Source organism: Suncus etruscus, chromosome 8 (assembly GCF_024139225.1).
Source record: "Suncus etruscus isolate mSunEtr1 chromosome 8, mSunEtr1.pri.cur, whole genome shotgun sequence".
Taxonomy (NCBI): Eukaryota; Metazoa; Chordata; class Mammalia; order Eulipotyphla; family Soricidae; genus Suncus; species Suncus etruscus.
Window position 1 is genome coordinate 123,781,664 of NC_064855.1, and position 141,416 is coordinate 123,923,079.

At 55.7% G+C, this 141,416-nt stretch overlaps 3 protein-coding genes across 3 annotated transcripts; 1 reads left to right on the forward strand and 2 right to left on the reverse strand.

Annotated features, from left to right (window-relative positions):
- The first annotated feature begins 18,761 nt into the window (after positions 1-18,761).
- Positions 18,762-20,282, forward strand: LOC126016020 (collagen alpha-1(II) chain-like). The gene is made up of 4 exons (XM_049778532.1): positions 18,762-19,076; positions 19,162-19,407; positions 19,676-19,783; positions 20,133-20,282. Exons 1-4 carry the CDS (start codon positions 18,762-18,764, stop codon positions 20,280-20,282), a joined length of 819 nt encoding a protein of 272 aa, XP_049634489.1.
- On the reverse strand, positions 20,243-45,525 carry LOC126016021 (uncharacterized). The gene is made up of 6 exons (XM_049778533.1): positions 45,515-45,525; positions 45,276-45,343; positions 44,300-44,456; positions 44,198-44,253; positions 20,477-20,876; positions 20,243-20,371 (listed from the first exon to the last, which is right to left on the reverse strand). Exons 1-6 carry the CDS (start codon positions 45,523-45,525, stop codon positions 20,326-20,328), a joined length of 738 nt encoding a protein of 245 aa, XP_049634490.1. The 3' UTR covers positions 20,243-20,325.
- Positions 45,526-46,345: 820 nt separating this feature from the next.
- Positions 46,346-47,464, reverse strand: SOX1 (SRY-box transcription factor 1). Its single transcript, XM_049778135.1, has one exon. It carries the CDS (start codon positions 47,462-47,464, stop codon positions 46,346-46,348), a length of 1,119 nt encoding a protein of 372 aa, XP_049634092.1.
- Between the last annotated feature and the right edge of the window lie 93,952 nt (positions 47,465-141,416).

Here is a 141,416-nt window from a genome sequence, read left to right on the forward strand (position 1 = left end):
CAGGCCTAGGCTCCTGCCCCCGGCCCAGCCCAGCCCACAGGACAAGACACCAAGACACAAGGCTGCTCCTTTCTGCAGCCACCAGAGACTGGAAAAGCGTGTAAGCCCCTGAGTGCCAGCCTCAGAATACAAGCCCTGTATGTACCAGACCCTCTGGAAACACAGGGACCACAGAGACCACAGAGGCCAGAGACATAGAGATCACGGAGAGTACAGAAACCACAGAGAACACAGAGACCAGAGGCCATAGAGCTCATAGGGACCATGGAGACCAGACAGACCAGAGACCACAGAGAGAACATAGACACAGACACAGTGGGTCCTTCTGAGGAAACCAGAGGCCTGGGGAGTTTCGGTGCCACCACGCACTGCAGCGCTTCCTCCCAGCTGAGGATGACCACGTGTGCATGCGTGTGAATGTGCATGTGTGCTTGTGTGTGTGCACAACTGTCCCCACATTCCTCCATGTGTTTCCCTGGAGCTCCTTCCCAAGATACTCATTTCCTCTCTGCCTTCCTCATGACTTCAGGAGCGGCTCCCTGAAGCCCACAACTGTCCTTGCTGGCCGAAGCCCAGCTCAGACACGAGCCACGGGGCTCCACACCGTGATCCCCAGGAGCTGCTGAGGTGAGCCCAGGTCCTTCCCCTGCACCCTGCACTGTCCCTGCCCCACAGACAGCAGGCTGCGACTGAAGTGAGCCCTGCGGAGGCCCTGGCCCCTGATGCCACCAGCAATTCTCCCTGGAACCCCTGACAGGCCCGGGATGCCTGTGGCCACTTCGTGGGCCCTGTGCCTGGCATGTTCTCACCCATCTGTGTGTCCTGCAGTGCCAGGCTCTGGGTAGCCGTCCAGTTTACGGTGTTCCCCTGACTCCCAGCCAGGCACAGCTCTGCCCACCCGGGGAAACCATGTCTTCCTCAGGGATACGCAGAGCTGGGGTGGGGCAGGGAAAGGAGAGACATGGTCTGGGGATCCCCCACAGGTCTAGGGAGGGGCTAGGGCCAGGGAAGTGTCTGCAGAGAGCCCTTGGTAGGCCGAGCTCCTGGCCTAGGGTGCCAGGAGAAGAGGCAACATGGACGGATGACATACGAGGAACTGGGGGCGGCAGGACACTGGGGGCACAGACAACCATCAGTGGCCTAGTGGGGGTCCCTCCAGGGGCAGCAGAGCTCTGGTGCTCTGCTCTCAGGAGATTGCCCTGCAGCCCTGAACCCAGCAAGAAAGTGTGAGGTCCTATGTTCTGAACTGAGGGGAGGTGGGGAACACGGTTTTGTAAAGGATCACATGAGGTCTTGGGCTTCTCTTCTCCAGCCTACGTTTCCATTAACATCACCTCGAGCTACCTGGTCAGACCAGGTAGCCTTTCTGGAAGGGACACCCGGAGCAGTAGGAAGGTACCTAGACAGCAACCAATCATTTTAAAGATTATCAGAAGCTAGAACTTCCTCATGCCCTCCCTATAGAATCTGGCTTGTGACCCTGGAGGGAATCGCCTCCTCTGGGAGGTGGCCCTGGCTAGCAAGTTTGGAGCTTGTTTCTTATGGAATAAAGTCTTGCTTTGCTTTATTTCCATTGTGTATTCTCTCTCTCTCTCTTTGTGTGTGTGTATGTGTGTGTGTGTGTGTGTGTGTGTGTGTGTGTGTGTGTCACACTCAGCCGCGCTCAGGGGTTACTCCTGGCTCTATGCTCAGAAGTCGCTCCTGGCAGGCTCAGGGGACATATGGGATGCCGGGATTAGAACCACTGTCCTTCTGCATGCAAGGTAAACACTTTACCTCCATGCTATCTCTCTGGCCCCTCCATTGTGTATTCTCATCCTTCCACTCTGGACCCTAACAAAAGTACAGATAAAAGAAAGGAGAGAGGGAAGGAAGGAAGGAAGGTAGGAAGAAAGAAAGGAGAAAAGTAAGAAAAGAAGGGAAGGAGAAGGGAAGAGGAGGAGGATGGAAGGAAGCAGCAGTTTCTAGTGCTCTTCCACTCATGCTGCGTGCCTTTGGCTAGTCCCTGTGGGTCTCTGAGTTGACAGTCTTCCCTGGCTCTGGTTCTGGAACGTTCTGATGGGCTCTTGGGGCCAGAGTAGCTAGACCCACAGCTTGGCTGCCTGGCTGACTCAGCACAGCTGGAGCCACATCCGGTCCTGGCCGAGATGTGGGGTCTCTCCAGCACTGGGCGAACTCATTGTGTCTTCCTCATGGATACAAACCTGGAGGGGTTTCCACCTGGAGGGACTCATCATCTGTCCTTCCATCGGGAGTGAAGAGGGGCCAACAGGGTGTGCGGGGCCTACCTTCCCACCTTCCCACAGCACCTTAGAAAGGGACCATAGCGCAGGAACTGGGCCCGGGGAGCCTGAAAGAATCCCTAGGGCCCCTTGCGCCAGACCCAGGCCTGGACCCAGCCCACTCCTACCCCTCCGCTGCCTTTTGTCACAAAAATCCCTACCTTCAAGGGACCATAGCAATCGCACTGTGGGGAGGGTGTTTGCCTTGCATGTGGCTGAACTGGCTTCAATCCCTGCAGCCCAAAGGGTCCCTGGAGCCTGCCAGAAGGGATTCTTGAGCGCAGAGACAGGAATAATCCCTAAGCATTGCTGGGTGTGGCCCCAAATAAAAACCAAACTCCCACCCCTGGAGGCTCCTTGCTAAGGAAGTTCCCCTGCATGTTCACCAGCTGGCACAGAGCCTCCGGGGCCTGGCAGGAGCCCTCAGCCTTCCCAGCACCTGCTGGTGGGTGTTTGGTAAATATGCCCTGGAACTGTCCTGGCTGTCCCAGCACAAAGGCGCCTACTGCCCAGCCGTGCAGGCGCAGGCAAGGTGATCTGCATTCTCTTTCACAGAGGCTGCTCACATTCCCAAACTCTTCATTATCCCTGGATGCCTGTTGCCATTTCTAACAGACACGCTGTCAGGAGGTGCCCGCCTCGGTTCACGGGAAAAACAAAGGTCAAAACTTTTAAAATGTCACCTCTTGGGCAGTTTTGCATAGAAAATGCAGGAGCTGTGGGTGGGCCCAGCCTGGGCCCAGGCTGGAATGTCAGGGCCAAGCTCTTGCAGCTGGCCCAGAAGGCGCCCTGGGGCCCATTGTTCACCGAGCTGGGAGAGTTTCCACGGTGCAGCCTGGCTGTGCCGCTCCAAAGCAGCCCTTAACCCCGGAGGACCCTTAACAAGGCACCCGGGAGGACGGGCTGAGAGGCCAGAACCCGAGACACCGCCAAACCCCTCTTGTCCTCTCCTGCTCTCCTGTCACCTCCCTCTCTGTGGGGCCCTGGTTTCGGAACAAGAAGGGATGCCATTTTGTAAAAAGCCACGTGTTGTAGACGTTTTAGGCTTCTCTTCTCAAGTCTAAATTTTCTTTGGACACTGCCCTTTTGACACGAGCTACCTGGCCAACACGAGGGAGCCGTAGGAAGGTGCTTAGACCGCGACCAATCATTTTAAAGATGACCAGAAACTGAAATCTTCTCATCCTCTCCCTATAGAAACTGTGACCTTGACGGGGGTCGCCTCCTGTGGGAGGTAGGTGGCCCTGGCTAGTAAGTTTGGGGCTTGTAGCTGATGGGATAAAGTCTTGCTTTGCTTTATTTCCATTGTGCCTCTCATCCTTTGACCCCAGACTCTAACATCTCCCCCACCTCTCCCTTTTCTCCCCACCCCCAATCTCCTTTCCCTCCAGCACAGCTCCCAGGAGTCTGTGACTATACCCCACTTCACCCCATTTCTCTTCATTTCCAGCTGATTGGCACCATTCCACAGTCCTTCTCTCTGACTGAAGCTCACTGACATTCTCAAAGCTTCTGCTGTCTCCTTGCCTGCTTGCTGACAAGCATAACTTTCCCTACCCAAGGCCTGGAGACAGCAGGAGAGGCTGGCAGGACCTCAGGCAAATTCCCCTTTGTGCAGTGGAGCTCCTTGGTCCTGCGACTCTCATTTACGTGTGTGTGTGTGTGTGTGTGTGTGTGTGTGTGTGTGTGTGTGTGTGTGTGTGTGTGTGTAAGCCTGTTTGTCCAGGCTTGAAGCAGCCTCAGGGCTGGACTCTGTTGGCCGGGCCTCCCCAGACATAAACAGGGCCCAGGAGCGATGTGGTTTCCATCATGGAGCCTGTGGTTTGTCCATCTAGGCCCATTTGTGCCCATCTGGGCTCCAGGCCCGATTCTGACACTGCAGCTGCGTAGAAGGGATTGACCAGAGGCTGAGTCCCACGTACCTGTGGGGAGTGTCCAGCCCTGCCGGAGCACTCGCAGACGAGCACATAGGAGCAAGGAGGAGCCAGTCCTCGATGGCTCCTAGCCCCAAGCACTGGCTTTTGGTCCGGAGGGCACTTCACTGCTCCTCCTTGCCCTTGTTTGCAGGGGATCTGTCGGTGTCCAAGGGCATTGCATTGGCTCTGGTGTCTGCACAGCTGTAGTTTTCTGATGATCCGGGCCCCACATCACGGGGCAGTGCCGGGCACTGGGGCGTGACCTCACAGTCAGATTCAGGGGCCTCAGCGAGAGCACAGTGGGGAGGGTGTTTGCCTTGCACGCAGCAAACCTGAGTTCTATCCCCAGCATCCCATTGGGTACCTGAGCCTGCCAGGAGTGATTTCTGAGCACAGTCAAGAGTAACATCTGAGCACTGCTGGGTATGGCCCCAAAACAAAACAAAACAAAACAAAGACAATAAGCAATGAAAATCTAAATTGGTGTGATCTCTCTTTTCCTTCCCTCTCTCTCCCTCACCCTCTCTCTCTCTCTCTGCCCTGCCGCCCTGCTCAGGTCTGGATGTCATGTGGGTATCTGACACATGGATATCAGAGCCTGGAGGTATCTGGGCTCTGTTCTCACGAACGCTGAGTTTGCAGAGTTAGCACAATCTGTGCAGTTTTCATAGTGTCCACAAGTCCCTGCACACAGTTTGTATGTGCATTTTTCACGTTCAGACTTTGCTCATGCAGTTTGCAGTCTGCTCACAGTTTGCAGATGCAGACGGAGAGCTCGGAAGCCCACATGGACACATGTTTCAGGACAGCAGGTCCCAACACGTCCAGCAGGAGGGTACAGGGGTGGCCCACCTCAGGCTGACTACAACACAGGGTAGTTTGCAAACCAGGGTTCCCACAGGACCCTGCTGAGCTTTTGGGCTGTGCACTGAGATTCCAAGAACTGAGGGCCTAGAGCCTGGCATAGTTGGAGGAGGGGCAGGCTGGGGGGGGGTCAGGGTTGGTCTAAGGGACAGGGTGGGGAGGGAGAGGGTTGAGGGAAGGGCAGGGCAGGTAGTGGGGGCGAGCTGCTTGACTGATTCCACCACCTCAGCAGAGGGCACCAGCTGGGCCCCTAGTGAGACCCACTCAGCACAGATGCTCCTTGTCTGGTGCTCCCTGAGCCCTGTGCTCAGAGTCTGAAGTGTCAAGGGAGGTGGGCAGAGCCGAGGACAGCTGATCTGTACTCCCAGTGACCTCCTGTCAGCTTCACATCTGCCAAGCACCATGAAGGATGGGACCTATGCCTCTTGGGCAGACATGCTGTCTGGGTCCTGCTTCAGAAGCAGCCAAGGGTCCCTTGGGAAACCCGTTCCGTATCCATAGGCTCTGGGAGTGTCTCTATGCAGGGCGACCCTCAGGGACAAGGGTCCTGTGGGGGCTGGTTCCCTCTGGGCTTTCCCGAACAGCGTGCCAAGCCTGATGGTTAGAGCAGCGGAAACAGTAGTGGCACGTTGTCCTGAGCATTGTGGGCACCTGAGACCCTGGGAGTGATCTGGGCACTGTGTCACTTGTGAGATGACCAGAGGTCAGTAAAAGGAACAGGAAAAGGTAGAGGTCACTTTCTCATCAATGCCCCTGCAGGAGGTGGTCAGTACAGCTTTGTTCTCTGCAGGTCCAGCCCAGAGCAGGGCACAAACCTCAGAACAGGCTCAACCGGCACCTCTCCAAGTCTCCAGCAAGAAAAAGGTCCAGGCCCTGCTGGGACATCCGGACACACTGTGGCAGAGAGAGGTGGCAGAAGTCCTTTCCCTAAACTCCCGGATCTGACCTCCCCTAGATTCCACCACTCTCTGACCTTCCCCTGAGTCTTTCCCACTCCCTGGCTTTTCCCTCCCAGGTTGTCCCCCAGATGTTGACCCTCTCTGTCAGGCTGGACGACACAGTCAATCTTGTCTTCTGTCTTTCCTGGCACAGGGTTGGGCCGGTAGTATGATGCCCATGACCTGTGTTCCAGGCTTTCTTCTCACCCTCCTCATGCCCCTTCCAGGGCTAAGAGAACCCGGGGTCCCTCTGGTCCTCATCCAGGCTCCAGATAATGTCATGGGCTGAATGTGGTAGCCATGGTCATGGTGGCTCTCTGCCCTTGCCAGTCTGTCATCCCAAGCATCGCAGCCCCTGAAAGAGGTCCCCCATGCCTTGGATCTGCATGTCACTGCCGGGATCCCTCATGTCACAGCCTTAAGGTCATCACCCGAGGCTCACTGAGGTGCCTATGGAAAGTGACAGATAGATGGAGCCAGGGGCACCCCTAACCCCAGAGCACAAGCCCCCGGATGTAGAATGTAGGTGGGAGCATCCAGCCCCCGGCTCTCTCCCACCACCACTGACCACCCTAGGAAAGACTGGCTGTGCCGTTATCAGCTGACTTGGTGGTTTCAGAACCTTCTGCCCATCCTTCGTGAGTGGCTTCGCTTGGCAGGGCAGCTTGGTCTCCGTTCACCCCACAGTGTGGATTGGGCCCAGAGGGTAACCCCCAGAGAAGGGGACACGTGGATGGGCCTGCTGTACCCAGGGTTGCTTCTGCACATCTGAAAGACCCATGAGGGAGTCAGGGTTACAGGTCAGGAGGGTGATGCAGATCCTTGATGTCCTGAGAAGTAACAGCAGAAAATCAATGTGTGCCTGCCGCATGGAGAGCAGCCCTGCGCTGGCCTTCTGGAAAGTCCCATATGGCCACGTGGGAAGGGAATGGCAGAAAGAGCCTCGAACCACACAGGCTGAGGGTCAGTGCACGGAACAAGGGGCCCACAGCCGTTATAGGGATCTGGCTCGTCCCCGCAGGCAGCAGAGCACCCAGAGGGAGTCTCTCTCAGTGTGGCACAGCATCTGATCACCCTGGACATGGCACGTGGGCAGGGGAGGTGGTGCCCTGAGGTCTGGACCCCTGGGAGAGCCTGAGAGTGGGGCCCAGGGGTGAAGGAGATGAGATCTGGGAGCCAGGACTCAGGGCTCCTCGGTGGCTTCCACCCCAGAAGTCAGGACTCACACATTCCCTGGTCCCTGGCTCCGGCCCCAAAAGCCCACGTGTCTCAGGTGCAGCACAAATGAGATGTGAAAGGAAAGGTGAATATTGGGAAGCTGGATTCCCCCTGATTCCCTGTGCCCACTGCTGTCCTCGCCTCAATATGCACAAAAGCCTCTGAATTCTGGGTTTGGGGAGAGCCTGGGAGGGTGGCAGGGGCAGAAGGAAGCAGCCGATGAGGGAGTAAGGGGCTCCCCATTCTCCTCTTCCCAAGTGTCAGAAGTAGGGTCCCAAGAAGCCACGGAGACACATGTGTGCTCAACATGTTCAGAGACCAGCAGAGCTCAATGCCTTGGCCAAGTGGGGACCACACGTAGACATGCGGGGCCACGTGTACACACAGAGCACATGTGAACACACGACCACATAGACACACTTATGAACCAACAAGTAGGCACGTGCACACAAACACCTGAAGATATGTAGACTCATGGTCATGAGTGGCACATTGCTATACACAAGGACACATACATGCACGTGATGACACACATTGATGCATGCTCACCTAGAGACACATGATACGCACATGACCGATGACATGCACGAACACATTTGGTTTCACACTAATACAGAGACACAGACGCACACACGGGTGCATGTGGACACGCTCCCATGTGAACACACAGAAGCACAGAAAGATATCAACTCCACGAACGCACACTCACACCAACACCCGCAGACACGCACGTGGCTCCCACCTCAGCTGTGTGTAAATTCACTGACAGTCAGACCCGGGGTCTAATCTTCCCTGTCGCTGAGCTGATGCCCCCCAGGAGTCATTGATTAAAAGCCCGAAGTGTAAAATTATGCTGCAAAGTTTAGAAAACTTTCTGAGGTTACATTTTGACATCCCCGGATCTCGCCTTGAACGGTGACAGAAGGCACCAGGCAAATACTGCGTTTCTGGTGCGGGTCTTTATCTTATCTTGACAGATTATTGCTGGTTAAATTGTAGTGCTGACTTCCAGGCAGCCTCTTCAACGGAGTCAGAAATTAAGGCTTCACCAAATGGTAATAAAGCTATTAAAAATGCAAACAGCAAACAGCTACACGCACAGGTTAGACAGCTGATCCAAACCAGCAGTTAAAACGCAGGGCAATTACACTTTTATTTAAATGCAAGGAATATGAGCAAGAATAGAATGAGGAGCCTTGTTTAAATGCATTCTTTTGAATATTTATTAGAAATAATACATGTAGTTAAGCCACTTATCTGATTTCAGTGAATAAGTAAATGCAAAAGATCAATTTTCATAATTATACCAAAGAAGTCTGTCTTTCATAAAAATCTCATTAATAACACCATTATTACTGGAAAAAATATCTCGGTATTATTATTGTTATTCTAATTATCAGCAAAATGCTACTGATAATGTTGTCATAAAATTTCCTTTTAGTACCCTATTAAGAGAGATCGACTAAGTAATAGTTTAACTTAAATCTAGACCCTAAGTGGCATTATAAAATTTTTCTTTGTGTATTTGGTTAAAATACATTCTGTGTATAATTACAGAAATCGCACCGAGTTTGGCAAACAGGTCCGTGTGCTGGGAGCTGAGAGCAGAGTATGTGCGTGGTCCCGGTCCGGCCCACAGGTTCTGGTGCCCAAAGTATGGCCCGGCCCGTCTTCCTGCCAAGCACCCTTAGGCGCTCCCTCAGGGCCTGTGTCCACCGCTTTCCTGCTGGCCGATCCCCGGCACCCTGTACCCCATGGCTGTCCACACCAGGGTTCCAGGGATCAGCAAAGAGCCCAGAAGGTTGATGCACAAGGAAGCCCGGGTGGTGGGCAAAGGCCGCAGGGACCCAGGAGGGCACCATGGGGACAGGCCCCTCGTTCCAGGAGCTGGTTAGGGGCATCCTGTGACCCGCATGGCCCTCGGCACTCAGCACAGAAGCGGCTGCTCGAAGCTCTTCTGCTGCTCCAGGCCAGGGTCCGTACCCCGGTGGCCCTCAGTGAGCTGCAGGCTGTGGGTTCTCTGTGGAGCTGAGGCGGGGTCCTAGAGTGAAGCTCTCATGTGGGGTCCCCACGGCAGACCCAGAAGAGGGAAGCTGTGTCAGCTGGGGGGCAGGGTTGTCTTCTGGCTGGGCTTAGAGCCCTCTACCTGCACCCACTCAGACCCTGCATGTGGGGCCCATTTCCTCGCTATACCCCGTCTCTGGGGTTCTTGCTGTACCTTCAGTCTTAACTCCACCAGAGCAACCAAAGGGGAAAAAGGCAGCAGTAGACAAGCTGATGGCGCGCGCGCGTGTGTGTGTGTGTGTGTGTGTGTGTGTGTGTGTGTGTGTGTGTGTGAATGCAAAGCCAAAGAATGTTCTAGAGCCCACGCTGCATAGACAGGATCTGTATAGATGGGATCAGGATTCGCACAGATGGGGAGCTGGCTCTGCTGCTGGACATCGTATTTTGGGGTGCTCTGGCCTGGGGCTGTTTCAGAGTCATACCAGAGATGGTATGGGTCAACCCTCAGAGCAGCAGACACTGATGAGGGGCTCAATGTTTCTCATATGGAGATGCTCCCCTCAGGGCTGTCCTGAAAATGGAGGCTCCAGTGGAGGGACCCTGGGGCCTGGCTGCTCACTTTCTGGGTCTGCTCATGACAGGGACACAGCCTGCATGCTGCCGTGGGCATGTGCTCGGCACAGATGGCAGAGCGGGGTGCAGGCCTTGCTCCTGTTGAGTGTCCTCCGCAGCCTGGTAAGATGGGCACACACCGCCTCAGGAATGCCCTTAGGTATCTGCCACCTTGCAGAGACAGCCTAACACCAGGCCCCGTAGAGCCCCCAGCTGGGGTCAGACCCAGAGCAGCTGCGTGTCTACCACGACCTTGTCACTGCCATGAGTGTAAGGAGAGGCGACGGTGTGTGAGGAGACATGGCCGGTATGTGGAGTAGAGGTGACAAGTCTGTATGGGAAGAGGTGACGGGTGTGGGGAGGGGCCTGGGGGGGGGAGCCTGGAGGTAGAAGCCTGGGGGAGAACCTGTTTGGGGAGCTTCAGCATGTTTTCTTTTCCATGACCCCTTATGGACCCTGCTGCTCTGTGGGAAAAGCAGCATGGTGGATGACTGTGGGCAATGTCACCATCCTGCCCCTCTGTCTCTGTCTCTCTTGGTCCCGTCTCCTCTCCAGCCATGGCAATGGCAGCAGATGGCAGAGACTGAGACAGCGCATGGAGGGCAGAGCAAGGACCAAAGACTGAGAACAGAGCCCAGAGGAGGACATCACACGTGAACTGTGCTGCTTCTCCAAAACCTGAGGGAGGAGACCGGTCAGGCCATACAAACGAAAGAGGCAGCCCAAGCCTCATGCCACCCCACAGAGTGAGCTGCTCAGCAACGGTTTCTGGAGAGAAAACCCAAACTGCTGGGGCTGGAGAGATAGCATGGAGGTAGGGTGTTTGCCTTGCATGCAGAAGGATGGTGGCCGAGAAAAAGACGAAAGCAACTGGAAAGGGAGATGGATCGCAGGTTGAAGGCAGGTGCTCAGAGGGCCCCAGGAGGGGCCTGTCACTGGCAACACACCCAGACCCAGATGCAGAATTTCAGGCTTACAGGTTGGTGTAACCGAATGTCCTAAAGCAAGAGTTGGAGGAGGAGGCCACGCATGAGCCATAGCATCCACATCACGTGAGGCTCCTGGGCTGAGTCCAGGAAGGATGGGGGAGAAAAAATGGGGAGGAAGGTGCTGGGACAGTGCACCCCCCACCCCGAACCAGAGTCCAGGCAGCCCCAGCAGACCCCCTGAGGCAAGACAGTCCCAACTATTGTCTTTGAAAAGGCGGCACAGCAGAACCAGTGATCGTACTAATGCACAAAACCCAGAGGACTTAACCGTCCCTTTCTCTTCAGCCACCCACGATTATGTATGTGGTCATGGGGCCAATGGGGGCCAGTGGCAAGACCAAGGCAGACCCATAGCAGATGGATTTCCGGCCTGGCACAGGGACAGTTCAATGGTGGACAGAGTCTCTCCACAGTGGCCCAAGTCGCTAGGTGCCAGGTGGGAATAAAGGCCCCACTTGGGCAGAGTCCCGCTGACTTGGGCGCTGTGGGCTGAGGGGCGCTACTCCTGAGAGGTCCCAGGCTTTGGATAGATTCTGCTCTTGGGACTCAGACAGCCGGGCAAGTGTGATTGTGCAGCACAGGGTCAGTCATCGTCTCAGGTTCCAAGGGCATCTCCATCCTAGATGGTCCTTCAGGAGTCTGGCAGTGGCCGGCCCCACAGCCCAGCCGGCTGAGGGCAAATCCAGTCCGTACTGGTCTTGGGGGCTGAGAAATTCTCGCCTTCAGGGGACTTGCCTTTTCTCCCTAGAGGACTAGAACCCGGGTCTGCTGCCTGCCCAGACTAGGATCTGAAAATGGAGCACCCTGGCAGTGCCCCTGAAGAGCCCCAGAACTCAGCCCTGCTGCTGCCCAGCATGGTCACTCACTTGCTCACTCACTCGCTCGCTCACTCACTCACTCACTCACTCACTGACTCGCTCTCTCACTCGCTCTCACTCACTCACTTGCTTGCTCACTCACTCACTCACTCGCTCGCTCACTCACTCACTCACTCACTGACTCGCTCTCTCACTCGCTCTCACTCACTCACTTGCTTGCTCACTCGCTCACTCACTCGCTCGCTCACTCACTCTCCTGCTCCTCTCTGAGCTCCAGGTGAGTCAGGGCTCCCTCCTCAGCAGAACCCAAGCACCAAAGTTATTACTCTGTGCGTTTCCTTGCGCCGATCAGTGGAGCGTGAGCAAAGCAGTTTTATGGCCGTTTTCTCTTAAACAACTGTTTTCATGAAATCTAAAAATGACTATAATTAATCTTCGTACTCGGGAATTTCTGGAACATCCCTAAGTAATTGTCGCTTGTGCCACTTCTGGGACAGAATGATGCTCATTTCCAAACATGCAGACGGGGCCCAGACTCTGGGTTCACCAAGAGAGTCAGACTCCTCCTCCCCACGGAGCCTGTGGGCCCCTCTCTGCTGCAGCACCACAGAGGGAGCACCCCCAGGGAGTACACCAGATGGAGCACTGTAGACAGAGTACACAGAGGGGGCTACCCCAGGACCTCCTTTAGTTGCACATTGCCTTCTTCAGAGTCCTAGGGCTGCCCCTTATCCTGCTTAGCCACAGGGGCCCTGATGCAACTCCAGGGAACTGATGGGGATCCCAACAGATGGGGACAGGAGCTGGGTAGACCCAGTGCCCAGTGTGGGTGGCCTAGGTGGGCCAAATAGAGGTGGGCCGGGTCAAATCACTTGTTGGTTCAGGGAGTACGGAACAGACACTGTTGGGCACAGGGGGCAATGGGGGGGGCACGGCCTGGGCTTTTCTACCAGGCATTGGCCCTCATTGGCCCTTCTCAGAGACACTCACACCTCACGCTTGCAGTCGCATTAATATGCTCACACTCACACAAACACGTGATAAGACACACGCGCTCGTGTTAACTCACACTCATGCATACACTCACGCTAACATATACACACATGCAAACACTCACTCACATTCAAGCTAAGACAAGAGCTCACACTCATGTTAATATACTCATTCACGGGCTAACACACTCACTCATATTAACACATGCATGCTAACACAGACATGCGAACACACCTATTTATGCAAACACAGTCTCAGTAACACACATGTTAACACTCATTCACATGTTAATACATGCTAACACACTCATTCAAACACTCACACTAACATACCTCACATGCATGCTAACATGCACAATAATGCAAACACACCAACACACTTATCCACATGCTAACACACTCTTGCTAACACATACATGCTAACACACACTCATGCAAACACAATCACACTAACACATATGTTAACACACTCATTCACATGCTAACACTGACACACTGACACAAATGCTTTCAGAATCATACTCACTGGGTCTCCAGGGATCACTTTGGATGATTGGAGCTCTGCCTATGTCCCAGTGGCTCTCCCTGAATTCTGGGGCCTCTCCCTGGGTCCCCTGGGTTCTCTGCTCACCCTGGTGCAGGCCTTGTGTGTGTCCCTGCAAAGCTTGCCAGGCCACTAGAGGCAGGGGACCAAGACCGAAATCTGAGTGTGAGTATGAACCTGCCCACCCCAACCGCTCAGATCTCTGGGCCCTGGAGTTTTTAGCCTTGGACGAGGCTGGGAATCCTGTCTTCCACCTGCACCCAGGACCGGAGATGTTCCCCCAGAGCCAACTGAAGGCTGTGAGACTTGAGGACCGGGCTGCCCTTATTCAGAACAGGGGCACAGAACAGCTCTGTGCCTGTCAGCAATTGGCCAGGGGAGTTCGGGGAGAAAATTGAACTTTATCCCAAAAATATTTGATCCCAAAAAAACTCTGCTCCTAGTTCTTTTGCTGTGACACTTTCATTCTGGAGGCTCCTTCTCAGTACTCGCATCTCACACATCTGTGGAACTCTGTAGGTGCTCCAGGATCATCTGTAGGTACTCCTGGACCATCTGCAGATGCTCCTGGGCTGTCTGAAGGTGCTCCCAGACCATCTTGGGTGCTCCCGGGCCATCTGCAGGTACTCCTGCAGGGTGTCTGTAGGTGTTCCTGGCCCCACAGAAGTGGTTCTGGGCCTGTCTGGGGCACCCTTGTGCCTCTGCAGACATGTCTGCCCTCTTGGGAGCCGGTCTGCTCCACCTGTTGTTACTGAGAAGCTTCTCCCAGTCTCTGCGGATGGCCAGAGGGCCTCAGCTGCATGCTCAGGTGGAGATGCTATTGTTCAGGAAATGCCACCTTGGGCAGCTGGGCCTGGGCTGGTGTCCTCCTGTGGGCCAGCGGTGTCAGCGCCCAGGTGCCACTGTCTGCGGCTCAGTGGCCTGGAGGTGCAGGGAGGAGGGAGAGTAGGAAGCTCTTTACCCTTCCTCAAAGGCTAGAACAGGGAAGTCTTCAGAGATTCCCCCTCTTTCCCCTGTCCTGTTCCAGGAACTCATGTCCTATTCTGAGCATCTCGGGAGTAGCCATGGCACTGGTCAAATGAAGGCAGGGCTGGGCCAGGTGTGCAAGGCTGGACTGAGTGTGGACAGAGCCACAGTCACTGGTCAGGGCTGGACTGAATGATCAGAGCTGGTCCCCATGGTCAGGCTGGCTTCCCTAGTCAGGACTGGACTTTCTGGTCAGGGCTGGTCGCAGTGGTCAGGCTGGCCTCCCTGGTTTGGGCCAGATGAGTGGCTAAGGGTAGTGGGTGGACCCAGCACTGCCACCCTTCCTTCTCCCACACTCAGCTCAGCAGGGCCAACCACCTCTGTCTCATTGCTTTGTCTCTGTCTCTCTGTCTCACTGTCTCACTTTCTCTGTCTCTCACTATCTGTCTCACTTTCTCTGTCTTTGTCTCACTGTCTGTCTCTGCCTCACTGTCTCTGCCTCACTATCTCTGTCTCTGTCTCACTGTCTCTGTCTCTGGCTGACGTGTAGGCTATAGGGTGTACCGCTGTGGTGGCAACATGAGAAATGCCACTTTCTCCCAGAGAGGCGTCAAAGCCGCAGCGACACTGACCACTTGCAGCCAGATCTAGATAAGGCCCCATCCGTTCGTATGCGGGAGCTGCGTGGCTTCCTTATCTGCTCCGGGGACATGTTGTAATAAGACATTTCTGTGTGGTCTGCTCGGCTCTTCACTCCAAGCTGACAGCAGATCATCCGCCGGACCGAAGTGGCCGCATTTGTCCATCTCAGAGTTTTATCCAGAGATTGCCAGGTGGGCATTTAAAGGCATGTGACGACTGGCCAGCTGGCAGGCAGATAGCCGGTGGGACCATCCCCAGCACACCCCACGTCTGGGACTCTGTGCCAGGCTTCCCTTCGTCGGTGGTGCTCCCCCTTTCTGAGGGTTTGGATAAACCCTCACAGAACCCTCACAGACCCAGTTCCCACTGTCCATGCAGGCGATCCTGGTCCCTGCAGGCTGTGCCCGGCCATGAGATGCATGACTCGTAGAGTCTGACAGGCACCGTCAGAGTCGCTCTGAAACGTGCCTTCAGTGTCTTAGTCCTCAGGTCAGAACCCTGAGATGCCTGTGGAGGTTTTTCCAGGGCTCGTCCAGAAAATAAAGTATCATGGTTCAGTTCACGTGTCTGAGCTTCCTTTCTCGTTCAGCCACTGAACATAGAGCAGCTGGTGGATGGGGAGACGGACGGACAGATGGACATATAGATACTGAGTAGCACGACCACCCCTCAAGCTGCAAACCCACCACACCACCAAACCAGTCAACTTCCGAGGCTTTCCCGACAGAAGTGACCGGTGGTCACAGCTGTGCTGGGCCTTCGTGCTTCCCCTCAGTGACCCCGTCGGACCTTGGCGTTGCCTGTTCCTCATGGAAATGATTCCTCAGGGCCAGCGGAGAGGGGGTTTGCCTGGCGTGTGGCTGGCTCAGGTAGATCTCCGGTGTCCCACACCCCAAGCACCGCTGGGTGTGGCCCCAAAATAAACCAAAATTTTTAGATGCAACTTTATTTTTGAATAACGTTCTTATTAATAAACTTTTAACTGCATCTTTATAAAATATAGTTACAAGGTTGTTCATGGTTGAATTTTAGCCATACAATGTCCAACACCCTTTAGGACACATTTCCCGCCACTAGTGTCCCCAGCTTCCTTGCCACCGGCTTCCCCTCTGTGGTAGACATCCCCCCACCGCTCCTGCCCTTTTTTCCTTTTAGGCGCTGCAATTTGCAGTATTGTTACTAAAGGGATATCATGCATATCACTTCACCTCCTTTCAGCATCAGTTCTTATAAAACGCACCTTTAAAAACTCAAAGTGTTAAAATAGAATTCAGAGTTCAATGTGTTTGATAAGCTACTCTCTTCTTTCCTCCTTCCTTCCCTTCTTCCTCCCTTCCTCCCTCCCTTCCTTCCTTCCCTCCTTTCTCCCTTTCTTCCTTCCTTGCCTTCTTTTTTCCCTCCTTTCCTTCCCTTCTTTTCTTCCTCCTTCCTTCCCTCCTTTCTCCCTTCCTTCCTTCTGTCCCTCCTTCCCTTCTTCCTTCCCTCCCACCTTCCCTCCCTCCCTCCTCCCCTCCCTTCCTCCTTTCTTTCGTCCTTCCTTTCCCAGAGTTCATTTCAGATGCTGACTGGGATCACAACACAGGAATTAGACGAATTAAGCTGAAATGGAAAGAAGATGAATCAAGCCAGAAAATACAGTGAGTGTGTGATGAAGTGGGGGAAGATGTTACAGACACTGCAGTCCACAGCTCCCAGCCTCCTCCCCACACTCCTCCCCCAGTCTTCCCTACACTCCTCCTTGACTTTCCCTCTTGCTCTCCTGCCCTAGGAGCAGCTGAAGGTCCAAAGCAGGCGCTGCTTGGAGCAGGAGCGGTGCAAGAGCTGAACATGGGTCGAGAAGGAGCAGGCTTGAGATCCTGAGTGGTGCTGGGAATTGAGCCACTGGCTGGCTAGAGGGGTGGGAGGAGCTGCAGGTCCCCTGCATCAGGGCAGGGCCTGGGGCACAGCAGGGTGCCCTCCCCACCCTGCCTGTCCGGTGCTATGCTCAGCCCGGGGGGGCTGGTGCTAGAGAGGGGACTTCCTGTTCTGGAGCCTCCCACTGGGCTGGGCTGCAGGTCCCCATCTCCTTTCCAGGCTACAGGGTATGGGAGGCTCCTCCTGGGGCAGGTGTCACGACATCCTCAAGATGCCTAATGCCGGGGGCCGGAGAGATAGCAAAGAGGTAAGGCGGTTGCCTTTCTTGCAAAAGGTCATCAGTTCAAATCCTGGCATCCCAAATGGTCCCCCGTGCTTGTCAGGAGCAATTTCTGAGCATGGAGCCAGGAGTAACTCCTGAGCACTGCCGGGTTAGACCCCCCCCCAAAAAAAAAAAGATGCCTAATGCCTGAGTGGGGGCAGTGAGAGACCCTGAGGCACTAGGGTGGGATAAAAGCAAGGGCCTGAGTTTGGGGCCAGGTGGGGCATGGGGTCTTTTACGGCCTTTTCAGATACACCAACAGTGGCTGCTGCTGCAGTCGATAAAGCTGCGTACTCGGTCCCATCTGGTCTGGTCTGGTCAGATCAGGTTTGGCCAGATTTGGTTAGGTCAGGTCAGATCTGGTCAAGTGTGGTCTGGTCAGGTCAGGTCTGGTTTGGTCCGGTCAGGTCGGGTCTGGTTTGGTCCGGTCAGGTCTGGTCTGGTCAGGTCAGGTCAGGTCAGGTCAGGCCTGGTCAAGTCTGGTCTAGTCTGAAACTCTGTCAGGGACAATGGGGCATGTTCTAGAGCCACTCAAGTAGTATCACTCTGCCTGAGTGACCAGGCGGGCCCAGATCAGCATTGTTAGGCGACTGCTCCCAAGTGACCTAGGGTGAGCTTCAGGAGAGGGAGCGCCGGGAGACTCCCCAGGACAGCAGAAAGTGGCTGGAGCTCTGGGCCGTCAGGCAGAGATTCAGATTCATCTGCCTTTGGGGTCCTAACATACCCCCCCTGGGGCCTGTCCCCATGGAAATTCAAAGGCGCCAGAGGAAAGGAAGTCCTTCTTCCCTCTTGGCTGGCCTTGATTGGACTCTGGATTTGCTCTCCAGAAAGGCCCGGGGCTGGCAGCGGGCTCCTGGAAGTGGCTGGGTCTGGCCGTGTGCAAGACCATGCCGGGCATGTCACATGCTTTCTCCATTCAGACCCAGCCCTGTGGACACGCAAAAATGCCCACGTGAGAACACATGCATACAACTGACTTCCATTCGACACTGATGATCACGTTAGCTCTGAAAGGCAAATTCTCTGTCCCATGAGCACTTTCACCAAGAGACATGATTTCATGCCTGAGGGGGCTGGCTCTGGACCCGTGAACACCCAGGGATGGACAGATGTCAGTCAGACCCAGGAAACAGGGGCAGATTTTAGTCCGGGCCGGGACACAGACAGTGTCAGTCAGGGTCAGAAACCCGAGATATCCAAGAGGAGGGTGGAGTCCTTTCTCTGCTGGAGGATACCACCTGCTCCCTCTCTCCTGGCCCCTCGCTTGCTTCCCATGGGTGCTAGAGCCCCCTTGGGTGTGGGTCTGGAGCTGACTAGTCCTCCTCTCTCCCATCCTCCCAGCTCTGCTCCCTGTAGGGCCCCCAACCCCCAATCTCGTTGCCTGTGGGGTGTTGGGGTTTACCCAGAATCGAGGCACCCAGAAAGAAGCAGGGGCCAGAGCTGGTTGGTGAGAATAGCCGTGCTGCCCCTCACAGCTCACAGAAGCTCCAAGAGGAGCCAGACAGAAGCATCGAACAGGGCCTGCTCCAGGGGCCTGGGGCGCGGGACCCCAGTGCTCTCCCGGATAAGTTGCCCAGTCACTCCCATCTCTCCCTCCACTCCACTCATCCGGTCCCCCCAGCATGAGCCTTCCTCTCCATGGCAGCGTCAGGCCTGGGAGAGGCAGGCCAGGGGTCATGACCCCTCTGGGGTTCCTCATGCTCCCCAAGGAACCTGCCTGGGAGGACACAGCGGATGATTTGGAAGTGCCCAGGGAACGCCTGTCCTCAGATCACCTGAGGGGCCGGGCAGGGCCACCGGATGCTGCTCTGGTGCCAGTGTGGGCAGAATGGACCGCCCTGTCCTGGGCCCTCCGGGGTCCTGCCCACCTGCATCTCCTCCGTGTGCCCCCACGGTGGACTCTGGCCCGTGGGCACGGTGCCCGGTGCCGGGCCAGGCGGCGGTGGGAGGCCTGGCCGGAGCCGGCGGGCAGTGACCCGGTTCCCAAGCAGGCTTCCTGCTGCCGTGCCTGGGCCTGTGTGGTCCGAGTGCTCCGGGATCAAGGGCTCCCCGGGCTCCCGCACCTGCGGCGCTCTGGGCTCCTTCAGGAATGCGCTGGAGCTTGTAATCAGCTTTGTGCGCCATTGAGCGCTCGGCTGAGCGAAACTCCAAAGGCGGCGCTGAAAGGCGGCCAGCATGGGGCGGCTCTGGGCCCTGCCAGATTCCAGCGGCGCCGCACAATGCCGCCCGGCCCCGCTCCGAGAGCCGAGAGCCCGGAGAGGAGCGTTTGTTCCCAGATGAATGGCCGGCCAGCGGCTGCCTCCCACGCCCGCCCTCGCCCTGCCCAGGACGCCCCCCTCCCCTGGGCTGCCAGATGCCCTCCCCGGCCGTGCTGGAGTCTGTGCGCCCCAAACAGGGAGACCCAAGGAGCCCGGAGTTCAGGGCCCCCTCGCAGTCGGGACCCCAGGCAGCCTCGCACAGAGCAGGCCCGGCCCTGTAGGAACAGCCCTGTGGGAGTTCACCCCACCCACTCTCCAGATCTCAGCGTCCCTCAGGCCTCAAGCGGGGATGGGGGGGCAGGCTGGACACTGCTGGTCCTAGGCCAAAGGAGCTGCCAGGGCTCGGCCCCTGTGCAGGCCCCTCCGCTCTGAGGGCCCCAGCCTGTTGGCGCCAAGGGTGCTCTTGTGGGCCTGAGGCTTGGCCCTGTCCTTTGTCTCCCCCTGTGCCCACTGGAGCCTCTGCTGCAGGCCCTGAGCACTGCCTTGCTAGAGTCTGCGGGCCCCCTCCGCGGCAAAGAGGGCGACCCCAGCTCTGCGGGGTTCCAGCAACACCCACGTCAGCCTGTGGGGCTCTGGCTCCTGTGTGCTCAGAGGGAGCCCATTGGCAGGGGGTGGAGGTAGTGTCCAAGGCCTGTGACAGTGACAAGTGGGGAGGGGCGGGGGAAAGGGAGGGGAGGGGAGGGAAGAGAAGAGGAGGGGTAGGAGAAGAAGGGAGGGGAGGGGAGAAGAGGGGAGAGAGTGGAAAGGGCATGGGGAGAAAAGAGGGGAGGAGAGGAGGGGAGAGCAGGGAAATGTAGGGGGGAGAGGAGAGAAGAGCAGGCTTCCCTTGAGAGTCCCATGCAACCCTGCTCCCACAGCCCAGTCCTGGCCAGTGGGTCTGAGATCCAGCTCTGCATCCCCCCTTTCACCCTAGGGACCCAGTGGCCCTCCGAGCTCACCCGGACCCGGGGTGGTCCCACTTCCAGAGCTCTGCTTCCTCCTCCAAGGACCAAGTCAGGACCAGCGTCACTGGGAAACGAGCGCAGCTAGTGAGACTTTATTCCGGGCGTGTGCCGTGCGATAAGGTTCTCCCGGGGCCTGGACAGGCCAAGCCGCTGCTCACAGTCCTAATCTTGCCGGCACAGTCGGCGCAGGGCCTGTCCTGGAATCTCCCTGCAGCAGGCATGCGGGAGGGTGGGCGTGTGGGCCGTGATAAACGGGGCTAATTACCCGCATTTAGGACAGCATTGCAGGGGATCAGGGTTACAAATCACCCACCGTGCCAGGGAGGGCACGACCCCGTGAGAGACAGGCCGCTGAGAGGCTGCAGGGAGATGCATGGCGAAGGGCCCTCGCCTCTTCCCGCTCCGCTGTGGGCTCCGAGGCCACGGCCATGGCTCTTCCTTTAAGTGGCCACCAGCCTTGACCGGCTTGTTCTTGTGTCCCCTCAGTGCAGATCCTTGTGTCTCCTCCACTGGTAAGAGAAGGCTGAAGTCGCAGTCATACCTGTCTGGGCGGGAACGAGGAACCCCAAAGCACCCTGGATCCGTGTGAGATGCCTCTTTCCTACCCTGAAGGGTGAAGCACAGGGATGCCCTGGCCCCGGGGCAGGTATGAGGGCGGTCGGGGGTGCCACAGTCTGTCTGCAGACAGACAGAATATTCCAAAGGGCACCCAGGTTCCTGCAAAAAAGGAGAGAACAAGAGTTCAGACCGGAAGAGCCACATGCCCACCAAGTGTCATCGTGGATGTCCGAAAAGTTTCCAGAAAACACTCCCACAGGGACTGGAGCACATCTGTTCAGCTGAGCCCCAAGACCAGCCAGGTGCCCACAGGGACGCAAACTGCTGAGATTCTGGGGTGGGACCCGGGACTCCCGTGGGCAGGAGCCAGGCATGGCCTGTCCAACACTGCCCAGCTCTGGGCAGCTCTGGGATCCAGTCTCACTCCCAGAGTTCCCAGAGGGCACAGGATAGAAAAATGGCTTGCAGACACTCATGGCGTCTGTGCCCTCCTCTGTACCACTGACTGTACTGCATAAAGGACCTGCACCCAGGGGGTGGAGGACGAGCCGCATCAGGGTCCACCCAATTCCCAGAGCTCCCACAGCACTCCACAGCCCTGCAGAACCCACGCTCTCTCCTTCACGGATCTGGAGCTGCTGCGCTGGGGTGGGGGTGGGGTTATACGGGGGGGGGGGTGTCCCTGCACGTGGCTCAGCCATCAGCCTGTGCTTTGGGGCTCTGTGAAGGTCATGGGCCGAGGGGTCTCTGTCCTCAAGCGCTGGTGACCGGCTGCCCCACGGTTCTTCCTCAAGATGCCGACCTTGTTGAAAAACAAAACCGCAAACAACCATGTTTCACAAGCCAGGGAACCGCGCAGGCTGCAGCGCAATTAGAGTGTAAAAACCGGAGGAGACGAAAAAACCATTCAGCTCACCCAGATGAAAGCGAGCGGGGAGGCGGCTATTGTCTCTGGTAATGATCCAGCCAGTGCACTGAGAGGTGGGCTGCTGCTATTTCCAGAAATCACCCAGCCAGAGGGAGAAGGGCCCCCCACCCCCACCTGCTGCCTGCTGAGCCGGCGGGTCACGGCACCCAGGAGCGCACAGAGGCTGTGCCACAGCTGCCGGCCCCGGAACCAGCCTCTTCCTGAGTCTCCACGACTCCTGTCTGTTTGCACCCCCTGACACCCCAGATTTCTTGCCCCAGGGAGCCACCAGACACAGCAGAAACTAAGCACCTGTAGAGAGGGGAGAGAGAGAGAGAGAGAGAGAGAGAGAGAGAGAGAGAGAGAGAGAGAGAGAGAGAGAGAGAGAGAGAGAGAGAGAGAGAAGAGAGAGAGAGTAGAGAGAGAGAAAGAGAGAGAGGAGAGAGAGAAAGAGAGAGAGAGGAGAGAGGAGAGAGAGAGAAAGAGAGAGAGGAGAGAGAAGAGAGAGAGGAGAGAGGAGAGAGAGAAAGAGAGAGAAAGAGAGAGAGAGGAGAGAGAAAAGAGAGAGAAGAGAGAGGAGAGAGAGAAAGAGAGAGAGGAGAGAGAAAGAGAGAGAGAAGAGAGAGAGAGAGAGAGAGAGAGAGAGAGAGAGAGAGAGAGAGAGAGAGAGAGAGAGAGAGAGAGACCGTAGCTGTAGCTGTGCTGGGGCTCCAGGAAAGCTCATTCCTTCCGATTTCAAGATGAGGGTCAACGTCCACCAGAGACATGGTCGTTCCTGTGTCCCTGGGCTGGTCACTCAGCCTGGCAACCTTAGCATGTGGGGATGGTGTGAAGGTGGCCCTCTCGGTGGCTGCATTTCCCTGTCCTGTCCAGGATATGCGTACGAGTGTGAGTGTGCACTCCCAGGGTGGGGGAGGGATGTCACCCAGGCCAGCGCTGCGGGCACCTGGCAGAGGTTGGTGGCACCCAGAGAGCTGGCAGAGCTAGGAGGAAACAGATATGGAGGCACAGACACATGGAGAGATGCAGAGACACGGAGAGATGCAGGGTTCTGGAAAGATGGGGACACTGGGAGAGGGTGTCTGTCCTCCCCAGGGCCAGTCCTCCTGCGGCCACATCCTGGCTCTCACATTCTCCAGAACCTTCCCCAGTCTGTATCGATGGCCATCAAATATTTATTCCGTGCAAGCAAACTTGGTGACCCTGCGCTGCCATGAATACCGCATTCTCATTGAATTCCCAAACAAAGCAGCCTGCACAGTGGCCGCTCATCTTCCCAAGTTGGCGTGCGGATTGGGTGTGTGTGGGTGAATGGGTGGGGAGGCCTGGCCCACTTGCTGGAAGCCTTGGGACAGCCCCGCGGGCACCTGGGAGGGACACCAACGCTGCCACTGTCTGCAGAACTGGCTGAGGGCAGCATTATCAGCATTCCCTCAGGGCAAGCTGGAACTGGCCCGAGGAAAACAAGCAGAATAATGTGTGTGTGTGTGTGTGTGTGTGTGTGTGTGTGTGTGTGTGTGTGTGTGTGTGTGTCTGCAATCATTCAGTGTGAGGGGCCCGGCTCTCACTGCAAGTTCCTTTTCTCCTTTTTAGGGGCTGACAGGGTTTTTCCTATCCGGGTCTCCTGGAAGCCCGTTCAACCACACTCTGTCGCACCCAGACACCCGCGTACACAGCCTGGTTCGGCTGGCTGTCTCGATTGCCCTCCCAGGTATGATGTGTTCAATGAGCCCACTGCTTGAAAGGTTACACATGACAAGATTTTTATGACTGCAAGTCACTTACAGCGATTTCCTGCCTGACATGACAGACCCTGGCGGAGAAGTCCAAATCTGTCTGCTTGTCACACACTCTGCTTGTCCCGACTCTCCCCTGCTCCAGACCCGGCTCACTAACTGCTGTTTTCCTTGCCTTCAATTTGCACCTGTGGGGTCTACCTCTCGAGGCGCCAGTGGGGTCCCCTGGCCTCTGCTCCAGATGGCTGCCTGTGTTCCCGCAGCTAATGCGGGTGATTATGGCATATTTACTGTAATTTATAAAAATCACAGGAAACGACATTTATTAGTCACCGACGTCACTTTTTCTGTCTCGCATACAAATCCCAGGGGAACCGATTTTCCGAGACCAGTCGCTCTGCCTTTGCAGGCTCTAGGCGCTCCACCTGGGCCGTGCCTGGAAGAGGCCAGAAGGGGCTGCGGGACCAAAGTTCTGGAGGGCCGGAGAGTCCAGAGCTCTGTGTGGCCACACGAGCTGTGGGCAGTGGCACTGGTGGCCGGGTACAGGCTCTAGGACTGGATTTTCGGCCTACCCTGAGGGGAGGGTGTTGATGTCTTAAAGATGGTCCATTTGCCTGGTTTGGGGGCAGTGGGCTAAGGGCACATGCAGGACACACTGTCCTGGCCAGCGCCTGCCCACCTGTACCACTACACTGCGCTCCCTGAGGTGCTCCACTATGGGGCTCAACTCAGGGCAGTGATTGCCTCCACATGTGTGCACACAACTTGCATAGACATATACACGTACACATATAGACACGCAATGCATGAACACATATGAGACCCAGACGTTGCCGGGTCTCAGAGTCTGAGCATCTGTCCCTGTTCTGCTCTCTCCCCCCCATGTCGCCATGAGTCAGAAGAGCTGGTTTCTGGTTTTCCCTGATTTTTCACCCTACAAATCCAGGGGTCCATCTCCAGGCAAGGGGAGGCATTTCTGGAGTCTGCACCATCTCTTCCATGACCTGAGTGGGAAGTTTCCAGAGCGGAGGAGGCCGAGGACAAACATGTTCAAGCACTATTAGGACATTGTTAGAGACACGATCAAGAGAGACAGATATGAGGCACTGGTGAGCTAAGTTCACGAGGCACAGCTGAGATGTGACAGACATGACTCTGACATGACTCAGACATGACTGTGACATGGCTGAGACATGACTCAATATGGCTGAGACACAACTGTGACATGACTTGACATGGCTGTGACATGACAGACATGATTTTGACATGAGACATGGCTGAGACATGACTTGACATGGATGAGACATGACAGACATGATTGAGACATGACAGACATGGCTGAGATATGAAAGGCATAACTGTGACATGGCTAAGAATGGACTGAGAGGGGACTGTGGCATGCATGTAACATGACAGACATGAACATGACCTGGCTGAAACATGACTGTGACATACATGTGACAGACTGAGACTCAAGAGACTGTGGCTATGGTCCCATGAGCCAGGACTCTCAGCTTCCAGAGAAGGACAAGAGGGTCTGACACACAGAGGAGCACTAGGGAGGCCCAGACAGGACAAGAAACCTCACTAAGTGCTGCCTTAAAGTCATGCAGGGTGCTGGGAGGGGTCTCAAGGGAATGGGGCAGCACCAGGAACTCTGGGACAGCAGAACCAGCTTCTCATTGAGTCGGGCTGTGGCAGGGTATTTGGGGTTGGGCGTCGGCAGCACAGCATTGCTGCATCAGAGGAGGCAACCGAGAAGGGACCAGAATGAAAAAGTCCGGGGCTGGTGAGGGGGAACAAGGCTCCAAGGAAGAACTTTCCAAAACTAGGCTTTAGGTGAGACCACAGGAAAAGGCCTCAGGACATAATTCTGCAGGACAGTGAAGCCTTGTGCAGCCCCACAGGAAGAATATCACCCTATGAAGGCTATTTCTGGTCACCGAGTGCCCAGGAGAGTTATACCATCTCTGCTGCCCCATCTAGGAGATTCCATGCCAGGGAGCCCCAGAGGAAATGGCAGCATCTTGCTCAAGACCACAGTCCCCACAAGACAAAGTCATGCTTCTGGCTCAGCTTTCCCAGGAGATGATGCTGGGCCATAGCAGCAAGAGGCAAACTACTTGGTGCTGTCAGATCCCCACCCATGGCCCATAACTGTGACCCATGTTCATAACCCTACATCCATGGCCTGTTTCTGTGGCCCACATCCGTGGCCCATGTCCATGGTCCTATGTTCATAGCCCTGTATAGCCTGTGAGACAGAGCTGCAGGACCTCTGCGTTGGTGAGCCTCACCCTGTCCTGAGGCTGGGCACTCAACATCAGCCTGGGATTGGGTGCCTGCCCCTCCCTGGGGCCAGCAGCATGCCCGACTGCGTCCATATGCCCTGGCCATTCTCAGTTAGGTGGGGGTCCCCCACAATCGGCTCGTGGAGCCCAGGTGACAATCCTATTCTGGAAGGTTTTGCAGCGGAGCCTGAAACCAGGGTATCACGCGCCTCAGGGATTCTTGCTCTCACCCAAGTTTCTCTTTCTCGCAAGCTCAGGGACTAGGCTTGGATGCACAGCTGTGGACCATGGCTTTTCCTGCCTGAGTACCCTCACGGAGCCATCTCTGAATTCCCACAGTGTCTGTCTCTTTGGCACTGCTTCCTTAGGCAAGTCACAGGGGGTTGGGGAGAGGGCCCCCACAAAACCCGGTATAGGGCAGGTGCTCACTTCAGGCTTGCACTTAAGTCCAGAATATTCTTTTCTTGGGCCTCACTAGTCTTCCTCATGACACCATTATCAGAAAGAAGCACCCAGAACTTGTGCTCAGAGGTTCTTGGGCTCAATGGAAATGGTCTGAGAATGAGCCCTGTGACCAGGCCTGTGAAGAGATGGAGGAACTGTTTCTTTCTTTTCCCCCATTGCTGCAGTGATGGGGCAGTGCCACATCCCAGTGCCCTGGGACACACAGCCCTATGCCCACAGCTCCTCACGGCGTCACCTAAGGAAAGTCACGTAAGCCCAAAGTGAGCTGTGTGTGTAGCGGAGACTCTGTAGCAGCTAGTGTTTTCTGTGGGGTCTCCTGTGCTCTGGCCTCTGACCAGCCTCTGCCTGACATGCAGCTGCCAGAACACAGGCTCCTCTGCCACCTCTCTCCGCAGTCATCCCAGCCCCAGCCGAGGCCCGGGGTATTTTCAGGCAGGTCAGACCCAGGAGACCTTTGTCCTTGACACCTAAGTCAGCGGTGAGGTCACCAGGCCAAATACCTAGAATTTTACCTGTAAATTTGTCCCAGACAGAAATTGAAGGATGTCAGAGCAGAGAGCCAGTCCATGAACTCTGAATGCCCTCTTCTTCCCACCTTGATTTTGTTCCCTGGGCAAATGTTCCTGAGCTGGGAAAAATCACTATTCCAATGTTCTTTTGCTTGTTTGATTTGACCCACACCAGGACAACCAGGAGACCGTGTGGCTCTGAGGACCACCTCCTGGCTCCCTCCTGCTATACCAGCCCCGACCACCTCGCTGGCCCATGCAGCCAGCAGCTCTCAGGAGAAATTCCCATTTGTGCTTTGTCTTCTGGTCACAAAGGGGAAACCTGGCAACAGGCCAAACGTCTACCTTGGAGAAGGGACGAGGCCAGACACACCGTGAGAGTCACTTGTGGGGAGGATAGAAGCCAAGGGGGCACTTCTCCCTCCTCCCCAGGCTTGCCAAGTTCTGAGCTCAGTCTCAGTAGGGCCGAGTTGGAGAAAAAGCTGCCCACACAGGCAGCTGTGTCTCAGCACGCCAGGCTGGCCTATAGGGAAGTGAGCCCTCGTCAGGATTGAGCCTGCACCCCGCAATGAGGTCAGGGAATCTGGACAGCAGGCAATGTGGTGACTTCGATGTGCACTGGACAATAGAGGAATTCACAATTGTTTAAGGATGAGGAAGATGTGAGGAAACAGTTCAGTGAACGCCGTGGAGTGACAGTTTTTCACACGACCGCCGTAAACAGAAGATTCAAACGGAAACACGGACATATTGTGGGGACAGACGGAGGAGGAAAGTGGCTGAAAAGGAACATATGGGAACTCAAAAACTGAGAACACAACTGAGAGGCAAGCATGCCAGTCACCTGCCAACTCCCAGGGCCAGTCTCGGTAGGGGTCCCAACAGGAGCCAGATCCAGAACGAGCCACTCGTGAAGCACTAGCCTACCCAGGCTCCCTCCAAGTCAGTCGGGCTTTACGGAACATTGCATGGACTCAAGGTAAGAACCCAGATTTCTAGAACACTCCAGCCACTTGACATGCCAGTCTGGCCACCCTGAGTGGAAGAAACTTAGTTCAGGAGGTCGGAGAGAAGGTGTCTAGACATGTCCCTAGTCCTGATTGCCTTCAGATCTATCTTCTGTATCGACAGGCTTCATGCCACTGCCATAGGCAGAGTGACCCATCAACTCCACTGAAAGTAACCTCCCCCCTGGTGAAACTCAAGAGGGGGAATCCTCAGCTGGCTGGAGAACTCTCGTGAGGACAGGGAAGTCTGATCTGACTGAACAACAGCCTCTCGAGGGTTCTCGAATATTCCTGAGCATGGTGGTTGGCTGCAAGTTTTTTGCGAATAGTTGTTCCTGAGATGCATTCATTGCTCAAACAGGGATCCCAGAGGACAGGACCTCCCTCGCCGGAACGCACCTTGGGTGGACATGGTGGGTGTTCTCGGGCAACTAATGAGACCCATTCGAGTGCTGCCAAACTTCAAGTCAACCTCATTATGGGAGCTAAGGCCCACGGGAAGAGTCTCGGGACCTACTTCGACTAGGACTTGGGTTTGCTGAAATAAACCTTCGTTGCGGTGGGAAGTGAAGCCCACTCGTGTCTGTGCATGGAGGTTTGCTCTGTGGGAGGCTGGTTGGCTAAGTCTGGACCTGTAATTCTGTTTCATGTCCATGATGGGATCACCTGGAGCTACTGCTAAATCCCCAGGCTCATCTGGGATCTTGGCTTATACATCAGAGCAGCCAGGAGTAGAGCAGCTGTCAGCACAGCCATGTGTGTTTTGAGAAAACATCAGCTTTTTCATTTATTCTCGACCAGAAACTGATCCCTCAACAAGAGCTTCTGCATGTCTGTCCAGATGGAGGCGTCCGACCTGATTTGCTGCAAGGGACTAGATCAGGTGATGGGCTATCGTGGTTCCACTAGACTTGCTATGGGGGTGAACATGTGTCCTAGCCACATCTACTTTCTCCAGAGAGAAGAGACTGATGTGCTCAGGTTGGTATCAGGCCCACACGGGCTTCCTCTTTCTTGGCATTTCTGAACGGGACCATGAGGTGCTCCACAATTCTGTGGACTGCTAGGTCCAGGCAGCTCCTTGGATAGTCAGAGCAAGAGGGCCCCAATGGATTTGTCCTGTGTTGGAATAACTGGTCTTCTCTCTATTCAGGGTAATAATAGTATAATAATATATTATATATATAATAATTATTATTGGTTTTGGGGCCACACCCGGCAGTGCTCAGGGGTTACTCCTGGCTCTGTGCTCAGAAATCACTCCTGGAAGGCTCGAGGGATCGTATGAGATGCCTGGGATTGAACCTGGGTCTGTCCCGAATCTTCTGCATGCAAGGCCAATGCCCTACCACTGTATTATTGCTCTGGCCCAGGATAATTCTTTTTGTTGGTGCTTGTCGCTCATCGGATGGAAGCACCTTTGGATGGAAGCACCCTTTGAATTGGTGCCTTAGACCACCTGTTCTCCACCCCAGGGTGTGGTCTTGGCTTCCCAATAAAGACCCCGGGTCTCAGGGGGTCCGCTTGCAATTTTGATTTCCCACCACTGAGCTGTCTGCCTCTTAGAAGCAGAAGACTTGCATGTGGAAGTTCCTAAACCTGTTTTATCTCCGTAACCACGTGTGGATTATTTCCTGTGTCCGAGTTTGCTTCCAGAGCCGTGTCTCCCAAACCCCCTGAGATTGGAGCAGGAGGCTTCTGCTTCAGTCCTGCACTCCCTTTTCAGAAAACAAACACCTTTCGGTGTCCCCATGCTCCTTCTTTAATCAACAAACCCAAAGTGCCCCAGTTGTCCCCCAAGGACAACTGCCTATTGTCATTTGTTTGTGTACCCCATTGGAAAGCTGAGAAGAAAGGTCAAGTCTGTGCACCCCAGGAGTTAGTGCCCCCAACAGCATGGGGTGTAGCTTCCCTCTCAGTGTGGCCTCGGGCAGCTACCTCCACCCCCATCTCACCTGTGAGTGGACGCTGGCATTTCTCATGATGTCTGTGGAGGGCTGATGAAGATGGTGGTGAGGCATGAGGTGGGGGCGACAGAGTAGGCGTAGTTGGGACCAGCGGTCTTAGTGATGCTGGTGGTAACAAGGATGGTAGCGTTGGTGCCAGATCCAATGACTAAGGAGGTGAGGAGACTGATGGTAGAGGTGTTGGTGGAGGTCCTGGTAGTGATAAGAGCTGTGGTGGTTGAGGGGTCGTGGAGTGGGCCTGGGGGCAGCGGCATGGGTAGAGGTGGTGGTGTTGGGTAGGGGTGTTGATGTTTAAGATGGTTCTGGAGGGGCTGGCAGTGTTGGTGGAGAGACAGGTGCAGGAGGTGTTGGTGCAGGTGCTGACGTTATTGGTGGGGTGGAGGAAGTGATGGTGCCGGATACTGATGGTGGAGATGTTGATGTTGAGCTATTGGTGGGGCAGGTATTGGTATTATTGATGGGGCAGTAGAGCAAGTGTTGGTCATGTTGGATGTCAACAGTGGAAGTATTGAAGGGATTTGATGTGGAGGCATTGGTGTTTTGGTGAGGGTATTGTGGCGAAAGTGCCAGCATTGTTATGGTCATGATAGAGGAAGCATTGGTGGTGCTGGGTATTGACGGTGGTAGCGGTGGAAGTGTTGGTGGAGCTGCTGGCATGATTGGTGGGGCTGTAGAGGAAGTGTTGGTGGGTGTATTGGTGGAGTGTTACTGGGTGTGTTGTGGGAGGGGGTGTGGTGGAGGTGTTGGTGGGGTGTCTGCTGCAGTGGTCGTCGTCACTGTGGCCTGCATTTCCCAATCACGATGAGAAGCCTTTTACTAAACCATTTCTGCACAAGGCCTCTGCTCCCTGCCACCTCGCACTCTCTTTCCTGTCCTGGGTCGCACACCTCTCCCGTTCCTGGCTGAGGGTGTCCCATGCTGTGGCGAGGGGTGGTGGGGAAGGAGCATTCATGGTCTCGAGGGACCCAGGCTGGTCACTGGCCCGATGGACTCAGGTCTTTGGTCTAAGCTGAGGCTGAAGCAAGTGTCTGAGGCCCTGGGACTCTGTGAACCCGAGTAGAGTGCAGAAGAGAAGAAGGGTATCTCAGGGCTCTGACACATGAGGTTCTAGATAATCAGAGTAGCTCAGTACCAGGCAGGCACACAGTTGCCCCAAGATGGGGCCTGCACCTCTGTCAACCCCAACAGAACTGCCCAGCAGGTCCACAACCAAGCCCAGTGTCCATGGGAAAAGGCTGAGGCTTGCCAGTAAGCTGCGGAGAGGAACCCACCCCGGATCAGCCTCCCTGCTGGGGAGGCCCCAGGGCTCTAGGCGGGTTGTACCAGGCCTGAGGGGGAGAGGGTGAGGCCAGGCCTAGATTCAGACCCGGATGCCAGGGCGGGAGGACGGCGCTGTCCAGAGGGGGCCCGAGTGACACCCATCGCCCCTTACCTGCCCTCCCACAACCCACCTGCCACAGGCAGCTGCAGTCCCTAACGAGGAGGGCACCAGACACTCGGCCGATGTCACAGGCAGTTCTTGAGGTGCCCAATCAGCTCCTGACACCCATTCCAGGGGCAGGTAAAGGCTGCTCAGACCGTGGCAGGAAACCTCTGACAAGAAAGACTGAGGCCAGGCAGGAAGGCAGCTCACATCACGGCAACCGCCTTCAGGCACGAAGCCCACAGGCACCGGCATGAATGGTGTAGGGGGGCTGTTCTGGGACACCTCAGAAAAGGCAGCCTCTGGCACACGACCAGACAGGTGAGGAGCACTGTGGCAGGAGTACAAGCCACAGAAGCTCGATGACCAGACCTGCAAACTCGACCATGTGTCTGTGAAGCCACCGGCATGAGGATCTTTAAAGAGAAGGGCCAGAGACAGCTGGGGAGAGGCGCATGTCTTGCATGTGGCCAAGCCTGGCACAGGTCTCCAAAGCCCTACCCCAGAGCACAGAGCCACGAGTGAGTCCTGACGGCTGGGCCAGGAGTATTGAACAAAGAGCCAAGAGTGAGTCCTGAGGGCAGAGCCAGGAGCAAGTCCTGAGCAGTACTGGTGTGGTAAAAAAAAAAATAAAGAAGAAAGAAAAAAAGGAAGGAAGGAAGGAAGAAAGGAAGGAAGGAAGGAAGGAAGGGAGGGAGGAAGGGAGGGAGGGAGGGAGGGAGGGAGGGAGGGAGGGAGGAAAGAAAGGAAGACAGACAGAAAGAAAGGAAAGAAAGAAAGAAAGAAAGAATGAAGGAAGGAAGGAAGGAAGGAAGGAAGGAAGGAAGGAAGGAGAAAGAAAGGAAAGGAAGGAAGACAGACAGAAAGAAAGAAAAGAAAGAAGAAAGAAAGAAAGAAGGAAGGAAGGAAGAAAGAAAGGAAGGAAGGAAGGAAAGAGAAAGAAAGGAAAGGAAGGAAGACAGACAGAAAGAAAGGAAAGAAAGAAGAAAGAAAGAAAGAAAGAAAGAAAGAAAGAAAGAAAGAAAGAAAGAAAGAAAGAAAGAAAGAAAGAAAGAAAGAAAGAAAGAAAGAAAGAAAGGAAGGAAGGAAGGAAGAAAGGAAGGAGGGAAGGAAGGAAGAGGGAAGGAAGGAAGAAAGGAAGGAAGGAGAAAGAAAGGAAAGGAAGGAAGACAGACAGAAAGGAAAGAAAGAAAGAAAGAAAGAAAGAAAGAAAGGAAGGAAGGAAGGAAGGAAGGAAGGAAGGAAGGAAGGAAGGAAGGAAGAAAGAAAGAAAAATAAAAGAAAGGTGAATCCAAAGTCAATGGGCAAAGGGACAGAGAAAGAAGAGAGACAGGAAGAAAATGTGTTTTATTTGGATGACACCCAAATAAAGTGCTCAGAATTTTCTCCTGGGGCCAGAGAGATATTGCAGCAGTAGGATGTTTGCCTTGCACGTGGCCGACGCAGGATGGACCAGAGTTCAATTTTGTCGGCATCCCATATGGTCCCCTGAGCCTGCCAGGAGCGATTTCTGAGCGCAGAGCCAGGAGTAACCCCTGAACACCACCAAGTGTGCTCTCCCCCATAAAAAGAATTTACTCCTGGCTCTGCTCAGGGATTAATCCTAAAGATCTTGAGAGGCCACAGGTGTGTGTGTGTGTGTGTGTGTGTGTGTGTGTGTGTGTGTGTGTGTGTGTGTGTGTGTGTGTGTGTGATTGAAATCAGGGATTTCAATCAGGGATTGAAACTGGACCAGCCATGTGCGAGGCAAGTGCTTTACCCACTGCTGGATCATTGATCCAGGCCCGAGAAGAAATGTTGACTTAGGAAACACTAAGTCCGTGAAATAAAAATCAGCAGGGTTTTGAAGACATATATCTGCATATCTTCTGTGACACACATGCTATACACCAGTCTTATATACCCAGGAGACAAAATAAATCCCAGAACAGAAAAGTTGATTGCTGGAAATCAATCAGTATAATACTAAAAGAAGCTCTCCAAAAAGTGGAAGAGGAGAGAGAGGAAGGTACGAAACAGGATCAAAGGAAGAGGTGAGAGAGAGGTGAGAAAGAAGTGAGTGGGATTATGAGAATCAGAATGGAGGAGAGAGAAGAAAACCACAGAGAAACAAGTCAGAAGTCACAATGAAGGGAATGAAGGAGGGAGGCAGATAGGACTTTTGGGAATAGATCCTAAGGACGCAGACTGGAAGAAAATACAGGGGTTGAGGTCGCTGGGATCAGAGTGTGTCACCTGCCGAGTCCTGCTGAGAGGCTGAGGGTGAGAATAAGGGACAGTACAAGGATAGGGTCCAGTCAGGAATGAGGCCCAGTCAGTGTCGAGCACCAGTCTGCTCCTTGCCCCCTCATGCAGTAAGGTAAGGAAAAAATGTCCAGTCACTGTGCTGTCAAAGAAGAAATAAAAACATCTTTGTTGACTAATGCAGGATTATCTGTTGCAAGAAACCTTACAAAATCTAAAAATATAAAATTACCAAAACTAATGAGGAGTTGGACAAGATCAAAGAGTCAACATCAAAGTTAAAAAATGATTGTATGGAAAAAAAAAAAGATTGTATGTGGCCAGAGAGATAGCACAGCAGTAGGGCATTTGCCTTAGACGCAGAAGGATGGTGGTTTGAATCCCTGCATCCCATATGGTTCCCTGTGCCTGCCTGGAGGGATTTCTGAGCATAGAACCAGGAGTAACCCCTGAGCGCTGCTGAGTGTGACCCCAAAACAAAAAAAGTGATTGTATATCTATATATCAGTAATAAAAAAAACAGAATCAACATCCTGAAAACAGCAAGATTTAAAAGAACAAAACCTGGGGCCAGAGAGATAGCACAGCGGAAGGGTGTTTGCCTTGCATACAATTGACCCGGAGGGACGATTGTTGAGTGCAGTCAGGAATACCCCTGAGCGCCTCTGGGTGTGGCCCAGAAATCAATCAATCAATAAATAAATAAAATTTAAAAAAATAACAAAATTCAACATGAAATAGTCTAATAAGTATGTCAAAAAACGTGTAAGCTCTCAACACTGAAAAACAGAAGACTCATTAAGAGAAGTTTAAAAGAACATAAATGAAGGGAGATATATAATGGGGCTGGTATATTTGAAACTCAATATAGTTAAGTGATCTACTTTCACACACACACACACACACACACACACACACGCACACACACACACACACACAAGAAAAAACCTGGATTCCATGAAATTTTAATTAAAATGCCAAAGTCTCTTCTGTCTAGAAGGGTGGATTTAATCTACACTTTATATAAAAAAAGGCAGAGGGCATAGGAGAGTTGAAATAAATTTTTAAAAAGACGAAAGAAGTTCAGGGATTTGCAGCCTGTGTAAGCATTCAAGACGCGTCACAATGCAGTAATCAGCATGCATTGTGCCAGCATGCAGATGAGCCAATGGATCAATGATCAGGGACCCAGTCCAGAAGCAGGCTCGGATGTGAAGCTGATTTTCAATAAAGGGGCCGAGGAGACGTCACAGGCAAAGACTTGTCATTAAAAATAAATACTAGGAAGAAAACCCAGTAGTCATCTGCAAGAAAAGCAAGAGCCCCCCCACCCCCCGGCCTGGCGCCTTGTAGGAAGGATCATTCCCAAGAAATACATCATTAGCTTAAGCTTGAGCTGGGCCCAGAGCAGAACATCACTGTGGTCAGTGTGAGTGCCGGTGTCTACCTCTGAGCAACCATGACAATAAAGTCACATGATGCCCACATCCTTGGTAGGTGGCTGGTACAATCTGTCGATAATCCCTAAATTAGTGAGGCCGTGATCCAGTCCTCATAATCTGCAGGTGACGCTGTCAGGCTGGGTGGCTCGATGCAGAAGAATTGCCCCCAGTGCCCTTGAATTAGGCACTTAGATGTCATACAAGATTCTCCAGCTTTTCAGAGAAAAATCAAACCGCTATAACTAGACCTCATCAAAATATGGAACTTTACTTCCTCAAAAGATACAAATGACCCAAAAAAGACAAGCCACAGACTGAGTAAACACGGACCAACAGTCAGTTCTCTCGTAGGCAGAGTATATCAGGAGCCCAAAGTCAGTCACAGAAAAGACCGTGTCCATGTGCACAACAGAGTCTTGTGTCGGGAAGAAGGAGGCCCGGCCAGCTGTGAAGCGTGAGCTGGTGCTCGAGGAGGCAGGACGGTGTCAAGCTAGCCAGGCTGGTGGGTTCGATGAGCGGCATCCCTAGGGGGCTATTAGGCCAGGCAGACACCCCAGAACCCTGCTCTGTGTTTCTCCGGCCGGCGGACACAGCTGTGCAGGAGCCGATGGACACCGCCTGAAGGTGCACAGGCACCTTCAGACAGAGGGATGGGTAGGGGACGGACACATATGGAAGGGGAAGCACCCCTGAAGAAGTAATCAGCTGGGCAGTTGCTCCTCTTGTGGCAGCTGCCCCCCCCCCCAGCTGGTGAGGGGTTCAGGGAGCGAGAGGGTCGGGGCAGTCAGAGGAGAGAGCCTGAAACTCTGGGGGCAGCCAGGACTTGATGGTCACAGAATGTGACTGAGAATAAACTTGAGGGACAATGTCTGCCCTGCAGCCACATAGCCAGCGGTCTGACTTCCCAGAGTCCCAGCAAATGCTGTGTACTTGCGCTAGTGGCACAGGGAGTTCTCCTGGGCACGGGCCTCCAGCAAGCTCCTTGTTACTTGTTACCCCTTGGATCTCTCTTTCCCTGTGCCCAGAGGACTGTTGGATTCACCCCACCTGGACATGTCCCTTCCTCATAGCACTCTTCACACTGTTGTATTTCTTGGCCTGAATCAGGTCCTTGGTGTGTATGTTCTGGTCATGGTAACTCACATGTCTGAGCAAAGCGCTGGGTCCGAGAGTGAGCGCTGTTTCCGTAGCCACAGGCAAAAGGCGGGTAGTGCCAGCCGATGCCGGCCCAGTCTGCTCTGTTCATCCCAGGGCCCAGCCTGGCATATGTCCTCCGGTCTCGGAAGTAAAGGCAGGTCTGGCCTCTCATCACCGCCTCAGACAGCCCCACAAGACAGAAATACTGTGAAATGTAAAAAAAAAAAAAAAAAAGTGAGTTTTCTGATTCCTCTGCAAGGCATCAGTCAGTCCTACAGGGACAAGGTCCATCACACGTGAAAGAAACTATGGCTGGGAAGGCAGCTGCCACGGAGCACCCAGTGCGCGCACCCCACACATGCCAGCCCCGAGAAAGGGGGTACAGAGCCGTGAGGTGGCCCCGGTTCAGCTGAGGGAGATGTCAGGTGAGGACTTGCTTCTCACTTACAAATGAATAAATCATTCATTTCAGTCTTTCTCCTAAAATGTCTTCGCAGTTTTGAAACACTGACTCTGAAAGTTGGGCAACAGCTGAGCTGCACTTGGGGAAATGAATCAAGTCCCGAGGAATCATCAAACCAACACTTTATTTAAAAAAAAATTATCATTATTTCTTTTTGGTTTTTAAGTTACACCTGGCCATGCTCAGGGGTTACTCCTACTTCTGCACTCAGAAATCACTCCTGGTGGTGCTTATGAGACCCTGTGGGATGCCGGGATTCAAACCAAGGTCGACTGTGTGCAAGGTAAACGCCCTACCCTCTGTGCTATCGCTCTGGCCCCAAACCACGACTTTCTCATTCACAACAAGTGCATAGCTGGAAGCACCATTTATAGAAACCCAAATGAGACTGTATTAAAACCACAGCACAGCCTGGTCAGGCTGGCATTTGACACGTGACATAAGCCCTTGGAGCCAGTTGGACAACCCCATGGAAGAGCCAGAGTTTTTCCTGAGTCCCACAGTCATGGGCAGAGAACGCCCTCGGCCTCCCAAGGTGGGCTCTTTTAGTGGTTCAAGTGCCACAGGAGGAGGCTGCTGAAGACAGCCTGTGCGGGGCATGGCTGGACGTGGGTCCTGCTGCAGCCACAGAGAGAGAACCCCACAGAGCAGGCGGCTGTGTCATCCAGCCAATGGAGGACAAGGAGTGTTGGGCCGGGGGCAGGACACGAGACTGTGCTCCCAGCTGGTCTGTCACCCCACGCTCCTGTGTGGAAGGGTGCAAGTCAGGGCGGTGGTGGGCCTGGGCCTGCTGAGGTGGCTACAGCTGTTCTGGGCCGTGCAAGCTGCTTGTGCACCTTGGGGAGGATGTGGGGTAGCAGTTACATCACAGGACAGTGTCCAGGCAGAGGATCCCACAGTGCTGCAGAAATGGCTACGGTGACTTGGTTGCATCTGTGCAAAGGAAGCCACCTGTTTACTGGCGATGCACACAGGACAGCCTGTGCACTGCCACACATGTATTTCCTATGTCCTCTGTCACATGTACAGACTATAGCATGGCATGCCTTTATAGAGACACTGTCACCGTAGGGTGCACCATGATACATACACTGTTACGCACAGCCTGACACACTGTTGCATGTTCACCATCACTCAGGGGAAACTCGGCAGTCTCCTACTGTGACAGTGCACATAGGACGGTCTGTCCTGCGGTATCTGACTGCGACAGTGTGCATGACAGTAGTGGCTGTCCCCACTACAGCAGTGTATGTATGACAGTGTCATGCTGCACCCTATTGTGGTGACCAAGTGTGTCACACTACACTCTTCTGCGGCTGTGTACATGTGGCAACATATCACATTGTATCCTATTGTGGTGTACAGATGACAGGATACCACACTGTACCCTAGTATGAGGGTGACTGTGTCACAATGGATCCCACAGTTCCTACTGTGACGGTGAACACACGACAGTGTATCACACCGTATCCTATTCTAACAGTGTGCCGTGCTGTATCCTATTGTGATGGTGAACATGGCAGCACATCACACTGTCCCCTACTGTGACAGTGTGCTGTATCCGATGGTGATGGTGACTGTGACAGTGTGTCGTGCTGTATCCTATTGTGGAGTGTATGTATGAAGTATTTCACCCGTACCTTACTATGAAGGTGTGCGTGTGACAGTGTATCTTGGTGCACCCGATGGTGACAGTGTGTCTATAAAAGCACACCACACCAGTCTGTGCATGTCACAGTCTACATATGAAGTGCGTGTGTGGAGTGCACATTGGATCTGTACCATGTTCTGGTCAGCCCCCAGAGATGGCAGACATACGTCAATGTACCACTCTGTACTTTGACAAGGTGATGCAGTGTATGTGTGACCATGTAATGTACGACCCCACTTGTGAGTGCCTCTGCTGCCCCATTCCTTTGCCTTGCTCGGGAGCGGCCTCCCTTGCCCTGCAGCCATATACTGAAGCCGGAGGTGGAGGTGGGCAGCCGGTTCTCAGCCCCCTGGGACTCGGGCACCAGAGAGAGGAGTGAAATAATGGCCTGTGGGGGTCTTGAGTCAACTCCCTGTGGCTCCTACTCAGCCCAGTATAGTGGGTGGGGGCTCATTTCCCGGGGAAAACACGATGAGCCCAACACTGTCCCTCCTTCCTGCTGCCCAGATGCCCAGGGCCACAGCAAGCTCCCAGGGATGCTCAGGGCAGTTCAGAAACCAGGAGCCTCTCTGGCTGCATGGCCGGTGAGCAAGGCCGGCCCAGCCCTCCTGGTCAGGGCTCCGTGGAGGGCATTTCTGCAGTTGCCCCTCAGAAGCAGCTTTTGCACCCCCTTGCACCCCAAGGCAGAGAAGGGCCATGTCCGCAGGTATCTGCAGGCTTTAGAAGCCATTAATAAGCATGTTGGCTTTTCAGGGAATAAAGTAGAAATGGTTTTTCATTCAATCTTTGTTACTTTTTTTCAGAATAGCTGCTAAATTGTGAGGATAGAACCCTTTATTAAGTTCTTTAGATTAACTACTTAACAAAGAACTATGAACAATTTTTTTAATGGCCTGAGCATGGTAAAAAAGTTTCTAAGACACTCAGGGCATTGTAAAAAAATACGATTCAACTGGGTAATGAATTGCAGCTTATAAATGGATCTGAAATATTTTTGCTTATCTTATGACATTACAATTGAATCGGTTCATCTTAGCTGTGATTTAAAATGCAATTTGATTTTTCTACCTCTAGTTACTCGAGGTGATGTACACAACTTGGATAATCAAACTCCGGTTACCTTTAATTACCCGAGAGTTAGGTATAATTCCCCTTAATAAGTGCATTATTTAGCGTGTTACCCAAATGTCATAGCAGTTGAAACCTGGAAATACATTTTTGGCTGTACTCTGAGCTTGTGAGACTGAAATAAAGGATTCTGTTCGTTGTTCACGGGAAGCGAAATCTTACCTCCGACATCTTGTTGTGTGTGTGTGTGTGTGTGTTGGGCGGCGTGGGGGGGGGGGGGACTGTTTCACAGGGTCTGGCAGCTCCAGCATTTGCAGGGACCTGGCTCCTTCTTCCTAGGCCTGCAGTGGTTTATCTGATTCGGGTTGGGGGAATACACCCCAGCCCGGGAATTCTACCCCTTTCTCCAAAGGAGCTTTCTGCAGGGTCTTCTTGGAGACCTGAGGCACTCTGAGGTGGCACGGCAGGGCCTGGGGCCCATGGGTCTGCCCAGGCCAGGGAGCCCCAGTTGGGGTGGGGTGGGCAGTGTGGGAACACGGGGGTGGGGTGGGGGGGTGGGGATGATGATGGAGATAGAAATAATGAGGGTAGCAGCAGCGTGGGAGAAAGGCAGACAGAGTGTCCTTTCAGTCTGCGCCACCCCTCTCAGCCCATCGGCGTCTGGTTACCTGACTGAAACCCTAGCCGCTAAAATTATGAATCCTTTCACCAACAAAGACAAGGTCACTTTCTCCCCAAAAGCGTGAGTTAAAATGCACAGGTGATCCGATTCCCTGAAATAAGCTCAAAAGCGGTTTTTATAGGAATATGTCTGCTTTCCCTGCAAAATATTCCTTTCCTTTCTGTGTGTTTTCTGGGAAAGATTTTTTTTTTAAATACGATCATAGCTCTGCTCCTTCCTGTAGAAGATTCCATTCAGTGTGTTCCAGGGTAAAGGGGTTTCCTCACTATCCTCTCGTAGATTCTGTTTCCTCCCACAACCTTCCTCTGGACCTGTAACCAGAGATAGGACTTTGCATCCTCCTGGGCAGACATTTGCAGGGACACATTTTGCGGGAAGGAATATTGGGGCACAGCCTGACCCCCCAACCCCCGTTGCAGCCCTGGCATCTCGCACCGCCTTCTCCTCAGAAAGACTCTGCAAGGACCTGCTGGCTTCTGCAAAAAGATGTTTCCATTCCTCAGAACCGAGCTGAATTGAGGAACTGTCATTCTGGTCAGACTTGGGGTTTGCAGACCCTACCTACCCCAACCCCTCCCTGGTGCTCTTCCCCCGAGATGAAGCGAGTGTCAGGGTGCTACCAATGTGCTCCAGGAGGCACGGGGCTGGCCATAGAGGTGGGGGGAGGGACCATGGCTCTGAGGTAGAGGGGGCATCACTCTGCTCTTTGGGTGGCTGGAGGCACGGGGTCTGGGCACCCCACTCAGCCGTGCGGCCACTCACTGACCAGCACAAACCACAAAGTTCTAGCTCGTGTGTTGTCTCCTGCTCCTGTAAATTGTTCTTCAAGCCTTGTCTAGATGGAAAGATTAAGTAAAGGCATTTTACAAAAAGTAAATGATGCCTCCAGTCTACAACGTTGCTTTATGGGCCGGGTAGCTCAATACACAGGGATGTTGGGACCCATCTCCCCTCCCAGGGGTCCCTGTGACATCAGCACCTGAGCCTCTGGTTGCTGTGGGGCAGGTCCTGCTGCCTCAGCCCAGGCTGAGCCCTGAGGAGCTGCCACCATTGCCACAGCCTCTGAAACCATCTTAGGTGGACCTCGGGAAGCTGAGATATGGCACAGGGGCAGGGGTCAGACTTGCTGGTGGAACAGAAGGTCCTGGGGAAGCTGTGAGCCTGACTCTGAGGCATCTGGCCCAGGCTCTGCCCAGGCTGGCTGCAGAGGAAGGAGCTGAGTTTGGGGCCCGGCAGCTGCGTCAACATCTGTGTCTGTCCCAGGGCCAGGCGTGCTGTGGGTACAACAGAGGGGAGAGGACAGGCTCCTGTGTGGGGGTCTGGGGCTCTCTAGAACCTCTCTCTGGGGGTCGCAGCATAGCTCCCACTTCACTCCAATTTGGAGGCATCTTGGCCCTTCCTGCTGGCTCCAACCCCTCCGCACTCCTCTGCTGTCTGCTCTGCCCACCAGGGACACGGGAAGATGCTTCTTCCCACGTCTCTCCCAGGGGGCACCACTTCCGGGGTGCTGAGAGAGCAAACTGTCTGGGCCATCACTCTTGCCAGTCTCCCGTTGTCAACCCGGCTTCCGTTCCTCCACACTCACAATATTTCCCCATTGGGAACACGCCTGACACTGCGATTCCTCCAAACGGCAGCTCCACTGTGAATGCCTAATTCCTGAACCACACAATCTGCGGGAGGCCCCTCTCCCCGGCTGACTAGGGGGCTCCAGGATGGCGAACTCCTGGCGCTGGCTTTGTAGCGTGGCCTGTGAGCCCCTGGATAGACTGGGCAAGGGGCTGTGGGATCTCAAGGCCCAGGGGTTCCAGGCACTGAAATTGTCCCTGAAGGTGACACCTGAGTCTGCCTCACTGGCCACATCTGTGTGTGTGTGTGTGTGTGTGTGTGTGTGTGTGTGTGTGTGTGTGTTTGCGCGCGCGCATTTGCTTCCAGGGTGGCTGCCTTACTGGCCCTCAGCAACAGCACTGCACTTTCTCTATGTGTGTGTGTGTCTGTCTTTCTCTGCTTCTGTCTCTCTCTGCTCTGCCCCTCTCTGTCTCTGCCTGTCTCTCTCCCTCTCCCTTCCTTCCCCTCCCTCTCTCCCTTCTCATTTAAAGATGAAAAGCTAATTTGGAAGAAAATATGGTAATCCCGCTTGCTTGCTTTCTTTTAGCTATCAAAACAGACGATCTTTTCCTATCTTGGAAACGGATCATTTCCCAGCTCGGCTCTTTATCTGTTTGTCACGCAAACAAGTGATTCAGCAGGAACTCAGCGCGCAGCTGAGGGGACCCTCACCTACCTCCTGCCCTGCCCTGCTCTGCCCTGCTGTTCCCCAGGGCCCCTCCCCGTGAGGTGAGGACGGGGTCCCCTTAGGTCCCTCGCACTCCTGCGCTGGGACAAGCGGTTGGGTGGAGCGGGGCGTCTCCTGGTCTAGATGCCCGAGCCCCCAGCGCCCCTGCTCACACCCCTGTAGTCTCTGGGCCTGGAGAAAGGGGGACTCGGATCTTTTAGTCACACCGAGAGATCCGATGCCCCCCAACTCTGCCCACCCAGGGCCACTGCGATGATCCTAAGGTCCACGAACGAGAGGTCTGGCTCCCTAGTGCGGGTTCGTGGGGTGCGGGTCTGTCCCTTGGCCAGCGGGCCCAGCTCGGCCGGTTCCCCCACGCTTTCGGAGTGCCCCACTCGCCCGCCCACCCGCCCCTGGGCGCCCACTTGTTGCTCTCTCGCCCCGCGGCTGACCCGGGTCAGGACTCGGTCCGCTAATCCAGTTCTTCTGAAACACAAAACCCGCCCGTCCTCGGCCCGCGCGCCTCAGTCCTCTGACTCCCGCGACACCCTCCAGCGCGCAGAGGCGATCCGGGTCCGCGCCCCCCGCGCCCGCCCGCCCCCCGGCAGCCCCCCGGCCCGGCTCCAAACTTGGGCGGACAGCCGCGGGCCCGGGCGCAGCGGGCGGATGGCAGCCGGGACGCCCGGGCGGAGACAAAGGGAGGCCGGGGGCGCCGAGAGGAGAGAAAGGAGCCGAGGGGGACCGAGGGAGGCGGGAGCGCGTTGCCCGCGGAGCCGGGGCGCAGCGGGGCGCGGGGATGGGGACGCGCCCGCGCGCGCCCTGCCGGGTGCAGCGTGGCCCGAGCGGGCGGGACCCCACGGACCAGCCGCCTCCGCCGCCCCAGGGCCCCCCAGACCCGGCGAGTGCCGCTGAGGGCCCGGGGGCGGGCGGAGCGGGGTCCCCGCGGGCGCGCAGCTGGGCAGGAGCTGGAGGGAGGCGGCGGAGGAGGCGGAGATGGGGCGAGGGGCGCGGGAAGGAGCGGGATGGGGCGTCCGCACCCCCAGAGGAGCCTCCTGGTCTAGCCGAGGGAGGTGGGCCTGGGCCGGGGTAGGGATCCGGACGCTTCCCGCCCGCGCGCGCCCAGCCGCCCGCCCTGGCTCGCTCCCCGCTTTACCCCGGCCCAGGACGGGCCCACCCCCCTCGGCTGCTCGCCCCGGGGGGCCCGCGCCCCTCCCTTGCCTCCCCCTCTGGCCCGGCCTTTCAATCGCGCCGACCGGCAGGCGGGGAAAGTGGCTGCGCCAAGGCCAAGGGCGCCTTTCACTCCAAGTTTCCAGGGAGCCAAACCTATCATTAAACCCCGCCGCTGCCGCTGCTGGGGCTCTGCTCGCGGAGGCGGGGTGGATGGGGGAGCGGGGCTCCGGAAACCCGCGCGCACCAAGGCCTGCCACGTGGGGCGAGGGCGCGCGTGGCCCTGACCTCTCCGGGCGCACAGAGAGCCCCCCGCCGCCGCGCGCCCCTCCTCGGCTCCTCCTGACTTCCAACTTCGGGGTCCCCTTGGAAAGGGACGGGGTGTCCGAGCTGGCCGGCACCGGTCAGAAAAAAAAAAGACTCATAAAATTTTAGAACTAAAAGGGGGTCGGCCGGGGAGGGCGTCCCGCGAAACAGGCCGTTGCTGGCAAGGCTGCGCGCTCGGGCCCAAGTTGCGCAAACTTTGAAGCAGGTCCAGGCGCCAGGGCCGCCGCGCTCCGGCCTGGGTCCCAGCGAGGAGTGGCCCGCGCCAGCCTGAACCCGGCGAGGCGGGATTCGCAGTTGCGTTTGCTGTGCGGGTCGATTCGTTCACTCCAAGGCTGTGACGAGGCGCAGCGCTGTGGGCAGTGGACTCGAGCCCTGGACCCGGGCAGTGGACAAGGCCTCTCGCTCCCTCGCACACACACACTTTCTCTCTCCTCCCCGGCCCGCTGGCCTCGCCTTCCCAGCGGGTTCTGCAAAGAATCTGCTGCCCAGTACGCTTCTAGCCACTCTCTGACCCACGCGACAGATTCTCAGGATTACGGGAAAGGCCTCCTAAAGCTCCACGCGGTGCCTGCAGCTGGGCAGGTGGCCCGCGGCCCAGGGGGCATCTTCTAGGACGTTGCTGACCAACCCTGCCCCGCCATGTGCCCGGCTGACTGTGACACTCCAAGCCCTTTCCTCCCGAATGTCACATGCGGGACCACCGGGGCCCTCCCAGCAGACCTGAATCTTGCACGGGCAGCGACGCGTGAACAGAGACCCAGGAGCAGCACCCTACATCCCTGCAGAGGCTAAGGGAGCCGCCCGAGCCATTGCCCACCCTGGTCCTTTCAGAGGCAGCTGGGCGGGGTTGGGGGAGTCACTCCTAGTCCCAGGACCCTGAAGTTCCCCTGGGAATGAATGAGTGGCAGAGACCCCCAGTCGTCTCCGGACGCTGACGGCTTTACAAAGGACCACATTTGAGGCTGCAGGGGGAGCTGAGGAAGAGGGGCAAGCGAGGGGAGTTTATTGTCCGGCTGGAGAGCTGCCGCCGCAGTCTTTTTTGCCACTCCGCAAAGGAGCGGGCGTCCCCAGCAGAGGTACCGGCCGGGCCCCCAAAACTCACACCCGCCAAGGCAGGGTAGCGTTTTACTTCAAGCTCTTCTCAGGGGCTGCGGGCAGCTCTCCCGGCCCTGGAAGGCCCAGTGTGGACAGACAGGGAAGAGGACAGGAGGAAGGCCCTGGGTGAGCGGCAGTAACAATGTTTTCAGCAGCCTAAGGCGGGTTTGTTGTTGTTGTTGTTTTTCAAAAATATGATTTCATCCTCCTCGTTGTGACTTCATTTCAAACTTATTTGTTACAGTTTAACTTTAAATGCAATATTTAATGCTGTCAGATTACTGAAGGAAGAACAAGGTTTTACAGAAAAGTTTAAATTTCGGGGGGGGGGGAAAGCCAATCCCGCAAGGTACCCCTAACACCTAGAAAAATATTGTTGGTTTTTTTTTTTTTTAATTAAAGCATCCAACAACCTTAGCTCGAATCAGGAAGGATAAGAAGCGGCCTTGTTCTATGAGGGGATAGTCGGTGGTGGCTCCGCAGGCAGGAAAACCCACAGAATTAACTTTGTCTTTTTTTTTCCTCCAAGGAGGAAGGGACCTGGGGACCTGTGGGGCTCCTGGGATCTGGTGTTTTTCTTCCTGCACTGGCAGCTTGCTAGTGAGTTGCTGGTCCCCACATTGTGCTGCCATTTCCCTGGCCTAGTCCTGCCTCAGGGGTTCTCCTTGTTTAGTCTCAGGCCCTCAGGGTCTCCCAGCCTGCCAGCCGGAAATCGGCCATCTGGGACTCCGCAGCTCGGGGGTCCCGATTCTGTTCCTTCTTCAAACTGTCAAAGCGACAAAATGGCGCGTGACTAACTTTCTTCCCATCCCCGAAGACCCTCAGACACTCCCTGGGGACCCTCACACTTGCTTCATGCTGATAATGAATTTCTTTCTTTTCTCTTTCTCTCTCTCTCGCTCTCTCTTCCAGATTAACCAACCGCCTCTGGACTCACAAAACATGCATGGCGAATTGCGTTTCAAACGGATGGGGTTAGGGGAGGACGGAGCAGTTTTTCTCTCTTAAAATTTATTGACTCAAAACTCGATGCATCTTTTTTCTCTCTTTCTTTTCTTTTGTAAAGGAGGGTGGTCTTGCCGATGTTTAAAAGAAAGGCTTTCATTTCTTTTTTTAGGAAACTATGTACATGACTTGAATCGCCCTCCCCCCGCCCCACCACGCAACGCCTAAAATAAAAATCTCACAACGCATTTACAAGAAATAATACAAAAAAGGGGGTAGATGCGCATCAGATACAGTTTTACAAAAACCCAGAATATAATGCGGCCGTTTGTTTGAACGGGGTGTGGGAACCTCTTTGTATAAATTAACAAACCGAACCATCCCAAAGCCGTGAGGACTACCCAAAAAGAAAAGGGGGGGGGGGAATAAAATAAAATAAAATCCCGTCCCTGCCGAACCGGCCCTGGCGGCTTAGAGTCACGGTGGCGGCGGCGGCAGGACCTAGGTGGGCATCGAATGTCGCCTGCTGGGCCCGCGGCCCCCTGGGAGGCCGGGGGACCCGCCTGTCTCCTTGGTGGGTGATAAATACTGTACAAAAAGTCTCGGAAACCGCCAAGTTCAGTCAGTCCGGGGCGCCGTGGCCAGCGGTCCTCGGGCGGTCCTGGGGCGCACCAGGCCAGCGGTCCTGGGGTGGTCCTGGGGCGCAGTTAGGCCAGCGGTCCCGGGCAGCACCAGGACTAGGCCGGCGGTCCTGGGGTGGTCCCGGAGGGCACCAGGCCTAGGCCGGCGGTCCTCGGGGCGCAGCGGGGGTCCCCCGGGCCCCCTAGATGTGCGTCAGCGGCACCGTGCCGTTGACGCCCGCGCCCTGGTAGTGCTGCGGCAGCGCGTGGAGCCGGCCCTGCGCGGGGTCCCCGGCCTCCCCGGCCGGCAAGTACATGCTGATCATCTCGCGCAGGTCCCCGGGGCAGGGCGCGCGCGAGTGCGTGGGCGCCGGCGGGCTGCCGCTGGGCTCGGACTTGACGAGCGAGCCGAGCGCGCCCAGGGCGCCCGACGACGCGGCGGCCGCGGCCGCCGCCGCCGCCACGGCCGAGTTCTGGTGCGCGCCGCCCGCCGCCGCCGCGGCCGCCGCGTAGGGCAGCCCCCCGTAGCCCGAGGGCGCGGCGCCCACGTAGCCCTGCGAGCCGGGCAGCGGGCTGTACTGCAGCGCGCCCATGTCGTAGCGGGCCATGGGCTGCGGGTTGTGCGCGTGCGGGTGGTGGGCGTGCGGGTGCGCCGGGTGCGCGTGGGGGTGCGCGCCGCCCGCGCCCGGGTGCTGCCCGTAGGCCAGCTGCGCCTCCTGCATCATCGCCGCGGCCGCCGCCGCCGCGGCCACCGAGCCCGGGTAGGCGCCGTTGGCCCAGCCGTTGACGTGCGCGTAGCCGCCGCCCGCCGCGCCGCCCGGGCTGTCCAGCCGCGGCCCCACGCCGCCCGCGCCCGCGCCCACGCCCATGCCCACGGCCGCGCCGCCGCCGCCCGCGCCCGCCGCCAGCAGCCCGCCGGCCAGCGAGTACTTGTCCTTCTTGAGCAGCGTCTTGGTCTTGCGGCGCGGCCGGTACTTGTAATCCGGGTGCTCCTTCATGTGCAGGGCGCGCAGCCGCTTGGCCTCGTCGATGAACGGCCGCTTCTCCGCCTCCGACATCACCTTCCACTCGGCGCCCAGCCGCTTGCTGATCTCCGAGTTGTGCATCTTGGGGTTCTCCTGGGCCATCTTGCGCCGCTGCCCGCGCGACCACACCATGAAGGCGTTCATGGGGCGCTTGACGCGGTCCTGGCCGGCCTTGGCGCCCCCGCCGCCGCCGCCGCCCGCGCCGCCCACGCCGCCCGCCGGGCCCGACAGGTTCGTGGGCGCCTGGGCGCCGCCGCCCGGCGAGTGCAGGTCCGCGTCCATCATCATGCTGTACATCGGGGCGGCCCGCGGCGTCGGCGGCTCCTCGGCGGAGAGGCGCGGGGCGCGCGCGGGGCGCATAGACCGCCCGCAGGGGCGCGGGCGAGGGGCGCGCGGAGCGGGGTCCGAGCGGCGGAGAGCAGAGGGGGAGGCCGGGGCCGCACGCGCTCCGCGCCGGCCCGGCTCACGCGTGCAAACTTTCCCGCCGGCCCTCCGGAGCCGGAGCGCGAAGGAGAGGCAGCCGCTGCGCGCCCCGGGCCGGAGCCGGGGTCGCCGTCCTCGCGGACCGCGCCGAGCCGAGCAGGTGCCGGTGCCGCGGGGCCCGGCGGGCGGCTCCACTCCGCGAGGGGTCCCCGGCTGGCTCGGGCGCGGCGCCTTCTGCCTCCGGGCCTGCCGCCCGCGCGCGGTCGGTGCTTCCTCGGCGGCCTCCAAGTCCGCGCCGCGCGCGTGGGGCGTGTGCGGGTCCCGGGCGCGCGTGGGGAGCGCGGGGGGGTCCGAGGGCGCGTGGAGGTGGAGGTGGAGGTGGCGACGGCGCGGGCGCTGGCGCTGGAGACGGAGGTGGCGAAGGCGGTGCCGACGGTGACGCCGGGGCGGGGCGCGGAGCCGGGGCCGCCGAGCCCAGGCCGGGGCTGCCCGGGACCGGGGCCGGGGCCGGGCCGGGCCGGGCCGGGCGCTGCGCGGGGAGCGGAGGCGCACGCGGGGCGGGCGGCGCGCGGGGCCCAGCAGCCATCCGCCGGGCCCGGGCTCCCGTTAAATGCGCGCGCGGCGGCCAATGGGAGCGGGCGCGGCGCTGATTTGCATGGCGCGCTGGCGAGTGACGTGCCGAGGAGTCGGGGCGCCGGGCGCGGGCGGCGGGGCCGGGCGGAAGGGGGGCGGAGGCCCGGGCGGGGGCCCGGCCGAGCCGCGTCCCGAGCGCGTGCGCGCCGCCAGCCCCGAGCCCCGCGCTCCCCCTGCGCGCCTCTCCCGCCCGCGCGCTCCCAGGGCTGTGCCGCGCGCGGGGCTGCGGGGCTGCGGGGCCCGGGGCGGCGCGGCCGGACTCCCCCTCCCCCGCCGCCAACTCTGCGCCCGCCGCCCGGGAGGATACTTGGGGCCCCTCGGCTCGGTTCTGCGCGCCCTCCCGGGGAGCCGGGCGCCGAGGGAGCCTGGGCGAGGCTGCCCCGCGCACCCCGCGGCTCCGGTGGAACGCCCTAGCGCGCGCGCGGAAAGGGGGCGAGGCGCGCCCGGCACCGCCGGCGGATCCTTCTCCTGCGCCCCCTCCCCGGATTGGGGGGGCTGTTACAGTCACGCCTTCGCCTGGCTCCGCTTTCTCCGGTTACAAATGACAGAACAGCTAAGAGGAAGGCTGGGATCCCGCCATCCAGTGAACTCCACTGCACTTGGCAAAGTTTTCTCCTCACCCACCGAGCGGCCAGCCCAGCTCTGAGCGAGCGGGTCTGTCCCGCGGTGTGTCCCTGTGGGTGGATGGGCGAGTGAGGCGCAGCTGGGCGCCCACCGCGATTAGTAGGCAGGGTTGGGGGTCGAGCGCGAGGCGGACCTCTCTCTGACCAGGCACCCACCCGGAGCACTTCAGGGGCTCTGCGGCTCCAGAGCGGAGTCCCCACCCAGGCCTGACCAGGGGCGCCTGGAGAACCCCAGTAGCACGCCGCCTACGCCTAGCCTCCCTTGCCCTGCGCTCCCACCGCCTGGCTCCTGGCCCGAGGCCACGCGCTCCAACCAGCCCTTCCAGAAAGCCGCAGACCCAGTCCTGGCCCTTCACGCGCGCCCCTGTGCGCCTGGGTTTCGGGGTGACTCGCGGCAAAGAGCGACCCCGATGACCGACTCGTTCTGGGACGCGAGCTTTTCTGCTCTGAGTGTGCCGGGCAGTGAATGAATGATACCTGGCCTCATTTCCCCTCCGCTCTTCTCTCCCTTTTTTTTCAAGTCAAGGTTATGAAATTTCTGACCCTATTTACTTGAACAAGGGGCTGGAGTAATGCTTTTCCCTCTCAATTACTATGATTATTCCTGTCGCGTTAAAAAAATACATTTTTTTCCCCTTGCTCGGTTCCCACAGGATGCGATGCGCCAGCGATTGGTCTCTGCAGATGAAACCGCCTTCATTTCAGGGCATTCAGCGTTCGACAGCGAACTCATCAAATAATATATAATTACATTAAAAAGGAAACGTCATTCCATATTCATTTCCACTAAATATCTGGCTTCCATAAACCTGGTCTTCCAGTACCTTCTCATTTGGCCAATCAAGCTTGTTAGAGAAGTCCTTTTATTTGTTTCACGCACTACCTCCAAATATCAGTTATATGGTGAAAGAAACAACAACAACAACAACAACAAGAACATTGTTTGCGAACGCTCCAGGCCAGCGTTGCTCGAAGGGCTGGAGGCGATGGGTGTGCCCCCCAACCCAGCTCTTTCTGAGAGTCAGCAATACCGAAATAAAGGCAACAGTTTACAAATTATAAACTCTCTTATCCACTTAGCGATTGAGCGATTTCTTTCCTCTGCTTTTCAATTTAGGTTGTGAACCAAATAGCCGAAGACCCCCTGAAAATGCTTTGTTTGAAGCCTGCTTGGCACATTATTTTCCATATCAATGGCGCAATTTATTTTATAAACACCCCGCGGAGCTGTGCCGTTGCTGGAAAGCTTTCTGTGTCCGGGAACTTGGGAACTGGCTTGGAAATGGTCTCGCTTCCTTCTACTCCTGCCCGAGCCTTGGGAAACTTTTCCCACAGCGACGCCCCTCGCCCCCCTGCGAGGAAACGGGCGGTCGAGGGCTGGGGCCCGTCTGCGCGCGCTGCCCAGTTCGCGGAACCCTCCAGAGCTCCGGGAGCGCCAGGTGTGGCCCGGCCCAAGCGGGCGCGCACACTCTCTGGGTGCCCACGTGCACAGCTTTCAGTCGCAGCAGCAGGGGTCACTTGTTGCCAAGGGCTCGGTGATTGGCAAGGCAGCCTGTGCTAATTAGGCCGTGGCCGGGCCCTGCGTGCCAGACCCCGGAGCGCAGCGCATCCTGGCACGGAGGCTCTGGAGCGCCCATTCACGACCGCAGGCAGAGCGAGGCCTCCCCGGGAGCCGCCAGGTCCTGCTCTGGAGCCCTGGCAGAGCCGGGTCTAGTGGGGAAAGAAAAGAGCCCAAAGCCGGCGTGAAAGGCCCCTCTGCCCACGTCGCGCCCAGGGCTGGCGGCCCCGCCTCTGCCCAGGATATCTTAGAGGTCTCCCGACACCTGAGGGAAAAGGAGCCCAGTTTTCTCAAGGACTTAGGAGCCTAGACCACCACCACGACCACCTCCACCACCACCCGGCCACAAGTGGGTTCCAGGGACTTGACAGTCTCACCGCATCGCTCTACTCAAAATGCCAAAAAGGCCTGAGCTGCTTCCGGTTCTTTTCTCCAACCACGAGCTTCACTGATCCACGAGAACATTCAGACCCACGCCACCCCCAGCACAAGAAATCACACGTGTGCATACTGGAGGCACCCACAGTTCATTGTACACTTGATACACGTATGCGCACTGAAGTACACATCATGTATTTCTGCACCGGGCCTCTGCCTACTGCAGAGGACACACACACCCCTACGGTCCCTTCCCAGGTGTTTTCAGGATATCCACGCGAGCGTGGGCACAAGGGGACAGATACACCTTATAGTTGCATATGTGTATAGAGTATATGTGTATAGAGAAGGCCTGCTGGTGCACACAGAGCAGATGTGTGTGTATGGGCTTTATGCATGGTACCAGCACACACATACGCGTGCTGTTTGTACACCACACGCATGTGCGTGCGCACACTAACATGTACACTGCACCAACTCTAAGTATGCACGTGTCAGTGCTAGTGCAAGGTACATACACGCACACAGAGAATATATGCACATGAATGTGTGTACACGCAAGCACACGTGTGAATCTATGTACATGAGTGTGCAGACACAGGGCGTGTCCCCAGACGATGTGTGCGGACAGACAGGCACCAGGATGGCACAAGGCGGAGGCCTGCATCCGGACTTGCCCATCAGCGCAGCTGGAGATGTGACGCCTTCACCCTGAACTGTCCTAGGGTCGGGGTGCAGCTATAGCTTTGCCAGGATAGAGAGGACAGTCTCTCCCCACTCACAGCCCCCCACCCCCAGCACCTCACTGTTCGGGGAAAGGTGACTTCTCCAACTAGCGCCAAGTGAGCAGAGATGGGCCGGCCAGAGTTCTGGGGGACAGGCCCAAAGTAGCTGCTACGGCAGCAGCGGCAGCAAAGGCCAGCTCAGCCCCGTGGCCCCAACCCCCCACCCCTGGACCTGAGGGCAGATGGGTGCGACCTCACTGGCGGGCTCTTGCACTTCAGGATTCTGGGACCCTGGGGCGCTCCGAGGCCAAGTGAGGGCTCTGGAAGGTTCCCAGCGCGGAACCTTCAGGTTCGGGTGTCAGTCACCCCAAAGTGCCAGGACCTGCGTAAAAAGACGCGGCTCTCCAGGCTGCTTCCCACCCAGCAGGGCATGGAGAGGGAGCGTTAGGGCCTGAGGATTCCAGGGTAATGGGGCAGCGGTGCCAGCGGCAGAGGGTGGAGCCGCGGCCGCACATCCGCCCCCGAGAGCGGCCCCAGGTCACCGCCGCCCGAGGGAGACGCAGGCCGGGGAAGCTTGCCGCAGGGATGGCGGCTGAGCGGCTCTCCCGGTCCTTGGGCAGCCGCCTCTGGGTGAGCCTCTGCCCGGACCGCGCCTCGCGGGCCGCGATCGCCGTCTGCTGGCGGCGCTGAGGCTCCCAGCCTGAGGCCTTGTCCCCGGTTCGCGCACACGCCAGGAACGCGGGAGCAACGCGCGTGGGTCCTGGAGCTCTGGCCACGCACTCCGGGGCAAGTGACTCCGGCTTCCCTGGCACTCACAGTGCGCCCTGCGCCCTGCCTCGGCTCATTGGGCCCCGTGGTTCCCCCCACAAAAAGTCAGAGTGGCGTCCAAGTTCTTGGGTAGTTTATTTTGTTTTTAGGGAGAGAAAAGGTCCTGGAGATGGACGAGAAGAGAAAGGGCCGCGGAGTGAAGCAGAGCGTCGGAGCGCCTCGGGAGCAGACCTGAAAGCCTTGAAGGCCCCGGACGCACCAGAACGGGTGACCTCCACCTCTCCAGCGACCTACCCGGGTTTGGAGGTGATTCCAGGCGCACTGCAGGAAGGGCGTCAGGCCCTCGACGGTCCCTGGGGGTGGTCGCAAGCGAGCCCCGGGCTGTTTGCACGTCGGGCTCTCTGGGCAAAAGCATTTGGAAAATTCGCGTTGGAGCTTTGGAGTAGGGCTCACCCTGTGAGCAGTGCTCACACATATAATTCAAATTTCACAGCTGACCTGCTCTGAAAACCTCAATCAGCTTCTAATTGGAGGGAAAACAAAATATTGCTTCCCTACGGCAGAGCTAACGATTTAATCATTATATCAGACATTATAGCTTTTAATTAGGCTGATGCTGGTAGTGTATGGAAAGAGATAATTCAACACAGTTCTTGATGAATTCTGTAATTGGGTTAACGGCGGAGCAGTTGGGGGAGAGATGTCAATATTCAGGCTGCGTCTCCAGCCATCAGGTTTATGAATGGAGAAGAGAGCAGGCCCGGGGACAGAGGGACGGGGTGTCCAGCTGTGGCCACGGGATGGGTACCTCGCTGCCTGACCATCCTCGCTCCATACTCTGGAGGAGCAAAACAGCCGCAGCAGCCGGGTGCTCCTACCCCAATATTGGGGAAGCAGTGAGCCCGAGTGTGGCAGAGGGGTCTATGGGGTGGTCCTTAAAATCAGGGTCCACCCCTCACCTCCCATTTGTCCCACATATGGGGTGCACACTTGGGTTCAAATTCATTCCTGGCTCTTGGAGGGAGGGGCAGTTTCCAGCAGGAACTCCTGGCCAGACCATGGTGGCCTTGGCTGAGACACTGGCCTGACTGAAGATGCAGCCATGGGCACTGCCCCTGACAGCAGCCCTTTCCCCAGAGATTGGGCATTCGTGGCCAGGTCATACCACCCACTAAGGCCCAAGGGTACCTGTGGGAAGAGAGCAAAGGGACAAAGGGATGCAGGGAAGGGGAGTCCCTCAGTCCAGCCGTGCCTGTCCCATGGGGCCTGGCTCTAGCTCTCCAGGCAGGCCTGCCATCCCGCTGCCAGAAGGTGCAGCTGCTGAGCCTCTTTTCCTGGCATGGTGGAGGCTGGCATGGCCTCCACCCTCTTCTGCACCCCAGGTCACAGCAGAAACACCTGAAAGCTGGATTCATTCGACAGTCCACCCACAGAGGCTGAGCACAGAAGACGAAGCCGGCGGGGAGCTGTGGAGGTGGAGGTGAAATGGGGGGTTCTGAGAATCCCGGGGACCAGTGCTCCTCATGGGTGGGATTGTGTTTGCTCAGTTCTCAGGTTCAGTAACCCCCTCCAAGTTGCCTCGCCCCTTGACTGAACTACTGGAACTTGACATTCTCTGTCCAGATAAACATACTGTACTGTGATTCACCCTTGTTTTATCTTGTCAGTAATTACCGCAAAATTAAATGGGTCACCGCTAAAGTTCCATTTACACAAGGACCCATAATTAACAGTTTGAATTCACCTTTTCCGTCGTACACGAGTAGTAATTTTCTACCACGTGTAGCGTTTTGTTGGTAAAGAGCCATGACTATCCGGCCACAGAGTGCTGATGCTGGAGCTGGATGTCCATCCAGCGGGACACTAGGGTTCTTTAAAAGTTGCCATCAAGGTCAAACTTTCTGGCTGGGGGTAGCCCAGACCCCCATTTGTAGAAGGGAAGAGCTCATTTCCGTGAGACCTGGAGTGTCTCCAGCACCAGCCCTGGGGGGCAGGTGGATCAGGTCTCAGGTGAAAGCCCCTTAAGGTGCAGGAAGGGTGTGGCCAGGCAGACAGCCCTCACCATTCCTTCTAGCATACAAAGAAGGAGGGGGGGTTTCACCGGAGGAAGAGCTGAAGCTGCAAGAGGTACCTTGATTCCACACCCCCCTTCAAGCCTCTCTGCTCCCCAAGCACCCTTGGGAGTGGAGAACCCATCCAGAGAGAGAAACGGGGTAAGAGGGCCTTGGCCAGGGTCATCCCTGTTATTACAAATGAGATTAGCCGCGTGGCTGCAATATTGCCGTGACCCCGCGCCAATCTCTGTTCCCATCCAAGCATCTGCCAGAAGCCACCTCTGTCCTTTAATACAGTTTCCAATGAGATTGAAACATCACTTTGACACTATTTCAAGCCTGGTGGACTTGGGGAAGCAGCGGTGGGAAGAGGGGGAGTGGACCCCTGTGTGAGCGGGTGGGTGGGAAACCGAGCCTTAGCGTCAGCCCGCTGGCCGAGAGAAGCTGGCCTGAGAGGTCCTGTCCTCCACTGGCCCTCCAGGGCCAAAGCCAGCTGTGTGCTGCTAGGGAAAGTGGGTGTCCGAGGGCAGCCAGGCCTGGCCGGTCTTCCTGGGCTGTGGACTGGACGCATGGGTCCAGGAATGGCTCTACAGGGCTGGAAGCCCACCCAAATGGCTCCCTGGGGTCCCATCAAAAGGACACTGGGAACCCGGGAGACTCCCCCCTCCCAAAATCCCAGTCTGAACTTGGGGGCAGTGAGGGAGACTTGTGGGTGAAGGAAGGGTCCCAACAGCTAGGTGAAAAGGGAGGGGGTAGCTCTGCTTCTCACCAGCTAGAAAGCCCCCCTCCGCTGCTCTGGGTGGTATCCAGAGTTCTGAGGAGTGACCCCCCCCCAACACAGGCGCCACAAGCCGCAGGGGGTGCTGAGTTTCAAGGTACAGGGGGGTACCTTGCCCCAGCAGCTGCCTCTCACCCTTGGGCTCCCTCCTTGGTCCACTGCGCCTACAGAACAAGGTACCCAGGAGGTGAGCCCCATAGCTCGAGCCTGTTCACATCCAGGCCGGGCCCCATCCGCATCGCCCCATGCGGGACCCCGTCCGAAAAGGCGAATCTGGTGGCGGGCGAGGAGCCTCCTGAGGGTATTTGCCCTCCGCACGCACGGCCCAGCCAGGTCCGACAGGCGCCTGCGGGGTAGGGGTACAGGGTGGGCGGGCTCGCGCTCCGGACCGGGCCGAGCCCTTCCCTCCGGGCCTCCAATTTCTAGACCCGCTCGGTTCCTACAGCCCCGCGCCCACGGGTCCGTGAGTTGCCCCGTCGGCGCAGCCCCGGGCAAGGCCTTTCACAAAGGCGCTTGCAGAGCTGCTGCCCCGCGGCACGCTTGGAAAGGCGCGGCGCGGCGCGGGCGGGTAACGGGCTCGGGGACCGGACCCGCAACCGCTCCAGCACCCGTTCCGGGCCCTGCGCGCGGCCTCCACGCGTCCCGCCCTGCACGCGCCCGCCGCCCACGCATTTCGCCTTGGAGACGCGGCGCGGGCCGAGCGCAGACGGGCCGGAGCCGAGCCGGGGAAGGAAGGAGTCGGGGCGCAGCAGCGAACGGACCGGCGTTTCGCAGGAGGAGGGCGGGCGCGGGCCCTACCCCGCACCCAGCGGGCCGCCTGCTCCTGGTGTCAGGTCCCGGTTCGGGACTCCCCCAGTCCCGGCGTCAGGTCCCCACGGCCCCAGACTCTCACTCCGTCCTCGCTCGGTGGGCGCAGCGCCCCAATCGACCCCGCGCGCGCCGCGCAAATCCTCGCGCGTTTGGAAACGCCATTTCCCGCTGCGGTTCCGTCCCGGGCGCGGAGCTAGAGCAGGGCCTGGGCGCGAGGGGCCTGGGGGGGGGTGGGCGCCGACCCCCGCCGCCTCCCGTGCCCGCCCGCGCCCGGGGAGATAGATGATCCTAGGGAGCAGAGGGAGCGCCCCAGGTAAGCCGCCAGCAAATGGCCTTCCGCCATCCGCCCCTGCTGCACACCTGTTCTCCAGGAGCCAGCAGCTGCGGGGACCCCCGGGCGGGGAAGTGGGCACGCAGCCCCGCGCCCCTGAGCCCCCACGCCCCGCGCTGCGCCCTGCCCGGCCCGGCCCGGCGCGCGCAACTTGGAGACACTCACAGGTAGTTCCTCGCCGGCTCCGCGGGCTCCGCGCCCGGCGCTCCCGCTCGGCGGCTCTGGGCGCCCGCCCGCCCCGCGCCCTGCCCTCGGACCCCAGCCCGCGCGGCTCCCCGGCGGCGCCAGCCCCGCAGACGCGGCGCCGGTGCCACGCGCACGCACACTCACTCACTCACGCGCAATCACGCGCACTCACGCGCAGCCGCCCGCACACCCTCTCCGGCACACACACACAGACACACACACGCACACGCACACGCGCGGCGGGCAGAGGCAGGAAAACGCCATTTAGGACCCTCAGAAAAGACAATTTCAAGTTATTGTTTCTCCCCGGGAACGGGGATCTCTCCACATAATGAAGCGCCTTTTGTGCGGCGCCGAACAATGCCAAACAAGTCTTCGCGTAAATGGCTACTTTTTTGTTCCTCTACCGCCGTGAATAGACGGAGCAGTTGGTTCGCCAGCAGCTGTGCCGCCGCCGCTCAGAGCGGGAGGTGGAGCCGCCCGGCCCCGCGCCCCACCCTGGGTCGCAGGCCCGAAGGATGCCCCCCAGCCCTGCGGCTCCACCGCCCTCCTTGCCAGGAAACCCAGAGAGCTCCCCTCCCGGGCCCCCTGAAATACTGTCGCTCGGTCTGTCCGCACATCCGCACAGCACTGAGAGCGAGCGAGCCTGGCCCCTGGCCCCTAAGTGGTCAGCACAGCCCGCCCTCACGCTTTCCAAATCTCGGCTGCCCCATCTGTTTTGGGGGTTCAGCTTTGTTCTCCCACCAGGGGATACCCGAGCCTGGCAACACTCGGTCCTGTTTTGTTTTAATCTCCCACAGATACCATCACCACCCTCTGTCTGAGAATTGGGTATCCCACCCCACCCACTCCATGACTCTTTAAGGTGCTTCAAGGATGGCCCAGACCCAGGGCTCTCTCCACCGCCCGACTCTGCAGTGTGCAGAGGAGCCCAGCAGGGCAGACAGGGCAGGTGTGGTGGGCCGGGAAGGTGTGGGTTTGGCTGCATCTCTTTGTCTCTCTCCCTGTGACTCCGCCTTGAAACCAAGCGCCCTGAGACCATTTCCAAAGCAAGCGACCCTCTTCCTGAAAGCCTGGAGGCTGCGGATCTCCTCTGAGCATGGGACAGACACTGACCGACACGGGGCTGAATGCAGGGCTCTAACTCGAACAGACCCGCCTTTTCTCAGGGCTGCAGTTGCCCCCTTGTCCGCCCTGGCCTGTGGCTCTAATTGTGGAGACAAAATCCCAGGGCTCTGACTCAATGGGTCTCTGTCCAGAGAGACATAAGGTGTCATTCCACCCCTGGGCCCTGCCGCTCCCTTCCTGCTGGACCAGGCCCGCTCTTTGCAGGGAGGGGCAGAGCCAGTTAGTTCTTAGTCAAGGGGAGCTGTGGACCATGGAGCCCTGAGGCAGCAGGACCTGTGGGGTGAGCATGGAGGTGGCACCTGGCCCTCTGCCCTGGGCCCTCAGCTCCTTTCCCTGCCCAGTGATTTGCCCCCTGGGATTCAGCAGGGCCACTCAGCCTCACCCAGGTGTACGAGGCTGCAGGGACCCTGTCTTTCTCCTCTCCTCCTTGTTCGAAACTTGATTTCCGCAGGAATCTGGCGTGGGCATCAGAGGGCACACGGGCATGGGGCCTCTCCCACCCACCCCTGACAGCTGCCTCCTTTACTGTGGGAAACGGCAACGTGTGGGGATGGAGGTTTAAGACTTTGACTTCTATTTTGCATGTTCAATCACTCAAAGGTTGGGCACAACACTGCCGAAAGCTTGAAAACCTGCAAATAGTGGAGGGTTTTCTGAGCGAGCAGCCGTCACTCAGCTGCCTTTCACAGGCTGCCGTGCTCCTGTCACCTAATAGTGGGTGTGAGGCTCAGCGGGAAACGCTCCGCCAAACAGATGTCAGCTCATCTCCCCAGCGCGGGCACCCACGTGTGTGGGGCGGGGCTGTGCACGCTCCGGGCCTCCATCCCAGCCACCCCTGGGCCCTGCCGCTCCCTTCCTGCTGGACCAGGCCCGCTCTTTGCAGGGAGGGGCAGAGCCTCTTGGCATCCCTCTTGGCATCCTACCTGCAGGGCCTCCAGCGTCTCAGAGTCTGACTGAAACTGCCAGTGTTCCCACAGGCTGAGGGTCTGCAGACGGATCCTACAGACGGGGGGCTGCAAGCATCTGGGGGGGTCGATGAGTGTTGTATTAATTAATAATTAATGAGAGAGTCCTAGAGCGGTGGGTGGATGGTGAGGCCTTTCTCGGCCAGGCCCGGCGCCAGCAGCCCCAACAGCCTGGAGGGTCTGTAGGTTCAAGATAACAGCACAGAAAAGATTCACAGGAGTCGGATGAAGGTTTCAAAGTCATCCAGCTTTTTTTTTTTTTTTTTTTTTTTTTTTTAGTTTTTGGGCCACACCCGGCAGTGCTCAGGGGTTCCTCCTGGCTGTCTGCTCAGAAATAGCTCCTGGCAGGCACGGGGGACCATATGGGACACCGGGATTCGAACCAACCACCTTTGGTCCTGGATCGGCTGCTTGCAAGGCAAACGCCGCTGTGCTATCTCTCCGGGCCCATCATCCAGCTTTATTACAAGGTTCGAACCGCTACTAAGCTAAGCAGCCTCTCTGCACCCAACCTGCGTCTCTTCTCTACCTCCTGCGTCTGTCTCTCTGTTGCTTCTGACTCACCTCAGGACACTCGAATTACCCATCACAGACCCCTCTCAGATGTGGGGGGGGGTCTAACCTTCCAGGTAAGATTAGCTTTTAGCTTTGGGGAGGGGTAACAGATGAGTACCTAGGGGCCCTGTGAGCACCTGGAGGGACCCCGTGAGCACCTGAGGCTCTAAGAGTTCCTGGGGTTTCTTTGAGCTCTCCCCCTGAGTATTCAGGGAGCCTGTGAATATCTGGGGTCTCTGAGCATTTGGGACCCTGTGAGTATCCAGGGAGTCCCTCCAAGTACCTGGAGGTTCCTGTAAGTACTTAGGGCTCCTATGAGTACTTGGGACCCTGTGAATATCTGGGTGTCCCTATGAGTCCCCAAAGGCACTTATGAGTATCTGGTGGCCCCCAATGAACACCTGGGGTCCCTGTGAGTTTCTGGATAGCATGTCTTGTACCTCCATGTCCCCTGGGTCACTGCAGCCAGTTCATTCCATTGACTCCCTCAGACAGTGTCACTCCGGCAGCATTTCCTAGAACCCAAGGTGTGTCTCTGAGGATAGACACCAGCATCCTGGCTCCCATGCCCTGTCCTTACAGACAGCAGTGGGCCGAGCCATTCTGTGACTCATCATCCTCAGGACTCACCCCGGAAGTTGGATCATTCTTTTGTTTTTGGGTCACACCCGGCAGCGCTCAGGGGTTACTCCTGTCTCTACGCTCAGAAATCACTCCTGGCGGGCTCAGGGGAACCCTATGGGATGCCGGGATTCGAACCACCGACCTTCTGCATGAAAGGCAAATGCCTTGCCTCCATGCTATCTCTCCGGCCCCTGCTGGATCATTCTTGAAAAGAGGTTGAGCACAGAAAAGTTTGGGGGCTGTCCACCAGAGAAAGGGACACTTTGAAGGGTCTGAGAGGGCACTCCGGGCTGTGGTTTCCCTGAACGGGGTGTCATAAGCGCTTGGGAGAAATTCGTCTTCCTCACTCCCTCTCAGTGGAAGGACCCAACTGTCGTTTTCTTACCCTTCCTCACCGTAGAGAGAAGGGACATCCCCTGGGTGGGATTTGGAGGTGCTCCAGGCACTCGAGCTTGACACTTCCTGGCTGTGAGTCTCTGTTCTCTAGCTTCCCACAACAGCTCTGCAGCCTGGCTGGAAATGGTAAATCTTCGGGAGGTTTCAGCTCGAGGTCAGGCCCATAACCACCCCCAAGGAGCAGCGTTTGGCATCCTTGAAAGGATCAAGAGTTTTCTCCATTGGTGCCAGAGCGAGAGACTGTCTGGGTTGGTGCTCCCCGAAGAACGTGGCCACAGGAGGTGAGGTGGCATCTTATCCAGCCTCTGGTCCTTCACCCGAGGCTTCCAGGCTGCCCAGCCTCGGTCACGGGTGACCTGGGAACCCCCAAGAGGTGGCAGGTCTGGCAAAAGGGTCTTTCGGGGCAAGGAGTGAGGAGTGGAGAATTCCCTCTCTCATTTGTTCACTCAGGAGGGGACTCGAATGGGTCTGGAGGGGTCCGGCCTCGCTCGTGAGAATCTTCTTGGCCCTGGCTGGGCGCAGGACATTCCAGTCTCCAGAGGCGGCTTCCGGCCACTTGGATTTCCCGCTCAGAGTATTAGGATCTCCGAGAGTGATTTCATAAAGCAAAAAAAAAAAAAAAAAAAAAAAAAAAAGTGTAGTTTACACCAAAATGGAATAAACCCCTTTTGAGCAGCAACAATCTGCATAAATGCTTTAAGAAAGCCTATAATTATGATAAAAATGTTGCTCAAAGTTAAAATTATGAAGCAATCAAGATTTATAAACAGTGTCTCATCGACTTTTAATCATTCTTTTTTTTTATATACACACTGTACACAATATATGGTGGTAATGCATTCTACTATACATTTTATTTTCGGTGATTTCGCCGGGTGCGTCCACAGAAGGCCATGAGGAGGCCCCGAAGGCACCCGCAGCGGGCCCAGGGCTGGCTGCATGGACCGGCGCTGGCAGACTGGGGTTTGCACCGGATCCCAATCTGACACACACGGCTGTCTCACTGTCCCCGAACCTTAGTACCCACTCAGCACAGCGGTAGTCGGCAAACAGGAACATGCTGATCTGGATTCATTCCTGATTGTGCCCAGACAAAAACAGTGCCAGATGCCCAAGGCCAAAACTCAGCAGGCCGATGACTGATGTTTTTGTTTATGATCCAAAATGGCCTCAGTCCGAGATGGCAGAGTAACAAGTGATGGGGTGATAGGGAAGGGCTGTGAGTTTGCAGAAATTACTTGGAAATTTCTCTCAAAGTGGTAAAGTGGAGGCCAGAGTGATAGCAGAGTGGGGAGGGCGTTAACCTTGCATGCGGCCCACCCAGGTTCGATCTCCAGTGTCCACATGGTCCTCGAGCCTGCAGGAATAAGTTTTTAGTGCAGAGCCAGGAGTAACCCCTGAGCACCATCAGATATTGTCCACCCCCAAAATAAAAGAAAACAAAACAAAACCAAAAGAAAAAAAAATAACTAACAGCATGTAGGGACGTGGCTTTGTGGTATAACCGGCGCCCAGCATGCAAGAGTCCCTGGTTCCATTCCCCAGGCTGCCACCCCCTCCAAAAAAGGGGGTGCTAAAGGTGAGGAGTGAAATAAAAGAACAGATTGGAGAACTAGTTGTGGATGATTCTCCTTCCAGGATTTAGAAAAGGTTCTAGAAGTGTGTCCAGGCACTATCCCAGACTGACCCTGCTATGGGATGATGACCACGAGGTGATGTCACACAAGGCTGAGTCCATCTCTTCCGCCCCATGGCTCCTCCTTTCTCAAAGGGTCCTATTTGACCCCCAGGACACAGCAGCTCACTTTGGGTAGGGACCTCTCAGGGTTGGCGACACACCCTGCCCTGTCCCATCCCACGTCTCTGAGGAGAGCCTGCAGCCCAGACTCCACTGGCTGCCTCTCCCTCCCCCCCAGGTCTGATGAACATACGCCAATGTTCCATCTTTGACATCTTCAGTGTCTCTCTGATGGTCTCTGGGTAAAGCAGAAGCCTCAGGCCCCAAGTCCAAGGTACTGGAAAGACGCGGGTCTGGAAGCAAATGCCAACACAGAAAATAATCCACACGCACAGTTAACGTGATAGGACAGGTTCAGGAACTTCCATACGCAATCCTTCCACTTTTAAAAAGCAGATAGCTCAATGGTGGAAAACCAAAACTGCAAGTGGTCTTTCCCTGAGACCCAGGATCTTTATTGGGAAGCCAAGACCACACCCTGGGATGGAGAACAGGTGGTCTGAGTCGCCAATCCAAAGGTGCTTCCAAATAATGAATAGCAAGCGTATGCTGACTAGGGTGGAACTCGGTTAATCCAACATCTGGGGTCATACATGTACAGGGATGCTGGGCTCACGCCCCAAAGGAGCCTGCCATCTCCGTCCCCTGCCCTTCCTGCTGGGCACTGGGTGCTCTGGTAGGAACAGAGTAGCTTCTCCTCTGCGGTGGAGCCTGGAACTCAAGGCCAGTATCCAAAAGGAGAGAATGAGCAAGAATAGGACTCCTGTTTGCAAAGTCCAGCCTAAAATTCTCTTGGAGAGAAGTGGGGTCCCAGCATGGTCACTGGTAGCACCCCAAACCCTGAGAGCTCCTGGCTCACCTGGGAGACCCACAGCAGGGAGACCCCCACCCCCATGCCCTGCCAGGAAGAGAGCAGAGTGTGGGTGCCCTGGCCCCTGTGCTGTGCTGCTCGGCGCCTCTCCTGAGCTCTGGTCCTGCATGAGACTTTCATAAGCTCCTGAGTCCTGATTCTCTGACCTGGCCAGGGCCACCCATCAGGCCCTCATCTGAGTTAAAAATGTCCCTGTTCCCCCATTTGGGGGCTTTTTGGGGGCCACACCTGGCGGCGCTCAGGGATTTTTCTTGGCTCTATGCTCAGAAGGCACTCCTGGAAGGCTAGGGGGTCCATATGGGACGCCAGGAATAGAACCCGAATCAGTCTTGGGTCGGCCACATGCAAGGCAAATGCATTACTGCTGTGTTATCTCTACAGCCCCATGTCCCTGCCCTTTTATCTCCTTTGAAAGAGAGTCTGCATTGTACTGATTTTGATTTACTTATTCTTGAGTTTTGGATCACACACCCGGCAGTGCTCAGGAGTTAGTCCTGGATCTGCACTCAGGCATCACTACTGGCAGCACCACTGTGGCTGCCAGGTTGGTTGTGTGCAAGGTAAGCACCCTCGTTGTCCTGTCTCTCCGGTCTAGCTGCATTTTAAAGGACCCAGGGGCCTAGACGTATGTGTTGGTGCGTGGGCCAGAACGGCGTTTCCACGAACGCTGGTGGGTCTTAGAGGCAGACATGTGCTGGCAGCCCCACCCAGAGGCTGGTAAGGGCTGCCCTGATCCTGTTTTACCCTTCCCTGAGTCCTGTGGTTGCTCCTCGGGCCTGACACAAAAATACCATCTCATCTCGAGGTTAAAGATGCCGACAAAACGCACTGCAATGCCCAAAAGCAGCTCCCGCCCAGACGCTGAGGGTCCGTCTCATCTCTGATCTACGAGGAAGCTCTTAATTATTTCTGTCTCTTCCTTCTCCTCATCCTGCCCATGGCTCGCTAAGAGGCACATGCGGTGTAGGATGAAGCAGGACCCCCCCCCCCCCGGGGGCCACATGTTGGGTTGTGACCCGTCCACCATTTAGATCCGGGGAGGGTGAAGAAAGGCTCTTCGGGGGCTGGAAGCCAAACAGGAGGGGGTACAGCGCGAAAGATGAGGCTCGATCAGCCTCTAAATTAATTTACTCCTCGACTCTGGTTTCTGAAGCCATCAGTTAGGAGCTGTCAGATTTTATGGTTGAAGTCATTTGTATAAAATATGCAGCGAAAGCACATTTTCCTCTAGCATCCTGGGCTGTTCCGTGGTGCAGCTCATCTCCGGAAACTCTTTTCTGCTTGCGTGAAGCAGATTAAAATATCAGCTTGCTCGCTTGTCTCTAAGGCAGAGATAAAGAGGGGGCCGGGCCCATTTCTCTCCCAGGCCTGCACCTCGTGGGCCATGTCCTCACTGTCCACTCACGTGGGCGCTGGGCCAGGGAGCTGCCTTGGCATCTGGGGAGACCCTGGTGCTGAGAGGAGAGAAGGCGACAAGACTGAAGTTGGATCTCTTGGAAACGTTGAAAGGACCGAGGGAATGTTCTGCTTTGCTTTTTATCTGTTTCTCTGGTTCGGTTCTGCCGCGCCCGGTGGTGTTCAGGGCTTATCCCTGACTCAGCACTCAGGGATCATGCCCTGTGGGGCTCTCAGAACATGCCGGACATGGGGATTGAACCTGGGTCAGCCCTGGAACAACAGTGTCTTATTATCTCTTGCTCCAAGGGAGATCTCGTCTCTGTGATGAGAAGGAATCTCTTGTTCAGTAGGGCCTCCAGCTAGGGAGTTCCCAGAAGGGAAGGCTCTGAGGCACTCACTCAGTACCCCTGGGCGCCATCCTGGCTGAGGCCTGGAGCAGGGGGACTGTGCTTCGGGTTCAGAGAACTTGCGGTGTGCAGAGGGCAGTTGTGGGGGGGGAGGGGACTTGGCACTGTTGCTCTAACCCCCAGCCCACACTGCCCAGCGCTGGTCAATGTGTCTGGGGCATCCGTCCAAGCAACAGCCTGTCACAGTGGGAGCTGCCATACCCCACGACTTGCTGGTGCTCTGGAGCCCCTGGCAGAACTGGGGTCCTGGGGAGGTTCTGGGGGCCACATCCTGACAGGATCCAGCAGACGTGCTCAGGATATGGCATGCCTGGTCTTTGCCACAGCTCACAGATGCCTCCAGAAGGTTCTCTGGAGCCTGCTCTGGGCTGCAGGGCATGTCTGGGTATTGATTGGGGAGCGGGCCAAGGGATGGCCACATTCTCCCCAGCGCCATTGGCCCAGCAGGCCGGTGGGGACATTTAACCCTTAGCCTCTGGGGTGCCGGGGAGACAAAGACTGCCTAGCCTCAGCTCCCATCGATTTTCCTGGGGTGGGGGCAGCCCGGCATTTGCCTGCCCTTTGCTGCTCTGAGGCTCAGTGGGGGTGAGGACCAGCTCTCTGGCGGGGGCAGGGCAAGGTGCCCTGCACTGGCCAAGACTCAGAGCCATCTCTTCACCTCTTCACGAAGCCAGACCCGCCTCTCCAGACCTGCAGCCTGGCCTCCCGCCCTGCTGCCTGGGTCCCTTCACGGGTCTTCCCAGAGGAAGTGGCTGTCCCGGCCAGCCTGGCAGCTCAGAGCTCAGGGGCCATGCTTCACTGGCAAAGGGGCCCAGGGGCTTCTGGGCAAAGGGAGATTTCCTGTGTGCAACCCCAACATGCGTGCAGCTGCATGCAAGCCCTTCACCTATGCAGCTCATGCAACCCCACTCTGTGTGCAACTCATGCAACCCTGTTGTGTATTCAACTCGTACAATCTCACCCCGTGCGCAGCTCATGCAACCCCATCATATATGCAGTTTACACAATCCCATCATTTGTGCTGTTTATGCAATCTCACCACATGCGCAGCTCGTGCAACCCACCATGTGTGCAGTTTATGCGATCTCGTTACGTGTGCAGCTCATCTGTTGTGTGGCTCCATGAAATCCCACCAGGTGTGCGCAGATTGTACAATCCCAAGACATGTGCACATGGCTCCCTGTACTCCTATCACATGCAATTATGTCACATGTGAGCAGAAGTCCACACAATTACATCATGTGTTCATGTCGATGAAATCCCACCACAGGTGTGCAGCTCATGCAGTCCCATGGCATGTGCGCATGTGGTTCCATGAAGTTACGTCACATGAGTGTGCACACAACTTCGTCACGTGTGTAATGCCATCCCATGTCATCCTAGCAAGTGTGTTCTCACAGTTCCATGCAGTTCTACCTAGTGTGTGTATCACACCCCTCGACCATATGTATGAAATCCCACATAATTCCACCTTGTGCACAGTTCTACATGGTTCCATCACAGCTCTACATGTGTGCATTTCTATGCAACTCTGTCACATGTGTGCAGGTCCACACAGCTCTATCATGTATGAAGTTCCTTGTAATTCCTTCATGTGTGCCTGTGGTTCTACCACGCTCTCCCGTGTGCAGCTCTGTGCAGTTCTCTCAGAAATGTCACCCGAGTGCCAACGCCCAGACCCATGGCCTGGGCTAGACTCTGCGCCCCCCAGGAAGGCTGAGCTTGGTGCTCTCAGCTCTGGCGCTGCCCCCACCTTCCTGCTGTGGAGGCTCCCAGCCCTGCCTGGCTCGGCCACCAGCACCCCGCTCACCTGCAGGAGAGGCTGGGCCCTGAGTCTGGGCCTGCCAGGACCCCCGTGGACTGGTGCTATGTGGATCCAAGTGTTTTATCTCAGCCCAGAGGTCCCGATGCTGGGCCATGGGGTGTCTCGGTGGTGAACCCCACAGCCCACAGAAGGAAGGTCTCTGAGGCTGAGGGGCTGTCTCATGTGTTGTGTGCAGGCAAATGCTGGGCCTCCACCCTCAGACAGGGCTGCCTCACTCCAGACATGGCCTGGATGCACTGACCGCTGTATTCCTGGACAGTCTGCTGCACAGAGTGGTCAGATGGCTAAGAGGAGTGGACAGACAGCACAGGGTGACAGAGTAGAGAGTGGACAGATGGACATCACAGTGTGGACAGGCAGCATGGGAGTGATACTGGGCCTTGCATCTCCCAGGGCTGGGGCCTAAGTTCATTTTATCCCGTTGTCACTCTGACACTGTGTGAGCGCCCCACGGTGTACGGACGGGGCTTACCAGAATTCGATGGCAGAAAACTGGCCGACAAATTATCATCAGGTGGGTGGAACTGAGGCAGCTCGAGGTTAGGAGAGGAAGAGCTGTACTGAGGTTACGTGCCTCCTTTCTGCGTGCCCAACAGTGACACTCTCCCCCGCTGCCCATCGTGGTTCCCGACACCTTGCCAGCACTGGAAGTGTTTTCTGCATAAGCGGGTTAATATCTGCTTAAAATACCAACACCATTAGCAATGCACTCACTTTCCCGTTTTAAACCTATCCCATTTCTGTTCCAAAAAAAGCTCATTAAAGACACTTATAATCATATGCACAGCCTTTAAAATAAATGAGCCAAGAGTCGCTGTCTTCAAAATCAATCTGGGAGTCTCATAATGCTGCATATTTTCGATCCTGTTTTCCTTTGGCCTGCATTGAAGCCAAAACGCTTTCGAAAACCCGTGTTCTCCCAAACCCGGGTAAACTGCCAAGGCCTAGATTGGATTCTGAAGACCCAGCGCAGCGTCAGGCATTGTGAGCCCGCAGGGTCTTTGTTTGCTCGAAACACGGCTTCTGTCTCAAGTGCGGCCTCCCTGCTTCTCCAGTCCCAGATTCACCCACTTCGCCACGTGACATTCTCCAGGCACAGATTTTCACAAAACAGTTTTGCGTCCTGCAAGCCATGTTCCTGTTGTTATTTTTTTTAAATGAATATTAGCTTTTATTAAGATTCTCTGTAATTGCAGTTGAAGGGTCAAGGGCTCTATTTTCTCACTCGGCCACACAGGGGAGGGGAAGTGTAAACACACATGCACACACATATAAGTCACACACGTGCAGCCTCTGAGATGACGCACATGCATGTACTCACAGGCACATACAGCAATACATGCATGTACACACGTGTGTCCTCACTTGGTAAGTCACAGGGCCCAAGGTCAAGACTACCAAGGTCCGAGTCCCAGAGTCGGCAGGAACTGGTGCTGCCCAGGATGACGGTGGGCCCTGGGAACAGTGGCTCAGGGAACAGTGCTCATGGGAACTGCACCTCTATGTGGGACTGAGGAAGTGGGGAAGACACGGTAACTCAGGGTCCTGTGGCTGCTGCATGTCCCGGTGCGGTGGCCTCCGTGCATCACGATGCAGGTGGCACCTCTACTAGGGCTTCTTGCTTTCCTGGGACCTGGGACCTGCAGGCACCTTCCTACAGCCTCCCAGACAGGAGCCTGCAGGGGACAGTCCAGCTGCCCAGGGGTACCCCTGCCCCTCTCAGGAAGGCAGCTCCAGCTCAGCCCCCAGAAAATGCCCCTGCAGGTCACTGTCACTGCCGACACTGACTCTGATCCACATCCCCACCTCACCAGCCCAGCACTGGTCACCTAGGGTGACCAGGGGCACTGCAGGGCCTGAGTACCACAGCTCAGCATGGGGGGGGGCGTGGCACGGCCCAGGGGAGTAAGCCCAGATCCCCTTGTGACTGAGTGGGGTCCCACTTGTAGTCTCTGGCGGATGAAGAAACGCAGCTGACTAGGAGCCAACTTTGCTGTGTTTCTCCTACTCATTCTCTGCTTTGTCTTGAGTTTTTTGTTTTGGGGCCAGACCCAACAGTGCTCAGGGCTTACTCTTGGCTCTTCTCTCAGGAATCACTTCTGGTGGTGGCCAGGAGACCATTTGACATGCTGGAGTCGGAACCCTGGTCGGCTGCGAGCAAAGCAAGTGCCCTTCATGTTCTCTATGGTGTTGACTCCTCTTGTTCATGCCCTGAACTGTGTGGGGCACCAACGACTTCGTGAGTCTGAGATCAGCAGGTGAGATCAGCATTGGGCAGCGGGAAGCTCATGGCTCTTCTCCATCATCATCGGCAAAGTGCCCCGGTTTGGAAGGTGCTGGAATGTGTTTCTGGGCGAGCACCAGGCACAGAATCAAACCAGTTTGTTTTTCGCTTGTTTTCTCTTTGGGGCTTGTAGCCTCCCAGCCTGCTCGGGAGCTGCAAGGGCCCCACATGCCGTAATCCGAAACAGGGCCGCTTCGAGAAGGAATGAACCAAGACAGTCACGTGGGAGGGGACAGGGGTGGAGGCAGGGGCTTCTAGCCTCAGGTCTGGGCAACGAATCTTCCCCTCCAATCTCTGTTGAACAGGCTCAGTCCACAAGGGGAAGGTAGAGGGAGAGGTCAAAGTACTTATCTGGGTCTCTTCTATCTCATAAGCGGTGTGGTATTAGTTATTAATTATAAAGTCTTGGTGATGGATCAAGAGGATGGATGGTGAGGCCTTTTTCGGCCTGACTCTGCATCTGTGGCCCCTATGACCTGGTGGGTCTGCAGGTATCAGGGTGACAGCAAAGAAATGACCCACGGGCAGTCAGTAGAAGTTTTAGGAGACCTCTATCTAGCTTTATTAAGGCCCTAACCGATATGTGCATATTTCACATGGCTTCGATGATGTCTGATCTCTCTCTCTTTCTCTCTCTCTCCCCCCCTCCCACTCCCACTCTCATTCCATCTTCTTCCTGAGTCTCAATTTCACCTTTCCCCCAGGCCACTTCAATTAGCAACCACAAACCCCACCCAGCAGTGGGAGGGTCTCACTATCCAGGTAAGATAGGCAGGGGCTGGAGTGGTGGCGCTAGAGGTAAGGCATCTGCGAGGGACCACGGTTCGATTCCCCGGTGTCCCCTATGGTCCCCCCAAGCCAGGAGTGATTTCTGAGTGCATAGCCAGGAGTAATCTCTGAGCGTCTGAAGCCTCATCCCCCACCCTTTCTCCCTAGGTAACTTAACCTTACCTGCAAGACCCCGCCCATTCCTTTGGCCAGCATGGAGCCCAAAGGGAAGATGGCTGAAAGGAGTTAAGAGGCAGGGCTAGATAAAAATTGTTGAATGCTTGAAAGGTTATGATATAGGCCACACATGTGGTGGATAGGGATGAATAAAGCTGATGCTTCCTGATGCCTGTCTCTGGATAAGTGATTCCACCTTTCACCTAAACCTGGGACCCACCGGCTGAATGGGGGTTGCGGAGCCATGTGGCCTGGAATGGCATCCATCTCCATCCACCACCATCTTTAATTATTTAATTCAACAAGCGTCAATGGGTGTGGCCCCCAAAACAAAACAAAAAAGATAGGCAGAAAATTGGGGGAAGGGTAAAAGGGTGGGTGAAGGGAAGAGGAAACTCAGGAGAAGTCTGTGTTTGGGGTAAAGCAGGGATGACCTCTGTGGGGATTGCAACATCTGTGTATAGCAACAGCGGTCTGCTTGCTAGTCTGTGCTCAGGGGACAGGGGTTGTGAGGGTGTGGAGGGGTACAAGGTTGGCTGAGACCCAAGTTGGGCTCCTCTGGCTGATCCTGTGCCAGCCCTTTGAGGTGCACCCTCCCCAGATGCCAACTCTAAGGAAAAGATCAGCCATGCTCCATGAAGCCAGGCTCACATGAGATGGGTGTGTGTACACATATGCACATGTGTGTGTGCCTAGGGATGCCACTTCTAGCCACACGGCCCTCCTCACCCAAAGCCTCCTTTCAGACGGACAGAGACACCAGTGGCTGAGGAGAGCGGCCCAAAGGCTGCATGGGGCACGGAGCACCGGGCCACAGAAAAGATCGTGGGATCTGTGAGAAGGTGCAGGCTGGGGTGTGACTGGAGTGACGACTGTTGTGGTGATGTGGTAAGTCAGCAGGGACGAAGGATGGACACAGACACTCTGATGAGGGGCAGGATCAGGACATGCAAAGAACAGTAATAGTATGTCGGTCATGGCGCGTCATAATATGTTGTGACGTCACAACCATGAATTATGACATCATAATGTTGCGCATCATAATGTCCATTGTGAATTCAGAATCACAAATTGCGACCTCATAATGGTGGGCATCATAATGTCCACTGTGACATGTGAAATATGATGTCAGTCGTGTCACCAGAACCAGTCGCCAAATATGGGAGGGAGGAGAGGCCAGGCCAGAGGACATGAGACAGTGGCGGGTTCGTGGCTCTTTGGCGGTGGCAGCGACCCAGTGGTGGGAGCAGGAAACCTGTGTGGAAGCCACATCCACCTCCCTGTCACTCCCTCACATGGCACATGATGGACAGAGAGAGGAAAGGCAAGTTCAGTGCCCTGGTCACTGTGGGCACGTGGTGGGCACCTCCTGGCAGGCCTTGATTCTGGCCTTTTGTGCCTGGAGCAGGACTCTGTGTGCCCAACGCTGGGTTGCTCTGGTGGAGCTGAAGCTGCTGCCACAGTGTTATCCACAGGCAAAGCCACTGAGGGCCCTGAGCTGTGAAGGAGGGCAGCAGGCATGTGGGGCCGCCAGGGCCAGTGCAGGGGCAGCTTCGGGTCAAGGCTGCCATGCAGGGCCCTGTGTGTGTGGACACTTGGTGACACTCGGTGTCCTCGCCACAATGGGAACCCAAAATCCAGGCCTGACAACAGCAGCCTCCTGACAGGAAGTGGCGGTGGTGAGAGGCCAGGGGGTCAGTGACAGCGTCACCCACCTCTGCACTGCCCACCTCTGAGTCGGCTCAGACCCAGACCCACCCAGTCCCGTATACAGGAGACCACACATGTCCATGCCATGGGCACATCCGTGCATGCCTGTGCCCAGGCCCATGCCAGCACCCAGGGCCATATGATCACAACCACACCATGTCCACGTCCACTGTGTGCTCTGGATTCACACCTGGCTTTGTGCTCGGGGAATCACTCTTGGTTCTGCACTCATGGCTGACTCCAGGCTTTGTGCTCACACCTGCTAATGCTCAGGGCTGACTCCTGACTGTGTAAGCACCACCAGGCCATGGTCTTCCAGGAAAAGGTGGCCCAGAAGAGACCCACCCCACCCATGGGGACTCCCGACCATGGCCTTGTTTCCGGAAAACTCTGGCTTTGCCTTCTGTTCGGGAGCCACACCCGTGGTGCACGGGGCACTGTGTGGCCGAGCCTGGACTTCCCACGAGACCACCGCCCTTGGACCGAGTGCCCTGAAGGCATTGGATTAGCTGAGGCTGGGACCCAGACGTTTCCATGTCTGAAACCCAAGTGACTGGGCGGAGGGACTGTCCAGGGCTGAGGGATGTGCTGTCCAGGCCACATCTGGGGGCCACAAGCCAGTGCTGGGGATGGACAGGGAGGTCTCTCAGCCACAGCCCTACTACGGGGCCTGGGGCTCTGCCAAGAAGCAGCGGCAACTTCGCCATCAGGGGTTCCCATACCAGGTGCCCCCTCTAGGTGACCCCGTACCCCATGACTCCCAGTCTCCAAGCCTCTCGCTCTCGAGGTTCCCTGCACCCAGGAGAGGGGCTGAGCTCCACAGCTGAGCCCTGGATCTCAGCATGCCTCGAATGGGCTTCAGGTGTGGGCAGGGAGAGAGGCATCGAAGGCGAAGGCGTGGGGGAGCGCGGGACAGGCAGGCCTGGGAGGCCCTGCAGACCCCCGAAAGGCCCTGCCCAGCGCTGTCCCCTCCCTTAATGACATCACCCAGCCTGCAGGCTAATGTAATTAGGTTGGAGCTGCTCCGGGGCGGCCACTTAAAGTAACGTGGTTAATGGGCTCCCCGCGCTGCCCTCGCAGCCCCTGTTAGAACTTCTAATTACCGCCGCAATTAGGGCTCTGGCACTCGGGGTGCCGGGCAGCCCCTGCGCTAATGGGGACCGGCGGCCTTGCCCGGCGGCGTGTGGGGCTCGGCCCTGGGGTCGCTTCGCCTCGGAAGCCCCCCTACCCCCGCGGTTGCTAGGCGGTGGGGCGGGGCCTTGCTCACTGCTGTTTCATTCAAGAGAACGTGAAAACGCCTTTCACTGGAGGTTCCTCATGAAATGCAAATGTGGCACCTACGGATGAAATTTCCCGAATTTCAATGGCCCCGTTGCTGGTGGCGCAGAGAAAGGGAGAACCGGAGAATCGAGGAGAATCAGGGAGAATCAGGGAATGCCCTCGGATGGATGTCAGACCCAGGGTGGGAATGAAAAGGCCCCAAATGCCTTCCTTCCCTGTGCCCTTAGGATCAGTTGTTGATGGACAAAGGGGAACGACAGAAAGAGGGGACAGTGGGGGCGGAGTGCTTCTCTGAGGCTCAGGGTGCAGGTGGAGGGAGGGGAGGGGGGATGCCCAGTGCTTTCTCATGGTTCCCTCGCTTCTATGTGAACAAGAAGAGGGTGGGGAACAGAGCCGGCTTCGCTTCTCAGTCGTGGATCCCAAAGGCCGCACGCAGGGTGCATGCACCTGGAACCCATCCGCTGACTAGACACTGGGGGTCATTCAGATTCTGGGGTCACCTCTCAGCCAACCTGGGGGTCATTCAGATTCTGGGGTCACCTCTCAGCCAACCTAGGGGTCAGCCAGATTCTGGGGTCACCTATCAGCCAACCTGGGGGTCATTCAGATTCTGGGGGGCACCTGTCAGCTGACTTGGGAAGCATCAGACCCTGGGAAGCACCTGTCAGCCAAACTGGGGGCTGCCAGATTCTGGGGGCATCTGCAAGCTGACCTGGCAGATCACTAGACCCCGAGGTACAGCGATACAACCAGGGCACCCAGGCATACTCCAGGAGTTGGCTGGTGGCCACAGGCAGTGGGAGAGATTCTGTACCTGGTACAGACCGGCTCCCTCCAGACCCCCAGACACCTCCCAGGCATTCCCCAAGTTAGTGTGGGAACAGGTGCAGTGAAGGCAGCAGCCAGCTAGGCCTTGGTGGCCCAACACAGCCTCACATGGACACCAGTCTGTGGACTGGGGCTGGGCAGAGCAGGGCTGCAAGGCTGTGGGTCGCCAGCTGGTCCTGATATTGGAGTGAGGGGTGAGGCTATGAGGAATGAAAGGGTCCCTCCTGTTGGCTCCACTGATGGCCCCCCAGAAAGTAAGACCTCAGACTCCTGACCCTGGAGACTGACTTGTTTCCAAGGCCCCAGCCCAGTGCATGCACCGTGTCCACTGCCTGAATACACGGATATGCTTACACACATAAGCCAGTGAACTGCCACATCCATACACTACACACAAGCCATGAAGAAGCCTCCAGTGTCCCACACGCATAGGTACAGGCACACATGGGTACACGCAGGTTCACAGGAGTACACCTGTGGGAGATGCACCCACCAGGGGCAAGATGCACTCACAGAAAGAGCCCAGAGCTCCTGTCCGAGTGACTGTGGCCCTCGGAAGGAGACATGGGGGAAGGGGCAAAGGCGCTGGCATGAAAGGCCAGGGACAGGAGATTCAACACAAGCTAGGGGGAAGCTGGAAGACACCCAGTCCCAATATCAAGGTCCCTCCCAGGTGGGAATGTGGAACAGAAGACCGTGGACGTGTGGGTGGGACAGGACAGATCATGGACATATGTAAGATAAAATCCAGCTATTAACATAAAATAAAGGTGTTCCCCCATCTTCCTCTTTTCTTTAAACCTCTCCTTTTGGGATGTAAAAGACCACCTGATGACTTTACCCTGCCCCATCTGATTGGATTTGTTCTGGAAAATAAAATGAGTGTGGCCTGGCACACGCAGAGATACCACGATTCGAGAAGCAAACTTACTCCATGATTCCTTCCTGACTGACTTGGTTTATTAATTCTTTGCTGTTACCCTGTTTCTTCAGATCCATGCACCTGGGGGTAGAAATATGTGCATAAGTGAGGTGAAACAAGAGGACGCTCCACATCCTGACTTCAATGTAGGATATGCAGATTCCAGGATCTTTAATACAGAAACATGATACCAACAACAGAGACTGTGTGAAAAGTGTGTTGGCACTACGGACAATGTCTTGGATTGGAGGATCTAACTTGCCTGGAGCCTAGAGTTGGTCTTATGCCAGGAAACTTCAGGGGTAGAGTTTCTTTGTATTTAGGCCAAGGTTATTCCTTTCTATGCCCCTCATATTTTGGTGGGCCTATGCAAACAACAATTGCCACTCTAACACCGTTTTTACTGTGCTCCTTTGACTCTAATCCTTAAAAAGAAAAACCACTTAAAATTTGAGGTTAACGTAAGCTAATATGCATGTACATGAAAATGTAAAAAATACTATGCCTCTAATGTTTAAGGAGTTACGTAAGTTTTATGGTTTTAGATTGCCTTGTGTGCTGTTAAGAAATATTATAATGTGTTACAATCTGGGGACTTGAGGGACAAAGTAATTGTACATGGATTCTGTTTTATTTATCTTAATGTTCTTTGGCTGAAAGTTCAAAGTTAAGATATCAGCAAGGGGACTTCTTCTGAGAATTATGTTATGGGTGATTGTCCTTCCACTGTAACTTTACCTTGTCCTCTTTCTTTGCATCTTTGTTCTCATAATTAAAAATAAAAAATTTAAAATATTAAAAAAAAAGAAATACGTGCATAAGGTGATTTCACACCATAAGGATTTGTTTTACAGCCGTCTGTGGTGTGAGGGTGGACACTAGGGTCACAGGCCATGCGTGGGCTGTGGATTGCCAAGAGCATGGCCCTAGCCTCCTTCAGCCCCATTGTTCTGTAGCCCCCCCCCCCATTCTGCCGAGGGCCCAGGGGATCTGCCCACAGCTCCAGAGGCAGCATGAAGGACAGTCCAGCCGGACCTACAAGTGGTGCCACTGCTCTCCCCACCAAAGTCCCCACGGTACCCTCACCCTAGTTTCCAGCACCCGCAGGCACTCCTGCCCCCAGGCAAGTCTCCAGCCCTTCACAGGACCCCAGTTCTTTCCTCAGGCCCAGAGGAAGGTGCTGACCCCTGGCACTCGGAGGCTACAGAGGTGGGTTCTAGCCTTACCCCACCAGGGAGCATGTGTGGATGTCAGAGTGTGGGAAGGAAAAGGGTTTGGAAAGTGCTGGACTAAGAAGACATGGAGAGGCCATGGTGAGGCCTCAGGAAACTGCTGTCCCTTACTCCTCCACGGGGTGTCCAAGGAGGCACCAAACCTCACACTACCCAGCACCAATCCCACTGTTCTGAACATCTGCCTCTTCACTGGCCCATTCACGGTCTCCCCTCCCCTTGGTTCACTTGCATGTCTGACTCCATTGGTGCACTCATATATCTTACACCTGGTTCATCGGCATGTCCGACTGCCATTGGGGCACTCACATATCTTACCCCCTAGTTCATTTGCATGTCTGACTCCTCATTGGACCATTCCCAAGTCTCCCCTCCCCCTGTTCATTTGCATGTTTGACTTCCATTGGTGCATTCACATATCTTACCCCTCTGGTTCATTTGCATGTCTGGCTCCCATTGGTGCACTCACATGTTTGACTCCTCACTGACTCATTCTCAAGTCTCCTTTATCCTTCAGTCATTTGCATGTCTGCTCACCATTGGCCCATTCCCCTTGCTGACCCAGCCAGGCCTCCCCCATTTCTGGAAGGCCTACTCCGCACACCCATCACCCCCACTGTCCAATGACAGTCTCAAAAAAGCAGGCGAAGGGCGGTGGGGTGACCTTGGGGGTTCGGGACATGTATGAGAGCCTGTGGAGCCTGTGGTGGTGACTTGGCTCCAGCGCAGGAAGGCCGGTCACTGGGAGGGGACCCATATCCAAAACCCCCTGCACCCAGGCTCTGAGGGGACACTGATATGTGAGAACACCCAGAGTCTGAGGGAATACCCAGGATCTAAGATGACATCTGACTCTGAGGGGACCTGGGCTCTGAGAGGACACTGGGCACCATGGACCTTGGCGTCCTCCCCAGATGCTTTCTTTGCTCTGGGCACCACCACCTCTGGCCTTTTCTCCAGGAACCTGCAGCCTTGGCGAACCCCCGACAATCTGAGTCATCTCTGCTCCTGCCCTGTGCAGCTGAAGCTCTTTGTGGGGCCAGAGAGACCTGCAACAGGCAGGACACCTGCCTTGCATCTGCTGACCCAGATTGACCCGATGGGGTCCCCGAGTTGATCCAAGACTGATCCCTGAGAATAATGTCAGGAGTCAGCCCTGAGCACTGCCAGGTGTGACTCCCCACCACCAAAAATGAAAGGAAAGAAAAAAAAAAAGGAAATATTCTCCTTTTTGGTCCAAGTTAACACGAAAACACATTCACCGTGCAGGTAGGGTTTATACTGTAAACATGTTCGTGGTTATGATCCACTCAGATTCCGTTAACTAAAAATATCCAAAGTCATCTGCTAAAGAGGAGCGGCAAAGAGTCGCTCACTCACACACAGTGAAATGATGTCCCATGAGTTTGGCAAATTTCAATTCCGAATCCTGGATTTTCTTTATGCAAAATTCACCTGTCATCTGAGAATGTTTCTAGGGAGGCTGAATCGTTTCTATCATTCGAAATGATAGAAACCATTCAGTCATTTCAATCGCTCAAAGCCTTTTCCACCGCTTCCCTCAGGCGTGTGCCAGTTTTTGCACTGTCCACTTGCAGCTCGCCCAGCGTGTGGCCACCACAACCCCCACCCCTGTTTCTGACTCACGGGACCCCTCAATCCAGAACAGATTGATTTCAGGCAAGAGACTATCTCTGCATGATCTCTCCCCCTGCTATGAGAAATCTGGATAATCAAATACACACCAATGAAATAAAAACCCTAACAGATAAGTTTCTGGGGTCCTGCAACCTGTTATCAAAACAGACACAGCAGTGCTGAAAGTCGGGGGGCAGGGACAGGGGGGCCACCAGTGACTACACACATCCTCAGGAGCAGAGAAACATGCCTAAAGTCTCATTTGTCATCAGCGTGCTGATTTTTAAGGACTCCTCTGGTAAAATAAAAATAAAGTCCCTGTCTGGGTCATAGATTCTGTCTGCCATGAAGCGGGGAGGGACTTGCACCCCAGCACAAGGGGTTTACCCCTGGGTGGTCACACTGCATGGAGAGAGAGAGAGAGAGAGAGAGAGAGAGAGAGAGAGAGAGAGAGAGAGAGAGAGAGAGAGAGAGAGAGAGAGAGAGAGAGAGAGAGAGAGAGAGAGAGCCAATGGTCTGGGCAGTGTGGACGCGGGTGCGGGGAGCCGGCCAGGTTTCCAAGTAGAGCCCGCATGATCCAGTGTTCTTTGCAAAAGGCTGTGAGGTCTTGGCCTAATAAGCATAATCTCATTACACTGCAAATAAAAGTTTCCTATTTATCTCCAGATTTCAAATGAATCTAATAAGGCTTATGATACAGTCACCCAATACCCTAATCATATTTCTGCCTATCTAAAAGCAATCAGTAATTGTGTTCTAGCAGAACGCGCTGACAATACCCCTGACACAGAAAGGAGAATGAGAGCCCAGCTGTACTAATTAAATTAAATGCTAGGCTGATGGAATACATTTGCTGCGGCCGCGAGTGTATGGGTGCAGAATTAATAAGCATTACGGCTCGGGCAGGAGATGCTATCATAATGGGTGCGAGCTTTGCCTGTGGAGACTCTCATTCAGATTCAGCCTACCAGAATGCGTAGAGCTGACAGCTGCCGGGACTCAGCCCGGCACGCTGGCCCGGGAACTTTCTGGGCCTCTTTGGGGGGCAGCCCCGCTTGTCATCGCCTGGCCCCAGTTCCGCCTTCTTTGCACCCGGTGGCCCTCGGGCTCTGCCTCTTCTGCCCCCCACCACTTGCCCGGATGGAGGGCACCGCCTCTGCACCCCCAGACTGGCTCTCCCAGGAAGGCTCAGGCGCTCACGGTGCCAGGGTGACCCAGGGGTGCCGAGGCTGCGGGGCCCGCCAGCCCTGGCTGCCCGGTGCCCGCGCCACACAATCTGGGCTCTTAATTGCACCTCGCTATCTCGCCTGCTGCAGTGGCGTTGCCGCCATGCCAGCCGCTAGCCGCTGGGAGTCATTAGCATGAGAATTTGGACAGGAAATTAAATCCACTAATCCTGGGCTTCCTGCACTGACCCTCAGGGGAGCCGGGAAGGCACCCTCGGTTTCCATTCTCCCCTCTGCTTCTTCCCTCATGACCCACACAGCTGCCCCCTCTGCGCCCCACTCCTGAGAGGTCCCCCAGCCCTACCTGTGGGTCTGCCCAGAAAGCAGGAGGAGTGTGTCCTCCACCCAGACGGTGGCACCAAGTCGCCAGCCGGTCATGGTCGCACACCTCCTGCACACTCCTGCACGTGCGCAGACATTGCTGCACACAGATGCATCCCCACGAACACCAGAGTCAGAAACATGTGCATGTGAGCACAGGGCATATATGAATGCAGGCACAATGCATGGACACAAACACACATGAACAAACACAGACGCGGGTGTATAGGTACACACGAACACAATCACAGAGATGTACAGACACACAAACACAAGATCAGAGACACACAGGAGCTCAGACATGCAGACACACATCTACCTACCAACACATACCTATAACCACACCTGTGCAGAGACACACACTTACAACCACACATGTCCATAGCCACACACCTATAATCACACACATGCACGAATATGCACTTAAACCGATAGCCATACATGCAAACACACACACACACACAGATATGCATTCAACCTACAACCGCATATACACAGACACACCTACAACCACACATGTACATAAACTTTGAACACGCACACCACCATGAACACACATCCAGACCTAGGCGTGTAGAGACCCCAAACACATACACCTGCAGCCACACATGTACACACACCCTGCACAATCATATGATCACACGTGTACGCACACCCTGAATATGCACCTAGAACCAATCATGTACACACCCACACACAAGTATACATGTACCCACACCTAGAACCACGCATGCACGAACAATCCAAGCACACGCCTAGAACCACACATGTACATATACCATGAACACATACCTACAGCCACAATGTATATGATCCCTGAACACACACTTACAGCACACATGTACAGGCAACTTGCACACAGACCTACAGCCACACATGTACAGACACCCCGAACACGTGCCTACAGCCGCAGAGATCCACACGCAGCCCACTCGCACTTCTGCAACCACAGACACGCATCTCTCTCTCTCCCCTTCCCCCAGAGTCTGCACTGTGGGTCCTGGCTTCCTTTCCTGAGCTCTCAGCCACATACTTGGCTTCTATGAGTGAGAATTTGGGTCTAACTCCACACCGACAACACTGCAGCCAGCACCCACCTCCCACTCTGCACCCCAGCTCTGTGCAAACAGACACGGCATTAGGTTGTGGCCTGCTGATTCTTTTTGGAAACGTCCAGCGCCAGATCCAGGCATCTTTCTAGAAAGTTCTGGTACGGCAGCAAACTCGGATCTTGCCCCTTCGCAGGCTTTTCTGATCTTCAGGAAAAACAAGCAGTGGTGTGGTCCCAGTGGGACCTTAAATAATTCAGCATCAGAATCGGGCCGACCAGCCCACCGGCCCCCAAAAGTCCCACTCCCACTCCCACGGTGCCAATTAAGTTGCTGGAGCAGCAGCTTTCGAGGCCGCTCTCCGAGAGAACTGACCATTAACGCGCAACTGGACGTCGCAGGCAGCAGCCCTGCGGAAGCCCAGGCCTGTGATCCCCTTTAACCCCCTCCTGCCAGGCCCCGCGCACCCCTTCAGCACAGGCCGCAAATTAGACCTGGCGTGGCGGCCACAGAGAGAAAAACCTCTTCAGCGTAAAAGTCAGCCACAGTGGGCGACTCTGACCTTCACCGTCCCTGCTGGCCACGAGGTCCTCCAGGGACCCCCAGACATTTGCGCAGGGGGCAGGCGAGAGGACAGAGGCGTGGGGTGGGCGGGGGCAGGGCCGCGCGTGTCTCTGGGGGCAAATTACAGAGGCTCTTCCCAGACAATGCGGGATGTCACCTGGGCCGCTCTGGTCTTTCTTTGGGAATAAAAGATGAATAAAGGAGGTGCCGTGGCCTCTGACTCGGAAGCGGGGGTGGCGTGGGGTGCTGGAGCGCAGAGGCCCCTCCTGCCCTCGTGAATGAGGTCAGCCTGCCTGGGGCTCAGCCTTCACTGTTGGGGCCTCTCCAGCCAGCCCTACCCGGAGTCCTGCTGGCAGCCCAGCCTGCACTGGAAGCGAGAGGCGGCAGAAGAGATGGAGAGGAGAGACAGAGAGACGGAGAGACGAAGCCGCCACACTCCCCACTGCCCTCGCCAGGGTTTGAGCCCAGAGACCCCCAGCGTCCCTACCAGAGAAAAGTGACGCATTCAGGAAAGGCCTTCTGGATGCCCCGAGCACGCCCCTTGCCCGTTTTCCTGAGAGAGCCAAGGCCCTCTTGAGCCCAGCTCCTTGCCTCTGGGCGGCCCAGTGGCTCTGAGCCTGGGGCCCGGGTTCTGCTTCTCAGCATGGGGCTGGACAGTCCCCATGTGCCCCTCCCCTGCAGTGTGGAGGGGCTCCGGGTGGCGGTCTGCAGGCCACCAGCTTCGGCTGTCCTGACTCAGGCCACCTGTCCAGACGTCTATCTGTGTGTCTGCCGTGAGATCCATGCGGGTGGCTGCTCTGGGCATTCGGGGTTGTCCCTGCTCCCCAGGCCCTGCTGTGCTCTGCGTGGAGGTGACTTGCGTCAGGAGCAGCAGCATCTGTGGGGACACAGCTCGGCGGCGTCATGTGGCGAGGAGAGAGCGAGGCTCCCAGGGCCACTGTTTTGATCCCCTTTGAAGCCGTTTCCCGTGTGGATGTATTGTGTGGCTGCAGGACAAAGCGCGGTGGCCGGTAGTGCCCAGGGAGCATTCAGTGGCTCAGCCGCACATCCAGGGCTTGGAAATGCTTCAGAAGGACCTGTGTCTCAGTGCAGACAACCAGGGGTGGGGGGGTGTGGCTGGACCCCACTGCCAGCCTGCCCCACAACTGGGCTCAACCACCAGGCACTCTGGCTGAGAGCATTCGAACTTCTCTTCTTTGGGGGGGACCCAAAGGGGTCTGAAGGTCTGTCGGGAAGCATCGACTGGATGGAATGTGGCCCAGCCCCGACAGCTGCCAGAACCTGCCACTGAGTGGTAACCAGTGACACAATAAAGCTGAAGGCCTGCTTTGAGAATTTGTGCAGCAGACAGACACGACACTCAGTGAGGTGGGGTAGACAGACTCTCAGTGAGGAGAGACAAACAGACACTCGTTGAGGTGTACTGGAGGCTCCTGGGTAAGGCTGACCTGACCAGATAAAACCCTCTGGGTGCCACAAAACCCCAACTGCTCTCTCCTAACAGTCTGAGCTCACAGCTGACCAGCTTCTGTCATTCCAGAAACTTCTGTGGCAGTCGCCTCTGCCGAGAGGAAGGGCCAGCACCCAGGCCCTGAGCCGTGCTCTGCCACATGGCGCCCCCTGCAGGCTGGGCCAGCTCCAGGCCACTAGGAGCACGCTAGGCCGGGCGCAACTTGCTCTCAGACCAGGAGTCTAGCTCCGGGTGCTGGACGGGCAGCCAGGTGCCCCGTCATGGTGTTGTCCTGCCACCCCCTCCGAAACTATCAATGCACAAGAGAGAGCTGAGACGTGGCTCAGAAGAAGGAGCCGCCTTTGCCACAGGGTGTGTGATGTGCCTCACAGGAACGAGGGTCACCTCAGCGAGGGACCCCTGACCTCAAAGCCCCGGAAAGGGCTGACCAGCAGCTAGCCAGTTGTTCGCGGGCGTGAGACTGAGTCAGGAGGCGGCTTTCCCCGGCACAGCACTGCGAGCCACTGGGCGAGCACCATCCCCTGGAGGCCCTAAGCTTGGCTCCCTGAGGTTCCCCGAGATTCCAGCCCTCCCTGCCCCTTATTTTTCCCCACACTTGAAACTTCTCCGAGATCTTGCACCACAGCCTCACAATCAAAGCCCGTTCCATGCCCGCCCGTCATTATAGGACTTGGCGCTTTGTCCTCGGACTCAGCCACAAGTGTGTCCCAACTAGGTTCCCTGCAGCCAGGTCCTTGTTAGGTAGTCTTCCCCACCATGCTAGTCTTCCCCACCATTGAGGCTTGGGGCTGGGCCACACTATCCCTCACGAATTCCTCACGAAGCTTCTGACTAAAGGGCTGGACAGGAACCATCTTCTCTGCACCCCAGACCCTGACACCTGCTTGGGGGGCCCAGGTGTGAGTACTGCTCTCCTCCAGCCTGTTTCTCTCTGAGGCGCTCGGTCCAGCTGAGCTGTGCAGTGCGAGTGAAGGTCCTCAGGGGAGATGCAGAGCCCGGCTGCCCAACCAGGGAGCGGGGGGGGGGGGGCAAGGGGCAGCTGGCCAGGACTGGCCAAGCAGGGAAGGGCACAGCCAGGCTGCCCAGGACTCCCCCCAGGAGAACCTGAAACCTGCAGCAAGATCTCCTGAGGATGGGTCTTGGAGGGGAGAGGGTGGATCCAGTCTGCATGGGCAGGTCTCTGGGCACCAGGGTCCCTGGGTTTGGGGGACCCAAAATCCACAAGACTTTGGAGGGTCCCACATCTTTGGGGTGCTCAGGACAAGTAGGCCCTCTCAGCTGTTCAGGGCCAGCAGGAACCACGGAGGGCCTGTGAGGGGAAGGTTGGGTCCAAGTAGACATGGGTTCTAGAAGGTTCCCTCACAGCCCACCTCCACCTGTGCTGCCCATCACTTGCTCTGTGCCTGGCTGGAGGCTGAGCTGGCGGAGGGAGGCTCTGCCCAGCTGCTTGGGATCACGGCTGGATGGGAACTCAGAGGGGGACAGGTGAACCCGGACACAGCTCAGATGTGATGGGTGTCAGGGGAGACAGTGCTCAGTGAGAGAGCACATTGGGAGCTCTGGGCTGTCACCCGCTTGCCCCCTGCAACTGATGACCTAAGTGGACGCTCACAGCCGGATGAGAAACCAGGTTTGTTTCTCCTTTCTGATCCACCTGCAGTGCTCAGGGGCTGCTCCTAGATCAGTGCTCCGGAGAATATGGAGTGTTGGGGATGGACCCTGAGCCAGCAACTTGAGAAGCAAGTGGGGTTGGGGTTCGAGTTAGAGTCAAGGTTTACTCTGGGGTCAGGGTTTGCTTTGGGGCCGGGGTTCACTCTGGATTGGGGTTCATTCTGGGTCAGGGTTTTTTTTGGGGTGGGTCAGGGTTCACTCTGGGTTAGGGTTCATTCTGGGGTCAGGGCTTGCTTTGAGTTTGGGGTTCAGTCTGGGGTTGGGGTTCACTTTGAGGTCAGGGTTTGATCTGAAGTTGGGGTTTACTCTGGGGTCAGAGTTCCCTTTGGGTTTGGGGTTCACTCTGAGGTCAGGGTTCACTCTGGGGTCAGGGTTTGCTTTAGGATCAGGTTCACTCTGGGTTGGGTGATCACTCTGGGGTTGAAGTTCATTTTGGGGTCAGGGCTTGTTTTGGGGTCAGGGTTCACTTTAGGGTTGGGGTTTACTCTGAGCTCGGGGTTTGCTCTGAAGTCAGGGTTCACTCGGGTCGGGGCTCACTCTGGGGTTGTAGTTCACTCTAAGGTTGGGGTTCACTCTGAGGTCAGGGTTCCCTTTGGGTTCAGGGTTCACTCTGAGGTCGGGGTTCCCGTTGGGGTTGGGGTTCACTCTGAGTGACTGTCAGGACCGATCTGTGAGCAGGTGACAGTACCACGAGCCTCTCCTGGAGCGCCTCTAAGAGGGCTGGACAAGCGCCATGTGGAAGAGTCATCCCGACAGCAACTGGCTTGGGAGAAGCACAGGACACAATTCTCGCCCCAGGCTCTGGGCCCCAAAGCCCAGGTGCCCCATGCCAAGTCTCCTGGGCTCAGACCCGGCTCCTCAGAGCTGTCTCCCTTGAGGCAACACACACACACATTTTCCAGAGGTGACTCACCTGGACAGGCGTCAGGTAGTCCCCTTGTTCTCCCACACACATGGTCTGTGGTGCTCGGGCCCCCAGTGCTCGGCTGAGTACACTGGCACCAAATAAATGTTGTGTTCTGGAGGGTCCCTAAGGGTGAGAACCACAGTGTGTGGTAAAGCACCTCAGGGTGACTGTGGCTGCATGGATGAGGAACAGTGAATTCAAGCACCTAGAGTAGGCCTCGGTAGAGGCTGATGTGTCAACGGTCAAGAGCTGTGACTCTCCTGGAGCCCTGCACGTCCTCATAGGACCCATCACTGCTTGGAAGAGTTCTGCTCTAGAGGAAGCAGTTTTCCTCTCTCCTCAGGGTGGCAGGGAGGATGTGGGCAGTCCCTGTCCCCTACTTCTTTCTCCTACGCTCCCAGGGCGGCCTCTCAGGAAGGAGCTCCCCCTCCCCACATCGTGGACAGTGTTCCGGCACATGAAGCTGGCCTCCTCCCCCGACACTGCGTCCTCAGGGAAGGCAGCATGCCCCTGCTCACCCCACCGCACCCTCACATCCATGCTGTGTCCTCCAAGCCCCAAACGTCAGGCCTGGGAGCTCCCCTCTTTCACCTCAGCTCACCAAAATGGCACCAACATCTCTCCACCACACTCTGGTTATAAAGGGTCCTGCAGAGGAAGAGGGATGTGTGGACCATGTGGAGGATGTGGGAGGGGGGTGCCTGGAGATTGGGGTGTGCGGAGACTGTGGATGTGCAGAGACTGTGGGGTGTGGGGAGACTCGTGGGGTGTGTGGGGACTTGGAGACTATGGTTGTGCAAGTGTGGAGGATCTGGGTCGCATGGCACGGGTGTGTTCCAAGGAACTGGCATCCATGTGGGTTGTGCAGGGACCCATCTGCGGGTGGCAGTGCCCAGAGCTGACTCCTGCTCGGGGCCTGTGCTCAGACGGGTAATTAGAATCGGCTGCTTCCCAACAAGCACCTAATTAACTTGGGCAGCACAATTAGCTCTGGGCCATGAACAGAGCTCACCTCTGCCAGCCCAGCCACTCAACAGCCCGAGGGTGACACTTGGGGCCCACACAGGTCATGCCCGGGAGCCCTGACCACGCGCCCCAACAACCTTGAGCCACAACTGGCATTTGAGCCTGCGAGACCCCGAGCAGCCAGCCCAGCCCTACCCCTGCCCACTGAGGGGTGGCGGGCGCACCCCGACTGGAGGAGCAGGGCCTTGTCTCCTGCCCCCACTGAGGCCTCCTTCTTTGCAGGTCACCGGAGTGGTGGGAGGGCCACCCTGTTGGGGGGGTGCTTATCCAGACACAGAGTCTTGAGTTCCTTCTCTGCATATAACACACGTGAGTGGACCCTCTTCCCCGACAGACAGATACCACTGGGGGCTCCAACCAAGAGAATGGAGGGACCTGAAAGGAGCTGAGTGGAGTGGGTGGCAGGGTGACCGTGGGGGCCTTGGCAGGGGTCACAGCTCGTGCTTGTTGGATAGTGGAAAATTCTGGGCTTGTTGGTGAAGACAGAAGGGACTTGGCTCCTTTGACAAGACCCTCCACAAAGTCAGGTACCCCCCAACCCCCACACCTGCCAGGGGCTCCTGAGAAGGGTCACTCTTTCTGGAGGCTGAAGAGCCCCATCTGGCCTAGAACCGGGGGACCTGCCCCCCAGCAGGGTATTCCCGGGCCATGATTTGGGGCTGTAGAGCATGTGGTTTCAAGGGCGAGAGACCCTCAAAGCCTGGGGCTCACAAAGCATATACTGATTGGGAGAGCGCTCTGGAGAAGCGCTCTGCAGTTGCTTTCACGTGTGTGGCCACAGCCCCTCGGCCACAGGAGGCAGTAAGGGTAAGAGTGAGGTGCAGGGGGGCTTCAGGCTGGTCTCTGGTCAGCCCGTGGTCTATGCCTGAGCTGGGAATGTGAGAATGTTTCACAGAACCCAGACTCAGTGAGGCTGAGTTCCCCAGGTTCTCGCCCAGCCCAGAGACCAGCCAGAGGTGCCACAAGGAAGAATCCAGGACGGTTCTGAGGTGATGGGAGGGACTGGGGGTGACTGAGGGTGAGACACTCCCGCAGAAATATGGGTTGGCGAGGAGTCGATCTGGCCCACTGCCCACAGCAGAGCTGCCGTCACGACCACACCACAATGTCCCACCGGTGGGGACAGGGACAGGGACAGCCAGAAGGTCCCAACAACAGAGACAGAGGCAGAGAGGGTCAGAAGCTCCCAACAGCTTCCTCGGGGACAACCAGAAGACCCTGCCTGAGGTTTTCCCTAGACCCCCAGGACCCAGAACAGACAACAGTTGGATTCTCCCAGACCGGCCTTGTGGGCTCCACAAACAAACACACAGCGTCAGGGAGCGTCACTCGACACGCGGGAAATTACATTTAATCACAAATTTAATGTAAATGAATGTAATCAGGTAATTAGAATGTGCAGTGGCGTGATATTTACAACACGGAACGATGCACTTACCATGTTGTATGAAATTATGTTAGAAATCCTTATTGAACTTTGTGGGAAAAGGCACCATTCAGCAAAAGCAGATGATTTTTAAAGTTCAGCCTCTCGATCGCGTCAACGTTTCATTTATGAAACGCTGTGTTTAGCCAATACTTTTAACAATTTGCTAAATATGTTTTGTAAAAATCAAACAATTTCATAGTTAGCGGGAGCCGAGGGAGCCCAGGGCCCATTCTCCTGGCTGCATCTAGTTCCCGCAGCTGAAGCTGTTTCAACGGCGCTTCATTATAAATCATTGAAAATAGGAATTCAGGCCAGAAATGCTGACACCAGCCTTTATTGCAAATGAGGGCCCTGCGCGAGCTTCCTGAATGTGACCAGATGACAGGGCCCGTGAGAGGCAACCGGCAAGCACCGAGAGGAAGATGGCTCCGCGCCAGCCCCGCTCTGGGGCCACACCTGTGGCTGGGTGTTGGGGCTCCCGGGGCCAAAGTCTGTAGACTATCTGGTGGGAAGCAGGTCTGTGGTACCTACTGGGAGGGGAGGCTGTGGGGGATGTGGGTAGCTTTGGGGGTGTGAGGCCGTTGGGAGATTTGGGGCTTGAGAGATATGGAAAGATTTGGGAGTGTGGGAATGGGAGGAGATTTAGGGGCAAGTGGATGTGGGTAGATTTTGGGGTGTGAGGGGTATGGTAGATGTTGGGGTGTGAGAGATGTGGTAGATTTCGGGGTGTGGGAAGCTTTTTGGGTATGAGGGATATGGTAGCTTTTAGGTATAATGGATGTGATATATTTTGGGGTGTGAGGGATATGGTAGATTTTGGGGCTTAAGGGGTGTGGCAGATTTTGGGGTATGAGGGAATATGATAGATTTTGCGATGTAAGGGATGTGGTAGATTTGGGTGTGGATAGATTTTTGGGCTGTGGGTAAATTTTCAGGTGTGAGGGGTATGGTAGATTTGGGGTGTGGGGTTGTGGATATATTTTAGGAATGGGGATGTGGGAGATTAGGGGTATGAAGATTGTGTAGAGATCTTGGGGTACTAAGGGGCTGTCTCCACATGGCCATTCTCCATGGGCTGAGCAGCTGCCATTGGATAGGGTGTGGGTTGTGGCCTAGCTTATGTGTCACTGAGCCCAACAAGGGCCTGAGATACCCAACATCACATGGCTTGTTCCCAAGGCCCACCCCATGTAGAAGGAGGGGCCAAGAGAGGCCCCAGAGAGGCCCCAGAGAGCCTTTTTGTTCTGTGTCTCAGCCATGCCCGGGGCCCAGGTCTGGTTTCACACACGGAGCTTTCATGGTCCTGGACGGCCGCTGTCCACAGCCCTGCAAAGCTGCCAACCTGCTCCTCATCTGGGGCACAATGAGTCATTCATTCAGTGCGCCTCAGGGGGGCAGGGCCTACCCCCTCCATGCAGCTCCAAATGACCATGCTGCCACCCAGGCCTCAGAGTGACACTCAACACCAGGCTTCGAGGAAGCTGTCAGCACCACAACAAGGCTAGCGACAGGAAGCACCTCAGCAGGACCTCAGCAGGGCTGTGGCAGGGGTCTGTTTAGGACGGGAGTGGGGCAACTCTGCACCCAGGAATCTGTACAAGGCTCCCACAGGCTGAGAGAGGGGCAGCTTCATCAGGACCCAGGCAGGGAGCTGCTCCACTGGGTGAGGCAACTTGGGGAAGCAAAAACCTTCACCTGCCAGGCTGGGCCACGGGCATAGGGCACCTGCCAGGACTCGCCTGACCTCCACGAGTCACTGCATGATGAGGCCTGCTGAAGCATGACCAGGTCAAGGTACAGGACCATTTACCTCACACAGCACATTGCTCTTCTCATGCAACACTCCCCTTACTCCACACTCACCTCACACCACACTCGCCTTGCCTCACCTCACTGCCCCACATCAACCATGACTTGCACCTCATCTCACACTGCCCTGTACTCGCTATTCACCTCACATCACACTGCCCACACATCACATGCATCTCTGGCTGCTGTTTCACCACAGGCCTTTGTTGTGGGACAGTGCATGTAATTCTCCCAGGTTTCTGGAAGGCCAATTTTTTGCTCCAGAGTTCCCCAGAGAATAGGGGGTCTATTGTTCACAGGGGCTTAGAGACTCAGGACAGGGGCGTCCCATGACAACCGTCAGCTATCAGAGGCCCAGCAGTGCACCCTAATCCTGTGACTTCTGACTTCAGAACTGTCCTGGGGTCCAGGACTTGAGAAGTCAGATCTGTAGACAACACGAAGGCGGTGGCCAGTGTGAGGGTCAGCTTTCTCTTGGCCCTCCCCAACTGTCACCCCAAGTCCTTCTCAAACTGCATTCATGGGATTAATTGTTCCTCCTTCCCAGAGCACCTCCAGGGGGCGCTACACCTTGGCTCCATCTGTAGCCACTGGTCAGAGCACAGGGTCTGAGACCCCCAGAAGCTCAGCTGGCGTGTGGAGCCAGAGCCTTTTGTGGGGACCCTGCCTAGAAACCTAGGGGTCCTGTGCTGAGAAGCTGCTTCCATGTTCTCCCTTATCTAATGCACATGGGGACAAACAGGCCCACAGCAGCACCCAGTTACAGGGACAGGCACCCCAGGGTGAAGAAGCACTCAGGAAATAAAGCCCCAGGCCCCCAACCCCTCTGATGTTCGGGTGGGGCTGAAGGTGCTCAGAGGCCCCTTCCTGCTCCCGTCAGTATGCCCGGCTGAGCTTTGGGGTTCCCAGCAGGAAGAGCTTCACCCCAAAGGATGCCTGTCTCACTGCTGTGTTCAAGCTGTGACTACTCCTACGCACCCAGCCCCTGTCTGCCCCCCGGCACCTCTCATCAGTGCGACCTTGGCATCCAGCTGCTCGCTGAGCCCCGTGCGTGGTGACCAGCGGGGAAAGGTTGGCTGGGTGCAAGCAGAGCATCGCTGGCATCAGCAAAGCCAGATCTGCGCTTGGTGAAGCTGCCAGCAGGTTGTTGGCAGGCAACCAAGCTCGGCGTTCAGGAGGGTGGTGCAGGGCAGAGGGGCTGAAAGCCGGTCACATTCCAGGCCACACGGATGGTTTTCAGGGGTGTCCAGCTCTGGGAGGTGCATTTGCCTCCCCTCTGCCCCAGGCTGCACTGGACAGTTCCTCCCTGGGGTGTCCAGGAAATGGCATCCTGGTGCTGGGCCTCCGCGGCTGATGCTCTCCCTGCCCAGCCCTGGCCACCACACTCAGTCCCAACCCCAGGACTCATGGGGCCTAGAGAACAGCACCCTGGGGACTGGGCAGCAGCGTAGGGACCATGTCTGCAGCATCTTGGGGCTGCCCAGCACCTGGGCACTAACCGTACGGGCACTACCAGGCCTGTCCTCGTGTGCAGGCTCTTGACAGGGCCGTGGAGAGGATACACGTGGGTGAGGCGGGCCCTTCAGGGAACACAGGACTGTGGCTGGGAGCACGCATGGGGGAGGCAGACTTTCCAGGGAACATGCCCCATGGCTGTAGGAGATGCAAAAGGGCCCTGAGACCTGCTTGTCCATCAGGTGAGGCACCAGAGGGAGCCGTCAGGGCAGGAAAGGAACAGAAAAGGGGAGCCAGGCTAGGAAGGGCCCCCTGTGTTGTACTCTGCTGACTCCGAGTCTTCTCTGCTCCCCCAGAAAGGCACACAGAGTCCATGGCCTGCCACTGTGTGTGCAGATGTGTAAGTGTGAGTGTCATGTATTCATCTGCCTGAGATCCTGCGTGTGCTAAGGTGTACATGTGAGCATGCACATGCATCGTCTGTGTTTGCAGGTGCGTGCCTCTAATCACGCGTGTAGCTGTGTGTGAGTGTGCATGTGTCATTGCGTTACTTGCATGTGTGTAGATGTATATGTGTGTGCGTGGGTGTAGGCATGTGCCATGATTCTCGTGGCTGCTGCCCACAGACTAATGTGCTTCGAGTACAGACTCCTCAGTTTTCCCCACTCAGCCTAGTTCTAGCTGGTCATTGGCAGCAACCAGACAGCTGTGTGAAGGGCCAGAGAGAGTCCAGCAGGGAGGGCATCGGCTTTGCATGCAGCCAACCAGGTTCAATCCTGACACCCACAGGGTTCCTGGAGGAACCATGCTACCAGGAATGAATGCAGAACCAGGAATAAGGCCCCCGAGCACTGCAGGGTGTGCCCAAACAGACAGACAGACAGACAGACAGCACCCGCTCCTGTCTTCCAGGCCCGCCAGTGCTCAGTAGCTACAGCAGCCCAGCCCAGCCCAGCCTGGCGAACCTTCCAGGCTTCACAGAGGAAGAAACTGAGGCTCCAAGGGCTCCGTGTTGCCTAGTTACACTTGGAAGCTAGGCCGAGTGCTCCCCAGGGGGGCTGGCTCCTCGCAGCTGTGAGTCACCTTGGTAAGTGCTCTCCCGTCAGACACCCCCACCCCCCGCAGGGTGTGCCAGGCTGCTCTCACCCTCCAGGAGGCGGGGGGGGGGCAGGACCCCTCAGGGCTCCCCGAGGCCCTGCCGCCTGACTCTCCCTAGGTGACAGCTGCCTCCATGGGAGCCTGGCTGGGACGTGGGATACCCCCCACACACACTGCTCCAAGGCCCACATCTCCCTTGCTCCTTCCTAAGGGCGCAGGCCTCGCACCCAGGTCCCTCCCAAGGACCCAACACCCACCTCTGGGCCTCTGGGTGTATGGTCCCCTCCTCCATCCTGGGCCCCACATCCACTTCAGATGCATCAGACAGGGCACAGAGCCTGCTTCTCCCTGTAAATGGGCAGAGAGCATCAGTGCTGGCACCACCTTCTCGTGCCACACATAGGTCAGTTAGACATGCAAATCTATAAAGCATAGAAACAGAAAAGCCAAAATGCACAACTAGTCACCAAAGTCCTGTAGCTGCTTTGATCGGCAAAGGAAGCTGCAAGCTCAAAGACTTTACTGAAAAAGAAAAGAAAAGAAGGAAGGAAAAATAATTTCACAGGCTGGGGAGACTACAGCAGATGAACAAATAAATACATGAGGAGATTTCAGAGCAAGAGAGAGATAAAAATAGGCAAGAAGAATTTCTGAAGAAATTATGGTGAAGGCCCCAAGCAAGAGGACAGCAGGGCAGGCATTTGCCTTGCATGTGGCTGACCCCGGACGGACCCGGTTTCATCCCCCGGCACCCCATATTGTCCCCTAGCCTGCCAGGAGTGATTTCTAAGTGTAGAGCCAGGAGTAACCCCTAAGCACCGCCTAGTGTGGGCCCCATCAAAAAAGAAGAAATCTGGACCAGAGCAATTGCATAGCGGTAGGGCGTTTGCCTCACACGCAGCTGCCCATAACAGACCTGGGTTCGATCCCTGGTATCCCATATGGTTCCCCTAGCCAGAAGCAATTTCTGAGTGCACAGCCAGGAATAACCTCTGAGCGCCACCAGGTATGGACCAAAAACTAAAAAAAGAAGAAAGAAGAAAGACGGGGGCCGGAGAGATAGCATGGAGATAAAGCGTTTGCCTTTCATGCAGAAGGTCATCGGTTGGAATCCTGGCATCCCATATGGTCCCCCGTGCCTGCCAGGAGCAATTTCTGAGCATGGAGCCAGGAGTAACCCCTGAGCACTGCCGGGTGTGACCCAAAAACCACAAAAAAAAAAAAAAAAGAAAGAAGGAAGAGAAAGAAGGAAGAGAAAGAAAAAGAAGAAGAGGAGGAGGAGGAAGAGGAGAAGGAAGAAGAGGAAGAAGAGGATGAGGAGAAGGAAGAGGAGGAGGAGAAAGAAGGAAAGAAGAAGAAAAGAAGAAGCAGCAGAAGAAGCAGAAGAGGAGGAAGAAGAAGAAAAGAAGAAGAAGGAGAAGAAGAAGGAGAAGGAGAAGAAGAAGAAGAAAAGAAGAAGAAGAAGAAGAAGAAGAAGAAGAAGAAGAAGAAGAAGAAGAAGAAGAAGAAGAAGAAGAAGAAGAAGAAGAAGAAGAAGAAGAAGAAGAAGAAGAAGAAATAATCATGATGGAAGCTTCCCTAAGTGGAACTTTAACCATGTTTTACTCAAGAAATGCACCCAAATCCAAGTATGTATTTCAGTACTTCTTCATCACTGCTTAATTGCACCCTATTTAATATGAACACAATTTGGCAGGGTGCAGATTACACCACCCCTTCAGTGCTCAGGGCTTTCTCCCAGCTCTGTCCTCAGGGCTGACTCTTGGTAGGGGACTGGGGGAACACAAATGGTGCCAGGAATTGAACTAGGGTCAGCTATGTGGAAGCCAGGAGCCCTACCCTGGCCCCGGCACCTTTTGAAAATTCACACATTAATCACGCCCCACTTTTTTTGTAGAAAGAAAACAAACCAACAAGCAGCATCAGCTCTGCAAGTTGGTTGCAGTGAAACCGGTGAAACAGATCTTCAGAACTACTCCCACCCAGGAGCACAGAGCTACGGGAGAAGGAGCACAGCAAAAGAGGCGGGGAGTAGCAGAGAGAGGGCTGGGGTAGAGAGGGGTAAGGCGGGATGATAGATGTTCCAGACCCCGCAACTGTGAGTCCCGAGTTGCACTGACCTGCAGAAAGGACCCCAAGGGGGCTGGGGCAGGAATGCTTCTCCCAAGTGTGGCCTGGCAGGGTCTCTTGAGAGGACAAGGCTACAGGCTGGACAAATCATCTGTGTGCAGGAGGTTAGCTGAGGAAGGCTACAGTTGGGGTGCTCCTGGCCACTCCCGGGGTTAGCTGCTTAAAAAGAAAAAGGAAAAGAATAAAGAAATGGGAAGCAAACAGCCCCCCCTAGAGGGGCAGGTGTCCTCAGCCAGGGGGTTTGCCTGACAGACGGGAAGGCCGTGAGTGTGGCCCCGAGCACTGCTGCTTCATGGGGCAGCAGCCAGCATAGAGATCCCCAAATCAAACCATGTTTCTACCCGTCACTTCTGCAACAACCTCGCTAGGAAAAACGGACAGAAGGAGAGGTAGGGGAAGAGGAATGAGAGGTGTGGGGTATAGAGAACACTGTGGGGACAAGAACATCATGGCGATGGCGCTGTGCGAGCTCCATGAACCAAGAGCAGACCAAGTAATTCTCAAGAGATGGACAGGTGAAAGGGAAATGGCTCCACTCCACTGTGAGCTTCCTGATTTTCTTGAGGGGATTCTGGGAGGGATCTTAGAGGAATTTGGAGGAAACTGAGAGGAATCAGAGGAATACTCCAGACCTGGATGGAGTCAGGAGGAAGTGAGGATGGTCCCTTAACCCTTTCCCCAACTTCCTTTTTTCTTAACCTCTTCTTTGGGTCTGTAAAAGCCTACCTGGATTACAGGGCTTTTCCCCAACCTGGGTGAGAAAGAAAGAGTCTGGCTTGAAGACAGGACTAGGAGAAAAGCACATGGCAGACAGGCAGCACAGGGCAGTGAGAGCACACGGCAGATAGAAAAAGCGCATGGCAGAGGAAGGCATGAGGAATAAAGCAAGCTGGCTTCAACAAATATCTTCTCTGACTGCTGTGTATTATCTCTCTATAGCTACTATCCTGCTTTATGAGACCTGTCCTCCTGAGGGGTTGGTTAGAAACACGATGCCTGGGAGGTCTCACCCAACTTGTGGACTCATTTTTTTTGTTTTTGTTTTCTTTGGGGGGTCACACCTGGCAGCACTCAGGGGTTCCTCCTGGCTCTACACTCAGAAATCGCTCCTGGCAGGCTCGGGGGACCATATGGGATGCCATATGGGATTCGAACCACTGACCTTCTGCATGCAAGGCAAATGCCTTACCTCCATGCTATCTCTTCGGCCCTGTGGACTCATTTTTTAAGTTTTATTTTACAGACCCACAAATGGTGGGCACATGAGGGTGGGGCAAGCAAAATGAGAAAGGACAGGCAGGTGCATTAAATGACAAAGGACCCATTTATCAGAGAAATAAAGGCTCTAAGCAAAGTACAGGGTCGCTAAATTCCTGAGAGAACCGAAAGGAGGAGATGGTGGGACACGCCGGGCCCCTTGCATTAGAAGACACAGCATGAGAAGCCACCCAAGTAGGAGGGCTGCAATGCTCTAGGGCTGCCACCATGAGCATCACCACATCTTCCTTCCCTTAGGACAATGGTCACAGAGGGGAGGGGACAACTCTAATACCACCCATGAAGGGATTTGACATTCTGATGCTATAGAAAAGGTCCTGGGAAGTCACCGCACACAACAACAAACTAGTCAGCAGGGCTGAGGGGGCTGATGGAACGGGAGTCCAAGATGGATGGTGAAGCCGACAGACTTGAAAGGACACTGGGAAGTTCCAGCATCTTCTGTCAAAGACTCAGCAAACTGATCCGAAGTGGCCTGTGGCCTGATAAAGACATGGACAGGCTCCACAGATGACGCCATCATAGCAGAGACAAGGCAGCTCATGACAAGATGAATGAGAAGCACCTTCAACAGCTCTATGGAGGGAGTGTGGCACCAGAGTGTTTGAGAAAGCCAGTGAGCAAGGGGAAAGGGCACCTAGTATTGGCGAAGGAAACAATCTCTCCAAGCTCAGGTGACACCTCAGAGTTAGTCCACAGGACCTGCTGGATGACCCAGAGTTAATAGAGCAATCAGATTTATGCACATTCGTAGTGAACAAGCAAATAATGGGATTCCGGAACTATGTCTATTTATGATAGAATCTAAAAATTTTAATACTGAAAAGTCAACAAGATGAGTGTAAAACTGTGTCTAAAAACTAGGAAGCATTATTTTAAGAAATAAAGGATTCCCGTTGAATAAGTGGAGAGACATGCCACACATAGGGGTCGGAAAATAGAATAAAGTCTGGTGCCTGCCTGCCTTGGCTCCTGGATTACGAGCAGTGTCTGTGCAACTGCCAGCTGGCGCTTCTGCAAAAATTTCAAGGTCACCCTAAAATTTAGATGGAAATGAAGAGAGTCCAGAAGAGCAAAGACAATCTGAAAAGACAGGACTATTTGCTCATCCAGAACCTGCTCTGTTGCAGGAAGTGAGACTGTGAACCCCAGGCCCAGAAAGCTCCCCAGACCAGAGGCCTTCAACTGAGGACACGAACCAGCATTAGGGCCAACAAGCCTTAAACCGAGGCGCCAAGGCGACCAACGGAAAAGAACAGTCTTTCAGGCAGTGCTCGCTGACCATGCCTGCAGACACACTAGGCGAGTGCATGTATGTGCATGTATGTAATGCACTCATGGGTGAGTGTTTGTGTATCAAGTGAGTTCATGTACATAGCCGTGTGTGCAATTCACGTGTGGGTGCTAGTGAAACCCGTGTACATATATGCTATGTTGGGTGTGCACACACAACGGAGGTGCATAATTGTGCATCATGTGGGCATCCATGTGCACACCTGCTGGGTTTATGGGCATACATGCACGGGCATCTTCAATACACACACATGCAAATGATCGTGCATTGTGAAATCACCCTACTCCCCTACTTCCAGCCCCAGGTAGACGGGTCTGAAGCAGGGTAGCCTTCAAGGATTCATAGACCACGTCAGTCAGGAGAGAACCATGGAGTCGGGTTGGCTTCTGGCCCCGGGATCCCTCTCTGCCCGCAAAGCCACAAGAAAACTTCCTTTTATTCTCCCAGTACAAATTCAACCAGGTGAGGGAGGTTCGAGTGATACCCAGGTGGACTTCTACAAGACCGAAGGCTTGGTGAAAAGAAAGAGCAAGTTGGGGGAAGGCCTTTGTTTCGGATAACGGATAAAGGCAGGGCATCACCCATGTGCCGGCTGTGGGCTTGCAAGGGAGCAGGGCAGGGGCAGAGAGGGAGAAGATTCGCCCTAAGGGACTGGAGCCTCTGGATCCTTGAGCGTATCCCTTCCCGCTGTCTCTGATTTCCGCCCGCCTTCCCCTTCCCCGTGCTGCCATCCCTTCCCAGTGCTCTGGAGTCTCTGCTTCCCTCCGGGGGGTCTGGCCCCATCTTGGCGGCCCCTCCCTGCCCGCCCCCTGCAGACATAATTGTGGCCTATTCAGGGCAAGAAGAGGCTGTCAGGAGGGCGGAAGGCGGAGGGAGCAGCAGTTACAGCCGCAGAAAGGCACCAATTAGGCTGTGAGTGTGCAGTGAGCGCCTGGCCCAGAAAGCACTGGGACAGCCCAGGGTCGCGCTGCAGGCTGAGTGGGTGGGTGGACGAGGGGGCGTGCGGCCCTGTGGGGTGGCATCCCCGGCTAGCCTAGGAAAGGCAGCAGAAGGAGAGGACACTGCCCAACCCCCCGGATGCCCACAGCCACTCTCCCCTCTCCTGACTCCCCCCTAAGGGCTGAGGCCACCCCAAACTGTGATTGTTCCCACCATACCTGCTGGCCTCCACAGAAGTAGGACTGGGCGTGATCAGCGAGCCCTCCTGACTCTCTCTCTCTCTCTCTCTCTCTCTCTCTCTCTCTCTCTCTCTCTCTCTCTCTCTCTCTGCCTGCCCCCCCCCAAAAAAGCACAGAGCCCTGTCTGCAGCCTCATCTTTATCCACACTGCGCCAGGCTGCCCCACTTGCTCACACACAATCGCTCCTTCTCCTAGATTCGTGGCACAACTGAGTCACTGATCAGACCAGGGCCACCACACCGCCTCCTTCTCACGTCAACAAAGTTTGACAGTAGGTACGCCCAAAGCACCTTCACATAGCACCTGGGCTCATGCCCCCCGGGCACTGAGCATGGGCATGACGCGTCCAGGGCGGTTCCTAGGGACACTGCTTCCACTGCTGAGGCTGAGACCCAGGGGCGACAGCTGAAGGTGGGGAAGTTGAGGAGCCATTGCAGACACCGTTGGTCCCTAGAGCCACGTAGAACCCCAGGCCGTGCCCTGTGGGCCCACAAAGCGAATCCCAGGAGCTTGGCGCCGTGAAGTGGAACAGCAGGCGCACCCGCGGGATGATAAACAGTCTTTCCTAACAATTATCTAGTTAAAACACCATTAACAATTAATGCCATACATCACCGACTTATTGAGCCCATTAAAGACTAATTTACTGGCTATAAAAATATGGCATTAAGAATTTATGGATCATTAGCTTCTACTCAGGAATGAAATATTGCTGACGGAAACTCAAGATCTGTTGAAAACAATTACTCACGGGAGCCCGTGAAAAGAAATGAGGGGGTGAGTGGGAAAGGAAGAGAAGAAGGCGGAAAGTTGGGAGCGTTTCTGAGGAGAAGCCCTGGCTAGGTGGAACTCTGAAGAGGGATGGAAAATGATATTTTCAAATGAGATGAAGATCGACAGTGAAACAATTCAGATGGAGGAATTCCAATGTGCAGTCAAACCTGCCTTTAGGAAAAACGGACTAGATGGTAACGGATTAAAAACTTCGGTCGTGATTGATCACGGCCAGGCATTGTGCAACAGGGCAAGGCAAGCGGAACGCTGTTGGGATTGATGAACTAACTCTTCTGAAAGGTTTGATCCACGATGCAGGCAACAGCTCTTGTGGCTCTAAATGTGATTATGTCTTTTTCTGCCCTGAGATCATGTGTCCATACGAGACCAGCCTCGCTTCTCAGTGCTTCCCAGTGTCTTACTCGAGGTCCAGAGAAGTTTACCCTGCTGGGTTCCCGCCGGGCTATACCACCCTTTAGAGCCCAGGCTGGGCCCCTGGGCACGGGAAGTTGGTTCCCAGAGCACCAGTCAGCCTAGGCCCAAGCCCGCCTGGGAATAATGCTGCTTCATGACTTCCAACATCCACGAAACATGGCCCACACTAAGGAGGCAGGAGCCTCAAACATGGACGCCAAGGGCCACAGCCCAGGACTATGCAGGATTGAGGCGAGTGGACAGGGCGGGTCACCCCCGCTTGGGGAGGGACTCTGCAGAGGTGGAGCTGTTGGCACTAGCTGGCCCAGACACAGCAGCAGCTGCTTTGCAGGCTCTGGCTCCAGTGCTGATGCCAGACATAGGGCACAGAACAGGGCAGCCCTGCCCGGGCAACCGGGGCCCCACATCCTGGTAGCTCCATACTGTGGGTACAGGGTCTGGGTGCCGACGGTAGGCTCAGGTTCGAGAACCAGCCATGGAGGGAGACTGAGCCAGGGGCAGCGGGGCCAGAGGCTGCTCTGAGCTGCTCCCCTAAGTGTGCTCAATCTGGAGGGGCCCCATGGGTCTCTGAATGAACCCACCCTCACCCTATGGTTGGAGCAGCCCCCACCATCACTCAGGAAGCAGCATGTGCCCTTTGAGCCCGAATTCACCGCAGACTCGGTCACTGAAGTTCTGCTGTGACCTGTCACAACCCAGAGGAGAGTGACAGTGGTGGGAGAGGTTGGGAGACGGCCAAGTGCAGTGCCACTTGGCCACATGGGCCACGTGGGGCCCCCGAGACTCCCAATAAGACTGACATGTTTTGGGCCTAGAGAGATAGCACGGTGGAGTTTGCCTTGCAAGCAGCCGATCCAGGACCAAAGGTGGTTGGTTCGAATCCTGTTGTCCCCCATAGGGTCCCCCGTGCCTGCCAGGAGTGACCCCTGAGCACTGCTGGGTGTGGCCCAAAGACCAAAAAAAAAAAAAACTGACATGTTTGATCAGACACGGGTGTGAGCAGGACCAGAGAGACGCAGGTGGAAGAACAGGAGGGCAGAGAGGCCAAGGAGGGGAGGGACTGTTGGGAATAGGCTGGGCCAGATTTGGAGGAAGGAGTGTGGGGTGGGGGGACATTCCCTGACTCACTCAGCGGGTGGGAGTGTGAAGCTTTCCCATCTGTGCAAGCAGGGGTGCAGTGGTCTTGCACGGAGCCGCCCAGGACCGGGCCTGTTATGGCCTCCCTGGGTCAACGATGCTTCCCCCCATCCCACCCAGGGCTCTTGCTGGAACCCAGGTTCACATTTAGCTTTTGCTCCCCCACCCCAATCCAGGCGGCTTTTCTCTTCTCCACCTTCCGGGTCCCCAAGGCAGTAGCAGGAGGAAACTTCAGCTCCTGGTGAGATGACCCAGAGTCCACGGCATCCCTGAGCCCACACCCCACTGGGCGAGGGCCTGGGCCAGCCTCTGCCCACTCACAGGCCCCGAGTGCACTTACCATGGAGTCAGGCAGGACACCGGACAGATTCCGGGCGGCCACACCATCTCCTTCGACAGCTGCGATTTGTAATCCAAATGCAAATGCAAATGCAAAGCTGAGTCCAAACCAACATCCCACTGCAGTCTGGCTTGGGGCTCCTTGTCCATCAGGGGCCCCTAGAACTCAGACCTGGGTGATCCCCCTGGAGATGGAGAAGAGGAGCAGCTGCATCCCCAGGGAAGGCTCCAGTGTAGGGGGTGCTTGTGGGACCTCGGCTCGGCTGGGCCATGTGGTGGGTGACATGAATGCACCTGGACGACCGTGGCCAGAGCACTTCGGACTCTGGGCCCCTTGAGTGTTGTGCTCCCAGTAGCTCCCAGTGGCTGGCACACATGAGCCTTGCTGCCCATGAGGCTCCCTGAGGAATGCCAACCTGAGACAGGCTGTGTCCAGCTGCTCCTGATGCCCGCCAGGTTTGAGTGTGCAGTGATGACCACAGTGGCCCGAGTCAGCTAGTCAGTGTGTATCAGCTGGTCACCTCTGGATCCTCTCAGGTGACCCTGGGCCCAGTTTGAGAAGCTCCGGTCACCCTTCCTCCAACATGTCCAGGGTCCTGTGTGGCCTTGCGTCCTCATCTCATCCTCAGTGCATTCCGGGGCTCAGGAAGGGCAAGGATCTCTGTGCTGCCTCCCCATGGTAGGGCCTGCAGAGAGGAGGAATGAGAGTGTCTCTGGGCTCGTAGCACACACATTGCTTCTTCTGGATGAGATGGGGGAGCTACCAAGGGGGTGCAGAGGGTGGGCAGGGTCTACCCTCGGGCACCGGGCACACCCAGCGGCAGCTCTGACAAAGGCCGGAGCAGGCCAGGCAGAGCTGTGCAGAGGCAGTCCAGAGGGGTGGTCCAGTCTGGTCAGTGATAGCAGGGCTTGGGAAAGGCGGGGGGGTGAGAGGGGGAAGGCTGCTTGCCCTAGCACTGCAGGCAAGGCCAGAGTGCTCCCCCACAGCATGCCAGGGCTCTGCTAGGGCTTGGGAATGGAGTGGGCAGGCCCTGGGCGTTAGTGTCCTGTGGCCAGACACACATCATACTGAGGCTCTGAGGTAGGAGACGCAGGTGCTAGTGGTCTTATTACTGTTGCTCTAGTTTGGAGCCACACCCAGTGGTGCTCTGGCTGTGCTTAGGGTTCACTCCTGGCTGTGCTCAGGGTTCACTCCTGGCAGGACTCAGGAACCATGCGGGGTAGCAGAGATGGGCTTTGTACAAGGCTGGTACTAGGATCCATGGACCATCTCTCGGGCCCAAACAGGCATTGAGCAGCTCCAAAGGTGGGTCTCGTGGAGAACATTATTTCTCAAAACAGGAATCGGGGTTTGCGGGTGTCCTCAAATTCTGGACAGGCCTGGCTGCTCACAGCCCAGGAGGGGCAGGTGGCAGGCCACAGGGAGTTCATCCCGGGTCACCCCATCCAGCTGTGGCAGGAACTTAGCCTCTGGCTAAGTGGCAGATGCTGCTAGGTAGAGAGCGTCAGGGGACAACCACGAACTTGGGCACAGGATGGGCCACATGAACGTGAGAAACAGAAAATCAGTGTGTGTGTGGGGTGGGGGAACCAGGAGTGGAGGGTCAGCTCCACAGCCCACAGAACAGGGCCAGCAGCACCTCAGCGCCCCTGAGTGGGTCGGACAGAAGAGCAGCTCCTCGTGTGGGACCCACCAACCCAGGGCAATTATAGACCCAGCTGGGGTGCCAGTTGAGACTATTCTCGGGGGGCCTCCCCACAGGAACCCTGAAGATGTCTACACTTGCAGCTCAATTCCTGTACTTCCTCTCCCTCGCCTCACCAGGAGATAAGAGCCCTGCTGAGTAACCATATTTGTGGGAGTTGCTGAGGACAGGCCTGCACTTGGTAAGCAGCAGGCAGTGTCCAGCACCTGGGGTGAGGCCTGGCCTTGCTCAGCTCCCCAGGGTCTCCAGGAATGAGACATGTACCCGCCCAGCAGCCCCCGCAACTGAGAGGCTCAAAGCACCCTTCGCCTCACCCCCTTGCGCTTTGTAGGGGCCACCGTGTTCTAAGCCTCTAGGCTTCACCTTTCACCCGATGATCTCTCCTCTGTGCCCCCACCCTGCGCCTCTGGGTGCAGAGTCAAGAGGTGGCAGCAAACAAAAGAACTGGCATGATGGCAGCTGCATAGCGCCCCGAGAACCATGCTTCAGGGCCCTTTGCAGGTTGAGGGGCTGCTGTGCCTCCACCCTGCTTCGTGGAGAGGAGCCTGTGGGAGCCTGGGAATCATGGTGACACCAAGGTCTCCACCCAGGGACTCCACCCAGTGCCACGGTCCTGACTTAGGCCCTGCAGAGAGAGCCCCCCCATCTGGTGCCCAGAGCCCATGGGGCTGTAGAACTGTCTCTACAGACAGATGGACAGGTGGACAGCAAGACAGATAAACACCACCCTCCAGGCAGAGGGTATAGTGTCCCCGGATCTGGGGTAGCTCAGCCATGTCTGATGGGTTTGGCAGGACTCATGGCTGCAGCATCCCAGGAACACCCCAGCACCTCAGCCATGTACAGAGAGGTCACGCCCGCGGGCCCTGTATGGCCCTCATGGGGTGCGGAGTTGAGGAGGGGCAGCGAGGACGAATAGATGAACGAACAGATAGACAGACAGAGGGGCCAGTGTGCTTTGGTGGGGGCTCCTGGCAGAAGACCCTAAGGGATCCTGTTTCTCTGCAGGTCCCCCGCACTCCGCCGGCTCCCGTACACTGTGACAAACCTGCCTGTGGAAGCCTCTGGCAGGTTGCAGAGACCCTTGTTCCAGACACACGGAGGCTGGTTTCAAACTCTGGGAGCAGAGCCAGGACAGGCCACGCTGGGGCGTGGCAGGGGGTTCTTGTCCCCGTCTCCCCGGAGCTCAGGGGGGGTGTCAGTCATCCTCCCACTGCCCTTGGCGAATGCTCACTGTATCTGAGCACTGACAAGCACCATGGAAAGCCTACCTACTTGCCGAGCACTGATGACAGCCACAGCTCGGGGGGGCCACTCCTCATATAGCTGCTGCAGAATGGGGACAACCTGTGCTGAGGCTGTCGGGGAGGGCGGGTGGCCGTGACTCTGCAGCACCGGAAAAACCCTGTGCACACAGGCTGCCTGCTCGCGCCTCCCACAGGAATGCCTGGGACTCCCATGGGAGCTAGAGAAAGCAGCCATTTTGACACTTCAGTCACGAGACAGAGAGACACCATCTCTCGCCAAGGCTGCGCAAAGGTCTGTGCTGTCCTGATTGGTTCCAGTGACCAGAGGAGCGAGCTGAGACTGTTCTGCTTGCTGAAGGTGCTCCCAGGACCATCGCGGGGGCTAAGAGGGGGACTCAGTGACTCTGAGGGCCTAAGGCCAGCGCACGGGGAGGAGAGTCGAGTCTCTCATCAAGTCTCCAGCCAGCAGCCACCCAGAACGGACACCCTCAGGGCCAGCTGAGAGCAGACCGGACCCCGGACTCGCACCTGCCGACACCTGGCTGGGGTTGGCGCATGACTCGTCGTCATCTTCGTGCAGCTGGCAGGGACTTCCTTGAAGTAACCAACTGTGTACCAGCGTCTCTGTTCCTCATTGGTAAACACCGTGTCTCATAACATGCGCAGAGAAAATTAGTGTTTTCATGCAGTGCTTTCTGCTACATTACCTCCACTCAATGCGCAAGGCTCACGCGGCAGTGAGTGAGCGTGAGGCTGGCCAGGCTCTTCACCAGCGCAAGGCGGCGCATAGTCAGCTCTCAGGACTTGGGGAAGCTCTTTGGTTGGACCAGGTCGGCCTCAGCCATCAGAGCAGGAGAAAGGGAGACCCACGGTTTGGCCGGCAGGAGCATGTGTGACCAACAGAGGGAGAGCGAAGGATGGAACCACCAAAACACTCGATGGCGGTCCAAGGAGGGTTGGGACCACCACGGAGGCCTCGCCATGGGACTAGCGGAACAGGAGTTCCTGCACGACACTCGGCTCCCTTGCGTGGGACTGCCCATTCCCAAGTGCTCAGGGCCAGAGGAGCAAAAGCAACTGTAGACTGGGGGGCAGGGCACAGTGTGGGAGGCACTAGTGTCCCAAGCCTTAGTCTCTCTGCTTTTCTTTAAAGGGAGGGAGAGAGAGAGAGAGGAAAGAAAGATGGAAGAAAGAAAAGAAGGAAGGAGGAAAAGAAGGAAGGAAGGGAGGGAGGAGGAAGGAAGGACAAAATGAAGGAGGTAGGGAGGGAAGGAAAAATGGAAGGAAGGATGGAAGAAATGAAGGAGGAAAGGAAGGAGGGAGCGAAGGAGAGAGGGAAAGAGGGAAAGAAAAATGGAAGGAAGGATGGAAGAAATAAAGGAAGGAAGGAAGGAGGGAGAGAAGGAAAGAGGGAAGGAGGGAAGGAAGAATGGAAGGAGGGAGGAAGGAAGGAGGGAGGGAGAAAGGAAGGAGGGAAGGATGAAAGGAAGAAGGGAAGAAAGGAGAGGAGAGGGAAGGAAGCAAGGAAGCAAGAGTGAGTTTCTGCACTGGCTGTTTTGCCAGTGTGACTCCCTCATGTCTGACTCTAGGCAGCCCTCGGACCCAGTCTCTAGGGCACCATAATGGGCCACATACTTCAGTAGCCCAGGGCAGTGCTCTGCAGAGTGGGCAGCCAGGTTCTTTCCCTCCAGCCTGGACGGGGAAGTTACGCACTCAGAATGCTCTGGTTCTGCACTGGCGCGTGCTGCACTCACCGCGTTGCTATTTGTACAACTACCACTCTGGTGTTTGAGTCTGTGAGTCTCAGTTTGCTCCTGACAGGTGCGTCTGCCTGGGTAGGGGGTCTTGGCCCTTCTAGGGCTGTGCAAATGGAGCTCAGAAGGCGAGTAGGATGGTAGCACTGTAACTCCATCTCCCTCAGGTCAGGGCACACAAGCCCATGCCCAGATAAGGTCCCTTGTCCCCCTCAGGCAGGACACAACAAGGTTCTAGACCCCCCTGCACAGGGAAGTTCCCAGGGCCCAGAGGCCTTGGAGACTGACAGATTTGTCCCTGCTTCAGAGCTTGGGGTCCCACCTCAGCCTTAGGCCAGCTGAAGCAGGGGACACAGTAGGACCCAGAAGAAGGCACCAGCCTCCTGGTGCTGCTTCCAGGGCAACATAACCCACATCGGTACAGGTGATTGTCCACCAGAGGGTCAAGTCACTCTCTATTATTGGGGTCTTCCCCGGGTCCTCAGGTTCTCTGTTCGGGCGCCAGTTGTAAAAATCACCCCACATGCCGTATTTCCAACTGAGGGTGAATGGGTCTGAAGCAGAGTGGTACATGAAATAATCCAAACCAGGCTGAGGGTGAAACACGTGTAGTCTGGCCATCTTCTACCTCCTATGGAGAGTGAACTGCCTGCCAGAACTGTTACTTTTATTGAGTCTAGAGACCACCCCCGGGTGGAGGAATCAGGACAGATAGCTCAGGCTATCCCGAGTCAGTCCCACCCAGGGATACAAGTAAGACAATCTCTGTTTTGGATGACATTTGTTTTGGGTAAAACAGGGTGTAATCCAACAGAGGGGCTGTTGGAAGCACCAGACTGCCCGATCAGGCTTCAAACACCACAGCTTAGTCCTGAGAGTTGGCCACTGAATCCTCCAAAGCTTATCACGGGCTGCAGGAACCAACACTTGAGCTCAGCTTGTTATACGGAGGGTCAGAGCCTCTGTTTCCTCCAAAAAAAGTTGATCAGATGAGCCCCCCCACCACCTGCCAAGGCCAGGGGGTGATTCAGAGTCATTCAGTCCTGAGGCAGGGACAAGGAATAAGATGGAGTCATTGGGGTCCTGAGTTTGGCCCCAACTTACTCCCTTGGGCTACTCAGGCATTCTCACCAAAGGTAGCACCAAGGTCAAGCTCCAAGAACTGTCTCCTGAGGGATCATCAGAGGCCTGAAGTGAAGCCTCTTAGGTCCTGGGAGTGGGCACTGGACTCTTCGAGTCAGACCTGGGACTCTACTGGGTCAGAGTGGACTCAGGCTCACTGCAGAAATGACCCTCTGAGCAATGACCACACTGCCTACTCCGGGGACTGGTGGATGTCAGCCCCCATGGGGACCCTGCATTTTCCTTAAGACAGCAGGACACTCCTCACCATGCCTGAGGCAGCTCTGGTGAATTAGTATATCTGAGGGGAGGGAATATGGCTGAGGCAAGTGACTCAAGTTTCTCAGGTGAGTGAGTGTACTGAGGTGAGTGAGGTTTGAGCAAGTATATCTTGAGATGAGTATATCAGGTGAGGTGTCTCAGGTGACTGAGCTTATCTGCTTTGGGCGGGTGAGTACATGTGAGGAGGGTGAATATACCTCCAGTAAGTGAGTGAATGTCAGGGGAATGAGACATCGAGGCTAACAGTCTTGTGGAGAATAACTTCAAGGGATGCAAAGATTTCCCTTGGCTGCTCTGGGAGCCAAATGCGAGGGGACTTAGTTCACAGGTACCTGGAACACACACAGATGCAGCCTTTGGGGGTGACGGTCCCCCAGGGCTGACTGGTGCTGTGCGGTGCTGGCAGGTTTCACGCGCTCACTGCTCACTCTGGCTGTTTTTGTGAGATAGTTAAAAATGTGGGGGTCACTGTCTCCTGGTTTTGAGTTTGAAAGTTCCTATATTTTCTGGAAATGAGTCTCCCATCAGCTGGATGGTTTGCAAATATTTCCTCTTGTCCTAAACTTGCCGTTGTTTTAACATTAAAGTAGAGCTCTTAGTCCTGATGATGCTCAATTTTCCATTTTTCTCTTTAGTGATAATGTGCTCGGTTGTCTGATAAGAAATCTTCACCCCTCACAAATATGGCCCAAGAAAGGCAAGAGCATCTGTAGGAACAGCGGCAAAGAAGACAGATGGCTGACTGGAGTAAACCCGAAAGGTTCTGTTTTCGTACCGGTAATAAGGAGCTCTCAGGGGCCCTTCCACTGAGGGCCCCCAACTCAGAAATCAGAGCAGCCATGAACAGCCGAACCCCAACCCCAGCCATGTCTGCACCCAAATGCATTCCCAGAGAAAGAACCATGCAGAAGTGCGATGACTCCTATTGGTCCCTCGGATGAGATCAGACCAATGGCGGCTCCATTTCAGAACATCCACAGGGGAAAGAGAAACAGTGTCAGGGGAGGGGCTGCCCTCCCCGACCTACCTAGTAGCACTCAGAGAGTGACAATGATCCTCAGACAGGTGTTGGACAAATGCCACTTGGCTGCTTTGGCATCTGGGTCTGTCTACACTGCAGTGGAAGGGAGGTTGGGAGATAAAGACTGAGGCACAGGGGGCAGACTCCGTGGACATGGGCCAGGCAAGGGTGTGACCACAGGCAGCAGCATCTGCGGACATGGGCCAGGGTTCTGGTCACAAACAGTGGAAATGCCGGGACCTCGTCACCCTGGTTTCTGGTTCCAGGGATATCAGTGTTGGGAACAGGGACTTGCAGACACTCCGTGTGCTTTGGGGCCACCTATAGCAGGTGCCCCACAGGCTTGTTATCAGAAATCTGTAGACCAGCCCATGTACCCCGCATGCACCCCACAGCTAAGGGCACCCTGGCCACTGCTTGCTCATGTGCAAGTGGATGGTCATGAGTCCGAGAGGCTCCCAGTGTCTGGTGACTCCATCCTAACCGCTGCTTCCTGAAGAGACATGGTTGGCACCACCCACTCCACGTATTCATTCCTTTGACAGGGAAGGAGGCACATTGGGCACTGCCCAGTCTCCTGCTCTGGTGGGCAGGGCTGCTGCTTGGGGACTGCACCCAATGATGCTGGGGGGACAGAGGCACCAGGACAGAGCCAGGGTTCCGGCCTCTCCCCAGGCACTACTGCTTAAGGTCAGGCGACTCTGGTCTCACCCTCCCGTCCAGCCCAGCCTGCACAGACCTTCCCTGCATCGGGTTCCTGGCCCCATCATGAGCTGTGACATTTATCTGAATCATATGTAGAGTTTTAATGTGTAATATGTAGAGTTTTAATGGATAAACGAGGCACACTTAATTGTTAATACTCAATACTCTTAATATGAGAAAAATTGGCCACAGAGTCCCAGCCTGGAGACCCATTCTGGGCACAGGGAGCCAGTTCATAGCGGTACCGGGGGCTTAGCAGCGAGAGGGCATGAGACCTGATTAAAGTCAGTGACCAAGAGGCCCTTCCTACTCAGCATCAGACATTGGCCACATTGTTCCCAGTCAGTGCCAGGAGGGACCCGATGCCCACTTCCTGCTTCGAGGCCTGGACAGGAGGGGAGACAGAGGCAGCCACCTCTGGGGGGCACTGCTACGGCTGCTGAGCACTGTCCAGTGTCTCAAGGAGCACCCCTGGCCCATGTATGGCCCCAGGACAGATGGACAAGGGACCCTGGTGAGATGCTCTGTGTAGGGGGAAGTTCTGCAACATTAGAGCTCTGGTCCCCATCATACACTACAGACCATCCTGGATGCAGGAAACAGAGATGCTGAGTAGAGCCAGGGTCAGAGGTCAAAGGGCCTGACCCTCGCAACTAAAACGCACTGTGAATGGAAGGATAGCACAGCAAGGAGGACACTCGCCTTGAACATGGCTGACCCAAGGTCTATTATGGGTTACCTCGTATGGTCCCCTGAGCACTTCCGTGAGTAATCATGAGCATAGAGCCAGGAGTTGATCCCTGAGCACAGAGCCGGGAATGAGCCCCAAGCACAGAGCCCCTGGTGGCCCCAAAACCAACCAACCAAACCAAGCGTTATCCCAGGCCAGCTAGCGAGCTCCTTTGTTCGTACTGTCTAAGCCCATGTGCCTCCCTACAAACATCTAATTATCTGGAAAAAAATAATATATATATATATATATTTTGGTTTTTGGGCCACACCCGGTGACACTCAGGGGTTACTCCTGGCTTTACTCCTGGCTATACATTCAGAAATCCTGGCTTGGAGGACAGATGGGACACCGAGGGATCAAACCGTGGTCTGTCCTAGGTCAGCCGCATGCAAGGCAAATGCCCTACTGCTGCGCCACTGTGCCACTGCTCCGGCCCCTAATTTTCTGAAAATGTTTTAATTAAACTATTTTCAACCTACATGTCCAAGAATGAGTGAGTGATGATGGAGATGAAGAGGATACAACGGACCTCGGTGGCTCTCAGGAATGACTCGTGCAACTCGCTGCATGGGGGTGGGACCAGAAGATTTCATGTCCGGTGATGTCAGCCAGAAATATGAACACAGGGTGGTCTTGCTTCCATGCGGTATTTGAGTAACTACAGGAGGGAATGCCATGATTTAAAAGGGGGGCATCTAGATCACTCTTGGCCCCAGAGCACAGTGAGGAGAAGAAACGAAATTGTGGAGGGGAGGGAGACAGTGTGAGATAAGGATGGCAGAGGCCCAGGGGACTCGGGTGCATTGAGGGGTTAAGGAAGGACAGAACTCAAGATCCAGCCATGGAGTCAACAGTGCTGAAATCATGAGACCCAAACTTGAACAGCCAAACTTAAAAAGGTGCCCGCTCTGCTGGAGGAATGGGAGGACACAGTTGCCTCCCCAGAGCCCCATCCCTGCACAGACACGCCTGTTCTGAGCTGTGAGCGCTAGCCTCTCAGGGACAGGGAACACAGATGAATAGGTGGCAGCACTGTCAGGGGCATGAGGATGAGGGACACAGGATAAGAAGACGGCACCAGGTCACAGGTGCTGAACACAGCCCAGAAAGCAGTGAAGCAACAAGGTGCGAGGAGGGAATCCCCGAGGCCTGTAAGAATGTGACGAGTGCCCAGTCACACTCACACTTAGTGTGAATGAATGGGTGCCCACACTCTCACACACAAGAGGAAGCACTGGCCCCTCCTCCTGTGAGTCTGCACCTTGCTCAGGGAGGCCTGGAGGAAGCCGGGATGTTGGGTGGAAAGCGGGGGCTCTGGCAGGATCCTGGGCAGTCCTGCCCCATCCTTCTCGCTCGCTTGCTCGCTTGTGAGAACAAAGTCTCTGGATGAGTAGAAACTGCTCCCAGTTTCCCTGCCCCAGCATCCACCTTAAGATGCGCTTCTGGAGCTAACAGGAAGGAGCTGAGTGTCCATGTGGGTCTGGCTCCCTCCTGGGACACTGTTTTGCGTGACACTGGAACACGTGGGTGGGATCAGGGCCCAAAGGGGACCTGGGCCGAGACCACCTTGGTCCCAAGGGGCCTGGGGCCTTCCAGGCTCCTTCCGAGGGCCCTGCCGGGGAAGGCGGGCACGGAACAAAGCCGGCCGGGCGGCCTTTATCCGGCAGCCCCGCTGGCCAGGTCGCCCCACGCATTGGACGCCAGAGGCTTCAATGCCATCATTTGTTCCCGCGTGCTGGACCTTCCGTATTAATATTCAGGCCAGGAACCGTTTCAAATTGCAGAGCCGAACCTCCCCAATGGCTCAGTGGGGGGCTGACGAGGAGCCGCCAATCAGGGGAAGGGCCATTGTGAGCTCGACAGCCCGGCCACACGCTGATGGGTCCCCGGCCCCCCGCCAAGGCGGACGGCGGCCTGACCGGCTGCTGCGGTCCGGGCCAAGGGGGGGCAGGAAGCCTGGGAAGCAGCTTCCCTCTGCCCACCACAGGCCGGAGACCAGCTTCTGCGATATGAAGGGGAGGTCTACGGGGACTCTGAGACTCAGCAGCTGGGCCACCTGGCGTCTATGAGTTTGCAGTGCCTGCTGGGCAGTTTGGAACCACTGGGAAAGGGGATTGGAGTGGCCATGGGTTGCTGGCCCTCTGGGGACACTGTTGAGTCTTCTCGGGGGCACTGGGCAAGTTGCAGTGGCACCCCAGCGTCCCGTGCTCCCAGTCCCCACTGGGTCGACTACAAGCCCTGCGACGAGCGTCAGATTCCACCTGGATCTGGTAGACGTGAGAACCTGCCCGAAGCCTGCCCAAAGGCTGTCATGTCTCGGCTGGGGCTGGGCCACTGGCCTCAGGGAGCACCCGGCTGGCCCACTGGCGTCCACAGAGGGAGGGGACACACGCTGGCCCGGAAGCATGGGGGCCCCACGGCTCCTTGGAGTTCCAGGAACACAGGCGTAAAGGGTAGGGCAGGGAGAAAATGTGCATGTGAGCCCACCGTGCTCATGGCCAGAGCTAGCCCGGCACCAGCGGTGGCTGGACGCCACCCCAAATGCCCAACTTCATTGCTCATGTCTCTGCTGCCCCCAGCTGGACGGGGGCTCCCAGGGGCTTTCGCTGGCCATGCCCGGCAGCCTTAGTGCTCCTCTGCTGAGAAGGGATTCACACGCATGAGCTCAAACACATCAACAGCCTTCCTTTCCCTTCCCTGGGGCTGCAGAGTAGTGGGGAGAGACAGCTGCTTCTGTGGGTCTGTACATGTGTCCATACACGTGCCTGCTGTGCTTTTTACATGTGTTCTTGTGCATGTGTGTCTGCCATTTGTACATGTGAGTGCTTGTGCATGTGTGTCTGCACATGTGCGTGCCATGTTTGTCCATAGGTGTGCTTGTGAACATGTGCCCACACATGTGTCTGATTGCTTGCATGCGTGTTGTTATATATGTTATTGTGTATGTGTGTCTGTTATACCTGTACATGTGTTCTTGCAACACATATCTGTACATAGGTCTACTATGTTTGTGCGGTGCATGTTATGTGTCTTGTATCTGTCTACCTTGTCTATACATGTGTGTACTTGTGAACACGTATCTGCAGTGTCTGTACATGCATGTGCTTATACACATGCCTGCGCATAGGTTGCTGTGTCTGTGCACTGTAAGCTTACGCACATGTGCCTTACATGTGCCATCCTTGTTTGTACATGTTTCAGCAGTTGTGAACATGTGCCTGCATGTGTGTGATCGCTAACATGTGTCACCCATTTCTGTACCTGTATGTGCTTATACATACACGCACACATGTTTTCTGTGTGTGCATTGAAAGCTTATGCGCATGTGTTTTACACATGTCAGCCTTGTTTGCACATGTGTGCATTTGTGCACATGTGCTTATTAATATGTGTTTTCTGTGTCTGTACATGCGTGTGTCTGTGCCTGCATGCCTGTACATGTGTCTGCTGTGCTTGTATGTGTTCTTGTGCACACATGTCTGCTTTGTACATGTGAGTATGTGCACATGCATCTGCACACATGTGCAGTTTTAGTGCATATGTGTGCTTCTGAGTATGTGCCTGTACATGCGTCTGGTGTGCTTTCTCATGCGTGTTATTGTGCACTGTGTCTGCTATATGCATACTCATGTGTTCTTGTGCACATGTGTCTGTACATACATTTGCTTGTTTGTGCATTGCACACTGATGCCCATGTGCCATGCGTGTATCCACCTTGTGTGTACATGTGTGCTTGTGAACAAGTATCTGCAGTGTCTGTTAACATGTGGTGTGTCTATACATGCGTTGCTTTACCCACACATCTGTACATGTGTCTGCTGTGTTTGTACATGTGTTTGTGACCTGGTAGGCCCGTGTCTGTGCACCTATGTTACATGCATGTGTGTCTATGAACACCACAGTGCCTTTCCCCAGGCCCAGCCATGCGAGGGGTCAGGCAGCTCCATAGATGGGCCTTGCAAGGCCACTCTGGGCTCAATAGTCCAGCCGAGGGTTCTGGGCACGACCAGCTGCTTCCTGTTCCCAAGCGTCCATCTGAGCTGGGCAGTTCCCGTCCCAGTTCCATGCTGAGGCCCGAGGACACGGGATAAACTCTGGGGCAAACACAGGACACGAGGCTGGAGGGGTGTTTGGGACAGGCAGGGAGGCCCCGGGGAAGAGCAGAGCTCGGCTTCAGGCCTCCACTGGCCCCCCAGATCTCACGAAGGCCTGCTGGATCCCACCAGGTCCACTTGGTGAGCAGTTTGGCGTCTGCCCCACCCTCCCCAGCCCTGTGTCAGTTGGGCGGCCAGTGTGGCGGGACCGCTAGGCTGCCCACCCCTCACCCAGCGCCTGCTCCACTCTCCTGTGGCAGAGCTGTGGGTGCGGGGCTCAGTTATTGCACTAATGGGTAACTTGTGTGGGGACACGCAGTCCCGCTGCTGCTGGGAAGGTCCCGCGCACAGACTGCTGGACAGTGGGGGTGCTTGCTGGCTCAGACAGTGCTGGGGGCAATGAAAGGAGTGTGCGGGTGTGTGGTACGCGGGTGTGCGGGTCCAAGATGAGAAGCAGCTATAAAGGCCGAATGTGACTGGCGCCTGGCGGGAGGCTGGAGTGGAGAAGGAGCCCTGCGGGGTGCACAGGAGAGGTTGACCTCGAGGGCAGGCAGGCAGGAGAAGGCCGGGGGACCAGGGAGGTCCAGGAGTGTAGACCGGAGAGGCAGGCCCCCACAGCCACAGGAGGCCTCAGCACCCCTAAACCCTCCAAGTCCATCTGTCCATCTCTGCCAGAGGGCTAGCAAGGGGGACACAGTCGCCTGGGGGGGGGCAGTAGCGAGGCCACAGGACCAGACAGCGAGAGGCAGTTGCCAAGGAAGGGGCACGCGTGCATACGTGTCGGCATGCTCATTTGTATACATGTTTGTGAGCTCATACGTACATTCTGTGTATGCACAGAATTACATGTCATGTGTGCAAATGTTATAAATGCACCAATTACATGTTAGTTTACCAGTGTGTATACATGCTAGTGTGCTCCTGTGTGTATACATGTGCATGAACTCACACACGTGCACTCGTGTCTATTAGCCTGTGCACAAAATACATGTCACTGTGTACGTGTGTATCATGTTGGTGCTCTCGTGCATGGGTGTGCGTGTTGCTGTGACCATGCACCAAATACATGCCTGCGTGTGCACACACATGTGCACATATGTTTTGTGTTCACAAGTGCGCATCTGTGACTGGGTTGATTTGCATGTGTATGTATTTGCATGCTCATGCATGCGTGTCATCGATTCCTTGTGTGCTTGCCTGCCTTGCGTGTGTGTATGCTCAGGTATGTATCATGAATGTCTGTGTGTTCATGCCACACATGGGTGCGCATTGAGCTAGCACAAAAAGGTTGTATGCATAATCCAGTCTGAGTCGCGTACATGTTTGTCTCTATACATGCATGCATATGTTTGTGTGCTGTTTAGCATGAATCATGTACCAGATCGTACGCATGCATACGATTGTATTGTGCGTTTTGTGTTCATGTGTGGTCCAGCATAAGTTGTGTTCAGGTCTGTGCCCATGCGTGCATTTCATGTTCCTGTGTGATCCCATGTAAGTTTTGTATGTGAGGTGGCATGACTGAATCGTGTGCATGTGTGTGCACACATGAGTCCCCGAGCGGCTGCTGACCCGAGGCATCTGTGGCTGTGGCCGTGGCCCTGCCCTCCGTGTGCTGCCTGATCCTGGCACTCGCCGAACTTGCCTTGAGCCGCCCAAAGCCCGCGTTGGCTGTGGCTTCCCCCACTTGGGTTTTCAGAACCTTTAAAATATTTGGAGTTTTCTAGCCAAGCTGAGCTGGCCCACGTTCCTGCACAGCTGCTGTTTGCAACAGACAATCGCACACAAACATGGGACGTGGCTCAATCGTCCTGCATGCGGGAGAGCAGCCGAGTGTGTGCGGAGACAAGAGCTGGGCTCTGGCGGGGCGCACCAGGTGGTGGGGTCTGTGTTCACTGTGGGGGGTCTGCGCTTATTCTGTGTCAAAGAAGAGGTGGAAGAGGAGGAGCAGGAGGGAAAGGGAAGGGGAATGGGGGGAGGTTAAGGAGGAGGGAGGAGGGAGAAAAGGGGACCCAGATGACTCTGCCTCCTGCCCCGGGACCCTGGCACAGAATCGCTGTCCTGTGCCCTCCTGTGTCCCCCTGCAACCCACAGTGGCCCAGCAGATGGAGCAGCGGGGTTGACCACTGAACAGTGTGCCTGGCCCCTGCGTTCTGCCTATGCCCAGCTGGGCCACCTCAGACATGATCAGGGCATTCGAGTGCCAACGTCCCCAGGCTCAGACACTGCCTTCCTAGAGACTCCCGGGTTATATGTTCAGGGCTGCCCCCACTGTCCTAGAGTTGAGTGCCCCTGCACACCCCTGAGACCTAGGACCCCCCCCCAACCGGCTCTGTTCTCAGGGGTGTCTGGGCCAGAGGCAGTGGCTGGAGGATGAACAGAAGGAGTGTCCAGGCCTGGACAAGAGTTAGGGGACCTAGGGCCAGAGCGATAGCACAGCAGTAGGGCATTTGCCTTGCACAGGACAAACCCAGGCATCCCATCCAGGCATCCCATAAGGTTCCCCCGAGCCTGCCAGGAGCGATTTCTAAGTGCAGAGCCAGGAGTAAACCCTGAATATTGCCAGGTGTGGCCAAAATAAATAAACAAAAAGACTTAGGGGACCTTTGCTGACCCCGTACTGCTACGGGGAGGCACCGGCCTGAGGCCTGCCCCATCCCTGGCTGCATGGGCATGTTCTAGGCTGGACTCCAATGAGCAGGGCTTTTCTGGAAAATGTGAGGCACAGAGCAGGCATCGCGCTGTGGAACAAAGACAGGACAAGACAGGACAGGATGGCCATGACCAGAGTTGACACGGAGCCTGGGCCCGCTGCACACTCAGCCCAGTTCTGGAGCACTAGCCTGCCACAGCAAGTCTCTTGGCATCCCCCTGAGTGGGCAGCTTTCGAATGTCCTGGAGTGACCATCACTGGCCTTGAAGACACATAGATGCCCCATTGGGGGTCTCTCCATCACCCACCCACCCCTGAACCTCACTCCCATCCCTGCCCTGCAGCTGGTTCTTCCTGCCATCCCAATACCCTCTGAAGGTCCCTGAGTTGAAGGACACCCCTGCATGCAACTCTCCATCCACGAGGCCCAGAGAATCGACAGCTGTGGGGTGGGAACTCCCTGTCTCAGTCCCAAAGGGTCCCTCGAGGGCAGAGAGCATACACCATTCAACAGGGCCTCTGGACCCCCACAGGGCATGCAAGCAGCCTTTCACCTACAGGGCACCCCAGATGCAGAGCAGAACAGAAGGTGCAGGAGGGGACCAAGGCTCCAAACAGAGGTCACCAGGCAGGATCCAGAGATCTGGGGATGGGGGGAATACGAGGCTGTCCAACCACCCGGGTCTGGACTGACCCAGTGTATGAGACCCTGGTCAAGAGTGTGAGCCCATGAACCAAGTGTGTGAGTCCCTGTCTCAATGTGTGAGACACATACCCAGTGTGTGACACTCTGACCCAGGGTGTATATGTCCCTGACTCACAATCTCATGCACACAAACACACACAAGAGTACACACAAACATTATCATGTACAAACTCACAAAATAGCATATTGCGGGAGCGTACAAACAGACATACACAAATGCACATGCTTAATCACCGACACAGACGAACACACAACCGCACGCAAAATACATGTGTGCACATACAATTACACGTGCTCATCCGTGCACTACAAATCACATGTGTGCGCAAACACACGTGCACACATGCAAATCACATACACATAAATACAGAATCACATACAAACACACATGTACACACAACAGCATACGTTCACGCATGCAATGCATAATCACATGCATGCACAAGCACACATGCACATACGCATAATCACGTCACGCACGAATGCACACGCACACACACAAGCAAATTCTTGTCCTGCTGAGTCGCATCTGCCCGCCTGTGTCCTTGTGGCCACCCGAGCTCAGGCAGAGGCCCCCCACAAGCATTCCTCCCCCCAGATAGATACACATACACAAACAGGGCCTGACCTGGAGAGCACACGGAGGTGCCCTAGAAACACACCCTGGGCCTGGCCTGTCCACACCTGTGCAGGGCCTCCCTCGAGGCCAGCAGGAGTCAGGGGCCCACCCCCCAGAAGAGAGTGAGCGTGCGAATGAGCCCCGCCCGCACCGGCGTGGTGGGCTGAGCGTGAGCAGGAAGGGCCCATTGAGGCAGCAGATGTGAGGGGTCTTCAGAGCAGGTGCTAATGCGCCGTAATTACCCTCCGGAGTCAATCACAGCTGTAATTGTTAACCTGCTCCCGCACCAATTCCGGGTAATAAGCAGATAAGACTGAATATTTGACGTTTTCCGTCAGTCCCAGCTCCTGACAGGCCTCTCCAGATCTTCCAAGCTTCCTTCTCCCGGTGACGGGGCAGCAGGCTCGGGAGAAGGGAACCACGTGAGCTGCGTGGGCTGCCTTTCGGGGACAGCGGCCAACGCACTTCACAAGCACGACGACTTGTTGACAAATTCCTGCCCCTCACAACTCCATGGTGTGTGCCGGTAATGTCCCCATCTCCAGGGAGAGGGCCAAAAGGTCCTCTCAGGAACAGAGAGCAAGGAGCCTCCGTGCCTGGCCACCACTCTGGTCCCAGCTAGGCTCTTGGCTCGGCCACTGCAGAGCAGCCAGCAGAGGGCAAAGAGCCGGCTCGGGACTCCCTGACATTCCTGCACCCAGCTGGTGACAAGAGGTGACCAGGCTGGAAGAGACGTAGGCAATGAAGACAGTGCACGGACTCACACTCGCCCATCACTGGGCTCATTAGGGCATTTTAGACTGGCGCCAGACCGAGGGGGCGCTGGGGAACAGCAGAGACCTGGTTCTGCACAACAGCCACACAGGAAGCACACGCCAGCACTGATCTAAACTGTGAGGCCTAATTCTAACATAATTATTCCTAACCCCACCTACCATTAACGCAGCATTATCCTGACCCTCACCCTAAACACGAGCCTTAACTCCAACCCTAACCCTAACCCGACCCTAACTCCTAACATTGAATCTGAACCCAACACTAAACATACCCCCACTAACCCCAAACATACCTTAACCCTAACCCTAACCCTAACCCCAACTCTCACCATAATCCGAACCCTAACCCTCCACAACCCTAACTTCAACCCTAACCTTAACTCTCACCATACCCTGAACCCTGACCCTCCCCAACCATAACACTAACACTAACTCTACCATAAATCCAAACCTTAAGTCTGACTCCAAAACTAGACCCAAATCTAAACATACCCTAACCTTAACCCTCACCCTAACCTAAACCTAATTCCAACCTTAACACTGACCCAACCCTAATTCTAACCCTAACCCTAACCCCAACCCTAACCCTAACATAATCAAACTGCAGCCCTAACCATAACCCAACCCTAACCATAACCCCAATCCTAAACCCCAACCTTAACTCCAAACCTAACCCTAAACCCAATCTTAAATATACCCTAACCCTAACCCTCACCATAACCCAACCCTAACTATAATGAAACCTTAATCCTAACCTTCACCCTAACTCCTAACTCAAGGGTCCCCAAACTACAGCTCACAGGCCACTTGTGGCCCACCAGGAACCTTTATCCAGCCCGCTGGGTGGTGTTTTTGCCACCGCTGCCTGTCCTGCTTAGCAGCTGACTCATCCTGGGTGTTCGTCCCTGCAGTGCTCATGTGTGGATGTGCACCGAACTCTCAGACTCCCTCCTTCTCTCTGTCTCTCGACTTCTTCTCAGTCTCGGGCAGGGGTCCTTAAACTATGGCCTGCCAAAAGTAGGCCCATAGTTCCCATTGAAATACTGATAAATTGGTTGATTTAACTTTACTTGTTCTTCATTTTAAATATTGAATTTGTTTCGTTTTTTATTACTTCAAAATAATACATGTGCAGTGTGCATAGGAATTTGTTCATAGTTTTTATTTTTTATTTTGTTATTTTTTTTTATGGTTTTAGGCCACACCCAGCTGCACTCAGGGGTTATTCCTGACTCTACGCTCAGGAATCACTCCTGACAGGCCCCGGGGACCACACATAGGATGCTGGAATATAGCCCGGGTTGGCCGCTTGCAAGGCAAATGCCCTTCCCACTATGCTATTGCTCTAGCCCATAGTTTTATTTTTATAAACTATAGTCTAGCCCTCCAATGGTCTGAGGAATAGTGAACTGACCCCATCTTTAAAATGTCTGAGGACCCCTTCTAACCCCTAACCCCAGCCCTAACCCTCACAATAACCCCTAACCCAACCCTATCCTAACCATAAGCCCAACCCCAACCTAACCCTAAATCTAATCGAACACTTCCCTAACTTTAAATCTTCAAAAACCCTAACCTTAAAATCACCCTTGATATGACATGTCCTTTAACACTTACCCTACCCTAACCCCTAACACGGACTGCCCCAACCTAACCATAACAACGACCTGCCATAACTCTGACTAATCCCACCCTCATCTTAACCCTAACCTAAATATCCCTAACCCTAACCCCAATGCCAAATCCAGTCCTACCCCAACCCCAACCCAACTCTAATCCTAACTCCTGATGTTAACCCAAGGCCCTACCCTAACCCCAACCCTAACCTAAACATACCCAATCTCATCCCCAAGCCTTCCCCATCATTCCACCTATCCCTATCCCATCGCCTAATTCAGACAAAGCCCTGGGCTGCACACAAAGCCACACACAGGAGTAGATTGACAGCAGCAACCCTGGCCTGCAGTCTGAGGCCCAGAGAAGCACCAAGTCTGGGCACAGCTGACTGTCCACGACCCTGAGAGTCTAGGGCCAGCACCATCAGGAGGGGCCACACACGAGTTTGCCACATACATCCATGTATGTTATGTTCATGTGCAGCCTGCTTGGGGAGGTCTCATGGCCCTCCCTGCCTGTACCCAGGCGGGGGTGGGGGGGCGGGGGCCTTTGCCCAAGGGTTTGCTCTGCCCTCTCCCCTGCCCCAGGACTGTCTTTTCCAAGGGCAGAGCCCCTTGTTCACAGGGGGGGGGGGGCGCGCAGGTGCAGGAAGAGTCTCTCCCACAAGCTGTTCATACCCAGCGGGCAGGCAGCCCATCTTGAGAGCTGTGCCCCCACCTGGGACACGCTGCTTTCTACCCCACACCCCTTCCCTTGCCTGGCAGAAGAAAGGGGCTGGCTTCAAGGACGCCCTGCCCTTCGAGAGCCTGGGCCAGCTGACACTCAGGTAGCATTAAGACTTCAAAGCGAAGCAAATGGAGTGAGACCCAGTCAGTTGGCAATAAAAGAAGACTCCGGTAATAGTGCCCTTTTAAGCCACTTGGAACTTTTAAGACTTCAAATAAATGCTATTAGCACAGACAGATAAACAATCTAAGGCGTGATTTGCCTGGGGTGATACCCTTGAGATTTACAATGGCCAAGAAAATTCAGTCAGAGGTGTTCCTGGAGAGTAGGGAGCCCAGAAACCACAACGCTCTGCTCTGGGCTTCGGGGAAACTTCGTCTGCTCACACAGCCTGGCAGGGGCACAGGCCTGGACACCAAGTGGGGGGCACAGCAGCCTCTCCCCTGGGATGGGGACACAGCGGCCTCACCCAGTGCGGGTATGGATCCCCTCACTGCCCCTGAGCACAGGGAGGCACAGCCTTGCCTGGCACCTGCATCAGATCCTACTAGTGGGGTACAGCCTGTACCCCAGCCTGCCCTCGAGGGGAAAGGAGGGCCAGTGTGGATGGCCTCATCCAAACAGCAGAGCCTGATCTAGCGGAGACCTGGACGAATAGACAGACGTGGGCAGAAAGACAGATGTAGCCAGCTGTGGACAGACACAGATAGACCGACCTGGCCAGACACAAGGACATGAGCCCCCCTTTTAAAGCCATATCTGGCCCTCCTCCCCGGTTCGGCACCCCCAACATGCCAGCAACTGCAGCCTGTGAGGGCCCTGAGGCGTTTGTCTGTCTGTCCACCCTCAGCAAAGCAGGCGGGCCAGTGCCCAGCGACTGTCCGGAAGGCGTGGGGTCGGGGCTGTGGATCTAGGAGGCAGAGGGGCACACTCGCCAGCCAGCCAGGCCTCTCGTAGGAAACCAGGGGACCCGGAGACCCTCCCACACCCACCTGAGACGAGGAGCTTCCTGCCATTTGCCTCAGCAATGCTCCAGAGACAGGAGAGCAGCGCCAGTGGGAGACAGGTGGGAAGGCAAAAAGGAAGGAGATGAGAAGGAAGATACTGGGTGAGGTCTTGGGGGTGAAGGGCCTTGCCCAGCGCCTTGTCCTGGAGAGGAGATGGGCCTATGGGAGCCGGGCTGGCTTGGGGGTTGGACACAGGACACACAAGTACAGGGCTGAGGGCTTCTGGGTGCCTGGTTGATGGAAAGGCAGCCAGTCAGTCACACCCCCTGATTTTGGCCTGGGGTTCCAGCAGGGGATCCTAACTCTTCACCTTCCACCCCTGACTCATGGGTGGGCCAGTTCCAGGGTCCCAGCTCCAGGCATTATCGGGGAGCCCGCAGGAACCCAACCCCAGCACTGGCCCCCCATTCTGTCTCTCAAGCATCCCAGGCTGGAGCTGAGGGTCTCCAGCCTGCCTGGCCTGCCCTGAAGGGGCCCAGACACAGCACCCAGTTCTATTTGGGGGGGCAAATATTCACAGCAAGATGTAAACGTGGTTCTCAGTGGGCTTTTCTGTGGGGAGAGAGGCCCCAGCCTGTCCCACGATTGTGCGGAAGGAGGCATTATACTAGATTATTAAAGCCATAATTTCCTGCTGAATCTGTCTGGGTGTTTCTTTTTATCACTTAGCAATTTCTATCTAGTTATGGCATAATTAAGTTTCCTGACCCCTTGCTCATCTCTTAACAGGACGCTTAGAAACAGCCTCGAATTGCGGGCCCAGGCTGAGGCCCCACTCGCCGCGCAGTAATGGAATCAGATCATTAATCCAGTAATTGTACAGCGCACATCACTTTGCGCTGAAAGTCTCGGCTCCCCATTCCTGCCGGGACCGTGAGGCCAGGCGCACGCTCAGCCCTTCACCTGCAGCCTAGTCCCCGAAGAGGTAGAGTGTGGAGCAGGTCGCTGGGGGTGTCCGGGACTCCGAAGCGGGGCTGATACTACCACTCAGGCAACAAGAAGGGGGCGAGCCAAGGGGAGGGGCAGGTCCTCCCGGCAGGCAGAGAGACCCCTAGGGCCCCATCTCTGGCATGTCCCATCTCAGAGGGGCAGGAAGCCCAGCACCACTGACCTGGGGGGCTTCAGGGGCCAGAGCGCAGGAAGCTGGCGGCAATGGGATGACTGAGAAGGAGAAATCTGAAGAGGACGGGGACTTGGGATAGCAGGGAGGGCGATCCCCCGGCATCCCATGGGGTCCCCTGAGCATCGTCAGGAAGAATCCCTGAGTGTGGAGTCCTGGCACTGTAATCCCTGAGCACTGTCAGGAGTGATTCCAAATGCACAGCCAGGAGAAAGCCCTGAGCACTTGGTAATTACATCTTATTTTACCCAAAACGGAGATCATCCCTGGCCCCTTTGTATCTTTTTGCTTACAACTTGATTTTACCAAAAAACAGAGACTGTCTTCCATGTAAACCTGGGTGAGACTGGTCTCTGGACCCAAAAAGGATTGTTCTGACAGGCAGCTTGCTCTCCATCAGAGGTAGAGGATTGCCAGACTACACGTGTTTCACCCTCAGCCTGGTCTGGATTATTTCATGCAGCGGCTCTGCTTAAGACTCGTTCACCTGGGGTTGGCGATACGGTGCCTGGGGTGATTTTACAAGCACTGTCTGGAGTGATCCCTGAGTGCAGAGCCAGGAGTAAGTCTTGAGCATCACCAGGTGTGACCTCCCCTCCCAAAAAGAAACATGATGTCAGGAGATGAGCTTGGCCCTGGGGTGCCTTGTTAGGGACCTGGTCTCAGGGCCAGGGGGGACAGGCTGCTCACACCACACCTCAGACAGACCGGAGCAGAACAGCTGCTTCTCTCCAGGAGCTGAGCTCACTCAGTCTCAGCCCCATCCCTCGGGGGCCATCTGGGGTTTGCTCCAGGTGGAGTCTGTGGGTATACAGAGTCTTGGGCACCCCGGTGTCTAGCCCCAGGACAGAGTGCAAGGAGCTGCCAGCCACGCCCCTCCTGGCCCTGTGTCAGGCAGTCTGGGGGCTGAGTGGGGCCTCGAGGACACGGGACAGGCCCACCGCCCAAAGGAGCAGGTCCCCACATGCCAAAGGATCCGGGCCAGGGACCTCTGTGTCAGCGGACAAGAGTCACTGTAGAAAATCCAGGTACCGGCCAGCACAGGGATGAGAGGGCCACACATGGCCCCTGGCTCCAGAAGGAAGTCCAGTCTGGCCCGAGGGAGATGAGCGGTGGATTTCTCTGCTCTCCAGGAAAGGAAGGAGGGCAGAGGTGGGCAGAGGAGGACACAGGAAGACAAGGCCAGACAAGGCAGACGAGACCAGGCAGGGACTGGACAGTGACTGGACAAGACCTGTGCACGGGCTGCCGACATTATTTCTGCAAGGAGAGAGCTCCTTGGAGGCGCCAAGAAATTGTGGCGTCCTGTGAGTGCTGTGTGCTGAGTGCCGTGTCCTGTGAGCTGTGAGCACTGTGCTCTGAGCCCTGTGCCGGCCGATGAGCCCAGAGCCGTGAGCCATGTGACCTGGGTCCCCATCGCCCACCGCCCCCCCCCCCACGCTCTTGGTGTCTTCATTTCCAAATGCAGCGGGAGGGCCTTCCCTGCCCGCCCAGGCCCCAGCGCTCAGGGGGAAGAGGGTTGGCTGATTGGAGGCACTCACTTAACTCCTATTGTTTCATTGATCAAGACGATCTGGGAGGCAGAGTAGATCAGCCTCCCTTCCTTCGGTGGTGCAGGGAGAGCAGGGAGAGACATTTCTAAAATAGATCTATTTTCTCTCCAGCCCCCGGAATAATGCATGAGTGATTATAACATAGGCTCTATCTCCCGCTTTTCCCCCCGCAGCCCGCGCGAGAGTGCCTGACACGGCAATCACAGCTCGCTGGGTTTTCCATCTGATGCCGTCCAGGTTTATCACGGTCGTTAAATGCCCATTCTTGTTGGGTGTGATAAATGTTATGGCCGTTTAACAGTAAGGAAAAAGAGAGACATGTTAAACCAAATATTGCTTCAGATTGTGTCTTTTCTTCTCCTTTATCATCCTATCTTAATTTATAGCATAATCATCATTATCGCGCCTGTCAGCCTCATTTAACCTCCCTGGCTCCCAGGATCCCGCGCGGCCGGCCTGATTGCCTCCTCCTGCTGCCTCGCTGATAATGGCTGACAGATTAGCGCTCCCCGCGAGGAAGACAATGATATATAGGGCCGTGCCGCGCGCTCTATATATTAATGAGGTGCTGGCCGGGCTTTGATAAGGCTGCGGCATAATCCATCAGCGCGAGAGGGGCTTGTAAGCCCGGCGCGATTCCTGGGAAAAGCACCTGGGAAGGTTGTAATGACCGGCCGCTAAATGCCCTGGGCCTGCCCCCCTGTTGTAATGAACATCAGATAGGCCGGGGGAGTCACCCGGGGGGCTTATCGGACCCCCAATCCGGCTCCCTGCTCGCCCGAGCCCTGGATCCGGCCCTGACACCGTCTTGAGCGCCTGGCAATTAATAGCTCATTTTCCTGGGCATTAGGGGCTGTTTATCTTCCACCCGGCTGCTTACCCCGGGCAACCCCTCGGAAGGGCGGCTCGGGCCGGCCCGCTCTCCCTGCTGTCCTCGTTCTTTTCCGCCAAGCCCCATTGCTTGCCATTAGGTAGAAAGCTTCAGATGGCTACTTGAGTTTCAATGCGCCGTTATTACAGGTATTATATGAAATTGCTTGTGTGGCGTGAAGGGGATTATAGAGGTTCTGGATCAATAACGTGGTGGTGTCGGGCGTGATTACAGGGCTCCATCAACTTCCCCCCATTCCGGCTGTCACTGTGGACACAACACGCCACCTTCTCATTCACCGCGAGCCGGGCGTTTCATTGGGAAATTCTGTGTATCTCCATTCGCCGCGAGGAGCCGGTTTGTGCAAAGGAAAATGCCTTCCTCCCTCGCCTGTGCCCGCTCCAGAGCTGGCCCTGGGAGGGAAGGCGCGCGCAGCCACTCGAGGGCTCCTCCGTGCCCATGGCGATGTTGGCTCTCCAGCAGGCCTCAGGGGCACCCTGGTTCCAGGCCCCTGAACACCAGGTGCCATGAGCCGGCTCCCACCCGCGCCCTCCCACGCCGGGACCACAGGCTCAAGTACTAGTGCGCCCCAGTGCTTCCAGAGCCAGCTCCATTCCAGCACTCCATCCCCTCATGCCCAGGTGCCCAAGATGTGCTGGTGACTCTGCCTGGAAAGCAGGCCGGCCCCCCGTGATTTGTGCTCAGCGCCTCTCGGGTCTTTTCACCTCCTCTTGAAGCAATTTCCTGAGCTTTGCAGGCTGAAAAGAGGCTACTGGGATAGAGGGCCTGTCCCCACATGAACAAATCTGACATGTCTTCACACGATGGTCCAAGGGCCCCCAACAAACAGGCGCAAACGGACCCAGAAGCACCCCAGTGCAGCCCCTGTAAACACGGAGGTTCCTGCACTGAAGCAGTTCCCAATGGTGCCCTGGCTGGACCTGGCCTGGTCTGAGCGCCCTGTGCGGAAAACCCCGCGTGGGATCTCATACCCTTGTGACTGTTAATCTGCTCCTCTGCTTCCCTTTGCGTACTTTAGGCCTATTTCGTACTAGTTCTAAAGCCAGGAGAAATCATGGGATCATGTGAGATGCTCCTGAAGAAAAACTTGCCCTGAACAGTGCCTGTATCCCTGACGTGTCCATTGCCCACAGAGAGCGCCCTGTCACCGAGGCAAGTCACACCCAAGGGCTCCAGCTACCCATGCTAAGCCCCATCATCCATGCCAGAAATGAATGACCTCTGATTTGGGGCAGGTCCCCCAATCTGTGGACAGCTTCAGTGATCCTCAAACTTTTTAAACAGGGAGCCAGTTCACTGTCCTTCAGACCATTAGAGGGCCAGACTATAGTAAAAACAAAAACGATGAACAAATTCCTATGCATGTTGCATATATCTTATTTTGAAGTGAAGAAACAAAACAGGAACAAATACAACATGTGGCCCGGGGCCTGTAGTTTGAGGACCACTGGGCCTAAGATGGTTCTGTGTGTTCTGTGCGTCGTCCACATCCACCAATCAGGGATCGCAAGGGTGCAAGGGCACCATGCATGGGCTGTATCCAGCTTCCTGCTGCTGCCCCCTCATATCACTGCAACTAAATCCAGCGCCAGCGAGACCGATCAAGAGCCTCCAGGCCACCAGCACGCTGGCGCTGGACTGGGCAGAGCTGAACCACGTAATCTGCCCACCATAGCCACAAGGAGAGGGGCCGCCAGATTGGAAACAGCCTCCGGGAAGGCGTGTCGGCTGGCGCTGACCAGCGAACGCGGGATCTGGGAGTGATCAGAGGAGCCCCTGCTCGCTGCCCATGGGGGCCAGTGCAGGGTGGAGATAGTCTCTGCCAGTAGTTGCTGCACACGGACCACTGTCTGGGTAGAGATCACAGGGCACCGGTGGCTTCAGTGTCAAATTCGCTTTACTGCTGCAGCTGCTTCGGATCCAGGTAGAGAAGCTGGCTTCCAGCTGGAGCAGCAGGGACAGGCACCGGCGCTAGCGAGCGTTTCCCGTTTCCGAGCCTGGTGCATGAGGAGCAGCGTGTCCCGGGGCCAGCCCGCCTCCCACACGCACCCACACGGTCGGGCCCAGGCGGGGAAGGGGAGCTCGATGGAAAGAGGAGCGAGAACGGCTGCCGCTGATAGAGGACGGGCTGCGGTTTGGAAAACTCGCGTTTCAATCATTCACTCCCGAGCTGTGATTCACACACGGTGGCAGCCGTGATGTATGAACACCCAGAGCGGAGTCTGACGCGCGACAAGGACGTGCGGGCGCAGAACATTCCCGCACAATAGTGAGGGACGCAGCCCAACAATCTCTAGGCACCCCCGCAGCAGCCCAACCCGCGGGGGAGACGGCATGCTTCCACATGAAAGCGAGACTCCCGGGGCTCAGCCCAAGCTCCCCGGTGAACGGGCCCCACCGAGATGGCCCTGGGAGGCCGGTGAGCACCGTAGAGTGAGCGTGATGGGACATGGGACCTTGGGCAGACAACAATCCAGTGCACCTGTGTGTACATGCTCACATGTAGCCCACACTCATACATGTGCTTCCACATGTGATTGTACACGCCCACCCCCATTTTATTTTATACATGTGTGCGCTCACATATATACACATGTGTACACACATTGATATGCACGCATGTGCTCACACCCACCCCGTGCTCATACACATGTACTCTCACACCCCACACATACATTCGCACACATGTATTACATATACATGTAATGCACGTGTGCATGTTTCGGTGCATGTGTCAGGTGTGTGCGCATGCATGTGCACACCCATACACTTACATGCGCACGTGCACACACATACATGGATGTACGGTTGTACCTCCCACATCTGTACACGTGTGTCCACATGCACAATACACTGAGGGCCCGTGCTCAGTGTTGGGCCGTCCTTCTGATCACTGTCTGTGCAAGGGGATATGACTCCTCCTGGGTTCAGGCTTGGCTCCACTCAAGGACGAGCCTCGGGTCCACCTCAAGGAACGCCCTCGTCTTCCTCAAAAGACCCTGAGCAAACAGACCCTATTCCCTGAGGCCACACTCCAGAAACTCAACCCCAGGACATCCGTGTGTGGCCTGAAAAACTGCAGCACCACATAGGAGGGGAATGCCTGGTAGGGCAGCGCGTCTGGTTGATGGACCGAAGTCCCTTCCCAGCTGCCCAGAGGCTGTCTGATGTCCCCCATGCCCCAAACTCTCTGCAAACACGAGTCCAGATCTGGACCTGCCTGGCACGTGTCCCTGCAGGAAATCAACCTGATGCCAGGGAGGTGACTCCAGACAGTGGGCACAAGAGGCCACATCCACCCAGTAAGGGCCAACCGCACCTCCCATGCCGGGCAGGAGGGCAGGAAGATACCTCACACATGCACACAACAGGTCCCACAGGGTCATCGGCCATCACGAGGGGCCTTTGGTACTGATGGCCTTGCCGGTCACCCGGGCGTCAGGACCAGGGCAGCTCCCCCAGGCCCTTCCCTGTCTCGCCTTTGCCTTTGCGCCATCGGCTGGAACTTCACAAGCACACGTGTCCGGGTGACTCTAGAAACCAACGGATGGGATATGGGGGGCCTGGGGCACACACGTGCAGGTCTCAAAGAAAAACAAGGTGCCATTCAGTCACACCTCTGTGGTGGGATGCACACACCTGTGGCTGGCACAGACACCTTGGGAGGTGCTCTGGCAGTTTCTCCTCCTGAGCTGAGCGGGAACTGGGGGCTGTCTGGGGGGTGAGGTGGGGCCAGCGGCAGGAGGGACACACAGTGACTGGACCCAGCAGGGGCCTCTCCCCAGAGCCCTGCTTTTTGTCCCCAGCCCAGAGCTGGAGCCCCGCTCGCCTTTTCAGACTCGCGTCCGTCCATCGGCACAGTGAATAAGGATGCAGAGAATCTTCCTGATAAAACCCGAGAAGGCTGCACCCAGGCACTCACTGTGAACGTGTGGCTCGGTGAATGGTCCCTGTGCCTGGGTCCCTGGATCCCTGCAGCCCTCAGTGTGCTGCTCTACAGAAAGAAGAAGGGAGAATCCCACCTCCCCTGTGCACCGCACTCTGGCATGGTACAAGCAGGTGCAAGCTCCCTGCTGCAGAGCGGGACCTGGGGCCAGGGCCCCCACCGGGCCACAGAGCAGGGCACCTCACAGCCCCGGCTCAGAGGGCAGGGCCCAGGGGAACGCACGACCCAGCCGCGCGGAAGTGTCTGCAAACCTCCCTCCTTTTGTCTCAGCCCGAGGGTTTAATAGCTCCAGGAACTGAAAAGGACTAACAGCAGCGAGGCTGGTTTCCAGAGTAACCGTGAAAACAGACCCAGTCTCCATGGCAAAGAGAAAAGCTATTTGCTGCAGCCTTTCAGACCTTGAGCAGACACTGACAGTTTTCCTATAATCACCCCGATTATTTGTAGCAACTAACTATATTATAATGTTAACTATAGGAGGGCTTTGAAAATATGCGGCGAGAGAGGAGTGAAAACCCGCCATGCATTCCCCACTTTCCCCATGAATACATTATCAACGGGAGACTCCCGGAGCCTCAGCCTGGCTCGCCCAGCTTCGCCCGCCTGGCACCTCCGGTTTCCTTCTCTCCTGCAGCCAGACAACCATCGAGGTCCCCTTGTGTCATGCATGCTTGCGTGCGTGCAGGAGAACGGAGGTGCCCCAGGCAGTCCCTTTGTGGGCCCAAGCTCAGGCAAGCCACAGCCAGGCTCCAGCACCCAACAGTTCCCACACCGGCCCACTGCAGAAGGCCCAAGCATGTGTGGCATATATGTGACATGTATGTGCACGAGCATTGTGCATGCATGCACGCACATGACACCGTGTGCACACATGTGTTTCTGTGTGTTGGGGTACACTGTATGTGTGCCCTTTTATGGTGAGATTGTGGTCAAAAGTTCCCCCCACCTCAGGTGGTGCTCAGGGCCTGTCCTCAAGGTTTTGCGCCTCAGTGTGGAAACGGATGCTTCTAGAATTTCAGCCCCATCTTTCCTGCAAACACCAAAACCAACTGGAGGGGAAGTCTGGGGTGAGGCGAGGGTAAACAGACTCAGCATAATGTAGTTCCAATATTTGTCAATGCCAGTCAACGTCCAACTAAAAACAGTGCTCAATCTTGCCTTTCCCATCTCTCTCTCTCTCTCTCTCTCTCTCTCTCTCTCTCTCTCTCTCTCTCTCTCTCTCTCTCTCTCTCCACACACACACACACACACACACACACACACACAGGTGCGAGTGTGCAGTGAACCACGAGCATATTTCAGATTTCCTATGTGTGTCTTAAAAAGATTGCCATCCAATTGTGAGGAGTACTTTAATAGGAAAATGACAAGTTATTATGCTTTCAAGTTTCTGGGGAAATGTAATCTTTAAGGATACTGCTCAAATATAAAGTACAAATAAAAACCACTTAAATTTTATTTCCTAGAAGATTCGTTGAAATTCTAAGTTTCCTCTTATTTTTTTTAATTGATGTTTGCCTTTTTTTTTAAGTTTGGGAAATAAATACCACGAGTCATTTCAAAATTGGGTCATTTTAAAATGACACAATAAAAGAGGTAAACGCTGCTCAGTCACGGATATGTTCACACCAGCGCATCAATTCCATCACAATCCGAACACAACACCTGAGCTCTGTGTGTCCCAGTCATTCGCTGACACGCACACTTGGTCCCAAAGCAGGTAAGACCTTGGAGCTGTTCTTCCAAATCCCAAGTAGCCAATGACTAGGGCGGAATTGGGATGCTCCCAATCACCCCAAAATCTGCTGTCTTGTGAAACTTGTCTCATCAACACACTCCCACCTTCCAGGAAGTCCAAGCCATGGTCAACAACTCTCCTTTCTGGCTTTATGGTTCTTCCCAAGTCTCTTTTTTGGGAAAAAAGAAGAAAAAACAAGCCACGTTCTTCCGAAGGGCAGGTCCTATTGTGAAGCTTAGAGCAGAAGGGAGTCCATTTTGTCAGCCTAAAGTTAAGGCTAACAAGGCTACGTTTCCATTTAAAGGCTAATAAATCAATCAAAAATAATGATACAGACCCCGAGAAGCTGCAATGCACCATCCTAGACATCTGGCCATAAAAGGACATGATGAAACACCCTCGAAACACCCTAGACAACAGCTAACCAGCTACCGCTCAAGACTTCCTACTTCGAGCCCTATGTAACCTGGCTCGTGACCCTCGGGTGGGGTCATCTCCTTCAGGAGGTGGCCCTGATCGTTCAATCCGTTCGTATCTTTGCTTCACTTTATTTCTTTTTTTTTTTTTTTTTTTTTTTTTTTTTTTTTTTTTTTTTTTGGTTTTTGGGCCACACCCGGTAACGCTCAGGGGTTACTCCTGGCTATGCGCTCAGAAGTCGCTCCTGGCTTGGGGGACCATATGGGACGCCGGGGGATCGAACCGCGGTCCGTCTCCTAGGCTAGCGCAGGTAAGGCAGGCACCTTACCTCCAGCGCCACCGCCCGGCCCCGCTTCACTTTATTTCAATTGTGTGGTCTCGTCCTTCGACTATGGACCCTAACTCTGCCCGCAGGTCCAGATTCTAGGCTGTTTGGTGTCAGGAGCGACACATGGTGGAGAATGCGGGCAGAACTGAGGGGACGTTGGGGGAATCAGTAGGCACCCGGGCCCAATCAGAAGGGGAAATCCTAAGCACAAAGCACCCCACCGGCCAGCCTGCTGGTCTCTGGGCCTCAGTCTACCCAGGAGGCCCCTGAGCCAGCCAGGAAATGGCTCCGGATAAAAGCAGCCAAAAGGAGTCCCGGAGCCAAGAATGTGCACCCAGACGGGAAGTTTCTCGACGCCCCTTCTGCATTTAAAATTGCTGTTTTCTCGCCGTGACGGTGCTTCTCACTGTCTCTTCCCGAGGAGGGTCCCCGTTTCACAAACAAGGACGCCGCTAATGCTCGCAAATGCCTCCACCGTCTGCCCAGCAGTTACGCGAGAAAAGTTTCTGTGTTAAAAGAGATAATAAGTGGAATTTCACACATATTATAGTAATTGTGAAGCCTCCAATTTACATAGAAATAATGTAGCAGCTCTGACCAGGGTGTTTTAAGTGAATCATTACAGGCGCCGCCAATGCATTTAGACGGACGCGCCTGCCTGTGCCTCCCCGGCATAATCAGCCTGTAATGGAGCCTTTAAAAGCTTAACACGGATAGTTAGATTAACCTTTCTGCGGCAAGGGCTGTTTTTTTCCCTGCAGAAAAAACAAAGGCCGGTCGAAAGAAATCAAGAATCATTAAAAAGCCAATTAAAGCGCCGCCCCTCCCCCACCTCGGCCCGATGGTTTGGCGGACAGGCCCATCACTCAGGCCTCCCCGTGAGGTCCTGGTCCCCCCTGACGCCGTGCCACTGCCAGGCCCGAAAATCACTTCAGATCTTGGACCACACACAGGGGCTGGGGTGGTCCGTGAGAAGGCAGCTGGCACAGGCTGGCTGGCACGGCTGGCTGGCAGACATTGGCTGGTGGAGAGCGGTAGAGGCCAACTATAGTGGTTAGCTGTGGGGGACGGCTGTGGGGTCAGCTTCAGGGTCAGTTGTGGGGGTCAGTGGTAGGGGTCAGCTGTAAGGGTCATCTTTGGGGTCAGCCCCAGGGTCATCTGTATGTGTCAGCTGTAGGGGTCAGTTGTCGGGGTCGACTGGTGGATGTTGGCCTGGCAGAGGTTGGTGGTAGAGGTTGAGGTAGAGGTTGGTTCGTGGGGGACCAGAGATAAAGTATCAGGGAAATGCTGCCTGCCTTGCAACCATTCGCTTTTATATTGTCTTAGAACTCAGCCTGCCTTGGCCACCTCTGGCCAGTGAATTCCCATCTAACTCTCTCTCCCTCTCTCTAGAACCCTGGACATCTGCAGCAGGCCTCGGACACCAGGAGGAATAAACGGTGTACTTAGTCTCTCTCCTCTCTTCTCTCTCTGTCCCTGGCAGGTGGTTGCTACATGTTGGCGCCCCTGGGTGGACTCGAGGCCCCACCCAGCAGCGAGGCCCCACAGGTCCCTGTGAGCCTTGCAGCACCGGGTCCTGGTAGCCTTGGAGATCTACAGCCTGCAGCCCTAGCAGTCTTGGGCCCCTTGAATTTCTGCAAATTGGGGGCAGAATTTGTCCGGTAGAAGTTGGGGTAGAGTTGGTGGAAGATGTTGGATAGAGGTTGTCGTAGAGGTTGGGGGAGAGTTGGCGGTGGAGGTTAGCTGGCAGATTCCCAGGTAGAGGTTCCAGGCAGAGATCAGGGGATCGTCTCTACCGGCCCAGCAGGCTGCTCCCCTTGCTCTTAATTCTACCCAGAATTAAGACACTGCTACCCCATTCTCTCTTAGGTGGGAGCACCTGTCTCCTCCCCGTCTGAGCTATGCCATGTTCATGGATATTCATCGGTGAATATTTTATTCCAGCAACTAGTTATTCTGGTTTGCTCTTTAGAGAGAGACTAGCTAGGGATGTATGAAAAGCAGATGATCCTAGAGCAAGTTTGAAGGGCTAAGAGTGAGAAACTGTGCAAACTCGCTCCAAGCCTCCAAGTGCTGGAGGAGAAAACGGCACCGACCCAAGCTCCCCCCACCACCGAGGTATCAAGTCCCACAAAGCCTAATCTCCCGGTCTCAAACACGCTGACTTGCGCAGGCACGAGAGCACCAGGTTGGGAGCACTCCAGCCCAGCCCACTGCGAGGGAAGAAATGGTGTGGGCCTTGGGCTTTTGGCACAGTGCCAACTGTGGGGAGCACTGCAATGCTTTACTCCATCAGAGCCACACCCCAAGCACTGTGGCAGGGAGTAGGATGTGTGATAAGAGCGTGAGGGACCGCACACAGACGCTCCACTCGGACCCCGAACACTTGAGCACTCCCACAAAATAGACTGACCCCAGGAATGCCTGTGAGCACGGCTCAAGGAGACACCCTTGAGAACACCACAACTGGGGGTGGACCCCAGAGAGGAAGGGAAGGGGAAGAGGAAGAGGAAGAGGAAGGAGAAGGGAGGGAGGAGGATGGAGAAAGGGAAAGAGGCTCATGGCTGGAGGCGGGGTGAAGGTTTAGTCTGGAAACGAGGCCAAGCAAGGCCCACGTGGGTCCCCTTCCTGAGAAGGACTCAGCAGTGCTCGGCTGGACTCCTGCTCCCTGTTGTTTAAGGACCACACGCAGCAGTGCTCGAGCATCGGGTGTGCAGCCCTGCCCCAGGTTCTTTCCGGCCATGTGCTCCCCAGAAGACTTGACCACACTTCGTCACCAAGCACCAGATTGGCCTCGCCGGAGCACTAGCCAAGCCGAGACATCCTCACTGTGGACTCTGGTGCTCACAACGAGCATCCAAGTAACAACCGGGACAGCCACTGCCACGTGCAGAGAGAACAAGGACGTCACTGCGAGCATCTGGGGCATGAAGGAGGATTCCTGAACCGGCCCCCCAGGCAAAAATACCATGGATGAGGGGCTGACGCCTCAAAGTCCCTGCCTTCCTGCTGCCAAAGAACACGCATGAAGAAGGGGGCATGCAGGGCGGCTTGGAACACCCAATCCCCACTTCCCAATGTCAGGAAGCAGCAAGCCTCCGGACCATCGGGAACCATTTCGAGAGCTGACACGCTGGCCTACACAGCACTGGGCTACACAGCGCTCCCTTACACTGCATGGGCTTTAGGGTCAAGAGACCCCAGCCCACGGAGTCTCCTCCTCCTTGCATTTTCCCACTCAGAGGTGATGATCAGAAATGAACACTGAATTGCTGTTTCACTTTTCAAACCAAGATCGCCATTTGTGAGTTTTCCATCCAGCCCAAGGGGAAGATCCGCGTTGTCCCGTTGTCAGAGGATTCGCTCAGCTCCGTGACCGCTCATGATGTGCTCGCATTGCTCTGGCCCTGTGGTTCCGTTCAGAACACATGAATGTCACCCCAGCTTGTGGATGCGAGAAACGGGCATGTGAACCCTCACCCTCAGGTTATCACCTCCTCTGCGGATGCCCACTTGACCTCCCTTGGCCAGTGTACACTGAAGCTCCAAGGCAGCAAGCCACGCTCAAAGCGGCTTTTGTGAGTAAGAGAAGTAGAATGCCTATTTCAAATACAGGCAGGGGGTGTGGGAGGAGGGAGATGGGGGGCATTGGTGCTGGAAAGGTTGCACTGATGAAAGGGGTGTTCTTTTTTATTTTAACTGAAACCCAACTACAAACATGTTTGTAATTGTGGTGCTTACATAAAGATATTAATAAAAATTTAGTATCTGGAAAATCAAAAGTAAAGATTTCCAAACACAAGCAGAAGAAAGGAAGTAATAAAAACCAGAGCAGAAAAAAAAGCAACTTGTTTTTAGTTTGAGGGAGGCAGGCAGGAACCACACTGCACCGTTTGTTCCATCCTGCACCCCAAGATAGCCATTCCACACTTCAAGCGGTCACTACCAGGGCTCGAGTGAGTGTCATGCGTGTGTCTGATCAGGCCAGTGGAAGAGTCACTCACCACAAATGCCCTCACAGTGCCGGGAACACAAACTGCGACAAACCAGGCCTTGAACCCCTGACAGAGAAACCAAAGCCTTGAGAAGGGGCCCGGCTGCCCAGGACAGAGGGAAGAACAGCTCTCTCGCTTCCAGGTCCCCAAGGGAGAATAAGAGAGAGAGGGAGCATCTTTGAAAACACAACCAGATTACAGATTCATATAAGTTTTTAATTTAGTTATTTCCAGGTGCCCCAAAAGTCTCCGAGAGGGTTATAGGAGATGACCACGCCCAGCAGTCACCTTACACACACAGAGAAGGGAGGTGAAGGGGACAGAACTGGAGGACCAGCTGGCTACAAGGAAATAGGAAACGGAGGAGGTGATGAGAAACTGGGGACAGGGGAGCCTCTGATACAGCCATACCCAGAACGTTCCCAAGCACAAGAGCCAGTAGAACAACTTTTCTGGGAGGGGGGGACTTTGCCAGGGAGAACAACTCACAGGGGAGTGTCAGGATGCGGTGGGGATGTTTATGGGGGCAGAGTAAATAGATGGCACAGCCGAACAAACATTCGCCGTGGAAAATAATAACGTGTAATTTGTGTGGTTGGAAAGAACAAGATAGAACGAATAAACAAAACGCCAACATATAATTAATAAGGGAAGTGCTCAAGGTTGCCGCGACGTTGGGTAAAAAAGGGCAGGAGTGACCTGTTGGTGTCATGTGCAATGCTTACGAATATTTGGAGTGACTGACAACAGTCCGGGGGGACGGGGGGCTTCCAAATGCTGTGGTGGAATGGAAAGGAATAAGTAGCATGTGTCATAATAAGATGGGAAGTGGTGTGATTGGAAAAGAAGAGGGGGAAGGGAGAAAAATCTGGTTAACCTAAAGAAGGTCGGGAGAGGAGAGAAAGATGATGGAGAGATTTGGGGACAAGTAGAAAACAGGAAGTGAAGCGGGGACCAGGAGTCAAATCCCTCTTCAATCCCCAGAACTCAAATAAATGGAGTTTTTCTTCACTAGAAATTAGGGCGACCATGCTGAATTTTTAAAAATTCTGTCTAGTAGCTGTCTACAGAAGATGAGTCTGAGATATAACAGATAGGTAAGAAACAGAACGACGGGGGAAAGAATCAAAATGCAATCAAATTCTAGTACCATGATGGTGCATTAGTGCCAGGTGACAAAAAGATTATTGGGAGGCAAAATTCATTCCTAGCATGTAAGCACAGACTGCCCAGGACTTGGGTGGGAAATGTCCATATAATCCAGCTGAACATTCCTTATCGAGGGCAGAACTCTCAAGGACTTGGGGCCGGAGAGACAGCACAGTGCTAGGGTCTTTGCCGTGCACGCAGTCGACAGACGGTGGTTCAAATCCCGGCATCCCATATGGTCCTTCATGCCTGCCAGGAGCAATCTCTGAATGTAGGGCCAGGAGTGACCCTGAAGCGCCGCCAGGTGTGACCCACAAACCAAAAACTTTAAAAAACAAACAAACAAACAAAACAAAAAAAAAAAACATGAGTGAGAGTCTGGAGAGAACCTTGCATGCTGCTGACCTGAGACGAACCCGGGTTCGATTCCTGGCATTCCATAGAGTCCCCCAGCCTGCCAGGAGCGATTTCTGAGTGCTGAGCCAGAAGGAACTCCTGAGCACCACCGGGTGTGGCCGAAAAACCAAAAAAAAAAAAAAAAAAAAAAAAAAGAACTGGGAAGGACTTAAGGCTTCTGCACACAGAATCCGAAGGAACTGGATATGACTAACTGGATATGACCTAGGCTGTGCTTTCCTGCAAGGAAAGCCTGGCCCAAGCTCAGTAGCACTGCATCCCCGAGTACTGAGCCTGGAGCAGCCTGGAGCACTGTCAGCTTGAGGCCTCCCGTGGAAGGAGGCTAAAGAATGACCAGGAAGGTCTGGCAGCTCCCCCAGAACAGCTAGGCTCTGAGTGTGGCTGAGACAGTGGAGATGGGGGACCGGGCAGAGTGAACGTCCCTCTCAGAGGCGTGGGAAGATTCGCCCTCACCCCAAACAGAGGCGCAGTGACCCCCAGGAGTGGACCGACTGAGGCCCTGGACAGGGGATTCTTGCCTTTCTCTACCAGTTGTGGCTGTGCTAGCCTGGGCTGTCTTATGACCCATAACTACTTCTAACTGCTAGAGGTCCACCCCACCCCCTTGTAGCTTTTCTGTCACGGAAACCTTCCTGAAAAGCTTCAGATTCACCCAATAGTTTTTCCTCAAGCCAAGCCAGAATTATTTTAAACCAACCACGTCATTATGAGGTGATAAAAAGTACTTTCAACTCCTCCAGGGTCAAACCAGTGATGGTGACAGTCAGAGTCACGGTGGAACAGTCCCCAAACACCAGAACGGTCCCCCAAAACCATAACAGTCTTCAAAGACAGGAAAGGCCCCCAAACACCAGAACAGCCCCCCAAACCAGAAAAGTCTCCAAATACCAAAACAATCTCCAAACATGGGCTATTGGGAGCCACTTGATGTAGCCGGTGGCCTAATAGGCAATTTTCTTCAGCTACACTAAGGAAAAGACTAGAAAAGAAGAAGCAAGATAAACGGCAGAATAAACCCAACAATAGGAAAGGAAGCAAAGATGATAAATAACATGAAGGAGTTTAAAATTGGGGTACAGGGAAGCCAAATTTTGCTTCTCTGAAAAAGGGCTAATAAAATAAATCACGAAGATGATAAAGATCTATAAGGTAAAAAATTGAAGGTCAGTATAAATGAGAAAATAAATAACTACATATATACAGTTGAAACCTTATTTATACTAAATGCTCCATAGAGAATTAGAAACATTCAAATCAACCAATTTGGAAAAAAAAAAAAAAGTAAAAAGAACACATTCCTACATAAAACCCGTCATCCAAAATGCCTGCAAGGAATGGATGGATTCTGTAGCCCTCCTGTGCCTCATATCCATCTGTATTTTCAAATCAAACTAAAGGGCAAATGCAGATGGATATACAGGTATTTGTCTGATTCCAGAGACTCAGAGAGCAGCACATTTTGCCAACTGCTTGTATTCGTACAGTTGTGAGGCTCAGGGGTAGCGAGAAAGGCAAGCCACAGTCCAGTCTCCCACGCAAACGAAACACTAAAAAATACGGACAAAATCATTAGCAAATATCCAGATGCAATATCTCACAGGGTGGTGAGCTGCTCCGTGCTAAACCATATTGATATAATTGTCCCATTAGCATTTCCAAGCGTGGCGAGGTGCTTGATGGGCCGAGGGAACCCGGGCAGGCGGGCTCGAAGAGGCACTGCAAGGTGCCAGGCTGACGGTGGAACGGAGCTGCCCGCAGGGCCAGAGCAGACCCACACACGATATCCTGTGACGGAGTCACAGACACTCACAGACACGTGGCACTCACAGACACATGCACTCACATAAACATGCACACACATACATGTATGCATACAGATCCACAATGCACACACGTACATACCTGCTCTCACAGAGGTGTACACACACACGCATTCACACATATATACTCATTCATGAATGCTCATGTGCACGCATGTGAAAGTACAGACACACACTCACACACATGCTTATGTAGGCAAGGCACTGAAATGTACATGCGTATGTGTGCATTTACATACATGCACAACACACGTGGTCACATACACTCACTCATGTGTGTGTGCTGACTCATGCATCCTCATGTTTTCACAAGCAGACACAGTTGTACTCACACATGTTCATGTGCCGCACCCAGAAACAGATACATGTGAACACAGACACGGGCATATTCACACATGCTTAAGCACACCTACTAATGAGCACAGACTCACAGGTATGACATATACACACAAACTCACATGCACTGTGGTCATCCTAACAGCGCTCATGTGCACAATACAACATGTGTGCATGTATACGCAGTTGCACACACATGTAAGTACATGCTTACATACACAGTTGCTGGTAAGCATGACAGCACGACGCCTTTAACTGGGAAGACAAAGGTCACTTCCTGTCCACAGACAGGAGCGGCCACAGCGCTGCTGGGGAATGGGGCAGGACCTGGCCGTGGGCCCCGGGAGAAGGAACTGTCCCCAGCAAAGACCAGAGCAAGGGACCGAGGCCAAAGGGGCCGCCAAGCCACAACTGAGCCATCTCTGGCTCTTCCCACCACTTCACACAGCCAAGGCCCTCGGGGACCCTAACTGGGAGTGGCTCATCCGTGTCAGTGGGCCGGGCAGCCATTAAGGGGCTTACTGTCAGGTAGACACAGTCAGCAGTGGGGGGCAAGGAAAAAACACCTCTCCATCCCGGCTTTCTCACAAGGGCATATGTGGACCCTTGCAGGGGCTGGGGCCCCCCAGTGGGCAGACACAAAGAGAGCCATAGGACAGGGAGGAGGGCCCCGCCCACTGCCACGCCCTCAGGGTTGGCTCCTGGAGGGCAAGAAGGGGCAGCTGGGCCAGAGTGAGCTGGGCCTGATGGGTGGGAGGACTCATCTGTCACAGGGAGGACTCAGCTGCCATGGGGAGGACTTGGCTATTACAGGGAGGACTAACCTATAAGAGGGAGGGCTCAGCTAGCACAAGGAGGACTCAGTTTTCACAGGAGGATTCAACTGTCACAGAGAGGACTCGGCTTGTACAGAGAGGACTCAGCTATCAGAAGGAGGACTTTGCTGTCACCGGGAGAACTCTGTTGTCAGTGGGGGGGGGGGGGTTTCCAGCTGTCATGGAGTAGGAGGACTCTTATTCATGTTCTCTTGGTGCTTCACTCCAGAGGCAGCACCCTGTAGTGAGCAGGCATTGTCGAACGAAGCTCTGCTCTCAGGCCCTATGAGGGAGCCCAGGCAGGCCCTCAGCACCTATGTGCGACCCTGACAGACATCGGAGAGTGGCCAGTGGTGGGCGATCCTGGGCAGCAGGCTGGGTCCTGCACCCTAGGAGTACCCTGTGTCCTCCGCAGTGGCAGGGTCAGGGCCAATCCGGTGGCTCTGCCAACCCCCAGTCCTCATCCAGACTCCCACGTCGAAGGGAGCCCTGGGGGGCCTGCGAGTTCCTGGAGGTCAGACTCACCTGTCAGGGTCAAAGGAGGCCCAGGTAGCCTCCTCCCAAGCGTGGCACATGTACACCTGACAGACATGTCACACGCCCACAGTGGGAGCCCTGGAGGAGAGAACTTGTCGCCACAGCCCACCCCCCCACTACGCTCCCCCAACGATGCAGCCATGTGTCCTGTCACGCGTCCTCCCGAGAACCAGCTGGCAGCCCCTGAGAGCCGAGGTCCTTCCACTGGACCCTGCCTGGCTCCCCCATGCGTGTCCACTCACAGCAACCACACGGGGCTCCAGGATGAATCCAAGAGAAGGGAGGTGCCTCCTGAGATTCCAGACTCCCCAAAATCCCTGAGCTTCCCCCAGGGTTCCCTCTCACCTCGCCCTGAATCAGAACAAATGTGGCCGTGAGCAGAAAAATGACCCCCTTCCCTCTGACCTCTGACCTGCAGGGTGGGGGTGGCAGCTCCCAGCTCTGCCACCTTCATCAGATGTTCCCCAAATTTAAACCAGAAGAAACGGAGCACTGGCTCCACTGCAGTGACAAGGATGCCGGCAGGGGAGAAGAGGGGTGAGGAGGGGAAGCGAGGAGCAGGCTGAGGAGAGAGAGAGAGAGAGAGAGAGAGAGAGAGAGAGAGAGAGAGAGAGAGACAGAGACAGAGACAGAGACAGAGACAGAGACAGAGACAGAGACAGAGACAGAGACAGAGACAGAGAGAGGAGTGGGGAGCTTCAGCCATGATTCCTCTCAGCGTGGCACTGGGGCTGTCCAAAGCTTCATCACCCAGGAAGGTCACCAGCCTTCGGTCCCCATCTGTCATGGGGCTTCTTGGGCAAACGAGGCCCACATGGAGCTTCCTTTCAAGCCGGGAGGAACTGGGGACAAATGCAGGGAAAGTCCTGACCTGTCCTTGCAGGGACCCTGAATATCTCCCACTAGGGCTGGCTGTCCAGGAAAGTCCAGACAGCTCTGGGAGCGGGTAGAGGTCCCACGATTCCACGCCCCATTGTGTGTGTGTGTGTGTGAGTGTGTGTGTGTGAGTGTGTGTGTGAGTGTGTGTGTGTGCGTGCGCCAAGGACACGAGGGGCCTGCAGCCGAGGGTCAGCCAGGCCTCTGCAAGCCACAAGGGGAGGTGCCACCCTCGGGAATGGGCTCACTGTTGCCACCACAAAGCCAATGCCAAGCTCAGGGCGAGGGCACAGGTGGTGTTTGGCCTGAGGCCCTGGGACCACAGGTGTCAGACTGGGCCCCAGCACAGTCCAACAGGGCTTTCAGACATTTCTGTTAGCGTCGAGCAGAGCAGTGTGCAGGGCAGGTGTCACGCGGAACACTAGGACTCTCCCTGCATGCAGCCAACACAGGCTCTTTCCCAGCACCCCACCAAGAGTGCTCCCTGAGCACGGAGCCAGGAGTCAGCCCTGAGCTGCTGAATATGGCCGGAAACTAGACAAGAGGAACTACACGTGTGTGAGCTCACCTGGGTCTGGCAGGGCCTGGGGTGTCCGCAGGTGCTCCTAGGCACATTCTGTGCATGTGTGCTCCTGTGGCCCATGTGTGGACATGTGGCCCACGTGTGTGGTACGTGAGCAATTGCCTGTGTCTGACTGGCCATGCCTTGCGTATATGCCCAGGTATGCAGGTATCTATCTGTGTGATGCACCGTGTCTTTCCATGGCTGTGCATTCTGTACACATGTGTCACATACACACATCCAGTGTCTCACGCACACACGTGTGCTTGTGTGTCTTGTGCATGCGTGCCTATACATGTCTGTGAACGTGCATTCTTGTGCAGGAATTTCTGTGTTCTTGATTGTGAACATACACGTACACACATGTTGTGTGG

What these genes read in the sequence shown, in the direction of transcription:
- LOC126016020 (XM_049778532.1), top strand. Translation starts at nt 18,762, where the DNA reads ATGCTGCTCTGGTGCCAGTGTGGGCAGAATGGACCGCCCTGTCCTGGG. An exon ending in CCTCGCAGTCGGGACCCCAG is followed by an intron (nt 19,408 to 19,675) that starts GCAGCCTCGCAC and finishes TGCCCACTGGAG; the next exon opens with CCTCTGCTGCAGGCCCTGAG. An exon ending in AGCAACACCCACGTCAGCCT is followed by an intron (nt 19,784 to 20,132) that starts GTGGGGCTCTGG and finishes CTTTCACCCTAG; the next exon opens with GGACCCAGTGGCCCTCCGAG.
- LOC126016021 (XM_049778533.1), bottom strand. An exon ending in GGCCGATTTCCGGCTGGCAG is followed by an intron (nt 44,457 to 45,275) that starts GCTGGGAGACCC and finishes CCTCTTCCTCAG; the next exon opens with CTCCCCCTGCAGCCTCAAAT. An exon ending in CCGTGCAAGATTCAGGTCTG is followed by an intron (nt 20,877 to 44,197) that starts CTGGGAGGGCCC and finishes TTTTGCAGGAAC; the next exon opens with CTGGGTGCCCTTTGGAATAT.
- SOX1 (XM_049778135.1), bottom strand. Translation starts at nt 47,464, where the DNA reads ATGTACAGCATGATGATGGACGCGGACCTGCACTCGCCGGGCGGCGGC.